A 144,179-nucleotide genomic window follows, 5' to 3' on the forward strand; every position below is an offset into this window, starting at 1 on the left:
ATTGTTTATGTTTATCAATTTACAAAATGCAAAGTGAGCAAACAGAAGAAAAATCTAAATCAAATCAATATTTGTGTGACCACCCTTTGCCTTCAAAACAGCATCTGCACAGTACTGTATATGGCTAGGAAAGACATACAATTTCATGAATATTGCCACTTTCCCATTTCTAACAGCATAGCTAGTTTTCTTCTCTTTTCTTTCTCAATAGAGGTGACAAAGGCTTTCTAGCAAAGCCCTATTCCACCCCAGCAATATCATTTCTTTCTGACAACAAGAAGGTCAGCTCACAGTTCACCCAGACTATGCTGCCCTCTTTCAGAAATCCTAGCATCAGAAATAAGCCAGTGATGGAATAAAGAGAGGGATACTCCAAGTGTACAACATTTGCTGGAGAAATGGAAAGTACAACTGGTGGTTATCTTGTTTTCAAAGCACATTCATACATATTTGGGCAGCCTGTCCTCTCTTGTCACAAGGCATCATTACTGCATATTGACAAGAGAGAGTTTGTACAGCATTCCTCAACTGAAGATGCATTTTTAGTTCAATTCAAATATTTTGTGAAGGAGAATGCAGGTAAGAAATGTTCCTGAAGCCAATAATGTTCCTGACTGAGAATGTTTTTAACTAGTTTGTTGTCCTTTTCTGCTTGTTTCTCATCCCAGCATGAACCAGCTGAGGATCCAAGCCAGAGCCAAATGGTATAATGAAAAAAAGATCAGGGCACCCAGAGCGAACTGCCCTTCCACAAGAGCAGCAGGATCAGGCTAACCCATTTGAGGGCTGCTCCAGCATCTCTGCAAATGAAGCCAGCCAGCTGTAGTGGTCAGTATGGCAGCTGCTGCTATGACTGGACTACCCTGGGCTTCCTCCCCTAGACAGCTGTACCGCACACATATCTGAAAAGTGAAATAGTAACAAATGGTGGCCATCACCGAAACCTGGGCTGGCTAACCTGAGAGCAGGAAGCGCAGTTGTTAAGCAACAGGAAGAGTTTGTTTACAAATTGTGTATCCTGACCAATGGAACATGTACGCCTGCCAAGTGAACGGTAACCACTTCCTTCTTCCAACTCTACTCCTTTGCTTCAAACTCCATCTAGAAGGAAACAGCAAGGTTTACAATTATGCAGGCTTGCAGCTTCAGAAACTTTCTTGGACCACTCCAGAAACCTCTCTCTGTAACATTAAACACACACAGCCCTGTCAGTGGCCTTTAGGAAAGTAATTGAAGTACAGGCTTTACAGTCATCCCATGCATGTTGCTTAACCCTGGAGGACAAAAGTTTTGATGCTATAACTATTCATTCAAAAATTCCAAGGCATGAATCATTCTTCTTTACTTCCTCACCTTGAATCCCACAAATCAAGGTTTCTTTGACATCTTTCTCTGCTGTTTTCTGCTCAGATCATTTGTCGGAGCATTTGCCTAATATGTCTTGTGGAGGACCGCCTTCAGATATTCCATTATAGCAGTCCCTTCCCACAATATTCAGGCTAATGGATAGTCTTAGAATAAAGACAACCCTTCAAGCAAAATGGTGGTTTTATTGTATTGTGTTTTTATTGTTTGCCACCCAGAGTTCCTTCTGGTAGATGGGCAGCTATATACATTTGTTTAATAAATAAAATGAAATTTAAAAAATGCACCTCTCAGAATCAGCAGTGCTCCATTGCATTATTGGCCATAGAATTAGGATAACCAGGAACCTCACATGGAAATAAAACAGTTTCCATTTCTCAATTTGTTGCTTGCTTGCAATAAGGATGTAAAGGAATTTCATACACCTGGGCCTTTCATTCCCACCAGGTTTGGCAGTGGCTTGGATGCTAACATCGAAGTCAGTCCTGAATTTGACTTTTACTAATTAAAGGTCTCCTCTTTACTCAATTAAAATATTGTCAGACTAGCATGGATAGTAAATCAGATCAGACTTTTCCCCAGCTGCAGATGCTTCTCTCACCTTCAGTTTCAGAGAAAAGAAGGAGAGCATTGTGACCCAATTTGGCAGAATCGTGGCTTTGGCTGAAGGGGAAAACTGCAAGGAAAAGTTGACATGATCAGGGATTAACAGGGTGAGTGAAAAGCAGGAATTTCTCTCTTTTCTTTTCTTTTCTTTTCTTTTCTTTTCTTTTCTTTTCTTTTCTTTTCTTTTCTTTTCTTTTCTTTTCTTTTGGATTTAAGGCAAGAAGGAGAAAAATGTGGAGTCTTTATGAACTCAACTCATATTCAAGATGGACACCCAAGTTTTACTTCTGAGCTAGAGCTTGAAAAAGTGGCTGTTCTTGCCACTGGTCTTTTTGTTCATACACAAACACAGATCCTTTTGCACAGAGACCTTTCCTGTTATCAGTTGTAGCATCACTCTTACATCCCAGCTCCTATCAGATCCAGCAAGGAATCTTAATGGTCAGACTTGATGGGAGTTGTGGTCTAACAACAAACAGGGTTTCCTACTCTCTGATGTGCCACATAAAAATATATTATGATTGGTAATGGAAGTATTTTATACGCAGAAGAAGGTACAGTTGCATGTGTGTATATGGGTATGTGTGTGGGTGTGGGTGTGTAAGAGAGAGGGAGAGGCAGTTGTATATGGCACTGCAGGCAGTCTATTGCCTTTGAACATTAATAGAACAGCTTGTGGGAGAAAGACACCAGCTGAAGCAGGCAATGTGCTTCATTAGCATTCAGAATGCAATTGCATCAAATTAATTTCTAATAAGAATTACAATAGGAAAGGCAGAGAGAATGAGATAGGACTTTAGAGCATTTATCTGAGACCTTGCTTGAGAGAACAAGCCCACTGCTCCAACTCCTCATTGAACAACAGCATTAGGAATCGTGAAACAAAAAGATGGCAGAGCAACGACTAGGAGGCGGGGAGGAAGAAGGGCTGATGCACCACGTCCTTTTGTAGGCATTTAATTTAAAGAGGCTTTTCATTTCAGAAATTGGAAGTCAGCTTCGTCTTAGGATGCTCGAGTACACATGAAAGCAAGGGGGAACCACGTGAGCGAGTTGAGCAGGGAGGAAAAATGTGGATCTCTCATGAGGATGCTTTTTCTACATTGCTGATGTATGCTTGCATGTAGACACAAGTAGGGATTAAGTATGTCCATTGATCAACCCTGACCAGCAGTCTGATTTCCCTAAAATTCTGTTCATTAAAAAATTAATTTTCCATGCTCTGGATTTTAAGGGCCATTGTAATGAGGCAGGTAAATTTGATGGTCTCCCCTTTCTTGCCTTCTGCATGCACAACTCCAGAAGAATGACCAATGCCTAATTTTGAACAGCCTGATACTGGCATCTTACCCAGCTTCAGAATTAGCTGCTATCTTAATACCTGAATCTCAGCTAAAGTGGAAAAGGGCAAAAAATGGAGATGAATTGAAACAATCCTCCTCTGTCCTTGGCTATGACAAAATGCAAGCAGAAGAAAGCTTATGGGTTTGGATGCCTGTCTCTTCCAGTATAGCAAAGCTGGGGACCTTTTATTTATAACTGTTGACTAATCTGGATGTCAGGGGCTGACGAGAAAGATGGCTTTGTGAGGCGGATGAGTGAAGGGCTTTAAAGAAAGGAATAAGATAGAGTACATAGATAAAAAACAAATCCTAAAGAATGGCACCAACAGGGATAACCTTTCAAACTCTCACATTAAATCCCTGTATTTCACGATCGCTGCAGCAACTGTTCCAGAGAGACACAAAATTAGGTAGGGCTTTGCCAGAAAATGAAAAGCAGCTTCAAGGTTATACAAATATATATTTTCTCATGCTTGGGGAGTACTAGACAGCATATGAACTGGGTTCTGTTGCTAATATTGGATCTGTTTACATGCCCTCTTGAACTTGGGCTAGCCACAGTTACAACTGCAAGCAAGCTCTTGCAGGCTACACAGCTTGTGCATAGGTAAAGCACATTAAGCCCTGAGTGCAGTTTTGTTCTTCGTATTTATCTGTAACTGTTGCAATCAAGCAGGGCTGAGCCAAGACATGTTTTTTTTATTCTATTTTAATTGTATTTTAATTAAGATTTATTCTTGTTTTATTGTAAACTGCCCAGGGTTGCTCTTGAGTGAGATAGGCAGTGACTAAGTTTGAAATATAAATAAATAGATAGATAGATAGATAGATAGATAGATAGATAGATAGATAGATAGATAGATAAATAAATAATGTTGCTGCCTGAAATGAAATGAACAAGATGCCTTTCATTACATGCCCCAAAAATGATCACATAGGCAGTTGAATCTTTCTTCAATACTGGCAACTGGATACTGTTCTCCAGAGCCCTTGAAAGTGGAAGGTAGCTCACAGCTGTAGATCAACTCCCAACATTTGCCATGGCAAACCCCAAACATTTGCCACATTGTTTAATGATAAGACTGACCCTACAGTCATGTACAAGGCAAAGTTCAGAATGCATGTTCATGTCATTCATATTTTCCGTGACATTTTGGTAACATGCAAACAAATGAGAAACTATATGGCACTCACCGTTTTAGTTGTAAGGAGATATTCTACAATAAGCACAGATGATGCAGTAAGCCACTGGGTATCAATACTGAGGGTGTACCAACTGCTCAAGGTTTTTTTTTGTTTTGTTTTTTTAAATATTTTTCTCTAGCACTAGTTGGAAACTGGGCTTCCTGGAATCAAAGCTACATTTCAATGCAAATTTGTTGTGATGATATAATTTTTGGTTTGCCAGCCTAAATGGCTACAGAAAAGATTCCACCTGACCTGTTCTCAATGCTCTGACATCATGTTAAGGAAGTAGTGTGTGTGTGTGTGTGTGTGTGTGTGTGTGTGTGTTTGTAAAAGAACTGGGCTGAGATGTATTGCTTTATTACTTTTTCCACCTTGGAACAAATCAGAAGGTAGAGAAAAGGGGCAAAGCAGGAGAAAATGGAGAATGGTCAGCTCTGCAATGAATCAGCATTTATAAAGTACAGGAACATGTTAGGTTTGTTAGTGTGAAGGAATGGTTGGATGAAGGCCGCGCTCGAGGAGATAAGCATTTCCTTAGCCCTCCACAGGAGCGTGGGAAGTTTAGGAAGATGAGACTGGCACCACCCTAAGGAATTCACGGTGTTGTGGCTTGCTGGCTTGGGAAGTTAGATTCAGTCTGGAGAGATTTATGTCTTGAGGTGGAAGCTAATAAATGCAACAGAACTGTATCTGCACTGTCTCGGGGAGTTCTTTGGGCTGAACCTGACAGTTAGGTTTACCAAATGTTCAGATTTTCCCAGATAAAACTTTTTGATGCCCCCTGTTTTTCTCAAACATTTCACTAAAATGTCCTCACTGAAATTTGAAAGGGAGCAGCATTGGGAAGTGGTGGGCATTGCACTGTGTGCAACATCTTAATTAACCCTTTTGCAATCTTGTTTTTAGTTAATCATTTAAATGTGTTAACTGGTTTTTATATTTGGTTTTAATATTTGGTTTATTTTATGCCACCCAGAGTAACCTTGGGAGATGGGAGATGGGAGATGGGAGATGGGGGGCCATATAAATTTGAGGTGGGAGGCCATAAAAATTTGATTATTTGATTTGATTTGACTGTAAAGCTTTCAGGAGAAAATGGGGGCATTGTTTCCCAAATGTAGTGTCTATGAAAGGGCATCAGCCATGTGGTCTCCAGAATGGTGCATCAAGAAGAATGGGGAGAAGCCAGTAACAGTGAGACAGAGAGACAGAGAAAGGGTGGGGTGGTGGGATCATTAAGTGGCAGAAACTAGTGATTTCACACAATTTTAGCTGCAGCGTATTGTTACAGGTAGTCCTCCCTTAACAACCATTTGTTTAACAACAGTTTGAAGTTATGACAACCTCGGAAAAAGTGCTTTATGACCTGTACTTGCACTTATGACCGTTGCAAACCATTGCACCACCCCGTGGTCACATAATCGCGATTTATGACCTTTTTATGATAGTCATAAAGTGAATCACCATGGTTGTTAAGCAAATCACTACTGTCATTAAGCAAATCACATGGTCGTTGAACAAATTCCAGTAAAAAAAAGTCCATTGGGGAAGCTGGATTTGCTTAATGACTGCATGATTCACTTAATGACCATGTGATTCACTTTATGACCATCATAAAAATGGTTGCAAAATCAGGTCCGATCATGTGGTGACTCGCTTAATGTCTTCCCTGTTTAATAACCAATTTTCTGGTCCCTATTTTGTCCGTTAAGTGAGGACTACCTGTACTTCCTTCCACAAACTCTGTTTTAAACAGCAAAGACTTATGATTTTAGACCATGATTTAAGTGGCAGAGAGTCTTAGCTCTAGTAGGAGAGACCAAAATAACTGACTGCATGAGCCATTTGCAGTTTCACTGTGGCAGACACAGAAGTAAATAATACATTTTGTACAACTGCATTTCATGTGACATTACAGAAGCAAGAACCTCTCACGAGTGTCTTTTTTAAAAATTAAGGTAAGATAATCCCATCCTAGTGCTTAAGCTGTTAGGGATATAGATTCAGTTCAGCTCAATTTTATATTCAAGTTTTTGTGTGGTTTCACTATTTAGAACAAGCAACAAGCATTCAGGATAGTTCTTTAGATTCATTTCAAACCAGGCATCAAGACTTCTGCTGTCTGGTTTGCAGAATGTTACTCTCTGTGTGTGATTTTGTGTATGATAACAGAGAATGAACATTAATTACTCTTCCCTTCTTATCACAAAGCAAGAGATAAGGAGTGTCTTGTTTGACAGCTTTATTTACAGCTCCCTGGACTATCCAAAAAGGCATAGTAGAAACCACATACTTATATGAGAGGAATGATATAAAGTGATTGCAGTGGGGATAGGGTAGCCTAAAGAAGGTCATGTAAGGCAGTGACAACAAGACTGAACTATACAGGGATTAGCTTGTGCCTAGTTCAAATCTCATTTATGCTTATGAAGTCACTGTTTTTGTTCAACAGCAATATGGGGGATAATAGGGTTGTTGTATGGATTTCAGTTAGAGAATGCATGTCAGGCTCTCTGAAAGCAGAATACAAATGATAATAGCAACAAGACACCCCCCCCCCCCGCATGACATGAAAGAAAGAAATTAACCCCTTCATTAGCTATGTAATTAATAATCTTGTCCACTTTAATCCAGACAAACATTCCTCATTCTGTTCATGAAAATGTCTGTTACAAGCTTCAGAAAAGATAGGTACCAACTTTTGATCAGGCACCCACATCTGACTAATAAAAACAGGCAAATGCCCTGAAATTTACGAACTGTCTTTCTCTTCATGAATCCCCTTAAAATATTCATTTCCTGGAGTGTCAATGAGAATTCTGTCTTGACAGTACAGGTACCCTCCTAGCTTGAGGAGGAGGATGATGATAGATTTTTTCATATGTATATGTGAAAATACTTTGCCAGTCCAGTTATGGGGAAATGAAAAACTAACACCTAACAAAGGTTGTGAATGTTCAATCAACTCCTGAAGCAAAATGGATGGAATGAATTTAGTGATGATGGGTAAAAAAAATGATGTTATATTTAAGCTGTGTTTTGATTTGTGCAGCAATGATTGAACTTTGCCCAGTCTTTATGTAGTAAAGTACTGAATTAACTATGTGATAGCTTCATTGGAACACAATGGAATTTCTCACCTTGCTGAAAGGCAAATATGTATTTATGGTTTGGGCTGGGCAAAAAACCCTAAAAAACCTTTCTTATATATTATAGTTCTTTGTAGGGAAAAGCCCTGAAGCTGTGTACAAGATGTTAATGATGGTCCGCAAGGACACACCTATTTTACTGTATGGCAAGCTTTCGACAGTCACATCTGGTTGGGTCTTCTCAGCATGTGATAGATGTGTACAAATTTGCATTTTCCCCCCTACAGTGAAATAATATGGGTTTGGGGGGAAAGGAAGCTCTCCTGAATGAAATCTCAGGCTTCAATCTCTCCTGTAAGTCAGTTGAAACAATGGTAGCTTCTTGTAGGGTGGCAAGTATTATTACAGAAAAGATTCATGCCTATCCCAGTTCTTGTAAGGGTAGGTGCTGTAGAAATTAAAATTATAAACCAAAAAACTTCAGGACAGAAACAATGCTTATTTAATACTAGGAAATAGGACATTTCCTTTACGACTTTTGATGCCCGTATCATTTTTTAAAAGATGATTTGCAATTCAATTCTTATTATTCAAGGTCTGAAGATCTGGGATTATTTAAAAAAAATAATAAACACAACTTCCAGGCATTCTCACTGCAACTAATCTGAATGGGATGCAATTTCATCCTGTCATTGGAAGGAGGAAATTAATCTGTCTATTAGCATTCAGGCTTAAAAGAACAAGACAAGTTTAACAATTCTAGACAAGTTTGAGTAGCTCCGTTTAAATTTATCTGTCCTTCCAAAAAACAACATCCCACAACAATGCAAATAATGAGTTGTGCTAGATGAATGCAGAAACATATAAAGGCCTGTGAGAGCTGAATGCAAAATAAATTACAAGAATGAATTAACCAAAAATCAATGATGGGGTATTCCTAAATGGAAATCATGTAGCTTACTTTCAAGACAGTGACATACTAGACCTACATTTAGTAGGTCTAGCAGAATATGGTGGAACAGCCTGGATTATTTTGGTATCGGCGAAGGAATACTTTCTCGGGCAGCATTTCCTCCTCTCTTTTCCTTTGGAAACTGAACTTCAGATGATAAAAAGTGTTGTATTTAGATGAATATAGTTAAAATACAATTGATTGGTCATGATGCTTTACTTTCAGTAAAGTATTTGAATTAGCAATTAACATGATAAATAATCTACTTAATCAAACTCTCAATGTTTTGATATGCTTAGTTTTTCTGCCCATTTTGTTATATCGTGATGCTCTAAAGGTGCTAGCGGAGCAGGAAATTATAATCAAGGAATCACAGACTGACTCTAAAATGCTGGGAATGGGCTTGAATTTGTTTGCAAGGAGAATTTTGATTGTACAATAACTATCTGTTATTGTACAAGATACGCCCTCTATCACTTGCCCATTCTCCTTTCCACATCAGTTTTCGAAAAAGTAGGTTTTGACAGAAGCATAATTATCCTGAAGCTCTGGAGATAGAGCTTTGCGGCACTCCAGATGTGGAATAAAGCTAAATTGGGTTGGTCCAAAACATTTGTTTTAAGTACTCTGCTTATCTTATGATAGTGTTTATCAAATTTTCTGCAGCGGTAGACCACTAAATAAATAATTGGGAAAAAATACAGAGACCAACTAGTTAAACAAACAAATAGAAATGTTCCGCATGTTTTCATCTTTAACAGCATGGGAGTTCATGTTTTTCAGTGAATATAATGATTACAGTTGCATTTGTACATGCCTTCCAATCCACCCTGATTATTAAAGTCATTTTAAAACTAAATTTTATACTGAAAAGGTAAATCAAACCTAAGTATTTATTTATCTCTTGAATTATTTCATGTACTCATGCTGTTATAATTACAACTCTTAGCAAAATATGCTGGTCAAAAATGTTCAATAAAAATCTGTGAGTGCTAAGGAGCTAGTGGATCTTTAGGCCAATGAAATCCCATGTTTAAATATTCATGGTCATATTGCCTATTTACACATTTCTTCGCTTGTGTGAGATCACAGTTCCATTTGGAGCAACACCTGGAACAGTGACTCCACTTGAGACCTGTTCCCTATTGTTGGCTGTGTGAATATTAGTACTCATGTTGCTCTTGGTATGATCACTTGCATACTTCAGAGAACCAGTTTTCCACTTCTGATCCATTATCATGAACTAGCTGACTGGCAGGGACCTAGGAGAGGCAGGATCTGAGACAGTGAGCAAAACAGAACAGCTGGACAGCTGACTGGCAGTGAATTCAGGGAGACTGTAGTTGATTACCTGATGGACCTCCACAGACCAAGGTGCAGGAAGACCCTTATTTATTTTTGCTGCATCACTGGCTGCCCCTCCAGTTAGATCTTCTTTGTTATTGTTCTTGAAGTTGGCCTAGTAAATGACATACTGGAAGGCAAGAATGGGCTAATAAAAAGAGTGCTCGTATATTTGCCGAAAGCCAAAAGGTATTATATCTTGTAAGACTGTCAGCAGTTGCAATTAATCTCTTCTTCATCTTCCTAACTTCCCCCACTTGATTCCTTCAGAAGATGGGAGAGGATCAAGTATATCCTAGAGTCTATGGATTGAGGCAGCATAAGAAAGGAGGAGACGGGTAGTGGAGCTTCTTCTGAGGTGGAAACATTTGAATAATTTTACAGCATTCCCCAGCATGTTTTAGAGGAAGGCTTTGTAGTTTTCTGCACTGACTCTTTTGCCAGTATTATTCATTCATGTTCATTCATGTTCCATCATCTGCCACATTGATAGCAGAGGGTAGGGCATCACCCAAAACTGATTTTGTGGATGTGGAAATTGAATAGGACATTTTAGATCACTGAGCATTTGCACAATCATATCTGCTCTTACAACCAAACTATTTTTTAATCCTTTTTCATTTATTTAAAATATTTAAAGCTTGGTGACTATTCAGAGGATTTTGTGATGAGTTTTGACTCATAAAATAAACAAAGTGAAATAATAAAACCGAGAAATAAAAAAAAAATACAACCCACAATAATAAGCACAATAGGAACGTACATTCTTTGCAAATGATTTGGAAGAAGTGCTTTGGATCTGCATGAGCACAGTAGTGCTCTGTTATTTGATAAAGTAGCCCGTTGTTGTTGTTGTTTTCACACAACACTAAAAAAAGGCTGCTATTGTAAAAGTCACATTAAATTTACTGAGGAGACTCCTTAAAGTCACAGCATCATTTTTTCAGGATTATGCAAAAGCCTAGAAAAAGGCTTCAAGAAGAGCAGAGAAGTATTCATGCTCACCAGAGATCCAGAGCACTTCTTCTGAATCATTTCTAAAGTGTGCACAACCATAAAGCATAACAACACTGGCAGAAGGCACTTAAGGAATAAAAAACAGTATGGTTAGATGGTGGATGCGAAGTCCAGAATGTCAGAGTCTAAACCCAGGCCTTCACCTGGAGCCAAAAAACAGAGATGGTTAGCACCAGCTTGGCCTCCTCATGACTGGTTACATAGAGACAATCAATGCAATTATTTCAGGACTGGTATTATGTGATCTCTGAAAAGTGTTCTAGACAACAGCTTCACCATCACATTCTGCACTAGCCACAGCTTCTGAATCATCTTAAAGAGCAGACCTATGTCAAGGGAATACTGTAATTCAAACAAGGTTACCTTGGAGCTACTACAGCCAGGCCATTCCTACTCAAGAAGGTTAGCAGTCACTGGCCTAGGCACAGCTGGCTGAATGTACTCTGCTGTACCTGGATTTTGAGGACCAAAAAGAATCCAGAAGTACACCAAAGCACCTGTAGAAGGATTACAGCCCCATCCAGTGCCAATCCAATTCCTAGACCCATGAGCTGCCAGTCAAGTGCTTCCATTTAACCTAGATTCAGTTTTAGGGCTCTAACGGTGGTCCAATACTTGTATTATGTCATCTGATTCTGATGACAAGGAAAAAAACAGAGCTGGGGAGTTATCAGCATACGAGTGGCATCCAGCCCCAAATGCCTTTGCTCAGCAGCTTCATATGAAACAAGGATAAAGGAATGGATCCTATAGGAGTATGGAAACCATGAGGCCAAACTAAAGCTACATTCTTGTGTCAACACTGGGGGAAAGAAAAGAAAAACTGAACAGTGTCCCAGATTCCATCCATAGTCAATCCAACAGGGCTATACCATAGTCACTGGCATCAAAAACTGCTAAGACATCTAGGTGGATCAACAGATTTGGATTTCCCCTGCATTGTTTCCAGAGCAGATCAGAGCAGGCAGTACTGGTATCAAACTGAGACTGAAACTGAGGACTGGGCATATCCAAAACCTCCTAGAATATACGAGGCTCTTGGGTAGCTTGCTCCCAAAAGGGATATTTACAATTGGGTGGCAATTTCCAAATATTGGTGTCCATAACTCTCTGGGGTAGATCATTCTAATGGATCTTCTTTCCCAATAGAAGGGGCCTACAATTACTAATTAAAACATCGCCAAGAAAGCATCTAACCTTGATAAACAATCCCCATCTGTATCCAAAGAGCAGATTCCCCTTCATTCTAGTGTAAGGCGGGGGGGGGGGGGGACAGGCTAAAAATATGTCTGTCATATGTATTTGGCTGATTATTAATTGAGAGACCTCTGTGGTTGTCATGGTTGTGTCAACTTTAATACATTTTCTTTTTTGATAAACAATTTTAATGAATGTACAGTTTAACACTGTACTTTTATTGCTTTTACATTTTACCTTATTTTTCATTTTTTCTGTTTCATTGCTTTACTGAAAGTTGCACATATCTGGAGTCCCTCAGAGGAAGTGCGATATACAGTAAAATACTACAAATACCACAAGCATTATAAATATAAAGATACTACTGCTAATACTCTCACTAGTGCTGATAATAATTTAGTTGTCTCAAACAATTCTGTATTGAAGGAATAGTTCCATCAGTACCATCTGTCTTAGCAGATATTGGTTTGCTATTTCACTCATCTATATGGGGGGTTAAAGTGAGGTGCCTAGTTTTCCTCCCTCGTAAGTCAAGGTATAGAATAAAATTAAATTTATGTACTGAAAAATGTATAATTCTATGAAGCCTGCTTTAAATACTATATTTTTAGGGAGGTGATTTTATATTAGAGAAATATAACCAAAGGGATGATTTGAAAAAGGAACATTTATGGATTCTTTTCCCTCCTTCCTTCCTTCCTTCCTTCCTTCCTTCCTTCCTTCCTTCCTTCCTTCCTTCCTTCCTTCCTTCCTTCCTTCCTTCCTTTCATCTCTTCCAGCAGGGGTTGCTTCAAATAGCTGTGCCCTGTTGCTAGGCTACCAATCTGTGTTCTGCAAACCACTGCAGAGCTTATAGTAACCTAACATTAAATTGCAGATCACATTTTGTGCTATTTTTAGACAGATGGAAGAAGAGAAAAAATGATGTATTCTTCATTTGGAGCATCCATTTCATTTATTTATTTATTTATTTTGCCCAGAGATAGCAGAATGCAAATATAGATGTGACTTGTGTAAGCTTGTTCATGCACATATGCACACATATACCCTCACACACCTGTGCATGTACTACGGGTAGTTCTGAATATAATCTTCAATGCACTAATAGACATAATGCGATAAGATCTTGCAACAGGTTTCCTGATAAACTTTTTATCCTGCTTATCTTTACAGAGAGGTGACAAGAGATGTTTATGACTTGTCAAGAATGAGCTAAGAGGCTCATGTGGATGTGTCAAAGGGAAGTATGTTTATATGGGCCTCTTTGATGAAAGACAAGCAAGAAGAAAGGAAGTCCCTGAAAATAGCTGCAGAATTTCTTCATATTTCAGACCCACTCGTGAATGTCCTAGATCAGCTTTCTTCAAAGTGGCACGTTCCAGTTTTGTGGCACCTGCAGCTCTCACGGTTGGAGGAGGCTGTTCTGGAGCATCCTTGACCCTGCGTTCTGCGGATCTGGATAAAGTATTCGGGCAACCTCACTGTAGAATATCCCATGTTACAATTAAAGAGCTGTCTGGTATTATTCCTTTGATTACTGATGCAGTGCTGCAGTGTATGTGCTTACATTTTCTTTTGTGTCTTACCAGTAAGAGTAAGACAGTATTAAAAGTATGTGCTGTGTTAGAAAAGATCTCTTCAAAATCTCACATTCTTTGCTAAGATAAGGGAGCAGGTGAATGAGGATTGTCAGGATGTTGGGTTCAAGGTGGATGCTCAAACTTCCTTGGGTTCCACATTGACTATAGTGAAAAAAAATCAACAGACACCTATAACTTTTCAATTTTTAAAGCTGTGTAATCCTGAAAAGTAAAAAATCCACTTAAATTTAGACAAATATATATAGAGGAGCAATTTTAATCTATAAATTTTAAAAACAGGATTGGGAGGGATTTGTTTTCAAGGACTGACCCAGAAGACTAAATAAACTGGGTCTCCATTCCAAAATTCCTGATTCCCTTTCCATGGCTACTATGGGCATTTGGTACAACTTTCCACTTATTCATAGAACTTTTTTTCCCTCCTTCCCTCCTTCCCTCCTTCCCTCCTTCCCTCCTTCCCTCCTTCCCTCCCTCCCTCCCTCGCTCCCTCCTTCCCTCCCTCCCTCCCTCGCTCCCTCCCTCCCTCCCTCCCTTCCTTCCTTCCTTCCTTCCTTCCTTCCTTCCTTCCTTCCTTCCTTCCTTCCTTCCTTCCTTCCTTCCTTCCTTCCTTCCTTCCTCTGCTTGTACTTTCATACTCATCTGCCTTGTTTTGCTGTTTACTGTCTCTTGCTCTTATACACACATCCTTATACATTTTTCTGGGGGGGGGGATGAGAAATTGATTGGAAACATCAAGACATATGAAAATTTCTGAGTAACAAATCACAAGTTGATCAATTAACTGATCCACTTTAATGGTATGATAATTCACAAGTTCATTCTTTTTTTGCACATGGGCCAAAAAAAAAAAAAATTCTGTCTCTCAGCCAAGTAAAGTAAAGCACTAATGTCACAGGGATGCCACCAATTAAAAAGATGCTGTAATGTTCATCTCAAGAACAAAAGCAACAGACAAGAGAAAAATCTGTGCTACAAACACTGCACTGGGACTCTACCAAGAGCTCAAATAACTACAGAGATTGGCAGGAAAGACATAACTGTATCTTTTCATATTTTTGTAATTGTTAAGTCCTTTGTGATCTGGCACAGCCTTTGGATAAGGATCCAAGTTATTACATTTTCCTTTTAGTCATCCTTTAAAACTTTCCATTTGAAATATTCCTCCTTAGGATGTGTTCCTGATTTTTGATGGATTGGGATAATGCAAGTGAGGTGGGTGGTACAGTATTTAAACTAAGGCACAGTCATACTCAGAAATAATAACGTTTCTGTGGGAAGGGTGGATCTTATTCAGCGGGAGAAGAGTTTCAGATTCCTCAGTAGCTTTTTCCAAGGAAAGATCCACAGCAGTGCATAACGATTTACAATCGTGAATGATGGAGGTAATGAGGAAAAATGCTACCAAAAAGAAAGTCCTACGTTACTTCCTTCCAGAATGTTCAAACAGGCAGGCAATCAGACTTTTATTGGATCTTCCTTCCCCAGGTTTACAAAAGGCCTTATAGAATAATAATAAAATTAAATGAAAATGCAAATCTATGTCAGTTTGACTTAAGAGGCACACAATTACATTTTGTACCAAACGCTTATTAATCTTTGCTGTCTTGTCTGCACTTAGGAAATATTTAAGCTTTATAATGAGATCTCCCAGTGGAGATTATAAACCAGTTAAGAAATATTCTCTCTCTACATCCCTCTCTCTCACTTAATAACCAAATTTTTAATGATATTTTGTGTATGTTTTCATGGCTGTGTTTGGCATATTTATCTAAATGTGGCTTTGTTTTATTGAGTTCCGTTACTGATGGTTGATAACCTTGTCAGCTACAAGTTAAATTAAACAAAATTGAAAAGGAAATAAATGAATTCCTGGAGATTGTGTCACTGCTTAGACATTTAATCTTTTTCTCTTCCACACATACTTCCAAGGCCAGAGAAAGTCAACGAGAGCATGGCTGAATTGTTGCGATAACCGCTTTGTAACTTCTGATATACTTTAAAATCTGTTCCTGTGCATGAAATTTATATTGCAGAATCAAAAATAAATCCAGCTTCTGGAAGACAAAACAGGGGAAGGTGACCACCTTGTGAAAACAAAACCAGGAAGGGAGAATTTTAAGCAGGTGGAGAAAAGTCTCCTTCAAGTCAGGTTTGGCTCCTGATATCTACTTGGAAATGTCATTTCCTTAATCATTATTATTAAATTATCTTCTTTTTTTTTACCCTGCCTGTCTCCCAGTGACTCTGGGCAATTCACAGATAAAAACATGGAGAACCATAAAAGAAAACGACAAAAACAAAGAACAAAAGATGGCAAAACCTTGTCAACAGCAAGAGGCAAACACATACTGCTCCCAAGAGGGCTTCAATCACCCTTGCCAAGGGCCTGGGCAAAGATCCAGGTCTTTGAGCCTCTCCAAAATATCAGCAGAGCAGGGACCATGGTATCATGGTAATCATGGTATACTATTGGCTCATGCGTATAATCAGGGTTAAATCCCATCAATCTTTATTGCAGCCATTAACCAGCACATAATCAGGATTAATCCTTTCTTGGAATGCTTTCTTTTTTGATAAAGATTCTATCCATCTATAAAATGGCTAACATCCTCTAAAGTTCTCATAGTTATCTAAGCTAGTACATGAATATATCTTTGGTTCAGAGGTGCTCTTTAGATGCTGAACAAGCTGCAACCAATCAGAGAAAAGACAAGCAGATATTGACCTCTTTAAAGGATAAGAAGGGCCTCACGAAGATTATTGGACAGGTTTCTGTGAAGAAATCATCATGGTAACAAGTAAAGAGTCATCTGGAAGACCTCTTAGTCTTATAGACATTGTAAGAACTCATGGATTTTCAAGCCAATTCCTGGCTTGTTTTGTCCATTTCTTCTGCCACGTTCAGTCCATTAAGCAAGTCATGCTTCTAAATCAACATACGACGGTTTCAAATTATGGTTTATTGTGGAAACATGGTTTGTTTTTTTTAATGAGCATTACATTGAGCCATGGCCAAACTACATTATGGCTCAAGTACAAACACTGCTATATATTGAAGTAACCCTTTTGGATTTTAATAATGTTCAGTCATCGGAAAGAATGTAAAACACCTTTCTCTTCCTTGCTGTTTGGAACAGCAGTACCTTGAAATGGGAGCTGAGCAATATTCAGACTGTTGACCTCAACTCAGAACATCTTTGAAAATGTACAGTTTGCCAGAGTAAGAGAAAACAGAAAGAACTGAGAGTCGCCTTTATTGCAGCAGAAAGAACATACAGCCTGATTTTTATTCACCTAACACTCAGCTCGGATGCTTAAACCAGCATAATCTATTGAATTTACCCCTATTGCAAATATAGTGCTAAAATAATTGCTGCAACCAGAGTTGTGGGCCTATGTATTTTGCTATATGAGGATTAATGAACTGTAATGTAAAAATTAAATGGGAGAAGAAGCAAAAGCAGATCTGAGAAAAGCTCAGTTGTTTAAAGAGCATTTACTCCTACTCAGTCAGGCACAGTTGTTTAACAAATAAAGACTACAAATCCCATGGGAAAGTGGCTTTTCACTCATTGATTCGTTCCATATTTTACTTTTTATTGCTTATGTTTACCTATGTGGGTGGATGAAACGTATGCAAGTGTATGAAGCAGATGAGAATCTATGCCACAAATAATAATAATAAAAAAAAAACAGTTTTGCTCTCACAGTCTCTTATAGCTGTTCTGCACCACCCAGGGAGATAGTCAATGCTACCATGCTGTTCTCTAAAGCATTTGACTTTTTTTCATGTCATTAAATTAAAGCATCACCAATCACTGCTTAAAAGCCTCTGCTGATAAGCCAGCATTGGGTCTCCAGAGATTCTTACTTTCTCTTCTCGGTGTTGTTTTCTCAAAAGCTGATCATGGTAGTTTGGTAGCTGGGGGCGGAATGACTTTTCAGCAACTTTGCCTCTCCTCTACTGTCCTCATTCCCTTGAATTCACCTGGTGATCTTTATTTTCTCTTCCTCAATGCCCTTGTTTCTTCCATGGGTCTTTTGTGGGAGGTGTAGGGGGAAATGGGAAGGGAGTCTGGTATTCCCAATTTGCTGTTTTAATCTATAGTGACTGCTAAAGCATTTCTGAGCTTGCTTACTATGTATGTACATGTGTCGTAATTTGCAGCTGTGTCACATGAAATGGGAAATCAGTGTTGTGTAATTTGTTGGCTTATTGTACACTCAAACAAAACAACAGAAATGGAACTGTAGGGGAAGAGGAATCAGAAAATGCTTCCAAACTGGAAATGAATTAGACCTTGACAAAACACAATTAATTCTCTGCAAGATGCACTGACTCCATCATGTGCATTCCAGTCCAGGCAATGTTTTAGAGGCATGGATTTACAGAAGAGAGCAAATGTTATAAAAGCTGCTAATCTGAGGAGAGGGGGTTGAAGTTTCCTCCACATATCTTCCACAATGGCTTTTTTGCTGTTCTCAGATTGTCTGATAACAAAATAATTGCCCTGGAGAAAAATTTTTTGGTGACACTTGTGGATGAGTTGCAGGATTCCTACACTTATCTGAGTTGTAGGATAACCAAGAACTATGTCTCTTTTTTGTCCATGGAGGAGTTGTCATGGAGATAACTTTGAAGAAGTTATCAATTCATTCCAAAAAGAATTGGAATGTGTCCTCAGGTTCCTTTAAAGAAGGAAATCTCTGGAGGGATTCGTTTGGTGACATTTGTACCAAGTTCAAGGATCTTTCCCTTAAAAGATGGAAACCAAAAGCTCAATGTCTGCTTCACAGTATTAGCTTTTTTAGTACAGTTTTCTTCTCCAGTCCAGAATCTTGAACTCCAAAAATTGTAGAGCTGCATAGAAGAATTCTCAATTCTAGGATGGACAGCAACAGATTCAGGCAAATGCCAGGGGTTCCTGCCCATCAGACTTCCATAAGGGAAGTTATAAGCAACAGTAACCACAATCTAGCTCCCATGGGCTGAAGACATATCTCTGGTATTATGTTACATCAAATGCCTGGGTCCTGAAACCAGGCAATATCATAGATTTCCTATGGTTTTTTTCATAGTCTGTTTGTTCGCTCCACTCAGTGCTACCAAGGTGAAAAGCATCTCCTACAGATTCATGTAATAAGCCACAAGTATCTCCTGTAGACAGTGTCATCCACTGTAGGTCCTTACTCAAACCTCTCCATTGCCTCAAAGGAAAAAAAAAATCAAGGCTTTATTAAAACTCAAATGATTGTGTGCTTGGCTCTCATTCTTTACATATCCATACAAGAAGTTTCATTATGACAGGTATCAAGAAGCCCATTATCAATATGCTGCTTTTCCAGTTGGCCTATAAATTCCATCCAGGGTACCCATCAAGATAGTGGCTGGTAGCTGACCATTAAGTTCAGGTCATTCACCTGGATCCATATTTTGATGATTTATTAATGCACATTCCATTTATTATGCAGCAAAAGCAGGAAGGGAAGACAAAACTTTCATGTTTAGAACACCTTTGGTGTCTAATAAACTTTGAGAAGAATTATTTTATCCTCTCATGTCATTTGTAATATCTGATGTGAGCTGTGTTATACATGGAAGAAAGTACAATGTTCCTGCCATAGTCCTTGAGACAATATGGAACCTTATCAGTTCAGTCCTTCATTCCAGGTGGCTAGATCTCATGATTCTGACAAGGCTGCATGGTTTTAGAATAGCCACTACAGACTTACAACCCTGAGCAAGGGCTAACTTTCACCTTCTCCAATTATTTTTCCTGTCACATCAAGGATGGTAAAATAGTCTCTCCAGTGACGGTTCACATGTCATGCTGAGGGACAGAAACTTCTTCTGGTGCTGTTTATTTCTCTGAAGGAAATAGATAGGATAAAAACTTCTTGTTGGTTCCAAGGAAGTGAACAGGATTCTTGGAGCTGTGAATGAAATTGCCTGTTTGTTAGATCAATGTACCTCCTGATGATCAACCCCTCCCAACAGGTGACATGTAGTTGAGTCCAGGTGCAGGTGAATTGATCCTTGAGTGAGAAGACAGTAGTTCATCCCCTCCTCAAGAAGCCATCCCAAGGATGTGACTGTGCTGGATAATTTCCTACATGTTTCCAACCTTCCCTTTCGATACAAGTTTGTGGAAAAGGTGGTCAACCAGCACCTTCAGAGGTCTGGAGGAAACAAATTATCTGGATCCTTTTCAATCTGGTTTCAGGCCTGGGCACAGATTTGAGACTGTAATGATTACTCTTGTGAATAACCTGTGGCAGGACCAGGATGGGGGTGACACATACATCATGGTCCTCCTTGATGCTTTGGCAACCTTCAACACTACTTACCATGATATTCTTCTGGATTAGCTCAGGACGTTGGAGTGGGAAGCACAATGCGCAGTGGTGTTCCTCCTTTCTCTAAGGCTGATTCCAGTCAATGCTGATAGTGAGGCAAAGGTCCAGCCCTCAACCCTTGCAATGTGGGTTACCTCAGGGCTTGGTTCTGTCCCCATTCATATTTAATATCTACGTAAGGTCACTGGGTGAGGTCAACCATTGACATGGGATTAGGTATCATCAGTTCACTTCTCATACCCAATTGTATATCTCAGTCCCTGGTTGCCCAAATGATATTGTCAAGTTCAATGTCTGGAGGCTAGGGCAGGGGAGTCTGGATGGAGAGGAATAGACTTAAGCTCAATACTAGCAAGACTATTGATTTTGAGGCCTCCTGGGTCTGGAGATTTTCCATCCTTAGTTCTTACTCAGACAGACCTGGAATGCATTCTGGGAGTCCTCCTATACTCATGATTCCTGCTTGAAGAACAGGTTGCAGATGTTGCTCAGAAGGCCTTTGCCCCAATCCATCTTGTGCATCAGTTGTGCCCATTCCTGGATTGGGATGTCCTACTCATGGTCACTTACCTCTTGGTCACTTCTTGTTTGGACTACCGCAGTGTACTTGACATGGGTCTGCTCCTGAAGACCATTCAGAATCTACAGCTGTTCCAGAATGCAGTGACACAGGTAGTTACAGACACCTTGGAATTCCCATGTGAAATTGTTACATCGTGAGCTGCATTGGTTGCCTGTGGCCTTCCAGGTGCAATTCAAACTGCTGGTTACCAACTTTAAAACTCTTCATGACACAGAATCTGGTTATTTATGGGACCACCTGTCCCCCATTATCTCTGCCCATCCACTTAGATCCAACAGGGTTGGCATGCTCCACTTCCCATCTCCCAGACATCAACCTATGGGACTTAGGAGATGGGTCTTCTTGATCACTGAACCTGTCCTTTGGAACAATATTCCATCCAAGGTCTGGATGTCCGTGACTCTGCCTGCCTTTCATAAAGCTCTGAAGACCTGTTTTTTTCTCTCCCAAGCTCTCAAACACATCCAAAACCCAAAGTTGGAGTTTTACTATAGTTGAATTACCTTGCTGTCATTTTTCTTATGTTTTTTAATGTAAGTGTTTCTTTCCTAATGTTACTGTTCTTTTAATTTCATACCACCCTGAGTTGTTTCTGAGATGGCAGTTAAGTAAATCTAATTAAATAAATTAATAAATAAACATGACTCTTGTTCTCTTTCTCTCTCTGTCTCTCTCACAGAATACGACCAGATTAAGCTCTTGTTCCATTTTCTTACCTCTCAACACATAGAAAACTAGATGCAAATATATGTGCATCAGATATAGTATGAACTTCTCAAATTAGCTGAAGCTTCCTCTGTATCAGACAATGTTAGAAATCTTAAGTAAGAATGTTATTTAACCTCCAAGTCTAAACAAGGATGGCTCATCTAGCCAATTTCCCTCTGCATGTCATACCTATTGACCCACACTGCCTTTACCCACTTCTCTGTTTTTCATTCTTAATTTCTACATTCCCATTAAATCAAAGAAGCCATTTCTTGAGACCCTTTTCTTGGCTTTCTTGGTACAAAGTGTGAATTTCAGTGTGAATTTTTTTCTCCCCCAACATTTCCTTCATTTTTTAAAAATTCATAACTGCAGTAATAAAAGTCTCTATAGCTAGATCTGTATATTGATGTATGAGTTGGGGGTTAGGTTCAGAGGCACAAGGTAAGCGCTTACAAGGTTTCCCCAAAGTCTCACCTTCTGTGCACAGAATAATTAAAACTTTATTAAAATTTAGCAGATTTCTTCAGAAGGAAGAAAAATCCATCAGTGCTTGAGAGCAGGGCTGACTATTAGTGATGGAAGTCATACAGCTTATTTCATATTTTATTTTAGATTTACAGTGAAAAAATCAGCCTGGTCACCATTCTGCATTCTCCATATTTTATTTCTCCTAGTGGATGAATTGAAAAAACTAAGGAAAGTCTTGCATTTGCTGCAATTAATGTTTTGCGGTGTGTAGTGTAAACTTGCTTTCAGGATAAGATTTTTTAAAAAATTGTACCTTCAGTTTTAATAATAAATAACTGCCCCCCCCCCGCCCTTAACGTTCCCTGCTCCATAACTTGATAAATTTGTGAATGTAGAAGAGAATGAAGAAGAGAAAGTGATCAATAAAAGGGCTGGTGGTAAATCATTACTGTATTAAATAACCACAACAAGAAAAATGATATTCAGAAGGGGAATTGACCTTGACCTAAAATGGTTTCTTAACTGTCTCCTGTCTAAACATTCCTCTCTGTTTATAATTCAAAGTTAAACGTACACTTCTGAGCAGGGAAACCTTTTGAAGCTGTATAGTGCCTAGGCCAGTGTTTCTCAACCTTGGGAACTTGTTGAAGTCCACACATCTTAAAGTTCCCAATGTTGAGAAACAGTGACATAGACACTTATTTTCATTTGCTGTCTGTAGCATTGAAGGAAATAGCGTATCGGTCTCCTGAGATGACTGTAAAGGAGATGGCCATGAATGTCTCTGGATAGACATCACAACAGCTTCCATTTTCCCTATTCAAAAGTGTGGCACATTTACTTTCCACACAGAGTCAGGGAGAGCTGTATGGAAGCCTATGTATGCTGGATTGAATGAATGCGAAATGGAAATCAAACAGAAAGAGCTGCCCGTTGGAGGATTCAAGATTGAAGCCACAACTGCAGACCTTCTCTCTGTCACTCAGAGATTCCATTCCATTAGTGAAATAAGTATTTAAAATGTACTTTTACATCTGCCATTCAACCCTCTGCCCTCTGCAACGACCTGACTTTCAGCAGAGCTTCAAAGGGCTTGGTTTTCCACTGGAATGCAAAAATCTGGCTCTACTTCTTAAAAGAAAAAAAAATCCATTTATAGCAGGAGTGGTGCAACTAAGGACCATCTTTCAACATTGAGTGGTGTACCAAGGCTTAGATTCCCCAAAATGGGCTGGGCCAGGGGGAAAGGGATCTTTAAAAGTAACATTTTAAAAAATGCTTTGAAAATGCCACAAAAACAACATTATTCATACTGACATTCTGCAACTCCCAATAGAATAATGAATGTATTGTTTCCCAGTATATTTCAACTGTAAACTGAGGGAAGAGGTTTGCATGAGATATTTGGTTCACATGCAGCCCACTGACTATGGCGCCTGTAAGTTGCCAGTCTGGGTTTATCTATACCCTTTATTCCCATCCAGTCTGTATCATAGTCAGATGGTTGCGATATTAGCTCTCTTACTTTCCTGTGTGAAAGATGCAGTGCTGCACAGTACTGGGTGCCTAGCTCAAAGAAGTCCAGTTACACACAAATTTGCACATTTGTGTCACACACAAAAGCTACAGCGGGTGGCCTTAGTTGATCTTGAAAGGTTAAGCAGGGTTGTACTAGTTAGCACTTGTACGTGAGCCCACTAGGAACTCCCATGGTTGTCAGCTAGACTGGTAAGAAGAAAACAATTCCAAAAGATAGCCCACTTCTATATTCTTGCCCAGAAAACTCCATGAAGTAACCACATTTGTAATGTGCTTCACACACACCATCTGGTATAATCCTTGCAACAACCATATCATGTTGGTGCATAAAGGAAGTGGAGGGGCAGAATTGGACAGAGAGTGGCTTGCCTAAAGCTACTGAATGAGTTCAAGGCAAAGGTGAGAGTCATGTCAGGGTTGTTCTGAACTACCTTTTAATAATATTGCCATTGTAGGTAACCATAGTTCTCGTTCTCTCTCTCTCTCTCTCTCTCTCATGTGTGTATGTATGAATGTATGTATGTGCATTCAAGTCAGCATTGACTCCTGGAGACTGCCTGGAATAGTCTCTGCAGTTCTCTTGGCAAGATTTCAGAAGTGGTTGGCCCTTGCCTGCTTCCTAGGGCTGAGAGAGGGGGACTGGGACCAGGTTACCCACATGGCTGGCGTTCTGCCTAAGGTGGGACTAGAACCCACAGTCTCCCAGTTTCCAGCCTGGTGCCTTAATTTACTAATCAATTTGTCATTTTCCAGTCACATTAAAAACCTGAAATTCTGACAGTGCAATGGCATTCTGTTAAATGTGGATTGGTTTAGTTAAGAACATTACTGGGAAGAAGGCAATAAATTGGGCCGCTCTCTACAATGGGGCTTGTTGCTTTTTTACTGTGCAGCCTTCTGTACTTTTTCCTCTGTGGTTGGAGGCTGTCGGTGTCTCTGCATAAAGTCTAATGGAAGCGGGAGAAGCTGGGGGGGGGGGGGCGGGGAAGCAAAAGCTGTGCTAAACCAAAGAAAGATAAATAACACCCCTGATAACGGTGTAGCCTCTCAAGAGAAAAGAGGCAAAAGTTTACGTTTGCAAAATGGCTTGTCATTTGCCTCTAATAAGGAACAGTCACAAGCAGGTTTCCGAGAGACCTGGGTCACATATTGAATGGATTATACAACATGTACAGGAATTTCCTTCCTGTTCTGAGAGGCATTTTTACCTATATCTGAACATTCAAAACTCAGCAGGGGTGTTATCGTGCTTCTGTCCTTTAGCTGACTGAGGGGACAATTGCCAGGCTAAAATAAAAGAGGGGACAATGCAAGATGCTTTAGGTGAACTAGAGGACTCCTTGTCAAAGTCTTTCATTCCTTAAAATGGAGGCATGTTTGATTTACAGTTTCAATTACTGGAAAGCCACCCTAGGATCCATTCAGCAAAGGCAGCGTGCTCCCAAGGCAACCCTGTGTGGGATGGAAATGGAGTGGGTGATCTAAACTGACATTTCCGGATGATCCCTGCTTTTCTTTCTCCCTTGTACCTTTCATTGGGAGATAATTTACAGTGACAGCTCTCAGCTCAGCACAGCTCCTGGCTTCATTTTGGGATACCTCGAGGTAATCAAGAAGCTTAATGTTCTTCATTCTTTTGGCTAGGTCTGCCATGTTGTCAAACCATCCTGTTTTTGATGCCTCCAGCATTATGACCACTATGGCAGAAAGCTTTCACCTCACAGTCCTGAAGAAAGCTGCCTCTTTCTCTGGGTGGACCTTCTTCATTACCAGTGCAGTGAAAGGTTCTCAGCTTCTAAGAGCCCATGGCCAGTACTGCAGGGAGCCTACAGTTGCCCCCGTAAAGAAAATAAAAAAATCAAAGTTTGTTTAGAATGTTTGTTCTGAGAGGAAGTTCAAGAAATTACTTTTAAAGAACACATAATCCAAAGCGAATTATCCTTCAGGCTAAAGCAGATGGAATGGGATACGCTGGCATATTTTCACTGCTGATATGTTTCCCCCCTTCCACTATATTGGACCTTTGCAACTTTGAAAGTTATTTATGTGCCAGAAGACAGAAGTGGGAACTTGAATACATTAATCCACAAACATCTCAAGGATCCCTTTCTAAGAAACAGCTTCCTCATAGTTGAAAAACTTTAATAAACAGGTCATATTTCCAGACAATAGATCAAATGGATTGGACAGTGAATTCCTCCCTGCTTCCCTTATTTATTTATTTAGCAAATTTATATAGTGGCCCATCTCACCGAAGTGACTCTGGGTGGCATACAACAATCAGATAAAAAGACAAATATAAAAACAGCAGAAAAAATATAAAAAAGCAGGTTAATAAATACCATAAAAAACCAAAGATGCAAACCGTAGGGGAAGAGAGAATAAATATGGCCCCCTCAGCAATGGAGCCATCTAAGCAGGACTCTGGTTCCTTGAGAGCCCCAGGCCTGATCACATAACCAGGTCTTGAGGGCCTTTCACAATAGCAAAAGAAAAAAAAAATTCCCTCAATGTTTCTGGCACTTGGGAAGAGCAACACTGCACTGGAAATAATGCTTGCTTGCTTGCTTATCTTTCTATCTTTCTATCTTTCTATCTTTCTATCTTTCTTTCTATCTTTCTATCTTTCTATCTTTCTTTCTATCTTTCTATCTTTCTATCTTTCTATCTTTCTATCTTTCTATCTTTCTTTCTATCTTTCTATCTTTCTATCTTTCTATCTTTCTATTTATCTGTCTGTCTGTCTATCTATCTATCTATCTATCTATCTATCTATCTATCTATCTATCTATCTATCTATCTGATTGATTGATTGATTGATTGATTGATTGATTGAATTTATATGGCCACCCATCTCACAAAAAGTGACTCTGGGCGACGTACAATGAGGATGTAAAACAATAAAATATAAAAAAACAGCCTTTATTAAAAAGTTCAAAAAATCATAAGGCATAAAAGAGATTAGATGTTAACAGCCATAATAGACCCACCTCAAGATCTCACCAGTCCCCTGGAACCCCCAGGCCTGATGACATAGCCAGATCTTGAAGGACTACTAGGACATAAGTAGGGATGGAGATGACCTCACTTTGGGGGCAAGAATGTTCCATAAGGCAGGCACCGCGGCTGAGAAGGCCTGCTTCCTGGGATCTGTCAAGTGTAGTTCCCTAACAGACGGGACCTACAGCATGCCTCTTCTGCCAGATCTGATGGGACAGACAGATGTAACTGGGAAGAGGGAGTCCCTCAAATAACCCAGCCCCCCTGCCATGAAGGGCTTTAAAGGTCAAAACCAGCATGTTGAATTGAACCCGAAATTACTAGATTCTTTGAATACAACCAGTTTGCTAGAACTCAGAATAGTGAATTTGTTGTTGCAAAAGGGAGTTCTCTAGGATTGCATCATAGATAACCAATAAATAAGGAACAGGGCCACGTGTGACACCTCCTCCCAACAGCATAAGAGGAAATGCTTATTGAATAAACAGGAACAATTCTGATTTCCTGAACATGTATAGGTCCACAAAGTGAGGACAAATGTGACAAGGTGAGTTATATCTCTGCCTGCTTAGTCTGTATCCAGTTGTTGACTTTGATATGTCACTTTAAGATCTCTTTGTATTTCCATTCTCATGATTCTTCATCTTTAAATCCAACTTGGATTGGGCAGCTCACTCAATGATGTGAAACTAGGCCTTCTGAGGCAATGGAAGATATATGGCTGCCCTAAAGATGCATTCAGAACTAGAGATATTATTCTGTATTTTATCTATTTTAAAACCTAGAGAAATGCAAATCAAAAGCCAGCAGACAACCCACAGAATGTGTACCTCTGTTGGAATCAGGCCATCAGCTTCTCCTTCCTTCTCCATTGTTCTCCATTGTCTAAAGATAACTGCAGTCTCAGCTCAGCTTTCGCAATGCCCTGCAATGCCTTCCCCAACAGGAGAGAAGCAAGGCTGGCTGAAGGCTAGGGGGAATGGCCTGAAACACAATGGCATCTGAAGGCAAAACCACCCCAAAATAGACAGAACTGACAATGTGACTTTATAGACATACAATATGCCTCTTCTGCCACTTTGAGATTAGTAAGACAGCCTCTGGACTCTTGGGCTAATTTCAGGCCCAATTTCTGGGTTTTCCTCCCTCAGTTTTTTTGTTAATCCCCCTTCCAGCTGACATCTTTGGAAGCTACTCAGCTTGATACTGAGAAGTGAGAATTTTACAGTTCAAGTCATAGTTCGCCTTTCTTATATACCAAACACCTCAGGCTTCTTATTTTCTTATGGAGATTTCCTAGCAATGCAATTGTGCAAGAGTTTATATAGCTCCCACTGTGTTTAACAGAGTTTACTCTTGGGAAGAGTGCAGTGGATTGTAGCCTCGGTGATGAACTCACACAGTTTGTAAGACTGCCACAGACAAAGGGGAATGAAGGAATTCTTCTGATAGTAAATAATGAGAACAAACATTATGAACTTGTTCCTTTGAAGCCTGTAGCTTGAGTTTCACATCAAGCTCATTAATACTGTGCAGAGGGGGAAATGGAGAGTATTGAGTAAACAAATGGAACAGAATATAAAGAACTGAAATGAGGCTAAATATGTTTCTCCTTTCAGTGCGATTCTTAGAATTTTAATTGCATTAAAATGGGACCAAGATTCACCCTGTTTCAAATTTGTCCTGTGTGTGGAGGGAGAGAAGCAACATGAAATAAAGCAAACAGAAAAGGATTGGGAGAACAATTCTGAATAGAATTTGGGGAGAAGGATGAGGGAGGAAAAATTACCCTACCTTTGGGCTTTTACCTACTTTTTAAAAAGATTCCCTTGCATGCCTGTAGCATACATATGGCTGTTGTTGTTTTTTAAAAACTGTAACGTAGAAGGAAAGTTATTGTGCTATCCTATTTGCAAGATCCACAAGCACACATTTCAAGCAGAATTTGATTATTTCCTGCAAAAGAGGCAGAACAAAATTGAGTGCCCACTTGACCTTAGCTAAAAGGCTAAGAAGTGAGAAACTTGAATAAGAAACCCAGATTAAGAGTTCCCACAAATGTTGGGGCCTGATTCAGCCAAACATTCATTAAATGTAATTTACATTAAATGTAATAAATTAGATTTATTCAAGGCTGATAATATTTTCAGCTTTTCGTACAGCAAGCAATGTGAGAAGAAGACTATGTGAATAGTCTATCTCAGTTAGGAATAACAAGGTCACAGTTGGCAGGACAAAAAAAATAACACCTTGGCTAATTTGGTTTATCAAAATCCAGGGGACAGTTACAGTCAAACAGAACTGCTTACAATCAGGATATACATCTATCATTTTAAGAAGAAGATGATGATGATGATGAAGAAGAAGAAGATGATGTGGTAAGTAAACTATTCACAGAGACCTGTTCACAGTGAACTCTTCCCTCCCCCCCCCCATTTCCTGTAATGCATCAAAAGCCTATGAAGCAGAAAGAGTTATGGTATTTTTATTGACAATAATAAGCCTTGAATCTGTTTCTCCATAGAGGCTACTTGATATTTCATTTTTATACTTTGCTAAAGAATTGCTTCCTTCTGATGAGTTAGTTACTAGCCTCTAGAGATGTGGAAGAATTTCATTCAATTTAAGTTTTTAAGCAAACTACCTCAGTTCACAATCTGTGGCTCAGAACATGTTTCTCCCTTTGACCATACTGGTTTTTAGCTGCTTTCATAACATAAATCATTTAAATTCAAATTTACTATCAAAATGTCAGATTTTAAAACTGCAGATATTTCAGAGCTACAGCATCTAATAAAAGCTTGCCCGACTAAATAAGAGTTTAAGTTTAGTTTAAATAAGACCAACACTTAAATGTATCTATCTGCAGTGAAACTAGTTACCACGCCATCTCTGCACAACCCTCTAGCGAAGCCAATCTCACTTTTCTCTGCTTGCTAAAGTTGGCCTGACTATGCATCTCAGGTATCCATGTGGTTCCCAACCTGGTTCAGCTAACACAGTTCAGCAGCTGACCAAAGAAATCCTGGGAGCTCTGGTCAGGCAAATCTGTATCTCTCTGAGGACTTTCCTCCTTGCCGTGTCATCAGATCTCATGTTTCTTGGCCAGGAAAAGGTCTTCAAATATAAATCAAACATTGTATCTCCTTTATTTCACTCACTGAGATTTTAATCCAAGCATTGAAGTAATGATGTCTTCATCCTTGCTTCCCTCTTATCCACCCACTCTACTCCAGTCCTTGCATAGCTCCTGTTGCTATGCTTTTACGATCTAAAACCATTATCAGTATTGGTTTATGCAGGAGCCTTGGCAATGAATAAATCCTTCTTTCTAGGGTGCTCATTGAAGATGAATTTGACAAATGAAAGAGACTCATTCTTTTGTAATTGTACTGTGCATGAGATCCTTCCCTCTGTTCAACACTCATAAAGACAACATCATGCCTCAGTGAAGTCCCAATCCCCTTTTTAGCAGCCAAAATGCCTGTGGCCATCTTTAATGTTGCTATCTTTTTCTGTGTCCTGGTGAAGTTTGAAAGTCCTAGGGAAAAAGAAACCCTGCTTGACTCTTTCTAGTTTGGTAACTAGAATGCATTTCACAGTTTTCTAAAATTCCTACCATCGGTAATGAAATCTCTCCCCAAGAACTATGTCTATCGAGTTAAGCAATTGGTTTGTACAATGGCCAAGTATTCATACCCTCACAAGCAGGCTATTTGCTGAATGGGAAATAGTTAGGGAAGATAATTTAAAAGCTTTATCAAACTTGCCTACCCCCTTAAATGCTGGACTAGTAGCAGCTCTAGTCCAATATTATTAGATATTATTATTATTATTATTATTATTATTATTATTATTATTATTATTATTATTATTTCATAAATATTAGATAATAGCCCAGCATTGCTGGGTATCCTGCAACAACCCGGTTGTCCTGTCACTATATTTTGTGGGCAACCCAGAATCATACCTCCTAATGGAAGTGCTGCAGTCCTTATTTATATACAACTAGTGCGGAGTCACATTCAAGAGTGTCCACCAGATCTGGGCAAGGCTTTCATCTGGGGCTGTATCTCTCCCTCTCTCTCTCTGGTTCCAAGAGTTGCATTTGGTGTGACAGTAACATAGTTCTTGCTACCTCCTGGAAGCCCCTCAGATTGTCCATGCATCAGTTTTAGGGTTTAATTTAGAAATAAAAATAATGAGGGCAAGTTCTTGGGAATTCTGGGGCTCATATATAATCCTTGGCCTGGGCTTCACATTCAATAATCTGTTTTAATGTTTATGGTTTAGAAAGATTGCTCAAATTTTTGAACAAATGGCCAACATTCCTCATTCCCCTCTCTAAAATCCAGAAAGTTACCTTCTAATTGCATTATAAGGACTACTCCTGTCCTCTTCAAATTGTCTGCACTGTATATGGCAGCCTAAGTTGCAGTACACTGCTTCGATCCCAATGGATAAGGGCAAAGTAATTTCCACCTTAATGACCAGCAGAAAATAATAATAATAATAATAATAATAATAATAATAATAATAATAGCAGCAATAATAATAATTTATTAAATTCATATGCTGCCCGACTCCCAGAGACTCTGGGAAAATTCCCAAAATCCATTCCTGAATTTACAAGTAAGATGAAAAGATGATATTACCTGTTCTTGTTGCTGTCAAGTTATTTGATATTTTTTTAAAAAAATGACATTTATTTATTTTTTTGTTTGGAATATGCATGAGATGTTCAATTTCCTAGAGTCAATCCAGAAGTTGACTAGTTAGTGCTTTCCCCTGTTATAGACTAGACCAGAGGGTCAATCATCTGCAACCCTTTCATCTTCTCTTGATGAAAACAGCCTGCACATTTCTAGCATGAATTATTGAATTCCTCAGACAACAAATCACCCGCACAGACTGCTCCCATATAAGACTTCAAAACACAGAATATACATGCTGTTAGTTCATTGTGATGATATTAGTTCTCCTGAGTCTTTATAGGAGGGATGGCCAGGCTATCAGCGACCCCAGTTCAAAGTACAAGAACCAGGCTCTAGGGCATTCTACTGTAAATCTGCCTGAAGATACACCCATGGAGGCACATATGCACGTATACATGATGCTCTTTGAATGGGAGGAAAACCAACCCCAGCACTGCTTGGGGAAGCCAGGCCTGCCTCTAAGAGTGAGCTGAAGCAGTGAATCTCATGGCTCAGTCCAGGAATATCAAATTCCCATTGTCTGTGACCATTCTGGGGCTCTAGGTTGGTCTTCAGTTTACTTTAGAGGTGATCAACTCTTGACCTGAGCTCCTATCCAGCCCCCTCTTTCCCCTCCAGAGTTATCACCAAACTGTAATTTTTAGGGCAGAAGGATATGAAAGAGCAGAAGAACTGTATCTGATTAATACAGTTTTAATTTGAATGAAATCCCATTTCAGTTTTCTTCTAGCTTCATCCAATTCTTTATCCTGAAAGGTGGTCTCCCATCTGTCACCTAAAGCCAAACAGGGTCTCACTAAACAAACAGAACTGGAGAACATTAGATATGGCATACTCAGTATGGGGGCTCTATAGATTAATGTATGATATATAACAGGATAGGATATGAAATAAGACCTGCTTGCCCTGAAATCGTATCGGTTTATATCGATCAGATACTACTTTTTGAGCCAAGTTGGTTCTCACAACTCTTGCTCTCCCACATTTCCATCTGGTGGGACAAGAGCCAACTCTGATCAGTAATTGTGTGCAAATGGATTCATTTGGCTGCTGAGCCACCAGAGACTCGATTTTAATTTATTGCATGTATTACCTGCTTCCTTGCGTCTAATTGCCTCTTTGACCCTCCATGGGAAGGGCTTTTGTTAGCTTTACAGTAGCATGATCTGCATTTTGAAAAAGCACCCCCTTTTCTTCTTAAAAAAAAAAAAGTCAGAATTATGATTTTCTTTTAGAAAAGTGTCATATATAACTTAAGAAATCTTTCTTTTCTCTCCTTTTGTTTCGTTCTGTGCTGTGCTAATGAAATTCCTGAAAACATGATAGGTTGCTGTTGCCATGGAAACCTATTCCTGGCAGAAAATGTAACCGTTTAACGCTGCAGATTTATTCATGTGCCCTGTTAGTCAAACTTCATACAATAAAATCAAATTAATATTTCTGTCTCATCAGGTTTGTGCAGCTCCCTCCTCCTTCTGTCCTGCTCCCCCCCCCCCCACATACCTTTGGGAAGAAAGAAATATTATCTGCAGGAAACTGTAAGTAACAAGGTTCTCTCCACTTCCTTGCCAAATAATCTTTGCATATCTTCTAGTCACTCTGCCTTCCCATTCAGTATGTTTTTACTGGAGACTTACCCAGTACGGAAACCTTGTTGATTTGTGGAAGCTCAAATTTTCTTAGTATTTATGATCGACCTGTCTCAAGGCAGGAAACCTTGAAAATTAAGGGGATGGATGTTACATTCACCTGTTCTCTTTCAATTGCATATGTATAAAACCCAATCATGCATTTGTAGACATGGCAGAAAGTCTATGGAGAAGCTTTTAGATAGCTCTACAATAATTTTCTGTCACCTTCCACTCTCAGAAGCCTCCTATTATTCTAATCTGAATTCCATGCAACCAGATTGTTCATGAATCTCTCCCATGTTTCTTCAAGGATCTTTTGCTATTGTTGTTGTTACTATCTCCCCCTCCCCCTCCCCCTCCCCCTCCCCTCCCCTCCCCTCCCCGTCCCCCTCCCCTCTTCTTCTTCTTCTTCTTCTTCTTCTTCTTCTTCTTCTTCTTCTTCTTCTTCTTCTTCTTCTTCTTCTTCTTCTTCTTCTTCTTCTTCTTCTTCTTCTTCTTCTTCTTCTGTTGTCTATTAGCACAGGAAACATTCATTATTCCAGAATCAGCTTGAATGCAGGATGAGAAAAATGGAAGAATGTCTTTCCTTGGTGGTCAAAATACATAAACAGGATGCCATGCATATCTTCTTGGGAATGGCATTCTACAAACATGGATTTCTCCTCCAGATTCAGCCATTTCTTCTGTATTATTCTTTGGCCTGACCAAGGGCAGAAGACTCCAATTTTATGCCTATTTATCCCTTGAGTGTCACAATAGCTTTCTTCCTGTTTTCTTCTTGTTCCACCCTCTGTGCAAGTAAGTCCTAATCACATATTTTGACATCAGCAAATTATTAAAGATATCTTCTACTTCTTTGATTTTATGATCAGGGAAATTTCTTCACCCCCTCTCCCCTTTCAATTCCACTCTATCCCCAATCCTGATCATGAGTAGATAAGAGCCAGAGTGATATAGATCTGGGAGCTGTGAGTATTGGATGACTTGAGTCAATCACTATCTTACAGCATAATGTAAACTCACAGGGTTGTCCTAAAGTTAACCATGAGCCCAGTGGAGAAAAATAATGGATGCTGGTCAGTGTTATAACATTTAAATGTGAAATCTCCAGGAATTCTTAAGAATTCCTTTATATCTCAAACATTGAACTATCTTAATTTCAGTGATATATCATTTAAGAGTCTTCACAGGAAACTAATACTTATCTCTTCTTCATCTCTAATCTAAATCTAAGCATGGATCACAAAATATACTCTGGGTGGGATTCCACTAAATGTATTTTGTTTCCAATATATCCAGAAATCCTTTCCTTCCACATCATTAGGCTCTGGGGCTGGCTGTTTCTGATTAAGAAAGTCCAACATTGGGATGATCAAAAATGTTCCCAAAGCAAGAGACAAACAAGGAGGGCTTTAGAACTATCAGTCTTTGTCATACTCTCAAACAGTTGGGGAGAGTGGATTTTAGACCACCTTTGGGTCTAAATATATTTGTTCGTTTTGTATAGGAGAGAGAAATGGTTTGGAAAGAATATGAGAAAGGAATAGATCTCTCTGTCCTTATTTTTACTCTACCAGCCAGAAGAGATTGAGGAACTCAGGGGCTGGCCTGCTTTGAGACTGAAGGTATCCTTGCTCTGTCCATCAAATACTGGTATATGAATAAGCATAGGTAGGTGCAAAGGTGCAAACACATGCAGACACCCATATACAGTAGCAAAGGGAAAAATGGGTAAAAGAAGGGGAACTACAGTAGTCATAGAGAAAAGTTATTTAAGCTTCTATTCAGATTAGAGGTGTCCCTTTAATGTAGGGCCATGCTAAATATTCTTTTATTTAGATATTTGCACTTCTGATCATAACAAATTATTGAGAAATATGGCAAAGTATTTATATTGTTTGGAAACTTTTTAATGTCCCTGGAGCTTCTATAAACTGAACCAGGACTATTGGTCCAATCATACCAACACTGTCTACACTGAGTAGCCACGCCTCTTAATGGAGATTCTAAGGACTGAAGAGAATATGCTTCCCTGTGCATGGAAGAGAATATGCTTCCCTGTGCATGGAAGAGAATATGCTTCCCTGTGCAAGGAAAGGTCTTTCCTCATGTCCACTTCCTGCTAAATCTCAAGGTCATCTTTCTTTGCCTTCCATGACTTCTTAACTTCATTCTCCCTCACTTTCTGAATGCAAACATAATTTTGTTTATAAGCATCTGTGGTCCTGGAGGATGAGGCTGTATAGCTAATAGATATTAATGAACAGGTGGGCAACTGATGAATGTGAGAGCAAAAAATATGAGTGGAAATTAGGCAAGGACAACAGAATCAAGATGCAAATATTTAAATTTGCAGAAATCTCTTGAAATAAAGTATAACACTTTGGTTCATATCTACTTTAAATGGAAGTATTTGCATTATACAGGGATTGTGGATTTTGTCTTCTGCATGTATTTTATATTTTCTATGTTACATTAATGCAATTTATTCTTTTTGTTAATCCAATAGTAATGGTTTAATTCTTATTAGGTAATGTAACATAATACAATATTAGAATTTTTTTGTATGTGCCTTTCAGTTAGTGTTGACTCCTAGTGCCCCAGTGGACAAGTCCCTGTAATTTTCTTGACAACATTTTAAAAAGTGGTTTGCCATTGCCTTCCTCCTATGGCTGAGAGACAGCATGACTTGCCCAAGGTCACCCAGATGGCGTTATGCCTAAGGCAGGACTAAAACTCACGGTTTCCTGCTTTTATCGTGGTATTTTAACTACTACACCAAATTGCTCTCATTAGAAAATTGGATGGGTTTTATTATGCAACTAGTGATTATGGAATGTGATATTCCATCTGAGGTCTTGGTTGTCGCTTGGAACAAGAGGGCTGCGAAGCTTTGGATCAGATGATGCGTATGTGACCTTTCCCCTCTCATGGATCCTGTCACTCTCCATAGTTTATGGAAGAGTTGAGGGCGATGAAATGGAAGAAGAGACATCTAGAGTATTGCTGGCTCTCAATGAGGGACTCAACCAAACACAGGTTACAGCCACTATTAAGGCCTGCAACCCAATTTCAGGTAGCTGCCCGCAACCCAATTTCAGCTGACCCCATGCTTTCTTGGGTAGAGGGGGCTCAAAGACCCCCTGCAGGATTGTGCAGAAAAATGTGCTCAGCATCTGTTGGACAAAATTGCTGAAATTCATTTGCAGCTGGATGCTGGCCTCGTTGCAAGGCCAGGGATATACCCAGGTTGGAGTCTTGCCCTGTTATCTGGGAACGGTTTGAACCTGTTGGGCCTGAGGAAATGGACAGGGTCCTTATGACTGTGAGTTCAGTTACCTGCTCTTTAGATCCATGCCCCTCCTGGCTAATTAAAGCTACCTGGGGGTGTTGTGTGAGTGGGTTCTACTAATGGTGAAGTCTTTCTAGGGTGAGGGGGTTGTTCCTTTGCCTCTCAAGGCATCTGTGGGAGATCAAGGCTATCCTGAAGGACAGGCTGCATTCCAGCAGGGGAAAGGAGACAAAAGGCAACACAGTCTGCAGGGGGAGCGTGAGAAGAGTAAGAAATTCAGGATAGCCACTCCCTAGAATCTCCCAGGGTATATCCACTAGTTGCTGTAGTATAGATTTAGTTTGGCAAGATTCTGTCTATAAGGTGTAAACAAATAAAGGAACTGTATTCGACTGGACTGTTTCATCGTTGTTCTTGGGCTGGGCCTAACAAAGGCCTTGGTTCACCCCCTCAAGAAACCATTGCTGGAGCCCACTATACTGGACAATTTTCATCCAGTATCTAACCTCCCCTTTTTAGGGAGGGCAGTGCAGAAGGTGGTTGTGCAACAGCTCCAGAGGACCCTGGATGAAGCAGATTATCTGGATCCCTTTCAGTCAGGATTCAGGTCTGGGTACGGGATGGAAACAGCATTGGTTGCACCTTTAGATGATCTCTGGTGGGCATGGGATGGTGGCTGTGCATCCATCCTAGCTCAGCTTGACCTTTCAGCAGCCTTCTATACCACTTACCATGGAATCCTTCTCATCATGGCTAGGAGGGCCTTTCACAGCTGTTGTGCACCAGTTGCACCCATTGCTGAATTGGGAGGCTTTGCTCATGGTCACTCATGCCCTGGTCACCTCCTGGGGGGACTACAGCAATGTGCTGCACATGGGGCTGCCCTTGAATAGTATTCGGAAGCTTCAGCTGGTACAGAATGTGGTGATGTGGGCAGTAATGTGAGCCCCTAGAGCGGCACATGTTACACCTCTGCTCCACAAGCTGCATTGGCTGCCAGTTTGCTTCTGGGACCAATTCAAGGTGCTGGTATTGACCTTTAAAACCCTTCATGGCATGGGGCCAGGTTATTTGAGGGACCACCTCTTCCCAATTACATCTGCCCATCCCATCAGATCCAGCAGAAGAGGTAAGTTGCGGCTCCGGTCTGCTAAGGAGTTACATCTGGCAGGACCCAGGAGATGGGCCTTTTCTGCTGTGGCACCCACCCTGTGGAACATCATCCCCCCCCCACAAGATGAAATTGGTCCCATCTCTGTTGACCTTCTGGAAACCCCTTGAAACCTGGTTGTGTCAACAGGCCTGGGGATTGCAAGGGAATGTGATCTGATAAGGTGGCTCCATTGTTCATAATCTGACTCTCTCTCTCAACCTCTTCATAATAATATTAATTTTTGTAGTTCCTGAATGTTTTTAGAAATTGTTTTTTGTGGTTTGTTTGTATGCTGCCCAGAGCCATGTCATGTGATGGGTGGCTGTATAAATATGATAAATACATACATATATACATATACTTTCTTGCACATTTTCTGCAGGAACCATGTGAAAAGGAGGCTCACTTAGATAGAATTTACAGGGTAGATTTCCAAAGGCAGCATACAGACATTCGTATAAAGCATATAGGAAGACAAAATAGGGATACTTTTATGGATGGCAGATGCTGGAGACAGAGCTTTGAGCACCAGCACTTTTGGGAACTTTCCTTGCCCTTGGAATAATAGTGAATTTGTTGTTTTTGAAAAATGGTGTAAAGCATCTCCAGTGTCATCAGAAAATTAGAACAGCATTTGATCCACATGGGTAGAGAAACCAGCTTCAGATCATTAATACAAAAATAAATTATAACACTTGAGAGTGGAAGCTTATTTGAAAGTGAAGTGATCACTAGCAAATGTTGTCAATTTTGCTTGATTTGTTCCGGTAAAGTGATTGTAACAGGAGAGAATAATTTTAAAAGGGTCTTTCAGATGATACTCCATGAAGACAATAGTGCTTTTGTCTCTCTCCATCCCACCTTCTTTCTATGGCAAACAAGACATGAATGGCATTAAAACGTTCAAAACAATGATCTCACTGACTGTGCAAGCAAATCACCTGAGCTTTTCTTAAAATCTTGCCATGTTAAATATTGCTTTTGATTGCTTTAAGAATTCCTCAGTTAGAACCTTGTCAATAAAATCAGATAATCTCTGTAGATTATTACAAAATGATATGCATAAATATGCAGGCTGCATTTAAACTATAATTAACTGAATCATTCTGGTATGTCCATAATTTTATGCCTAAGCTTAAACTTTGCCCCATTTGATGATGAGGTGAAGCATGTATTTAATGTGTACTGAAATCAGTGTTCAGAATATGACAGTGAACACAAGAGTTCCCATAAGCTTTTTGTGGTGTGTTTGGCAAAGAACCACATGATTTGGAGCTCTAGCCAGAGTTGCTGTCACTATTCCAAGTAGTGTGGATTTGGCATTACCCACCATGGAGGAACGGTTGGTGAAATTGACAGAACTTGCTGAGATGGATAAACTAACTTCTTTGATTCGAGAAAGGACAATATCCGCGTTTATTGGTGACTGGAAACCTCTTATGGACTTTTTGCATAAAAATGAAAAAAAATGAACTTGTGATTTATTGTTTTGATGATTAGGCAGGATAGCTTATAGAAAGAAGGGAGTCATGATGTAACTTTAGAGAGAGAAGGGTTAAAATACAATTTCACTTGTAACTGCTGTGAAGAATATCGGAAGCTACTTCTTTATATCTTTATATCTTTCCTTATATCCTTCTCTTTTTTCTACTTTCTTCTACTTTTTTCTTATTGTACTTTTAACTTTTTTTTAAAAAAATGCTCTCCTTCCTTTTCCGTTTCTCTGTTCTATTTTAGTTTGTATTAGTTATTATTACTGCTGTTAAAACTTTCAATAAAAATTATACTGATATAGATGGGCATGGTAATATACATACGTGTGTGTGTGTGTGTTTGTGTGTGTGTAAATTCAGATTTAAAAATAATTTCCAAAATTAAAAACAGGCCCATCATGTGGTGCACCATCTTGGGGGGAAAATATGTCCACTATAATAAATACTGATGGGGCATTTCATGGCCCTTGCTGTTTGCTCTTCTTCTGAACCTTTAGCTCTAAAACTTTGTTAGACTGGACAGCATTTCAAAAAAGCCTTTAAACAGAAGATTCTCTCCCAGCCTCCTTTGTAAAATAATACACTTCACTCCAAGCGATTCTCCTTCCACTTTGGCTGGGTCTACCTTGACCCGTATCTTCCACCCCCTAACAGGTCATCAAGACAGAAGGATGTGTTGCTTTATATCACTTGTGCTCATTTCCAGACATTTTTTAAAACTGAAGAGTTCAAAAGACACATATTTTTAAAAAGTATCACTCCATGCTACTGAACAGAATGCATCACAAGCACTTTTAAAAAGCGATCCCAGCTCAAAGAAAAAAAATGAAAAACTTTCTTAGGGAGATAATATTGAGGGAGTATGAGAATTTCCTTTGGCTTATATTGTGATAAGTATACAGTATATCAATATTTGTAAATGTCTTCAAAGCAGAAGGAATGGGAGATTAAGAAGAAAGCAAAAATATCAGATCTGTCCATGCAGACAACAAAAGATTTCAGACAACACAGAATTTCTGGTGTTGAGATGAGCAATAGTCTGTAGTTCAAAGGTAGATCTCAAACCCATCTCGCCCTATCTTAAGTCTTTAGAATTTTGGTTTGAATCTCAGTCTAATCATATTACACTGATCTGAGTTGACATCTCTCTCTCTTTCTCTCTCTTCTTTATTTTATATGTTCCTTTTCTTTGCCAGCAACATGGTAGACAAGACCAAGGTAGGCAGATACTCTCCATACTGGAAATAATAATATTTAAGAATGAGACTACTTTAAATTGGTGAGCATTTTGCTAATTTTATTTTTAAAAAGAAAGTAACAACATTTACAAATGTCTTTATTCATGAGATAATAACATATGGAGATTAAAAGTCCAGGAGTGGAAGACAATGAAACTGACAGATCCAATCATGCCTAAATATTGTTCTAAATAAAAACTTTAGGCAAAATAGTATGAGATAGTGGTCAAAGTATTATCTTCTTTGACAGAGGGAAGGCACTGGAGCCGTTGGGTGTGAATTCTTTTATTAGAGCAAGAGATAGCATAGATGACCAACACAGAGCTTTCATCTAGAATTACTTTTGGAAAGCCAAATTGCAAGTTGTGGCTTGAGAATCTTCAGGACCATTTTTTCTGCTTGTGTTGTAGCTGACAGGAGTCTTCTCCAAAGTGAAATGTGCATCATCATCATCATCTCAAGAAAGAATGATGAACTGAACCCAGAGAATCTGTTCCATAGACAGAGTCCAATTTCTCAAATATAACAGGATTGACATAAAGACTCACTGAAATGAAATTGTGTTGTATGAAGGCATAAAACTTATGGGCCTGAAGTCAGGTTCATTCAGTAGTGCTCAGTAACAACATTAGAAGTCTAGCTGATTTTATGCCTGCTTCTACCTTGATCATTCTTACAATGCCTTTGCAAACCACCAGTTCAAGCCAGGAGCATCAATAATTGATGCATCTCAAAAACTTTTGATTTCATGCCAGAACTCATTGAATCCTGATTTTTTTTGAGCTCACCCCAGTGTAATACTCTCATGAATACAATCTGAAGTTTACTGCCAAATTTGTTATTTTTCCAAAATTTGGCAGCAAACCCTAATCCTTTATTAAGTACTATGAGACTGGGGAAAACCCAGTCAAGTGGTTTTGGAATAAATGAAGGATATAAATACATGATAAAGAGTCACACTGAAGTGCTAATTGCCTAGACAATACGTTTGGAAGGCCATAATATTTTCATGACTTCTACAAAAATAAAGAAAATTGTGCATGTAAAATCTTCTTGTGAAATTGTTAATTTACCCTTGAGAAACTAACAAAACCAACAAGTATGGACTGATGACAATTTTTATTCATTTGTTTAACAAATTGCCCCTCAATTTAGTGGGTGCTCAAAGTAATACACAATTAAAATAAAAATGAATGGAAATAAAATAAAACGAATTCATTAGCTGCACCTAAAAGAAACCTCAATAAAATTAGAAAGCAAAAATCCAATAATAGAGTAATATTAACTGTTTAAAAGCTGATGGAATAGTTCTGTTTTCACTAGGCAATAAAAATAGGAGCTCATCTAACCTTCCTAAGGAGGCGTTCCATAATCAGGGTGCTGCTTTGAAGAAAAAAAATCCATAAACTCTATTTCTCTAAGGCAGAGGTGAGCAATCTGGGAATTAAGAGCCAAATATGTCTGCAAGTCTCTTTTTCTGCAAATCAGAGTTCTGAAATTTTGGGGGAAACTGCCAAATAACAGCAACAAAATTTATCACTGATTTTTGGCTTTGAAAATAGGGAAAAGAGGTGTGTGGGCTCTCTGATAAGTTTAATGTGCTAGAATAGTAAAAATATCCTTTCTTTTGTCTCCTCTAGTGATGTCATGGTGACACTGCCCCACTGGTCCCTGGGTAGTAGTAATAGTAATACTACTGCGAATCATAGCAGTTGGATGCAGAAAAGTGAGACCTGCAGCAGATAATAAGGCCTCTTTCTTGTCCAGACTGAGCCTAAATCCAAATTCCCACTGCATCCTGACAATTGTTTGAAATGGTTGTGGCCTCTGTGATGTGGCTGAAAATGAGAACCTGTTCCATCTTTGTTTGGAACGTTCTTAGTAAAGTTGAGTGAAGAATAAGAATATCGTTTTGATAAGAATGGATCAAAATTTGCAAATTTATTGATAAGAAGATGGAAAGAATTTGAAGGAATTAAAAAAATGAATTTAGGAGATAACATCATCAACAGATTTATCTGGCAAAAGCAGCCGGCTTCAGATGCTTAGATCTTATAAAGTTGAGGCTAAATTCCTGTGTCTTCATCATATTTGTTATGCTGAACAAAGGACACCGTTTCTCACTTTCTGTCTTCAACAAATATATAACAGCAGGTACAACTGGATCCTCTTCAAGCTGGGACTAGTTGTAGCTTGTAAAGTTGGCTGGTGCAGAAGTATGAGAATTCCACCCAATAAATATAAGAAAGTACTAAAATTCAAAAATTTCTTCATCGACAGGACAGGGGGAAAAAAACCTCAAATCAAAGATATTTGAATGTGGCAGAAAGCATAGCTGACAGGTTAGTCTGTTCCTAGAGTCTTAGCTGGCCTTTCCACCTTCCAATTTATCTTAATTCCTTTTGCAATCCAGTGTATTAAGCATTAATACACTTCCTTATTATAACTTATATAGCCACCCGAGCAGTAGTTATGGAAAATAGACAAAATGGAATATATTTATTAATAGAGTAGCCATATGTCCAGGGAATTAAGAATCTTTTAGGGTGGAATAAAAATAAGCAGCAAATCTTATATAAGGTTTTTCAGTCTATTTAAGATGGGATTCAATAGCCTGAGAAGCTGAAGTTATTTCAGTTTCATTACCTTAGTGGTCAATGATCTGGGAGGTGCCTGCAGAATGACCTTTGGAACATAAGGCTAGGATTCTGTGATAATTAGAATCTTGTCCATAATCTTCTCTGCCCTTCATAGTGATGATGATGATGATGATGATCTTAATAATAACTAATAAAAGTAGTTTTCCAGATTATTATAATTGTGTCTTGAAAAATGAACTGATTTACTGAGGAGCAAACCTGAATTATTACAGCAATGGTTCAGTTTCCTAGGGAATCATTTTCATTTCATTCTCAAAATCTGTTTATATTATAAACTTCTGTAAGCTGTACATCAGTCTTTTCTGCCATGGGGCTTTCCATATAGTATATGATCAGATTGCAACTCTCAGAATATTCAGGCAGCAGTAGTTGGGTGGATATACTAGACATAGTGTTTTTGTGGATAGTAGAAAAACCTACTATTATACATGTGCTGACTTCTCTTAACTGAGATATCTGGCAGCGTATAAATCAGGCCTGGTGCCAGGAAGTGAATAAGGGAACTCATATACCTGTTTCTGATTCCTTCCAGGTATATCTTGCTAAGGGAGGCTGCAAAGAGACACATGCAGGAGTTCAAGAGGCTGAGATACACGGCCCTTCCGTTTTTCTGACGTTTTATATTCACTTAAAGGCCAGGAAGAAGCAACTTCAGTCAAGAATTATTGGAACAGTCAAGCAGTTTCACTTTTTTGGCTCCAAGCCTCATTAACTATTTGCATTCTTCTGAAAACCGTTCTCCCTTCAGCAACTTTCCTAATACAGACTGATGCAGAAATCTCCATTTTTATTCTCCATCCTTTCTAACTTTTAGCCTCAGAACAGCCGAGTGCAAAGAGGCTGGAATATAGAGCTTGTTTCAGGGGCTGCAGGGAGAGTGGAGAGCCAGTGAGAGGCTTATCACAAGGGCCTTATTCAAAGCCTGCTGTGAGCGCTGCTGCTGAGCCCAAGACGGAAGCATCAGTCACTGCCACTTCTCCCTCCTCTGTCTCTAGCCTTGGGCTCATAATACTTCTCCAGGGCAGACAAAGAAGAGGCACTAGTGAAGATGAGCAGATTCCCCATTATTCTTACAGGACAACATATGGCAGCATCACTGTTCACAAAAGATCAAACCTCCAGTTCGGACATATACCAGCCCTACGGGGGAAAAATGACTTCAAAAGGTTTTGTACCCACTCATATATAAATTGCTCGGGGGACCATTTTCAGTATTATTGGTTAACAGAAGCTCCCTTTAGGTCTACTAACACAGAGAGGGAGAGTGGGGTCCTCTGGACTGCCTCGCCTCCCTTTTGATTTACCACCTTCGTATGTTCAGTGCACAGATCTGAAGGGAGATTTTTGGGACACATTTTAGGCAGGTTCACCTTTCAGAACTTCATGCAAAGATCATGAGAAAAATGAAGTGGGTGAAAACAAGGAAGCTAGGTCTCAGATTTCTGTGCTGGGCATCTGAAGAATAGCCCTACAAATAAGGGTGCGGGGAGGAAAAATAAAGTCAATGAAACTTAAAATGCAACCTTTGGTGCTGAAGGCCCACTGCAATCGGTACATATAAGTACCTCTGATATTTAATTCCATTTCCTTTGAATTGTTCTTATTAACTTTGTTGTCCTATTCTAAAAGAAAAAGTGATAATCAGGTCAGAATGGGATGGTTGAAGTGAATTTTTGGTCTAGTTTGGCCTAGTGCTTAAGGCACCAGGCTAGAAAGTGGAAGACTGTGAGTTCTTGTCCTGCCTTAGGCACACAAGCCAGCTGGGTGACTTTGGGCCAGTCACTCTCTCTCATCCCAACCCACCTCACAGGGTTGTTGTTCTGGGAAAAATAGGAGGAGGAAGGAGTATTAAGTATGTTCGCCTCCTTGGGTTATTTATAAAAAAATCTAAAAAAAAAAATTCCCAGAATGTATTTGCCTTGCAGGCATTCCAAGTCACAGTTCTTTCCCTTTGATTGCAATTTTGGCATGGAAATCAAGCCTGTGTACATTCTGCATGTGGTTATTTTGATTCCAAAATGATATTTCTACCCATCTGGGGTTTTTCACTGGTTTCACCTGAAAAAAGTCAGGGGATTTGGTTTGAATGGGATCAAGATGTGGGAAGAGAGTATTAAAATCAAAGGTAAAAATCTAGCTAGACTTCTGTCAGTGCTGACTTGCCTCCTACTTCTAAAGCTCTTGGCTGCACTTCCATCATACTGTTGCTCTCCATCAATGGACTAAGGCTGTTCCTGCATAAGACAGAAGGAACCAATTTACTTGAGCAAATCAACTGAGTTCATTGGGTTCCTCCACCTTTATAGCTACCATGAAGCTTCTGCTCTTTCCGATGTGTTTTATTTAATCTTCTTTACTCTAGAAGCAGCAGCAGTATATAACTCCCCTTTCTAAGCTTTATCCACTTTGGAAGGAAACTTATATAAAAAAGGAGAATAAACACAACAGACCAGATTTCTAAACTCTGCAATGAAAGTAATTTTTCCGTTCTGTGACAAGGACTATATGGAACATCATTACCAATTTTAGTTATAGTAGATAATGTTATTGTTAAGGTCAATGGCACCATTCCATTTGACAATCCCAATTCATGGCAATATGGAACAGGTTTTCTCTCTGCTTAACCTTGCCGTTTTCCCCACACTGGAAACAGATGGACCAAGAATGTAGATATTGTTTTCATTTGTTGTTTTTATAGAGCAAAACCTTTAGAGGATATAAATCTTTGCCCATTGAGTGACAGAGTGTTACAAAGAGTTAAAGTGTTTAGAGACGCGTGATCTTTGGATTTTGTCATATATCATTTTGTGGAGTCAGAAAATAAGGCTGCAGATCACTAGCTGACTGCATGTATAGGATGGCCCCATTTATTTTTGCATTTGTTCAGCAGTTTGAAGATGGCTTACTCAAGGTAAATACAGATGGGTTGTTGGTTTGTGGCTTAGCCTGTTTAGTAACAAGACATGTTTGCCTGTTTGTGTGAATTTGAAACTGTAATACTCTATTTGCCATTTTCTTTTTCAGGCGGCAAAATGGGTTAAAGCAAGTGGAATCAACTGTCATCAGCCTTTGTTTCTGATGTAAACCTGCTGTAGCTTGTTTTGAGGATTAAACTAACTGGGGGCCAAACTAGACGTAGTATGAATGATATATTAATGTGCTAATGGGCATGGTTGCAGTATATAAGTAGCTTTGTGTTGTATGGTTGAGGAAGAAACCACAGGAAAAAATAATTTAAAAATCCTTCTCAGACCTGTGACCCTGGAGCTTTGGGTGGGGGGCTATTTGCATTTTTAAAGCTGCACATTGATTACATTCACACAATCATAATGTTAATTGTGTGAATGCAATTAATGTGCAACTTTAAAAAGCAATTTAGTCTGGAAAAATAAGCACCCTCCAGGTTACTTCACCCTAGTGTATAGCAGCAATATTGTATGAGTGCCATTCATTGTTAACTATTCCTTAGCAATAATTCTTCTGAAAGATTACTATGTAGTCTACGACGATTAGATTGTAAGTAAAGAGAGTAAAATTAATTATGTTCTATAAAATGGCTTTGATCCTGCTTCTCAAACAGAGTAAATGAAAACTAGAAATAATATTTTATTTTACCTGGAATACATCCCTTTTAAATCTCTGATTCTATCTTCCATGTGGATGTGGAACAGTGGGGAGACAGAGGAAGAAAATAGCTTGGTGGAAAAAATAAACATGGCAACTAGGTAGGGTATGCCTCGAGCTTCAGCCCTCTGGTCCCCATTGCTGTGATCACAATAGCCACATCCATTATGGGATTGCCCAGGTCAATAACAAAACTAAACCATCTGTGGTTTATTAAATGTTCACAGTCTTGACATGCAGTACATCAGCACAGCTTGGCTTATTTGCAAATAATGTCATAAAATAAAGCAGCATTTCTCCTCCCCACAATTATATCCTTATGAACATCATGTATGTTGGATCAAAGTAAGGTAGAAGGCAAGATAAAAATTAAGAAACTTGAAACTTTGCAACTTTCTTTGGGCAGTAGACTGGAAAGCAGAAATGTGGTAATCCTGTCACCTACTAATGCCCGTAACTGTTTTCCTTATCAATCACCATATTAAAATTTAGTTTCTTCCTTAGTCATCTGAATGGTAAATATTTTATAGCACTAGTTTGCTGAGACTCATTTTTACATATGTTTTAGGTTATCAGCAGTATTTAAAACTGATACAACAATGCACACTCGTGCAATAATGCACACTTGCAGATTCAATTTACATGAGGATATGAGATTCAGATGAAATTAGATTTGGTGCAAATAAGGGAATGGAAAGAATTGGGTATGTTGGTAAGCACATTAAGCTGCTGTAATGATCCAGGGGCATACTGAAATCATTTCCTTACAGGCCCTTAATTTGCTTTGGAATTAGAAAAAGAAACAGCATTGTTCAGTAGTATGAGGTGATTATGAAAAAGAGTTTTCGACAATTATTTTACAAGAATGTATGGCCTTTTCAAGTCATAGTACTGGGAGACCAAAGAACTTCACTAAGATGAGCTCAGCTGTATACATATTCTTGGTCTGTAGTGTCATCCCATAATCTTATTCCTCTTAGATCTCACAGCCAGGTGACTGAAAAGAACAACAATAATAACAGCATGAAACACAAAATGCAACTTGTGAAAGAAAAGGATTGGCATGAAACTATTCTTGGATGTTTACAGTTTAGGACTCTTCTGGTGACAGGCTAGAAGAAAATGTAGGTCCAGTTCTATTTGCCTAGCTGTCTTCCCTGATCTTGCCTTAGCCTGTATCAAACCATTGGTCCAACCTCTCATTATCATCTCTTCTGGGTGGCAGTAGTTTTCTCAGTCAGGGATTGGCCTTTCTACCTTAGAGGGCCTGGGGGTTGAACCTGGGATCTGCATGCAAAGCATGCGTCTGCCATTGTCGTAGAGTCTGTCACTGCAATGGCCTGTCTGTTTCACTTTAATCTAGACCAAACATCTCAGAATACCTTTCTTCTATAAGGTCAGGAGTCCCCACCATTTGAGTTGACCAATGTCAGCCAATCAATGTTTCTATTAAAATAGGTCCTGTTTTAATGGTATCAGGTTTTTCTTTTCTTCTTAGTGTTTGCAGGGTCCACTTTTTTTCAGATCAACCAAATGTTGATCCATTGGTTGCGACAGGAATTGACCGACCAGCTTGCCGCCCAAGCCTGACATTATGATCTGAGAGAGAGTGACTGGCCCAAAGTCATCCAGCTGGCTTTCATTCCTAAGGCAGGATTAGAACTCATAGTCTCCTGGTTTCTAGCCTGGTGCCTTAATCACTAGACCGAACATCAGATCTGGGCTACAAAATCCAGATGACCAACAGACACCAATAGAAGAGAATATATGTAGTTCAGGGTTGAACTGTGGAGTCCTTGGGTTCTCTGAGCTTGGTTGTTTTCTTGAAAATGTTTCGTTACCCGGCTAGGTAACATCTTCAGTGCTAGAAGGGGGTGGGGTTTGCTCTCTGTTTATATGCAAGAAAACAACCAAGCTCAGAGAACCCCAGGGATTCTGCTGACCAACAGATGGCAGCAAAGAGTTAGAATGGTATGTATCTCTCGGCTGCCGTTTAGCCCTTGTCCTCATTTCTGCAGCCACAGACTTGTTAGCCTTGTGCTAGCTAATGTATCCAGACACCTCTCAAACCATGAATAGTTTATTGTCTGGAAATCTTTACTCTTTTTCGTTCCATTCCATGTTGTGTTTCATTTCCATGTCTTTGCCTGACTGGGATGTTCTGCTTTTCCTGAAAAAAGACTAAATCCCTCCAGGAGCAGTCAGTTGCCATGACTTCTTTTAATGCTGCTACTGGTACTAGCCTGCCATCAAACTAAAACAAAAAGATTAATTATAGCCTAGCCTCTATGTTTTTTCAGTCCAAGGTGCAGAGGGGAATGCAAATGAGGGTTCCGCAGGATACAAAATCAAAATGAACCACACATTTCCACAAATCTCCCACTGCTTTGACCAGGGGACTGATCAGCAGCAGGCCTATAATTACTCCTTGCTCTTGCTAGAGGTAGAACTTAAGAGCAGGGTCATGGTCTTGCAACACAGAATGTAAAAAGACAGTTTAGGATTTTGATCAGTTTTTTTTTTTTTTAAGAGGAAGATTGGACAGAGGCTCAGCTTTGAAATGTGACAAGTTTGTGTAATTAAGCAACCAGAATGACAATTCTCAATTGGCTTGTAAACAAGGCTGCTTGACGGAGAAATAGGCAGTGATGACCTTTGGAGCAGGAGAGATTGTGGTGACTGTATAATAGCAGCCTGATTTTAATATGAATTAAGAATTTATAGCTCCTTTGAGAGGAAATTTCTGATGCCTCCCCCCTGTCTTCAATCTGTGATTGCTATCAACACTGCACGCTATTAGATGTGCTCTAACCTGTTGTAATTACCCCTCTCTAGAAAAGAAGCTGCTTGGGTACCTTTAACAATGCCAATTTTCTTTTACAGAGGTTGTGTTGGAGACATGTACTGCTTTACAACGTTTGGCTGATTCACAAATAGACAGATATTATGGGGAGGCAGTAGCAGGGGCATTAGCACCAGCAGGCTTGCAGCTAGCTCAGATTATTCCCACATCTCTTCACTGTCTTTGAGCAGAGCAAAAAAAAATACAAACAGTGATAAAACAAAAATAAACTCAGATTCACCTGAGTAGTTTTGGATAGTTTCTTGGAGTATTTCAGCCTCCCATCATCTCGAACCTGGCAGGGAAGCTGGAGTTTTACAGTTCCAAAAATTAAAGCTAAACACTTTCACCAGAGACCACATTGTGAAGACTAGTGAATTTTACTGACCGCTCAAGGAATTCTGCTACAGTCCAAAGATAAAAATATTCAGCTTTTTATAAAAAACAGATTCTAATGCTGTGATTTTCTTCCTCTTCTTTTTTCAGTGTTTCGCTTGTACAAAAGTAGTGCTCTGTTACTATGAACCTAATATAGCTATAGTAAATAACATGTCGTAAAATTCCTTTTGCAAGGTCAAACTAATTTCAACACCCCAAATACTATTTTGCCATTTGCCAATTTAGTAAAAGTACACAGTGAAGGTTGAAACAAGTAATTACATATATTTCTCATTTTGTTTCAAAGAAGGGAGAATATAGGAAGCTGCCTTGTACTGAGTTAAAATTTTGGCAGCAGCTCTCCAAAGTTTCAAAATCAATAATTTCCAGCCTTACCTGGAGATGCTATGAATTGAATATGGGACCTTTCCCATAGGAACTGCATTAAGCAATGCCATCTATCGGGACCCTGGAAGGGTGCCTTCTCTGTAGCAGCACCTGCCTTCTGAAACAAGATTCCCACCCACCCCTGAGATCCAGATGGGCCCCCCTCTGCTGGTGTTTAGAGGAGCCATGAAGATCTGCCTCTTCACCCAGTCCTTTGGTCAGGGAGAGTGAGAACCCTCACTTCACCGGGCTTGCCATCTTTTATCTTTATTTTTGTAGGCTTAATTGGTCTTATTGTAATTTCTTTGTCTGATTGTTGTGAGCCACCCAGAGTAATTAAGACTGAGGTAGCATACAAGTTTAAATCATCATCATCATCATCATCATCTAAAGCCATTCCTTAGGAGAAAAAAAAAGTGTGTGGCCAGGTTATGTCACAATTCTTAATTGGTGAAGGCAGAATAGGAACAGGATTTAATTCCTCCCTTTCCTGCAGGAGATTGGCAGCATATATGGCATGCCTCAGCCAATGTTTCCTACAGCAGGAACCATGTAAGATAGGTTGAGCTGAGAGCCCTCAGGGACTGGCCTGAGATCACTCAGTATATTTGTTTGGCTGTGGTTGGAGTTGGACCTTGTTCTCCCCAGTGTTCCTTTAACATCTTCAACCATACATCATACTGGCTGTCTATGTAATGGATTGTCTGACAATCACAAAATGTCTTTTGGGTTGGAGTTTGGTAAATCTAATTTTTTGAGTTAGATCTAGACATTATTTAGACATATCCTTTGTCTCATATACTAGTTAAAGACAAATGCAATCTTGTAATCTTGATTTCCAGTTTAACAGCATGGGAATTTTGCTCATGCTGGGTTTAAAATGGATGTGGAGAGTTCTGTATTGTTCACTATCCAATTCTGATGTAAATTCATGAACAGGCTGGCACGGGAACAGGCATTTCTATGGATACCTTGATTCTAAGTCAGATATATAAAGTTTGAGTATTGTACCAATGTAACAAGATATTATTGCACAAGCTGCAATTTAGTATATTTCATTTTTTTCCCTGTTTAAAAGAACACTCTGGGGTCAAAAGAACTTTGGTTCAAGCGAAGAGTTAAGGTTCTTACAGAATCATGCACTATAAAACATAAAAAGTATATGTTAATGTGCTTGTCTGCCAACTTGTATATGTATACAATACAGTGAGTAAAATGCTTTCTTATTCAATACTTTGGTACTGAGCCAATCTAATTCAGATTTATTCATATGTCATTTCTGGTCATGTCTATAAGGTTTAATTCCCAAGAACACTGGCATAGGACTGTAGCCATAGAATGGCATTAGAATTTCTATCTTTGCACTTGGTTCCCTGAAAATTGCTAGGCTTATGCTGCTAAGACTACTGTGACTTGTTGAAATGATTCAATTAACACATGGATGAATCCATTTTAAATTATCACATCTATCTGAGCTTTGAATCTATTTAGTCTGAATTACATTGTTGATTCAAATACTAATTTTGTTCAGACAGAAACATCTTCTATGCATTTTCAGGATGCCTTCTTATTGCCCAAATCAAATCAATTTGATGCATGTTGAATTGGTGAAGCTCCTTTGAATCAAACAGATGTGATGAAAGTTTGCAGAGTCCTAAAAACGGCATTTCCCAGGATAACTTGCTCCTCTATGCCTTCCCACTTTCTGTTATTGGAAAAACTGGAACAAGCAGGAGAATAGGGAAGAGTGGAAGGATTACAATCCCCCACTTTGGCATTGTGTGGTCTGATTTTAACTTGCCAGGAAGTTACTGACACCCTGTACCTTCAGGGATGCTTGCCCACTACCTGAAGCAGAAAGATACCTGCTATCTTCCTTGATGTTCTGTCTTGTACAATTCTTCCAACAGACATTTTCCCTAACAGCAGCAGGATCATCTCTTGTTCTTCACCCTATAGGCTTCAGTCAGGAGGGGGGCATCTCAAGATGATACATTTTGAGGTGGCTCTAGTAAGGATCTGTTCAGAGAGGTGCCATGATCATCTCACAATTGTCATTCTGAGGACCCTTGTATAGCAACTCTTCAGCTGAGGAGACTCAGCTGAAACAACAAGCCCCTTGGGAGAAGCATATTTCTTAAGTACAAAGAAGCAAATGCTCCTGGACAACACCAGGACCTGTCTGCCTCATTGCTCCCTATCCTAGTCCCTGCTTAAAATGACTACACCATTGTGCTGAATAATTGGGGTGAGATTGAACTGGTCTGTTCAGTCCCAAAGCCCTCTCTGACCTTTCTGCTGGAAGGAATGGAAGGAAATAATGGAAGGAAACAGAAGATGTTAATAAATCAAAAAATGAACCAAACAGCAATTTGTCTCAGCTGGAACAGAGCAGTCTTCCCCTGTCCATGGGTCTCCAGATATTATTGGCGTGTGACTTCCAAAATTGCTAGATAACAGGTTGTGAAGGCTGGAATAAAGACAGAAACTCTTTGAAAAATCCCATAATTACCACAATTGCATCAGCCTTTTACCAATTTCTGACCAGACTTGCTTAGAAGCACATAGTTGTGTGAAACAAGCACCAAATCTCTCTGGGTTAGTCAGAAGTAAAGTTTTATTGGAAGCGTTTGCAAAGGCTGGTGGGCTTCATTGCAAATAAGAAGCCACACCCACATACACACTCTGGCCTAATTATATATATTCCCGATCGCAAGTCCTTCCCCTTTTCCCCATTGGCTAAGGTACTCTGGGTGTACAGTCTTTCCGGCCGCTCTAGGATTTCTTCCTGGTCCCTCCCACCTCATCTATGGTAATTGCTCAAGGTTTCAACTAATTGCATTATACTGATAAAGATTGCTCCAAATTAATCTGTATTTACATTGTCCCACACAAGGAGACAACTTCCTCTCCATCTGCCACTATTTGATAACCATAACACTTAACACTACTTCCTTATCTCTCACACAGCTGCACTCTTAGCATGCTCAAGCTACTATTTCTTTGTCAATAACAACATATTTTATCCATCTCTCACAATCCACCCTTTTTCTTTTTACTCTTTTATTATTGACACTGTCAAACTCTTGTAGCATTATTGCAACTTCTTGTCGCCTTTGGCTTCTAACTTCTCTAAGTGTGTGATGAGGTACCAACCCCCCTTCCAATTGGGAAAGCATATTTTCACATTCCCTTTCTCTGGGGTTCTCTGCTAAATCCTCTAAGAGGAACCTACTCTCACTGTAAGGTGGTGGTTTCAGAGTCATTTGTTTGGATATAGCTGTTTCAATCAGCCTCTGGACTAAGCCCCTAACATAGAGCATTATACAGCATCCCAATGCAGTTAAAATCCCTATCACTACTATCAGGGAAGCTAGTACTGATACCACCATATCTTTCCACTCCCCAAACCAAGATTCTAGCCATCCTGTCAGGGAAGTATCTATCCCTGAATTCTCAGCTAATTCCTCTGCCTAAGTGGTTAGCCCCTGTAAGGCTTTAGTTATTGTTCCATCAGGAGTGGTTGTAATAAATGTAGTTTATCCAGTCCAAATTCTTATTTATGGTTACCCACCAAAACAAGAATGATTCAAATCCTGCAGCTATTTGATTCCTAGCCTTGAACTCATCAGGAACTCCCCTGGGTACCCCTATAGCGTCAATATTAATTCTGTCACCAAAAGATTTTGCTAGGGATGCACTTTTAGCTATTGCTTCTTTTTCAAATGCCAAGGTGAATGGGATAGCCAATTGTACAATTGCACAAGTGCCTGTCCAGAAGGGAGGAAGTGTGGATCTTAAGGTCTTTCCCCCAGAGTACCACCATAGATCAGCCCCAGGAATTTTCAGGTTAGAGTAATTCCCATGTCCATCAATTATAATGCAGGATTCTAATTCTCCTACACCTTGCCTGGTAAGGCATGCCGTGTGGTTTCCATACGCTGCAGAGAAGGAGGATGGCATTTTCCTCTTAAATTCTTTTTCCATCCCAAGGGAAAGGGGACCACTTGGGCTACAGGTTTACCAGAGACACATGCATAGCAATTGCTCTTATTTAAGTTCTTTTACTGTATATTTGACCCATTCTACCCAGACATTTGCATCTGCATACCCTGTCTCTATTTCCATAGTTTGTTGCAGATCAATTACCTCAATTATTTTTACTCCTACTGGATCACTAGTTAATCTTACCTTAGATCTTGGGTTTGGTTGTCTGACTGTCTGCCTCTGTTCTATGATTAGCTGGAAACAACAACCTTGCACTAGTGTTGTCCTGTGTAATGACTACCACAACAATTAGTTATACACTTATAATCACAAAACACACACATTCACACACATTGGTCCTTTCCACATGATCTGTTTCCTCTTTCACTTTCCCCCCACAAAAGAACTGACGTTCCACACAGCAAACCACAATCAACCCAATAATGACTAATAGAACAAACCCCCCATCCCCAGGACACCATACTCCAGTGTGACTTTATTTTCTCTGGAACTTCAGGTCCATCGGGTCCTCTTAAGGTTTGGATTGTCCACTCAGGTTTTGGCTCTTCCACTGGGCCCTTGACTCTGGTGTAGTGGGTCCACCCTTTTTCTCTTGTCCTTACAGATGTCTCAGTGGTTAGGAGCACTTGGAACGGGCCTTCCCACTCTGGTTGCATCTTTCCAGGACTTGATCAGGACCCACTCTCCTGGATGGATATTGTGGACTGCAAATTCTAAGGGTGGTGTTTGTGCTAGAAGACCTCTATTTCTGAGAAAAGATGAAGAAGAGGACAACCCCAGTATATATTCCAACACAGCCATACTTCCTAAGCATTAGATCATCCATTGCTTGTGCCCTCCCCCTTTGCTTCCTCGTTCATCCCAAATTTTTCCAAACCACTCCAAATGCATACTTCGAGTCTGTATAAATAGTACCCTCCTCCTCCTCCTCCTCCTTCTTTATAATTGCAAGGCTTGATTTAAAGCATAAATTCACAGGTTTGAGCAGACCATGTGTTTGGTAGTCGCCCTGCCTCCTCTATATTTTATGTTTCCCCATTAACAATTGCATATAAACAATCACGTTCAAGATCTTGGTCCTCTGTTTCTCCTTTCCACATGAAGGTGGCTGGATTGAGGCAGGAATCAGTAGTTAAAACTAAATCATCTTTTTCCATCAGAATCGCCTCATATTTCAGAATCCTTGCATCTGTAAGCCACCTGCCTGCCCTTTGAGTTAGAATTGTTCTGACCTGGTGGGGGTGCTTGCCACCAATGCTCCTCCAAAAGTTAACTTTCTGCTTTCCTGCACCAAAATAGGAGTGGCTGCAACTTGCCTGTACACAAACTGGCCATCCTCTGATTACTGGGTTTAATAGTTTGGACAAATAGGCCCTGGTTGTCACTTACCTCCCCAATTTTGAGTTAAGACTCCTAAAGCTGTTCCTCTGCTCACCATTGCAAACAGATGGAAGGGCTTGTTTAGGGACGGTAAAGCCAACATGAGGGCAGTAATCAAACTTTGTTTTAAATTATGCACCAATTCTTCTTCATGAGATCCCACTTTTAAATTTCTCAAGGGTTCTTGGTGGGACCTTAAGTTAAAAAAAAAATTTCCTGACTCCCCTATTCACCATCCCCAAATGTCATCAATGAAATGACTCTTTCTTCCCTCTGTAGTTTAGGGCAATGCTGCATAAAATGCCCTGGCTCCCCACAATGGAAACATTTTGCTGGGGGTTGAATGGGCCCTATTCAATTTCCCCATCTCATATCTCCTCCCTTCTCATTCCCATCTCTCTGCCTCTATTCTCCCAACCCCTGTGAGACTAGGCTGCAGCTGCCATAACCTAAAGATGAAGCAGGCACATAAGCAGAGAGGACAAAAGCCAGGAAACTTATCTATGAGATCCCCTCAGGGAGGTAGATAAGAAGGAAGCAAGTCCTTAAGGAACAAACAAAGGACCTGAACCAAAAAAAAGGAAGTTGGGCCTGAGCACATGGAAACCCTCACCCTAATCCCATCAACTTGTAAATCAACCCAGCAAGAACTTTTGGGGTCCCAAAGCCCGCCCACTCTGAGTCACCCTTGGATCCTCTATGAGATTCTTCATTTCCTTTTTAAAATTCCTTACTTCTGCAGCACTTAAAGGGGCATTTACATATCCAATTTGCCCCTGTCCCATAGGTACTTCTCTTGAGGGACACATTTTATTTTTCTCAATGTTCTTACTTCCAGACCCCAGGGGGAAATTAATTAAATCCGTCTGGCATTGTCTTAACTCTTATTGCAATCTTGGATACAAAGGGGCCACTGCTGTTTCAGGTCTATCCACACTCTGCCCCTGTTCCATAGGTACTTCTCTTAAGGGCCTTATAAGGGGAAGAGGTCCAGCCTCATAGTAATTTTCCTAAAGGGCCCCCTGGATCAATCTTAAATTCAGGGTTTTTCTGGATCCTCTTAACACATTTTCCTTACTCCAGCCTCCTTCCACAGTGCTTTACCACAAACTACAGTTTGCTAGGCACACAGGTTGGTTACTGTGGACTGCTTTACGACAAACTACTAGGCACTCCCCCACAGGGCTTTACCATAGTTTGCTAGGCACTTCCCGGACCTGAAATCGCACCCTCTGTAGACCTTCTTCATGTTGCCCTCCTGTCTGAGCACCTCCAACAGACATTGGATTCACCATTAGTGAGTTTAAGGGGCCCACTTTTATGGTTGCCGTTCACTGTTAGTCTCCCAGCACACGCTGGCTACTTTTAAAGAGCAACCATTCCACTTCTACAGAGACTTACACACACACCGCTTTGTTTTCACGCTCTCTTTGCACTTTACCAGGATTTTCACAACCCCTAGGTGCATCTCACCATTCAGGTCCCTTCCCACAGGACTACCCAACCCCCCAACCGCCCAGGAGGTACTTTCCTTTACCGTTCGCAATTTCTCACCTGGGTTTGTGCACAAAGTTGCCCGGTTGATTTCTCCAAGGCTCTCTTTTCCAGGGGTCCCTTTACTTTACTTCTTCACCAACCTCTATTTAGCATCCTGGGATTCTTCACGGGTACCGGACCTGGAGCAAATCCTGTTGAAGGACTGCTGACCTCAGCAGGGCATGTCTTCCTTCTCTGGGGTGCCCCCAGGCTACCTGGAGACCATTGGGATCCCGGACGAGCCCCCAATTGTGTGAAACAAGCAGCACAAATCTCTCTGGGTTAGTCAGAAGTAAAGTTTATTGGAAGCGTTTGCAAAGGCTGGTGGGCTTCATTGCAAATAAGAAGCCACACCCACATACACACTCTGGCCTAATTATATACATTCCCGATCGCAAGTCCTTCCCCTTTTCCCCATTGGCTAAGGTACTCTGGGTGTACAGTCTTTCCGGCCGCTCTAGGATTTCTTCCTGGTCCCTCCCACCTCATCTATGGTAATTGCTCAAGGTTTCAACTAATTGCATTATACTGATAAAGATTGCTCCAAATTAATCTGTATTTACATTGTCCCACACAAGGAGACAACTTCCTCTCCATCTGCCACTATTTGATAACCATAACACTTAACACTACTTCCTTATCTCTCACACAGCTGCACTCTTAGCATGCTCAAGCTACTATTTCTTTGTCAATAATAACATATTTTATCCATCTCTCACATAGTGGATTCTCATCCACAAATGTTAGTTCAATCTGTGCTTAGAAAGTCATTCTTTGCAAGTGAAAAGAAAACTTGCAAGTCACCACCAAACCCTGCTTTGCTCACAGAGGATGTATGAGAAAGCACAAAATCATCTCTGTGGAGATTTCAATGAAAGCACAGTAACAATAGCCTAGAACCTATGACCATAAATAGCTCCTGAAAGAGATGCTTGAAGAAGTTCTGGCATGTGAAGAAAACTAGGAATGTGAATCTGTCTCTTTTCATAGCACTTGATCTTCTGATCACTCAGGAGTTGGGAATAACACACTGTGCTCCTCCACGTGAGCTGTTGCAAGGCAAGCATCGCCCCAAATCTATACAGGCTTGCTGCATCTTGAAACAAGGGGTAGGATGATGGCATCCTGTTAAAAGAGATTGTGTGCCTGGTATTCAATTCATGAAGTCCAAAAGAGCAAGAGCAGGCTATTAGGAGCAGGCTTTCTTGCTGCATTTATTTTAATGGCATTTTAACCGGCAGCATTTGAAACAGATCACCACTGATTTTTAATATACATGAGAGTGACACGTTCTCCAAAGATAAAGCAACATTTTGTGCAACTACTAAGCCACAGTGCTAAATATAGTGGAAATGCATCACTAGCAAACAAAAGGGAGGCTGCACCCCTTTCCTCCCTGTCTTATAGATATGATCAGGGTCAAACCCCAATTCATCTGTTCGCCTAATCCCATCAGACCCAAGCTGACCCCTCCTGCCTGCAGATAAAGCCTCCTGCAGTCCCATCTAATCCAAAGAACAGAAGCCTCTCATGAGCTCACTGTACAGCCCAAGGGCAGCCCTTACAAGCAAATTACAACCAAGGGAAATCCCAAGTTCCATCCTCAACTAGCCTAATGACCTCACCATTCCATCTCCTTCACAAGGGGCTTCCCCAGCTCTGCTGCCAACCTGAAAGGCCCACTTGCCTAACAATAGAACTAAACCCAGGTACACTGACAAGGACCTGCCTAGCTTCCCCAAACTGGCCAGCAAAGCAACCCTAGGATCTCCTGCCTTGTACCCTCAACTTCTATAAAAATCTTTGCTTTTCCATTGTTCAAGGTGCCTCTTTCTTGTAAAGCAGGCACCCAATGATCTTTGCAATAAAGCTTGGTTCTTCTCCTCAGTGTTGCTCTCCTTTTTCAGACTGAATCCACAACACATCCTATGGTCCTTCCAGCAATATTTTGCTGCCTGATACAAGAGGGCAAGATGGTGTCTCTTCTCCTGTCCACATACTAAAGTAATGTCAAAGTGGCAAAGCAATTTTATTTTGACACTGTTGGTGACAAAATATATTTCACCACTACAAAAACCGCAGAATAAGGTAGGAGCCCCAGCAGAAGTGTTGTGCAGCATTCAGGTTTGCCTTTGAAGAACCAGAGACATCATGAAAGCTGCCAGGGTGACCTCTCAGAATTTGTCCCTTGCTTTGCCTTACTCTACCTAGGAGTAGGACTAGTCACTTCACGTCTGCTGCACGTGCGAGTGAAGTAGGAGGGCATAAAGCAAGGATTGTTGTGTTTTATGCAGAATGCACGTTGGAGATAAATTATCTTTGTGGAGAAACTAAAGGGCTCTCTCAGCTTTTATGTGTGGGAAACAGCTACTCAAAAGTTATTACTCCATCAATAACTCAGATTGATCAATCACTTGGGCTGCAATCCTGGATGCTTCCTGGTTCTGATTAGATGTACAACTCTGTTCATGTAGTTGGCAAAGTACATTAACAAAGCAGCATGTGCCTTCCATCAACGCAGTCCTCAAAGTTCATGTTAATCTTTTGGCTGCTATCAATAATATGAATTAAATGAACAAGGTATGCTGCCCAGAGTCCTGGGAGTCAGGAGGCCTCTAAATCCAAACAAACAAGCGAGATTATAAGAACTGCTGTAGTAAAAGACTGCCAAATAGTTTCAAAGAAGCCCTTCTTTAGATTTTAGATATCAGCTCAAAGTCTTCCCTTCTAAAGTATAAATTTCAACAAGAAAGCTGGAAGCTTCAGAAATGAGTAGAAGCTTGGTCCCCACTTGAATGTCTTCACTTGCACAAGGAAACATAGAGATTTCAGTGCATTTTCTGAATGTAATTTCATGGGATCAGAGTAATAGACGCAAAAGATATACATTTGTATAGAATGCTTAGTCTGTTTCACAGGATTCAGTCCTATTGGACTCAAAGCGAGATCTATCTAAAATAGATCTAGATAAAATTCTCCACTGCTTAGAAAACATAAGGGTTTGTGTTGGGGAGGAGGTGAGATGGATTTCATTTGATGGGTCATCTAAAGCAGTGTTTCTCAATCTCTGCAACTTTAAGATGTGTGGACTTCAACTCCCAGAATCCCCCAGCATAGCATAGCTGGCTGGTGAATTCTGGGAGTTGAAGTCCACATTTCTTCAAGCTGCCAAGGTTGAGGAACACTGATCTAAAGCAGTGTTTCTCAATCTCTGCAACTTTAAGATGTGTGGACTTCAACTCCCAGAATCCCCCAGCTAGCATGCATCTTAAAGTTGCAGAGGTTGAAAAACACTGATCTAAATTCTAAATGTATGCGAGGAAGCTATGGCTTCTCAGCAATGACAAAAATAAACTCTGCATATGATCAGAATCACGATTTTTTTTCATACATCCTGGGATTTTTCTGGATCTGAGGCTGGCCTTAAGTACATCCTGTTTGCAGTCCCAGAGCCAGCAGCCTCCGGTAGAAGAGAAACCGTAGGCAAGGCAGAGCAGGGAAAGCACGTGTTTATTAAGTGTGTTTTGAGTGAGACAAATACATGCACATCCATTTGCACACAAATCAGGCCTCGTCAGGGAAACAGTACTCTTTAAGGGCAACATCTGGTAATGTCACAGCCCAGCAATCAGCACAGCTGTGTCTTCATGTGGCTGCAGCAAGCACTGCCATTCCTTAAATGGGTGTCGGAGAGAGATTGATTCCTCAGCTCTTCTTTCCCTGAATTAGCAGGTCCTCCAATTAACATGAACTCCTCTCTGGGCACGGGCTCATTATCTGATGCATTACCCTTCTGTAATATATTCTCCAAAAGGCTCCTCATCTTCTGAGCAAATAGAAAGAGGAGGGAGGTGAGGCTGGCCCCGGTGGGGGATAAAGAAGGAAAAGGAATCCAGGCTAGCATCCCCATTTCCCTATCAGTCTGGGGCCTTTGATTTGCAGTTTGGTGCCTCAAAGAAATCTCTGGAATAAACTTAATTAGCTTCTGGTATTGGGGATTATTGAGATGTCTGCCAAATAGAATTTCTTCCATACAGATGAATGTGGTTTCCCTCCTACATTGCTGCAGCTGTGATATCTTGAGTTGTACTTGAAGGATAAAAGTTATCACTGCAGCTCTGCCCATCAGAGGGCTTCACCTCTACATTTATTTCCTTTGACAGCCATGTCTGTCAAGTGATTCCCATAGCTTGAGTATATTCTAGCCTGCTTCATCTTAGGAAATTGCAGCTGGGTCTCTCTCTCTCTCTCTCTCTCTCTCTGTGCCTGCTTTCCTTTCCTACTTTTTCTCAAATATCACAGTTAAAAAAAAGAACAGCATAATAAGTACCTTGGTGATGACATATTCTGCCAGGTTTGTCTTCAGCCACTCATAACTAAATATGGAAATTGTTTTTCTTTCTGTTTAGATGCATAAAGATGGCATATATAGAAGGGAGCAGTGGACTTCTGAGTGCTGGCTATTTTAGCAGGTAAATCATAGCACTGAAATACCATTCTTGACTGGTACTCAGGAGAAATGTGCTATTCCTTTCTAAGCACAGTGCAAAGCAGGCAACAATTACTTTGTTTATTTCATATGCCCCAGTTTTCAGGAAGACTCACAAACAGAAATCAACAGGATAAATAAAAAGTTCCAAATATTAGTTAGGGCTATGTGAATATTTGATTCAAAGGCAATTCAGTCAAATCACTCTTTTAAACTGAATGTCTCAATCAGTGTTGGTGCTTTTGAATCAGCCTGATGATTCAACTCAAATTGGGGGTTGTAACTGACTTTACTTTTCAGATAAAACAATTCAACTAAGATTTTGGGTGATTTGCACAGTCCTGCAACCAGTTCCTGAATAAGCAATGGTAGTATCACATCAGTTGATAAATTTGGGCTTGACTTGAATTTTGACTTGATCAAAATTGGGCTGTTCTGCAGTTTCACTGCCAAAGGTGTTAAAAAGGGAAGCCTTTGTCAACTTTGTTCAAACTGCATGATGTTCCTCAAACACAGGCCTTCAGAAGTTGCCCAGTTGTCCAGCAACAGTCAGCCTTTAGCAGATGCAGCAGTCACCTGGACAAATTATATTCCAATTTGAATTCTAGGAATTATGTTCAACTTGCAATTATATGTAATCCCAATTCTTCTCTTGAATTTTTTTTTTTTTTTGCATTGTATAAGTGGCATTTAGTCATCTGAAAAAGTCCCTCTCTGCTTTCTGCCAAAGCTACTATGTCAGCCTCTGCAAAGATCTGAGTCAAAGATTCCATTTAATGAGTAATTCAAGTAATTGACTTTCCCTATCAAATTGTTGAATAGATTTATAGCATCAGATCAGATACCTTCGAATGGATTCAGAGCTATTCAAATTAATTTAATAAGTTAGTGGAATTTTCAAAGCTTCACATGTTAACAATAGTATAGCAATTATTCCTTCCATATCTAGACCAAGTTTAGGAAGAGATGACCTGTGATAGGTTCTCTGACAATGATGTGAGTATCTAGTTCGGCAATGAGTTTTATCACCCCATTAACCTCATGCCTATCAGAATAATTTGGTAATAGGATTTTTTTTTTCTTTTCTCTCACCACACTGTAACATTCCCTCCCTCTCTATGGAAATTTCCTAACTGTGGGCAGCAACTTTCTCTGGAAAGAGCTTGAGAAAAAAGACTATTCATTTGCTCTTTTTGGCTCTCTGGCATTTCTTCATATGTGTAATTCTCACTAGGAGGGCTGTACAAAGCATTAAGAAGGGATGCTTCACATGGCAGAATGGTAAAAGCAGATATACATGTTCCAGAAGTCTCGGCTGCTTCAAAGGCTTTCCCCAGCTGTCTTCATAACATATGCACAGGTACATGTGCACGCATGTTGGCACAGTAGCTTCACAATGGAAATGTACACACAGACAAGGGAAAGCCTTTAGATCAGCTTCACTAAGCTTTCCAAAAGACCCAGCTGCTTTAACACTTCAAAGAGGGGTGTTTGCTTGCACCAACATATGACTGTTTCAAATGATTTGTACAACCCTTTCTACCTTTCCTCAAATTCATATATTGTTATTGTTATTATTATTATTATTGCTACTACTACTACTACTATTACTATTATTTCTATTTGTCTAAGCTAGTCCCCTACTAGTCTCTGTATCTCTGGGTAGTCTGTCTCATCTGCCTATTCATTTCTTTTACTTCTTCCTAGGAGAAGGATGAAGGAAGTATGGAAGCGGCCCCCGACCCCTTACTTTTGAGAGTTTGCTCAGCCAAATGAAGTGGAGAAATTCCACTGCCAAGGAGGCAGTGTTGGAGCAGCCTCAGGCTGCCAGAATGGAAGACCCAGATTTTAGGCTTGTATCGAATGATCTCAAAGTGATCCTGATGTGTTGTAGTAGGGTGCAGCCAGACCTGCACTGAAAATTTTGCCTTCCTCCTTTATGTTAAAATTCTTTGCAAATAATTCATTTCTGTTTCTCTTTCTCATGGTCTCTCTCCCCCACTTCTGATGGAAATAAGCCAGAATCCATGGATTTATTTTTTTTTTTAAAACCGCCTGATTTTTTTCTTACTACACTGTTTTCATGTTAAAAGACAATATGAGTTGCTTTATTTGAACTATTTTTTACCATTCATTTCTGTCCATTAATCTTCTAAGATTGCAAGCACTCACAAAATATAACATGAATCATATTAATTAAGATGAATTTCTGTGATGGATTGACAATTCTCAAGAAATACATTTTCTTGCAGATTAGCAAAGCAAAATCCAAGGCTGCTTTTGAAACACTTATTAATGTTTTGACTGTTAATTTCATTTCCATTTTCTAGATATTTTCCATCACTTTCTCTTTGCAAACAGTGTTTTGAGAAATTTTAAAAGCGTTGTGTGTAGGACTTTTTTAAAGACTTTGTTACAGATGGATCATCATAGAGCTTAAATGAGAGGGGGCATTATTTGTGTAGTTGATTTATATAGCCCCCCATCTCACTTTTACGTGACTCTAGGCATTTTACAATAAAACAAATAAAAACACAACGTACATAATATAAAACAAACCTAGCAGCCAGGCACAATGAAATCCATCATCCATGCAACCATGAGACAGGATTTCACCCATGCCCAGGGACCCAGCCTCAAGCACAAAGCCGGGTTTTCAAGGCCTTATGAAAGGCCAACAGGGATGGGGCCAATCTAATCTCAGGGGGAATGATATTCCAAAGGGCAGGTGCCATGGTAGGAATGGCTCTCCTTCTGGTCCCTACCAACCTACACCCCATAGTTGACAGTACCTGGAGCATGCCCTTTCTGCCAGATCAGATAGGAGGGGTAGAAACAATTGGGGAGACACAGTCCCATAAGTAACCTGGTCCTAAGATGTGAAGGGCTTTAAAGGTGACAACCAGCATCTTGAGTTGTACCTGGAAGCACATTGGAAGCCAATGCAGCTCATGGAGCAGTGGTGTCACGTGTGCCAAGTAACTGGTACCAGTAACTGCCCGCACCACTGTGTTTTTCACCAGTTGGAGTTTCCGAATACTCTTTGAGGGCAGCCCCATGTAAAGCACATTGCAATAGTCCAATCTGGAGGTCATAAGGGCATGAGTGACCATAAGCAGGGTCCCCTGGCCCAGAAACAGGAACAATTGATGCACAGCCCTAAGCTATGCAAAGGCCCTCATAGCCACAGCTATCACCTGCTCTTTGAACAGAAGCCATGAGTCCAGGTGGACCCCCAGATTGTACACTGGGTCTGTCTTGGACAGTACCACTCCATCCAGAACCAAAGATGGAAGGTCCCCAGAACTAGGAGGTCCAAAAACACAGAGCCACTCAGTCTTACATGGGTTTTGCTGAAGCCCCCATAGCCTCCAGGTACTGAGACAGAACCTCCACAGCATCATGCAGATGGCCTGGGGTGGAGATATAAAGCTGGGTATCATCAGCATACTGATGATACCTCACCCCAAACTGTTGGCTGACTTACCCAGTGGCTTCATGTAGATGTTAAACAGGAGGGAAACAGTACCAAGCCAGGAGGCACCCCACAAAGGATAGGCTACTGGCTGGATCTCTCCTCCTCATCAACACCAACCCTGGAGGAAGGAGCAGAACCAGCCAGCCCAGAAAGATACCATGACTGATGGTATCAAAAGCCACTTAGGTCAGGAAGAGCAAGGATGGTTGCACTTCCCCCATCCCGCTCCCGCTAGAGGTCATCTAAGAGTGCAGTCAATGCAATCTCAGTCCCATACCCAGGCCTGAACCCTGACTGAAAGGGGTCCATATAACCCACTTCTTTGAGAGTCCTCTGAAGCTGAACACAACCACCTTCTCTACAACCTTCCCTAGAAAAGGAACATTGGAAACTGGGCAAAAATTGTCCAGAATGGTGGGGTCTAGCAATGGCCCCTTGAGGAGGAGGCAAACCACCACCTTCTTATGAGACAGTGGAACTACCCCCTCCATTAAAGAGGAATTAACCACCACCAGATCCCAACCAGACATCCCTTCCCAGGAGGTCTTAACCAGCCAGGAGAGACATGGATTTAACACAGAGGTGGCTGCACTAACAGCCCCGAGGACCCTATCCACTTCCTCAGGCCCAACAGGATCACACTCTCCCCAGATAACCAAACTAAACCCAGTCCCAGTAACCTCCACAGGACCTGCATCAAGGCCAGAGTCCATCTTAGAGTGGATCTGATTGACTTTGTCCATCAGATGCCTAGTATACTCTTCACAGCAGCCCTGTAGGTGAACCTCAGAACCATTCCCACCCTGTAGGGACTGAGTCACCCAAAACAGGGCTGCTGGATGGCCATCTGCAGATGCAATAAAGGCATAGAAATATTGATGCTTCACTGCCCTTACCACCATGAGGTAGGCCCTAATAACAGCTCTAGCTCATGTTTGATTGGATTCACTCCTTGTTGCCCTCCAGCAGGACTCTAGGCATCTCTTCTCCCACTTCATTTCCCTTAGCATCTCCAAATACCAGGGTGAATTCCAAGATCCCTGGAGGAGGAGAGGCTGCTCAGGTGCAATCTGATCCAAAGCCTCTGGCACCCTCTCATTCCAGGAGGCCACCAAGGCTTCAGTCAGACTGTGTAGCAGACCCTCCGGAACAACCCCAAGCTACTTTTGAAACCCAACAGGGTCCATTAGTCACCTGAGGTGGACCAATCTAATAGGTCCAGCCTCTACTATTATCTCTTACTCTATTCTTATACTTTTACACCAGGACTGGGAATGATGAATTTGCAACATTAAAGTAGATTTAGGAAGGATATAGCAAAGGCAGTTCTTGGGTACAATGCAATCAATGACCAATTAGATTTCACAGACAACCCTTTAATGTGAAAGTTATCCAAGTCCATGCTGCAACTGATGTAGAAGAAGAGGAGATTAATAAGCTTTATGGTTAAGTTCAGTCTGAAATCAACAGAACATGTGAGGAAGTTCTGCTACTTGTGATTGGAGACTGGAATGCCAAAATTCGAAATAATAAGGAGGAAAACAAAGTTGGACTATATGGTGTAGGAAACTGAAATTAAGAATGAAATGGAGAATGACTTACCCATTTCTGCCAATCTGATGATTTCTTCATTGCTAACTCAGTCTTCAAACAACAAGAACTATACTATATACACAGATACTGTATCTCTAGTCCGAGTACAGAGAAATCAAATTGACTATATTATTGGTACAAGGAGGCAGAAGGTATCAGTTTTGACAGCAAAGATGTGGTGAGGAGCTGACTGTAGAACAGATCTTGAATTGCTTGTGTACAAGTTCCAAGTCAAACTGAAGCTAAAGCAGAAGAACAGGCCAAAACTAGCTGGTTTCCATGATATGATCTTGAGCATATACCCACTATTTTCAGGAAGAACATCAGGAATTGCTTTGAGGTTTTGAACCTCATTTATAGGTAATCAGAAGAACTGTGAATGAAATCAAATACATTGTTAAGGATGAATGTGAAAAGAGATTGCCAAAGACCAAGAAATAGAAGAAAGCAAACTGGATGTTAGAACGAACAGTGGAAATTGCCAAGATGAGAACCCAAAGCCAAGAAAGACAAAGATCTCAGGAAGGAACTTAACATAAATGTTAAAAGAGACTAGAAGCAATATTATAATGACACCTGTAAAGACATAGAAGATAGAAACAGACACAGGAAAAAAAAGGATGTCTCTTCTGAAAGATCTCTGCATTCAGAAGGAGGTTCCAACCTTAAATTGGTATGCTAAAGGTTGCCAATAGACAAATAATAACTGATTCAAAGAAGATCAAACTTAGATGGAAGGAGTATGCTGAAAGTGAGACAAGCTCTTTCCTTATTTATTCAGCCTATGTGGTGAAATATAGCTGGGCTGGAAGAAGATGAGCATGGTTTTAAAACTGCAGGAAGAAACATCAATAATCTGTGCTATGCTGATGACACTATTTTGATAGCTGAAAAATCAAGCTCTAGTTATGAAAGTCAAGGAGCCCAGGGAAAAAATTGGGACTAGGATTAAAGACAACCAAACTAATGACAACTAGTACAACTATCTTTAGAATTAACAATGAAGATACAGTATTGAAGAAGTGGACAGCTTCTGACTTTTAGGATCAGCTATTAAGGAACCAGTGGTCACGAAATAGACTGCAGATTAGCAAAATTAAATTGTTTGGTTGGAGAAAGATCAACTACTACATTTATTAATGACTGGAAACCCCTTATGGATTTTTTGCTGAAAAAAGAAGAAGAAAATGAACTGATGATTTATGGATTTGATGATTAGAAAGGGTAGATTATGGAAAGAAGGAAACTTTGATGAAACCTTAGAGACAGAGGGTAAAATATAAATGTACTTATAACTGCTGTTAAGAAGATTGGAAGCCACTTCTTTATTATTCTTTCTTTTCTTCTTTTTCCTTCTTTTCTATCTCTTTTTTATTTCTTTTTCACTTTTCTATTACTTTTCTCTCTTTCTCTTATCTCTAACATAAAATCTGTATTCTTTTTACTCTGTGGAAAAACTTCTTTAATAAAAATTATATATACAGTATATAAAAAAGAAATATACTACAGACTTGCATTTGGTAGAGTAACAATGAAGGCTTTGGAAAATATATTTAGATGCTGTGATGGGTTTATACCAATAAAGATCAGAACTGTGCAAGCAATGTGACAATGTATTGGAAGCAAAAGTTGGAATTTGAAGAAGCAGAATAAACAGCCAGAAAGACAACACATAGATCATCAAACAAATCAGTCCAGAGTTTTTACCTGAGGCACAAATGACAAAGATCAAATTAACATATTTTGGACTCATTGTGTGAAGGCCTAGCTCTCTTTAAAAATCTATAATTCTGGGAAAGGATGGAGGAAAGATGAGGGGACAACCAGGAACAAGGTGGATGGACTTCAGTACAGTAGTGATGGGTGCACTGCTGGAAGACCTGAAGGGTCAGATTGGGAACACAGCATCCTGAGGAACATCTATCTAGGTGGTCATTAAAAATCGACACCAATTTGCATAGATTTAAACTTTGGAACATTTGAAGCAAAGAGGATATTTTCTTTGAATCAGAATGCCAGTTCCAGTTACTGACTGCCTGAGAATTTTTAACTCAGAAACTGTCCATCTTGCCACATCAGGCCTGTTTTGACAGTTTCTTTGGTGCTGTGGTTGATCCATGCTGTGCCAGGCATGAAGGACTTAGCAATCAATCAAGTCACAGCAGCTCTATCTAATCACAGAAGAATTTTCCTCCCTGCTTAAGACTTTAGTTGGTTGGTTTGTTACTAAGATCTTTTCCTGACTATAAGCTGTTGAGAAGCTTGGATTCCAATTTCCATGATGCCAAAACTGAAGATGCACACACATTGTGGCATTAACAATCGTAAGGATATCCATTTCATGGAAATCACAAGCTAGGAGTTTGTTGTCCCAAAGGGAGGTTTCTACTCAAGCCATGTGTGACCTTGTGCTGCATGTCATATACAGTCACATCCAAAGCTTTAGCCCTGAACCTCCTCTTGTTTCACCCAAAATGAAAAGAGAGCTGCCATACATTATAATCAGAATGAAAATAAGAGATTTTGAATTTTGGAAAAAAGCCTGGAGTATTTTTCTTTTCATTTTCTTTTGTGAATCTCAGAAAGAAACTGTCCAGCAGTATCCATTAAGCCATCAGCACCTTCCTTTTCAGCACCGATATGTTATTCTATAGCTGGCAAGCAGTAATTATAATCTTATTGCATTCAAAGTGATAACAGTTTAGCTATTGCTTGATTGGCATCAACTGTTCTCCCCTGAATTGCTTGCTACAAATGATAAAAACATTCAGATTTGCCTAATCAAATTGCTTATTGTTTTGGGAGTTCCTTTGCAGGGCAACTCCCTTAGGGGCTCTTTCCTAGCTAAATGTGCTCTGATACCACTCTGTAGGTAGAAAACAAGTGGCATAATATTTTTTGGCTCTCTCTGGACAAGCACCAAGCATCTGAGACATGTATCATGCAAATGTTTAGGTTGCAATACTGTTGTCCCTAGAAGGTCGTCCCAGAACTGTAGGATGATTCTGTGGTTGAAGAACATGTTTTGGTTTCTCTGATACCAGAAAATCTTGCTAAGACTGGTTTGCCAACTAGAAGGACCAAAACACATGTACAAGAAGGGCAGTAGATTTACTAGATCCAAAGCCTTCCTGGTCCCTGACATTCCCCCTGTAAAAAGCTTGATGCCAGAGAGAAATTCCTTTTTTGAAATAAACAGATGGATGAATTAAAATCCACTGGACAAAAATCTCTTCCTTTATTTTTGCCCACTGGATTGAGCCCAGCATTGTGGAGAACACAGCACTCCAAGGCAAAGAAGTTTGTGAACTTTGAGGACTTTGAGAGCCAGGATATATATAGTGGTTCAGGTCTCACCAGGACTGGAAAGACTCACGTTCAAGATCACACTCAGCAAGGGCCTGTCACATTCTTTCAGGTTGACCTACTTTAAAGCTGCCATTTTGGTAAGATGTGTTATCCTAGGGAATCAGAGCAGAGTTGGCATGGAAGATGCATGATTCATAGTTTTAGAGCTCCTGGCCCAAAGGCGATACAAGGAAAGCTACTAGTGATTTTTCACTGTCCAGTTTGTCAACACTTTTGTGGAATTTACCTGAAGAAAATATGCATAGGTTCACATCTTAGGAATTGCAGACCTAGCATCTGCTGTTAAATGCCTAAACAGGATGCTTCCTTTGATAGTATGCTGATGTGCACAAAAGAAATAAGTATGCTAACATAAATCATGGCAAATAAAATATTAGTTTCCAAGCGTTATTCATGCTGTTTATATATACTAGACTTCCCATTCTGGCTAGGGATGATGGGGGCTGTAGAACAACACCTCCATGATGAATCATGAAATAACTGCATTTAAAACACATTTCTATATTTGTCCATGCAAAATTATAACTTAATGACAGGGCTAGAACTAAATCAGCCCTTTCTCCCACATACTGGAAGTGCATGCAGATCCTTGAGGCAAACATTTCCAGCTTCAGCAGATATATCTGTCACATGAAGATACTGTGCTTCACCTCTCATGTTCTGCATGTAATATTTAATATTAATATTCAATATTCAAGGTTGAACCTCATGGAATTCCATGTCCTTTTCTGCTCCAATTTCTTTCTTTACAATGTGTGTGCACTGAGGTGCTGAAAGAAGTTGATGTTTGAGGGAGGTAGGAATTTGTGTTATACATTCCTTGGAGCTGTGTTATCCCTTTTTTGCTAACCTGGAAGCTCAACTTCTATCTTGCATCTCCCGTTATGATTCCCATTACTCTTTTTATGACACTTAACGCAAGGGCTGGCCTCGCCTGTGATTAATATCTCCCACTGCTAGAATTGTTTGCTCTGTACCCTTCCAAGATCTTTCACTAACATTTGACTGCTATTAACCTCACTTCAGAATAGATTGGTATTCACACACATATTCATCGCTGTGTACACCATTCATCAAGTAGAATCCCCTTTCCTTTTTTTTAAACTTTCTTTTGAGAGAATCACAATAATCTGAATACTGCTGCAGTTTCTGGTTTCCTTAACCAATATTTTGTTCTTAAATACAGGGAAAATATGATGTAGGGACTGACATGTAGCTTGACAAAATGACAGTGTCTGATAAGGTTGAGAGAACAGCCCCAAGGAAACAAGAGCAGAATACTGTTATGCTGCAAGGACTAGCAGTATATATATTGGGAATCCTATAGAAGGCCCAGAAGATTGTTGAAATAAAAAAGGCAACTGCAATACATTAACCGCCCTATTTGTTTTTAGAACACTGCTGGTTCAGAAGAAAAATGAACCCATCGGAATGCGATTTGGAGAAATAGCGAGCAATCTCATCAGGTGAACTAGGAGAAGGTGTATATTCAATTTAAGTGACTTTCCTTAAGCAAGTCAGATTTTTTCCAATAAGCTTTCCCCAACCTGATATCTTCCAAATGAGTGGACTGCCCAAATCTCAGAATGATCATTCAATATTTGTGCTAATTTGAAATTCTGGATGCTTCAGTTCCAGGCACCCAACTGGAGAAGTATCCTTTCAGTGATAGGTAGAATGTTGACTTGAACTACATCACATGTATTGAGAATACAAAAGGATATAATAAAAAGTATACTGTTACTTGATGGAGATCTTACTATTTTCTGGCTGTCTCATTGCAGTGATGGTGAAAATGAATAAAAATAATAAATATCTTTAAGTCAATGGTTGTCCATAAAAGTGGGTTACATATACATACTTACATTAAAATAATGGTTGCAATTGCAGTTATTTTAATAAATAATACAGCATAGCTAGTTCTTTATAAATGTAGTTCTGACCTATGCTGATTTATATTTATAAAGCAATAAAAGTGGGACTGTGCTTCAAGGACTGCACAATATTTTCTGTCCTCCCTCTAATTAATAGACCTTCATTGCCCTCTACAATATTACAATTCATTTTATTCTTGCACTAAAGCTTTCTTCAGATGCATGTGCTGTTCAGATAATTTAGTGGCCAAGATTTTATTATTATATTAAACTGTCCAGTTCTATTAGTCTATTAGACTTGGCCCTTCCATTGACTGCAAAAGTGAAATTTAGAAGGCTTTTTAAGAACTAAATTGGAATCCCAACACAACCACACTTTAGACATGGACAGCATATAGATTCACATTTTTCTAATGGTCATTTCATCCTGATACATTTCTAGTTTGTATCTTTTTCTTTTCTTTTTAAATTCATAAAAAAGTCATGCACTTTTTGGTTCATTTTATGCATTTCGGGTTTCTGCAAGCGTTTTTCTTTTGTAATATTTTGGGGTACCATTTTTTTCAATGAAGAAAGGGCATTTTAAGATCCTTAGTATAACAATTTCTGCATTTGGGGGGAAGGGGAATGTTTGAAAGACTGCAAAACTCTGAGAATTCTGAGAGGTGTCTGTTGTGCCTCACATTTTGATTCAGGATACATTCATTTGATAAGCTGATATCAAAATTTTGACTAAGTAGAATTCTGTCCCATCCCTTTCTTCTGATGCCAGCTGTGGCAATTCTGTGCAGAAGTAGGTTTCGTAGACATGATTCTACAATGTGAATACACTTGGGTGTGATGCCAAGAGGGTGACTCCATCCTGCAATTAGTTAATGCATCTAAAGCTATACTCTCGCCTGGGAATCCATCAGATGAAGCTAGATGCTCCCTGGAGGCAACAATTTAGGTATTAATTGAGCCATTAATGTAACAGGAACAATTCTGAATCAATTTATCCTTTGTTCCTTTCCGATGAGTCATTAACTTAAAAATAAATGGGGAAAAGGGCTAATTTAATTTGGAAAGTCTTCATTATGAAAGCAAGGAAAACTTAGTTAAAAATGATTCCTTGCTAAAATCAAGCATGCTACTTATTTTAGCCTTGCAAATGGCTTTCATGGGTTTTGTAGAGACTTGTGTCTCACAGCCTGCCACAATAAAACAGGAGTTGTTCTGGATGTTCTTTATGGCTTTTTGGAATATGTCTTACAATAGACATTTCCTCAAAATCCCTCAGAATTTGTATGCATATGAGTACGTCACTCTGCAAGTCTGTGGACTGGCATAGTAATCCAGAGGGAGGCAACCTTTTTTTGGCCCAGGGATATATGGCACGCTGAAAAAAATCTCTATTGTGGCAGACTTGCAATTCACAAAATGGCTGCCATGGTGGCCCCAGCAGTCACAAAACAGCCATTTACTAAAAATGAATTAGCCTCCTAAGAATTTCATTCTCTCCCATCATGAAATCTTTGTAGACCTAAATGAATTTCTCTAAATAAATATGATTGCCAGAGAACATGTCAACTTTCTGTTTATTGATTTATTAAAATAATATTTGAAAAGTAAGATGGGCTAGGAAGCATAGATAGCTATCACCACATAATCTACTGTTGTATCACTCTCTTGGCGAAACTCTCAACAGCCTGTCTTAAGTATTCAAGAATTCTATAGAACACCTAGCCAGCAACTATGTGCTTAATTCCCTACATTTGTATGACAAAATGAAAGCGAAAAAAAATTAGAGTTCTATTTCATCTATAAATAATAATATTTTTCTTCCATAAGCAGTAGGTTCATGCAAAATTCTCAGTGGATCATAATGATAAGAATGAGGAAATGTGTGCTTAAAGTGATTACATTTCTTAAATCAACTTGCTGGTATTTATTTATTTATTTATTTATTTATTTATTTATTTATTTATTTGTTTGTGCAATTTCTATAGCTGCCCATCTCAATCCGAGTGACTCTGGATGGTGAACAATTTCAATATCAAAACCATTAAAACAATTACAAATTATACATATAGATAGCTGATGGTTATCATAAAAAATATAAGAAAATTTTCTATGAAAATTGAAATATTATGTATTTATTGTCAATATCACTTTGACATGTGCATTTGCTGTCAACTTTCTACATATGCTTATTTGATAGACCACTGCACCAAAATTCTGAAAGATTTCTGTATAATTTTAGGTACACACTGTTAATAATATGACTAAATACCATTTCTGCACATAAGAGTAAAGCTCGACAGATCCATCTCTTGTAGGACATGATCAAGACTCTTGTTCACTAGATCTGTGATATCACTTAACAAAGAAAATGCTTTCTTCATTAAACTAGGAGAAGGCAACATGGGGCCAACAAGACAGTTTAGATTTCAGTTTCAATTAATGCCAGTCAGTATTGTCAATGGAAAGATAATCTGGCAGGTACTAGATTGCATATTCATGACTTATCCACTTAGTTGGTTTAGTTGCCATCCAGAAAGGTTAAAACACTCAATTAGATTAGTACAAGCAGACTTGTGTCATAATTTCTTACTGACCTCCAGAACATGGCAGACGACTTGACATTCTTTCAAAAAATGGAAGTTTTGTGGTATCTGTTATTTCCCAAAGAGTCCTTACCTAGCTATTTACCAATATCAGCAGTCTAAGATGATGAATTAGTGCAAGGTGATGTTAAGCAATTCTAAATGTCCACCCAACTTTAAGGTATTCTATAAAAGCCGAGTGGTTTGTATGACTGCTCTTGCATTTCTCAAAAATTCTCACCAGGAAGCTACTACACAGAATCTTGTGAGAAATCAGAGCATTCCCATTTGGGGACAGAGTCTGGAGAGGGAGCACCTTTCAGGGATGTGTGCAATATAATCTGCTCCCACATGCAGTAAATCTGAAGGACCGTATGATTGTCTTCTCCAATTTTTCCCAAGAGTTTTGTAGTCTAGCAGGACACTGCAGATTCAGCTGTCTTCTATGGCTCATTGTAATCTCACACCATGAGCTTGAAGGTGCAACGTGAAGCCAAAGGTTTGCTTAAATCCCCATGAGAACCATAAGAAGTTCACCCAGGATGCCTGTTTTCAAAGGACATTTGTCAATTGATGCAGAAAGGTGATCATGAAGACAAGAAGAGCAGGATTCTCAGACAAACATTTTAGGATTAAAGACAAATGCCCATTCTTCACATGCTCATCCCTCCAAAGTCTCATATTTGTTTGATGGCAGCAATTGGAGTAAAATGAATGGGAGCATTACCTCTGTTTCTCCAAAGCTTATTATGTGCTGCATTGTGAAAGGTAATTGAACTGAGCCAAAATGGAATCCATTCCCTTTCAATTTAGACTGCTTGAATAGGTAGGATAGTTTGTAATGAAAAAGCTATTCCTGTTGAGATATTTAAATCAATTTTCCATAAGGAATTGTCAGGCAAAATTGTGTAAACCACTGGATGGCCGAAGGACGACAAGAGATTTAAACTGTCTGATACCATGGCTAATACTAGAGACACAAAGACACAATGAAAATTGTACCTATCTGTAAGAAAATAAACCACAGTTGCAAATGCAATTATTCATTTTCTCTGAGATGAATGTATTTATTTATTGCCACCTGGTAGAAGTGTTTAAATCGACCACTTTCTGTTTGATTTACTTATGTACCCTGTGCATTGTCGCTACTATTATGGTTTACAAGATTTTCCAGATTAGCTGTGATGCAAGTAGGCAGAAATGTGGGGGGGGGGGGGGGAGCTGCATGCACATTGCTGTGCTTGCAGAACAACCCTCTATCTTCGATGGGATCAGAAGCGTTCGGCAGCCAAAGGGCCTTTTCCCACTGATGAACCGAAAGGCTCCCCACTCCATGCTTGAATTGGCAGAAAACTGTATCAGCACGAAATTTGCCATTTCCATTGCTGAGCTCTATCCTGCCTCTATGGCATCTTGTTAAAGTCCACAGACTTCCTCCAAGGTAATAAATAACAAAGTCTAAGAGATGTTATACTTTTGACTTGACTTGAACTAAGGCTTAAGTGGTGAAACATTCCTTTAATGCCAGTACAGCTAAGGATTCCTTCCTTATGGGCTAAGGGCAAGATGAAGGCAACATCATGGAGACATGGCAAAGGCATGTTTGTACTGTGATGTATGTGCAAGTAGGGAAGGCTAAACATGTGGTTAGAGTGTTCCCTGTCTCCTTAAGTATCTGCTTCTCATGTTACAGAAGAATTGTAATCATCCCAGTTCCAGTGCAGTTCTTTAACATGAAACACAATGCATGTGTGTATGTTTATTTTGTATTGCATTTTACAGTGGAACCTCGGTTTACGAACTTAATTCGTTCCGTGACTCTGGTCGCACCCCAAATTGGTCGCAACCCGAAGGAAATTTCCCCATAAGCTTCAATGTAATTACTGTTAATCCATTCTGGCGTGGAGGATAGGGAGGCAGCTATTGCTTGGAGGGAGAGTCCCCCTCCCTACGACCACGTGTCAGGGGCGGAAAATGGCCACAGACCACGTGTCAGGGGCGGAAAAATGGCTGCGGACCACGTGTCAGGGGCAGAAAAATGGCCGTGGACCACGTGTCAGGGGCGGAAAAATGGCCGCGGACCACGTGTCAGGGGCAGAAAAATGGCCGCGGACCATGTCACAGGAGGGAAAATGGCCGTGTATCCTGCTTGTACCCCGAGGCGGAGTTCGCAAATCGAGGTAAATTTTTGTGGCCGGAGCTGGTCATAACCCGAAAAGTTCGTTAACAGAGGCATTCGGAACCTGAGGTACCACTGTATTTTATTCTTATTTCAATTTAAAGGCCAGCTGACTCTACAACAATTCTGGGTGGCTTGCAATTGAAAAATTAAACAAATATCAAAGAAAAAAAGAATACATCTGACCAGAAGACAGAATCAAAAACCAAAAGGGTTCGACCACCATGCTAACCTGGGAGAACAGTCAGGTCTTTAGTAATTTGCAAAAAAAATCAAAAGGGTGGGAGCAGTACCTCCAGGGGGATATCATTCCACAGAGCAGAAGCCATTACCGAGATGGTACGCTTCCTGGATCCCACAAGATAACATTGCTTAATTGATGGGACCCAGAGCATGCCCACTCTAGCTGACCTCACTGGAAGGGCTGAAGCATGTGGTGACAAATGGTCCCTCAAGTAGCCAGGCCTCATTCCATGAAAAGTGTTATAGGTGATAACCAGCACCAATAACCTGCTTTGCAAGCTGCACCCAAAGCCAACTGGCAGCCAGTGCAGCTTGCAAAGCAGCAGGAACACATATGCATGCCACAACACACCCATCACTGTGTGTGCTGCTGCATTCTGGACCAGTTATAGCTTCTGAAGGGGACTTCAAGGGCAGCCCCAAGCAATAGTCCAATTGAGAGATGACCAAGGCATGAGTGACTGTCTGAAGGTCCTCCCTGTGCAGGAATGAATGCACCAGGTGAACCTCTACAAAGGCCTACATGGCCACAATTGTCACCTGCTCTTTGAGTGGGAGCTGTGAGTCCAAGATGATCTCCAGATTGCATACTAGTCTCACATGGGGAAGTGCAACCCCATTAAAGATGGAATGCCCCAGAACCAGGGAAGGCCAGATGAAAAGAGCTATTTGGTCTTGTCTGGATTCAGCCTGAATCTGTTCTTCCCTATACAGGCTATGTAATCCCCCTATAGCCTCTAGGCACTGGATCAGGACTGACAGCTTCATCTAGGTGTCATCAGCATATTAATGATACCTGACCCCAAACTTATTGATCAGTGAGCTCACCCAGCAGCTATTATGTATCTATTCAGTACAATATCATGTAGCTATTAAAAGAGGAAAGAGTATGAAGCACTGCAGCTAAGTGAGGGGCCATGGATGCGACTTCTCACTCCCTGTCAACAGCAATTGAAACCAGCCACAGAGAGGACTTCTGAGGAAGGAATGGTGAACTAGCACATCTCAGGATGAGCAGAGATGATGACTGCGGCAGACCGAAGAACTGGCAAGTAGACTGATTCTACAGAACTTCTCTGGATAAGGAGAGGATGGGAGATTACCCACATGTGCGCTGAATGACTGCTTCTCATGAGGAGACTGGAGGATGGCAGTTTCCCATGGGTTTGAGCACCAGGAAATGAAGGGAAGCCATTATGCTCTCAATTGCAGTGGAGCCTTTTAAAGGACACAGGGTTCGCTAACCTCACTTTCTAAACACTTTCAGAAATTACCTATTTAACTATCTCAAGGCTAATAGAAATCTTCAAAATGACAAGTTTGAAAAGCCACCTGGTGAATTTATCTTCATTCTTGAACAAAAGAAAAATTAACTATAAGCTTAAGAGTTTAAAGAATGGGAAATAAATGGCAAAAAGCTAAATAATGCTCTGATCCAAGAAAGTTATAAAAGAATTAAGGGACCAAACAAATTTGGAATATTAGGACTTTTACTGTAAGATTTTGGAAATAATTATATAAATAGACTTTCATGGGAACTAAATTGTTTTGTCTATCCTAAGTCACAACAGAAATTTGAGACTTTATGATTTCAGATGTTGGACACTAGAGGGGACTAAAGATTCTAGGCAGAAAAGGAAAAGGAAAAAAAGTGAAAGCTTGCCCTTTGTTTTTGGTTAGTTCTGGAATTTACAAAATGATACTAAATGTTATGACATTTGAAATACTCCAGGAGATCTTTGAAGAATGGGGTCAGAACTTAGCAGCTACAATGTCAGCAATGATGTCTGCTTCTATGATAGACTGTGTCCAAAACATGTTAACGATGGAATGACAGATGTGAAAGAGAATATTTTGAGAGATTTACAGGATAAAGAGGTGAAAAAAATTTGCCTGATGTACAAATATCAGAACCAGATGTACTGGGGAAAAAAAAGTGTGGATTATAAGACAGAGAAGACAACTAAAGTGGAAACACAAATGACAAGCCAAGAGAATGACTTGGATAAGGACTTTCTACTGGATATACAAAAGAAGTTGGTTAAAGCCTTGAAAATTAAAGTGGAAATACAAATGATAAACCAAGAGAATAACCTATATAATGACTTTTTACTGGATTTACAAAAGATGTTTGCTAAAGTCTCAAAAAAACCTTTGAGATGGAAAAAATAAAAATTGAAGAGTGGTCAAATCTTATGACAACATCTGAATGAATTAAAGATCAAAATTGTTAGAAGTAAAAGAAAGGAATATAGAATTGATTTGTTTGACCAAGGTTAAAATAAGACATGTTTCTATAAAGCTCTGGTAACCCTTTATGGACTTTTGTTGACACCAGGACTGAAACAATGATTTATGGATTTGCATATGTATAAGGGATGAGTTATGGGAAGAAGAGACATTTGTTTGTAACCTATAGGGGGTGAAGTGTTATTAAGTTTGTTTATACTTGTTGTGATGAGATCAGAAGTCACTTCTTTAAATATTTCTTTTCTTCTTTTTTCTTACTGTCTCCTTTTTCTTTTCTTTTCTTTTCTTTTCTTTTCTTTTCTTTTCTTTTCTTTTCTTTTCTTTTCTTTTTCTTTCCTTGCAGGTTTTATTCTTTCTCTCTCTCTCTCTTTTTCTCTCTGAGTTTAGTTTGTATTTGCTTTTACTATTGTAATCAAAATTTTCAATAAAATTTATTTTTTAAAAATGAAACCAGCCACAGAGAAAGGAGGAGAACCAGTGTATCTCCCATCCCCAACCTTCAAAGCCAGTCCAAAAGAATACTGTAATACTGTAAGCTGATGAAAAATCAAGGAGCATGAGGACGGATGCATCACCCTAATCTTGTCTCTATCATAGGTTATCAATAATCTTGACCAATGGTGTCTCTATACTATGCCCTGGTCTGAAACCTGACTGAAATGGGTCTAAGTAATCTGCTTCCTCCAGAGTCCTCTAGAGCTGAAGGCTGACTACTTCATCTCAATCTAGAAAGGGTAGGTTGGAGACTGACAAAAATTGTTCAGGATAGTTGGGTCCAACAATATCTCTTTGAGGTGAAGGTGCACCACAACATCCTTCAAGGCTGAAGGGGTTACCCCCTCCCCCAGAGAAGCAGACACCACTACATAGACCCAATTGCTCTCAGACATCCATCCAGGAGGAGACTGGATCCAAGAAACAGGTGGTCAAGTTCACAGACTGGAGGATCCTGTCCACTTCCTCATGAATCAGAGTCAAACTCATTCCAGATAACACTACAAGGCCATACTCTGAGCATCTCATCTGGACCTGTTCAGTTGGAGTCCAAGTCTGACCAAATCCAAGTGACTTTATCAGACCAATAGCGAAAATATGCCTCATAGTGCCGCTCAGGTAGTCCTGTGACCTGTCCCTCCCCATCAAGGACCAGGTCACCTTAAACAGGGCCACTGGGCAACTATAGTCAGATGCAATAATGGCAGAGAAATAACATTGTTTTGCTGCCCTTATGATTTAAACTCTAATATGGGTTTTTACCTGCATTTGATCGGATTCGTTTTGTCTTCCTCCAATGGTGCTGTAGGTGTATCTTCTTGTGCTTCATCTCCCACAGCTCCCCAGAAAAACCAGTGTGCACCCCTGGATTAATTCAAGAGGAGAAGCCACATAAGGGTAATATGGTTCAAGGCCTCCACCACTCACCCATTCCAGGCTGCAAGCAAGACCTCAGCCAGACTGTCACCAGATTGTTGGGGAAAACCCCACCTCCTTCTGAAACCCAGTCAGGTCAGTCAGGCTGATTGGGGTGGGCCAATTGAACAGGCCCTCTCTCCCTGCAAGATGGGGTGACAGCAATGAGCCGAAAAGCAACCAGAGAGTGATCTGACCATGGCAATAGACTGATTACAATGTTCTCCAAAACCAGATTACATCACAACTGCCTTGAGTCAAAAACCAGATCTAACATGCATCACTGGTGTGTTGAGCTCAGAATGACCTGAGATAAGCCCAAGGCTGCTATAGAGACAACAAACTCCTGAGTCAACCCAGACTCAACACCACCAGCCAGCAAACTGGAATCCCCTATGCCAGTAGCCTTAGAGGCTCTATTAGAATATTGGTTTCCATTTTTTGGATCCCTTTCTTATTCCTCCTTGAGGATTATGTCTGTCAAATATTTGTAGTCCCCCAGATGCTGTAGGCCAATGTTAAAATAATATAATCCCATGTATTTCTTATGTAACCTGTGTGAAATTATATTAACAAGACAATTACTTCACAAAGGTTCCTGAATAAAAACAAAAACTCCATTAGTGGGGCTTCTGCATGATGTCAGTGAGAACTGATGCTCTTTGCACTTTTGGCAGTTTGAAAATCAACCATGGGCTATGTTAAAAATATTTAAGATGGTTTTAAAATGTATGTGAGGATCCATAAAAGATGTCAAATGTTACAATAGTGGCTGTATCAAAGAAAAAATAGAAACTGTTATCACAGTCTGTTTTCATTCTCAAATTCTTCCTTTCCCGTATCCAAAATTATTGTCCCAATTCTTGAGAATTTGGGTTTCCTTTTATAATTTTAAATATATTGGAATGGTTTCTTCCTCTCCCCTGATACGAAAACCTGTGGTTGTGCAATAAAGCTAGTAGCAAGACACTTGGCACAGACAAGAGATAAACTTTTATCCCAGGACACAGTAAAGCCTTGAATTCCTTGACCTAAGTTGTAGTAATAGTGATGGCTTTAAGAGAAAAGGTACATTTAAGGAGAAGGTTGTTAGTGCCTACTCCTCATAATGGCTGAGAGCTGCAGCCAGGATCTCAGGTAATATCTCAATTCTTGTTGCTGTGGAAGAAGCAGGGAATTGGTGGCATTCCACTCAGGGCCTACTTCTGAATGTCCCACGGGCATTCTGTTGGTGGCAACAGAATATTAGATTAGACTAGAGAAACTTTTCATCTGATCCAGCCTAGTTCTTTTTCTCTTCAGAAAGGAAACTTTGATGACCTTTCTTAGGAAGAACTTTGCAATGAACTGAACTTTCCTCTGTAAAGGCCCTGTTTTTTTAAAGGACTTTCCACCTCTCCTACAAAACAACATGGAAATGCACCTTTATTTATAATCATGTTTTATGGAGGATACTGCTGGGTGGCCAATCACAACTTATTTAAGTAGTTGTGGCTTGAGGGACCATACAGCCCCCCCTATACATCTTCTGCCCTCAAATGTGATAGAGGACACCATCCCATTATCTCTGTTGAATTAAGATTGAACTGCTAGCTGAACAGCTTCTATACATGGAGTATGCATCTCATTTTCTCCTTCTCTTCATGCAGCAAAATATTTGGGGTTAGCCAAGTAAACAGGATTGTGAATTCCTGCAGTAACTCTGCCACAGGGGCTAGAAATGAAGTAAAGGTTCTTTGTCTTCTGCTTTTGTCTTTGTACATTTTAATGGACATATGTCTGTGACCTCAAAATTCAGCTGTAGAGCCAAGCTGTCTGCTGCTCAGTATAAAGTGTGAAATCTGCTGGGGATGTCTGAGTATGAGTCAGTGTATGTGTGCATTTGTGAGTATGAAGGAGGGAGGCACCGTAGTCTTTTAATGATGTTTTTCCAATATGCCAGGAAAGTAAATCTTCAGCAAGTGACAAAGAAAGGCAGCTGGAGACTTGTTTATCATCTTTAAGGACTGCAGTGTGATAAGCATAAACTTTATTTCAAAACCATCACCAGGTGGTCTTTCTTCACAGTGGTCTGTGGGCTGAAGGAATACATGTAAGGATAGAGATGTTTATGTGAAGGTTGGATGTTCCTTCTTTCAAATCAAGATTCCTCCTTCCCCAACCTTTTGATTGTTTTGGGTCTTAAATTCTGATGCTCAAATTGTTATTTTTTGACTCCTTACCCTGCCTCCTTTCTGCTTGGATCTGTAGCACCATGTTATAAATGAGAACAGCAGGTAATGCAAGTTAGTGGACTTTGGCCAATGTTAGTACTAGAAAGAATACTTGAGGAGCAGGTGGCAGCCATGGTTGGGGGGGCTTTGCACAGATTTGTCTTGTGCACCAGTTGTGGCCATTCCTGGACCAGAAGGCTTGCTCACAGTCCCTTCTTGGTTGGATTACTTCAGTAAATGGGGCTGCCCCTGACGACCATTTGTAAATTACAACTGGTCAAGAATGCAGCAGTATGTGCAGTTTGAGATGCCCCACGGTTGCTGCATGAGCTGTACTGGCTTGCAATCTCATTCCAAGTCCAATTCACAGTGCTGCTTATTATTTATTTATTTATCTATTTATTTATTTCACAAACTTATATAGTCACCCATCTCATGAAACATGACTCTGGAAAGCATACAAACATAATGACAATGTTCACTCAAACATGAATAAAAAAACATAAAAACCCAAGATGGTGGGAGAACAACAGTCACTTGACATCATATAGCCACCTTGCACCTTGTCACCTCTAAAGCCCTGAATGGCACAGGTCCAGGTTATTTGCAGGATTGCCTCTCCTTGATGGTATCTGCCTATTCCACCAGATCAGATAGGGTGGAGGCACTCCATGTCCCATTCCTTAAAGGTTGTTCTCTAGTGGGACCTATGCAGTGCACCTTCTTGTTAGCTGCTCCTGCCCTTCAGAACACTGTTCCCCTGGAGGTCTGACAGGCCCCAACCCTCCTACCTTTCCAAAAAGCCTTGAACACCTGGCTTTTCCCAGAAGTGCTGGGGTAGTGTGAGTCTAGAGCCCAGAAATGTTGTTTGCGGATTTGTGGGGAGGTGTTGCTTTTGGGCTGCTGGGAACATTTGTGCTGGTTTTTATGTTTTATGATGTCTGTAAGCTACCCAGGGTTATATATGGGTTATAATTTATTTATATATATATATATCTATATATATATCTATATATATATATATCACATTTATACTTTGCTGCAATCATACATGGACTCTCAGTGGCTCACAATAACAAGGAAAATGTTATAAAAGGAAACCAATGGGCCAGTTCTAGCAAAGTCTATGAAACGAACTGGAACATCAACTTAGGTATGACTTAATTCCTCTCAGATGGCTGGGTGAGTATTGGTTTGAAAGTCACTGAGTAGATATGAAAAATATGTACTGCACAAGTGGGTGTCTAAAAGAGCAGTATGATGGGTATCTGAATTACCCCTGGCTTTAGTCTTTCATAGGACTTATTTGTCTTCTAATGTAGCCGATAACAGGAAATTTTGCCAGACAGTCATTTTTTTAGTCAGTAGGAAGCACTGAAATGATTAGAAGTGCCCTGGGAAGTCCACTTCATCTGCTGGCCTACAGAGGTCTTGAGAGCTCTGTTTTGTCTGAAAGCTGGGTTATTCATAACCCTATATATTTGAACAGAACCTTCCCCAGTTTAGTTTAAGTAGAACCATCACATATCAAACTGCTGATAAGAGACAACCAAATATCCCCAATTTAAAAAAACAAAACAACAGTTCAAGGAAAACAAAAATTGCTCCAGGCCTTGGAAAAACTAAGCAGCAGAAGTATGGGAGGCAAGCAGTTCTCTCATGAAAATCACCTTTCTGCTCATTTACACTCACTCTGAATTTAGTTGGAGTGAACAGACTGTCAAATGCTGATGCGTTGTGAAGCAGAATGCCTTTGTCTGCATATTTGTGTGTGTGTTACATTGTTTTGCCATCTCCTGTCAAGATGATGTCATGCTGTGTTTTGATGTAACATGAAGCCCCAGCTTAAATATGAAGGGAGACATGGAACTGAGCTAGAAAAGCATGTTCCAGGCATCCTCCTAATTGGAAACAGCTTCTTTTAAAATGTATTTCCAAGTAATGACACTGGAGCAGGCTGTACTTTCATTCTTCCTTAGAAACATACACTTCCTGTTTTCTGCAGTAGATGAGTTACAGTAAGACGACTTCCACATTCTTGGCAGGGTAGCATTTATGTTGAGTCTGAACACCAAGCTGTGCCTTCTCTTGTGAGTTGCTTATAATCTCCCTAGTAATAGAGACTCTGGAATTAGAGGCAGATGAGGATCTGACCGGTGTCAGGCTGGTGAGCAGTGCACACATCTTTTCTGCCCATCACTTGTCATAGCTTCAGTACTACTGGTGGTATGAAAACGGGTTCTCTGTTGACCCAGGAAGCATCAAATTTTATGATCAGAAAAACATTGCAGAAAATGGGGACCTAGTAAGATAGGAAAAGCTGTGCATGCTGCACGAACACCCAGCCTTTCATGGGACGCTTATGCCGGTTTTCCATTTATTTGTACAATAAAACTCAGCAGATGTAGAATTGATCTTCTGCTTTGTTTACTGGGCCTGCAATACTCTCCTCATACTGCTTTGCAATGAGCTCATTTGGTGGCAGAGCTATAAATGACTTTGCTGCTGAGTTTGCTGAAGAAACCACCCTATCTGATATGACCAGCTACTGTAAGGCATTCTTTTCTTTGTAAATAAAAAAATAGACTTGCCCAACCCATACCGTGTGATCAAAAATGGGCTAAGTTAGAATTACTGGGTCAAAAAAGGAGGACATGCCTGATTTCTGTAACTGTTACAGAGTTCTACAGGTAGCCTTTTTACAAGGTCTGTTTTGTTATAATGATAGAAAGCACCAGAAGCTTTCATTTTACATCTAGCTATTGTCCGAAGTATACAGAGAATAAACACACCACCTGACCGTAATCATAAAAATATTATCAGTCTGCCATGCTTATTATTAATGCATATTGTTAACAGTCTGTTGGGTTAAAGAAGATTCATTCATTAAAGTGTTGTGATGCATAAAGACCCCAGTTTAATTTTAGCAAGGATCCACAATAATGCAGCCTCATTTCCGGTTTAGGACCACAATCAGGCATTTTGTAAAATAATTCCTAAAACATTGTAATACAGAATGCTGTTTCCCTTCCGTCTTCTGTTCCCTCCTAGCAACTGTCCTCATCAGTGGAGCTTGTTACATTTTGCCTATCTTGATTCCCCAGAAGAGCACCTGCATGGAGACAAAAGGAATAAGGAAATGTTAATCTGATCAGCTTCCATTTTTTATTAAACTGAGACAGGTATATAAAGAACACTCTCTCTCTTACCTCTCTCTTCCTGATTTTCCTATCTTGGCAAGACAGTTCTTTGAGCTAGTTGGAAGCACATTTGGTTAAATCTATTCATGAGGCTTCACAGAATAGAAACCTGGTGCACTCTTCTTTCGCACAGGGCACCTGCAGCAAACCAAGACTGTGCCAAAACAAAGAAATGTGCACTATGATGTCATGACCCAGGCATTGCCCCTTACATGCTTGCATCCAATGTTGCAATGCAAATCCAAAAGGGATGGGATTTGTATCATGACACATTTTGTCTAAGTTCACCTGAATGCAGTCATAGGTACTCTGCAGACCATGTGTTCTTAGGAAATGATATAGCTGCTTTAAAGAGTTGCAGAATGCTATGATGGCGCTTTTGTGCACCCCAGAGAAACTTTATGGAATCAAATTTGAAATGCTATATAGCCTTACTATTTAGGACTGCTAGTATTCTTTACTCTTCCAGAAATACAATTCCTAGAATGTTAAATTCAGTAGGAATTACTACTTGAAGTAGATTGATCATTCTTAATTTTGTATTGCTGATAAATAGATAAACACTAGTGAGTTGTAGTCCTCTCTAAACTCCTTAGTTACAGTGGCCTAATTGAGCTGATTAAAGGCCCCTGATAACTCAAGAGAGACAGCAGAAACCAACTCTCTTTACAGTCATCTTCTGTCAGCAGAATTTCTTGAAAATTGAATTCTGTTTTTATATATGCATAAAAATTTGCACCTGTGAGGAAATCCAGATTTGTTGCCAGAATGATTGCAATTGGCAGCCACAGTATCCATGGCAATAGGATTACAGAGAGATGCTGGGGAGGCAATCTCCAGCTTTTATCTGGCAAATAAAAACAAGAGACAGGACATGCAGTAGGGGCAGGCATTGTACCAACTGCCAAAAAGGATGAAAAAATGCCTGGTGGCAAGTAACTAGATTATTTCCTACTACTTACTACATCATTAGCTCATCTTTCCTCCATGGATCTCAGGATGACAGTGTCTTTTCTGCTGTCATTCCACATCTCAGTGAAATGTGTTACAGTGGATAGACCCACCTTGCTGAAACAAAAGGTGGAGGAGAAATTCGTTTATTCAGAAATTCATTAAAAAATTAATGGGAATTTTTTCAGTTTGCAGCAGTTGAATTTATACGGCAGACAGAATGCAGCCATATTCCAATATCTGCATTTTTCCAAATATTGTGACGTACAGTGCAGCTTTCAAAAAAGCAAACAAGCGAATATAATCATATTGCATACACACAGAAGAATGTGAATATTAACAGAAACTTGCAGAGAATGCAAACACATTTCCCTTGGTTTTTAAAATAATGCAGCAGGATGCAGAAATGGGATGGAATTAATTATAAAAAATGAGAAAAGAACAGAATCCACTTTCAGCAAGTCATCCAATTGTAATGGGAGCTTTATAGAGGAAGCAGAATGGAGTTCTTACGAGTGACTAGGCTTACTCCTGCTTTGTAGGCGTCACTTGTAGAAACCATTGGCTGTTCCTTAAGCAAAGTAATGTGGCCATTTGAGATTTTGGATTAGCTAGTGAAGTAGCCTGGCGCTAGGATCTCTACCACCTCTAGCTCAGGTCTCTGCTGCAGTGGGAGTTGCGTACATTGTCACAGACAGGCTTGAGGTTGCATTCTTGACAAAGGCTTGACTGCTCCTTTGTTGCATTCCCTGAACTCCATTTTTTATGCTGCCCTTCTTCCATCCGCACTAGCTGCCAAGCCCCTTACTTACCTCTCTCTGACTCCAAGATCTGGGATCTGACCCTCACCATTCCATTCCCATTCAACCTCCAGCAGGTTGAGAAAATGTCAGCCATCTAGGCGACATTTTTACTGGACACCAGAAGCAGGAAAAGCAAGACAACCTAGAGCATAGCTCCTCCTGAACAGTGAAAAGGCCAAACGCTGTCCTGCAGCTTCCAGAATCTACCAACATGTAGTGCAAGAAACATCTGGAAATGACCATTTCCCCTTCTTTCCTATCTTTTCCTCTGTGTGTGGGTATGTGCATGCATGCATTTGAATCTGGGATCTACCTTGTTCTCCTGCTCCAAAGCTGGGGGAGGAGGAAGGAAGCGATGACATTTGAAATTGGGAATAGTTCAGGAAGGAAGATCTCAATGTGAAACCTGTTTAGATTCAAAGGGGAAGAGAGAAGTAAGTCCCTCCCCAACCTCTCCCTCAGCTAAATGGACCCAGAATGTGAAGAACTGGGTACCAGTCTGAAACTTAGCTAGCAAAAACAGAGATGATCTGGCTGTGACATCTCTCACCCCACTGATCACCTGGGTAGGTGAGTATCCCTTTCCCCCCTCACTACTCCATGAAGCTCAGGGAGGAGGACAACCATCCCAGATAGAAGGCAAACATCTTCCTCTGGTCAAATTTCCTTTAGCTCAGGGTGCCCAAGGAGTGCTGTGAATACTGGTGCAGGGCTTTTGGGACCATGATTGTGGCTAAGCACAGACTCACAAAACACATCTCCTTCCATCCTTCTCTCTCTCACTGCTCAGTATCACTGTGTTCTTGACTGCTGTCAGTAGAGCAGTTTTTATAAGTGGAATTGCCCATTTAGTGCCACTTGACTATTATCCTCTGAATGAAACTGAATCAAATCTATCAGCATGTCTCCTCTCTGGAAGAGCCGTGGCATCCCCCTTGGCCACACTAGCTGAGACTATGGGGACTTAGAGTTTAGTGCCTTACAGAGGGCCCAGGTTCCTCACCCTGGCTCAGTGCCATGCTAAACAAGGGAGAGATCACTGTTAGGAAACTATTTGTGGCACATCAAGGAAAGCCCTGGAGCTGGCCTTGGCAATATTCTAAGGCTGCCATGAACAGCAGGAACGTGAAATTGACCTAGCATTTCAGAGGGGCTAGTAACTGCAGATCATTTCCTTCCCCAGTCAACCTATTATAAATGTGAGCAATTTATAGACTGATCTAATCCTGAAGATTAGATTTCAAGCATTTTCTATGAAGTCAGTAAAAGATATATAATATGCACATAGTATTCCAAAGTCAAAAGAAATCATCTCAAGTTTTTTTCAATTCTATTTCCACAGTTCCTAGTTATCAAACCCAGAAAACCTCTGGCTCACCTATACACATTTCTCAACTCTCAATTTCACACATACATGCGCCCATGCAGACGCACACAGAGTCTCTCTGGCACTGTTGCTATGGAGTTGAATGCTATCAAGTTTCATTTGAAGGAGTAGAGAAATTCTTCTTTGGGGCGTTGAGAAGGATCTCCTGCTCTTTTTTCCCCTGGGCAGAGACCCAACAAAGGCAATTCCTGTGAACATCAATGGAGCTTACCCTGCTCTGTCTGCTAAGACTTTCATTAGTGGGAAGATGAATATGGCGGTCTAGGGAAGGCTTTAATCTTAGGCAAATTCCCCTGGACCTCTTCTGCAGTATCCAGCCAGGGAATCTGTGAGAGGACCAGCCCTGGTTGCCCATGAATCCACTTAAATATCACAGACCTGGGCCAGGAGGAGCTGATGTCAGGACCAGAGCTTATCCTTTTTCATACATGCTTGGCTGCCATCCCTCCCATCATTGCAACAGCAAGCACGCATAACAAACATTTAATTTTGGCAGCCTCTAATGCCAGCCCTCTCTGCTTGCTTGCTTTTCTTTTCTTTGTCACGCACCTGATTTTGCTTTCATCCTATTCAGCTCAAAACATATTCAGGTATTCTTGGCAATTTTCCTCCTGGCTTCCTCTTTCTTGGTACAGAAAACATGACTTGGATCATGCTTAAAATATTTTTACTTGAGTCTTACATAGAAGGAAGGAAGGAAGGAAGGAAGGAAGGAAGGAAGGAAGGAAGGAAGGAAGGAAGGAAGGAAGGAAGGAAGGGAGAGAGGGAGGGAGGGAGGGAGGGAAGGAAGGAAGGAAGGAAGGAAGGAAGGAAGGAAGGAAGGAAGGAAGGAAGGAAGGAAGGAAGGAAGGAAGGAAGGAGGGGGGAGGGAGATTGGTGGATAGATGAATGTGGAGGATTAAGTTAAAATGGGTATAACTGTAAAATGTTTTATGCAAATAAAAGAATGAAACATAAATTGCTGTGAAATGAACAGGGAAGAAAAAGGAGGGAAAAAGAGAGAATGAGAAGATAAATAAAAATATACTCTAAAGGAGGTTTTTAAAAATTCAGCTGGCCTTTCACAATAGAACACCATTACATACAGAAACATTTGAAAAGAGGAAATAAATGACAATGATAAGGTGTCATTGCCATGACAGCAAATCTGTATATATATCTCCAACCATCCTAATCTTGTAATCCATTTAAAAGGCTAAGATTGGGATAACAATTTGCAAATGTTATTCTAATCTGAATATATTTATTCAAATCATTATTACTATTATTTTGGTCTCTGAATCAAGTGCTTCAGTGATCTCTCTCTCCCTATCAATGTTCCATAAGTAAGTGCCAAAAGATATTAATGCTATTTTTAATTGTATATATTTGGTGTGTAATTCCATTTTTTTTTTTTTATCAAACTACAATTCCCAAATTACAGTATGGACCACAGAGAATTCTGAATCATTTTCTTGGCCAGAATGAAAGTAGTATGAAAGCCACTGTAATAGATAGATAAATAGATAGATAGATAGATAGATAGATAGATAGATAGATAGATAGACAGACAGACAGACAGACAGACAGACAGACATACATTTCACTATTTAATGGATTTTATCTGCTACATCCAGAATGAATAACCTTGGTTTGCTTTGGATTCAGGTGTCATGATGAGTGAGCACTCAGGCCTCCTTGAACCTATAAACAGCCACCCTTAGTCTGAGACCATGTCCCTACTTGCACTTAACCACAATACACTTATTCCTTGACATCAAGAATTTCCCACCTTCTTCTCATGACATTGACCTCAACTTACCCTCAGCCCATAAGTGAGGCCATGTTATATCATCAGTAGCTGTTTTGGCATTAGAGTAGCATTTTCACACTTATTCCAACCCATTCTGTCTAGTGACAGCCTCAAGGTATGTAAATCAGATATGCTTCACCATCCATTATGGAGGAGATGAAGTCAGGTAACCAGCAGGGAAAAGTCAGGTAACCACCCAGTGTGGTCACTTGAGGCACAAATGACCAGGCTTAACTTATTCTACTTCAGACACATTATGCAAAGACCTAGCTCTCTGAAAAAGGGTTTAATGCTGGGAAAGGAGGAAGGACAGAGAAGAGGACAGCCAACAGCAAGATGGATGGACTCAGTTAAAATGGCGATGAGCGTACCATTGGGAGACCTGAAAGAACAGGTTAGGAGTAGATCATCATGGAGAAAATTTATCTATGTGGTTCCTAGAAGTCAAAAACAACTTGATGGCACATAATCAAACAATCAAAACCAGGAGTAAGTATGATCCGAGAGATGCTTATTGGGTGTTCCTCATTAACCTTCTCAGCTGCCTTTCTACTGTTCTCCCTCCAAGGAGATGGACTCAGTGGCCCATACAGTGTCAAGGACTTGGCATGTATTGCTGCCAAGAAAAAACACCTATGAGTGTCCATGTGGTCACCATGTGAAGGAGTCTTTATGTTCTTTTTAAAATGTAAGTGTTTAAATGTACAGGATTGAGCAGAGGCTGCTGCTATGTTGGCAGTTGACTCAATTAGTGCAATAAATCTAGGCTGAGCTCACTTTATTTGTCTTTCTCCATTTTGCACAAGGGTGAAATAGTACTACCATGAAATGGTTGGAAGGGGAGAGAAATTTGAAATGAAGGTGCACTACTCCCAAGAACTACTGTCCAAGAACTCAGCTCCCTTCATGAGCCCTTTATGTTTTAAAAAATACAATTAAATTTGTATTATGACAGAATGGAGTGTCAGAGGAACAACATCCAAAGAAGTCTACAGAAGGCACGAGGTCCTCAATTCAGTCCCCCTCTGCCCCTCCACTCCTGCTGTGATGCTGTGATGGGTGGATTTTTTCCCACTAGCTGGCGGTGTGCAAAAAAAGAAGTCTAGTAGAGCCAGGGGATTAAACCAGGTGACCTTGGCAGCATGAACAGAATCAGGACAACACCAATCAGCAGTGATTCAGAGGAGATGCTAGAAAGCAATACAGAGATCACCAATGGAAACAGAAAATGTCAGGCAAGTATTATTTTCTGCTGAATAAAGATGGGTGGATAACACTTTAACTCAATAGTGGGGAAAATCTCTGAGACTAAACCAACATTTCATTAGAAGTTTTATGTAACCTAAAAGTTGGGGAGAGAGGGAGAGTGTCAAATATCTCAGTCCCACTCTTACCGTGTCCTGTCTTTCAATATGATTTAAAAAATATTTTTGTCTGTATGTCTGATGGACATCTATATGGCTGCCTCTTGTTCCACCAGCCAAAAGGTTCATGTTAATTAAAACAACTACAGTGGTACCTCGGGTTACGAACGCCTCTGCTTACGAACTTTTCGGGTTACGACCAGCTCTGGCCGCAAAAATTTACCTCGGTTTGCGAACTCCGCCTCGGGGTACGAACCGGATCTGTGGCCATTTTCCGCCGTGACACGTGGTCTGCGGCCATTTTCCGCCCGTGCCACATGGTCCGCAGCCATTTTCCGCCCGTGCCACATGGTCCATGGCCATTTTTCGCCCGTGCCACGTGGTCCGCGGCCGTTTTTCCACCCTGCCGCGCAGTCCGCAGCCGTTTTTCCGCCCTGCCGCGCGGTCCGCGGCCGTTTTTCTGCCCGTGCCACGCGGTCCGTGGCCGTTTTTCCGCCCTGCTGCGCGGTCCGCGGCCGTTTTTCCGCCCTGCCGTGTGGTCCGCGGCCGTTTTTCCGCCCTTGACGTGTGGTCCGCAGACGCTGGAACGGATTAACGGTAATTACATTGAACCTTATGGGAAAATTTGCTTCGGGTTGCGAACAAATCAGGTTGCGACCAGAGTCACGGAACGGATTAAATTCGTAACCCGAGATACCACTGTAAATGTATGCCACTGTATTGCAGTTTCCAGCCTCTGGTCCTTCTGCTTTCATAGCCATGAATGAGCCAAGGATCCAACTGCATGTGAGTATTTGGGTGGCTTGATGAAGAAGAAGAAGAAGAAGAAGAAGAAGAAGAAGAAGAAGAAGAAGAAGAAGAAGAAGAAGAAGAAGAAGAAGAAGAAGAAGAAGAAGAAGAAGAAGAAGAAGAAGGAGGAGGAGGGAATGTGCATAACATTTGTCTACAGATACAAAACTGGAAAAATTACTCTTGTTTTAATAAAAATAGAATACATTTCTCAATAAGGAGCATACTGTGGTCAAGTGTCCTCTGTTATTCAGAGGCTGCTAACTGTTGATGGCCAACTTCAAGATCCCTGCTTTCTGTTTTATGGTTCTTGATTATGAAATTAGGCTTGGATTAAATAGCCATGCAAATAAAAGATGTTTTCAAACTGAGAACTGTCCTTTACAAAACATAACTTTGGATTTGGCCACCTATAAATTCAAAATAATAAAATAAAAAACAAATCACAGAATGTGCATAAAACTCTACTTTTTATCTCAGAGCTTGCTTTCCCTGCAGAGGACAGATAATCAGAGAGACAGTTGCTTTACAGGTAGTCCTCGGCTTACAACCATTTGTTTAACGACCATTCAAAGTTACAATGGCACTGAAAAAAGTGACTTATGAACAATCCTTGCACTTACAACCATTGCAGCATCCTTGTGGTTATGTGATCAACATTTGGGTACTTGGCAACCGGCATGTATTTATGACAGTTGCAGTGTCCTGGAGTTACGTGATCACCATATGCAACCTTCCCAGGGATCTTCCAACAAGCCAATGGGGAAAGCCAGATTTGCTTAACAACCAGGTTATTCATTTGACAACCACAGTGATTCACTTAACAACCGTGGCAAAAAAGGTCATAAAATTGGGTATGACTCACTTAATTACCACATCGCTTAGTGATGGTCCCAATTGTGGTCGTAAGTTGAGGACTACCTGTATTTCAAATCTATCTAAGGTAATGTGCAGTTTGGCTTTCTTCCAAAAGATGCCCTTTAATTGTTGCCTTGTTTCCCTACTTATACTGCAATAGCAAGTATACATAACATAGTTTTATTTTGAACAACTTCAGATTCCAGCCCTCAGCTCGCTTTTTTTTTTTTTCAGCCACACATTTGATTTCTCATTCATCTTATTAATCTCAAAAGATATTCAGGTGTTCTTGGCAATTTTCCCTGAGCTTTCTCTTTCTTGATATGACTGAGTAAACATGCTTTTCCTTGAGTTTTACATTGGATTTCAGAGAAGAATATTAAGGAAAATATAGAATTGCCTCCTGAAAGAAGAAGGGGTAGCTAAGAAGACGCAGTTTAACTATGCAGAATGCAACAGATGTCATAGTCACTGGGCCAAGAGTGAGCCATTTTAGGCTTAAGGTTCTAAAAGAGCAGCGGAGAATAGATTTGAAGAAATCAGCATCCAGTTCTTATTCCCTTATTGCTGTTTCTGCCCTTCTGACGCCATAGTATATTTACCTTTCTCTATGCAGTAGCTGCTTCTCTGAACATTTAACTTTTTCTTTTGCGCATGGCTTAGATTCAGGCTTGGTGTCATTTATTTTGTTTTGTATATATTTATATGCCTCTGTGTGTGTGTGTGTGTGAACACTGGAGCGTAATTAATTTCATCCAATCTGATTATCGCTGGGCTGATTTTATGCGGCAAGTGGTCCATATCACCCACCTGTCTTCACTCTTCCGTATGATCACCTTTGGCTGTGGAAGAGAATTGAACGGCTCTACGCTGCAGTGGCACGAGGCATCCACGCAAGCCTGCAGAGGGCCTGGCTTCATCTTTTGGGAAGTCCTTCAGGCATCGCAAGAAGGTATTACCAGAATGCGCTCATAAACAGCAATGGATATGATTACCAAAAAGCCAAGGAAACGTTTGTAGGATGTAATAGCGCTATTGAGTCCAAGTAAAGCGATGTTGTTTCAAGCGTTTCGTCTTGCAGACTAGATCTGATTTTTAAACAGAAAGTGGGGGGGGGGTAGCCAAGAGGGGCCTTGATTGATGGCATATGCTGTATTTTATGAAACTGGAAGAATTTCCTTGGCAGATACTCCTTTCCAAAAACAGAGTGTGTTTGTGTTTTAAGTAATACTCATTGTTCTAGGAAATCTGAACAGGTTCATGGTGGCTATAGAAGTTTTCTTTAAAAAAACAAAAAGAATTGATGCTAAGGTCCACTGCTCAAGGATTCTGCATCACAAAGGTACTTTCTGTGTAGGTCTGTTATCAATTTAACACAATTCTATCCACCATCAAGGAGCTCAGAGTGGCATACGTATAATGCTGTGACAACTTCCTCACAATGATCATGAGAAAAAGGCTTGGCTGAGTACGAAAGGCCTAATGTCACCCAGTGCCAAAGGGAGGATTTGAACCTGCATCTCCTCAGTCCCACCCCTAGTTTAGCACTCTAACCACTCTTCTTTCCTTTTAGATATGCATTATTATAACATGAGCTTTGCATTCTGCATAATTTTCCCAGATTCAGTTCACTGGTATAGCTCAGCTTCAAGGTTACAAAGACATGAATGATAATCCCCAGAGCTGCATAAAAAAACAATATTCTCCAATGAGTTGCAGTTTTGGCACAGAGTAGTTTTCCATCACAATCTATACTTTCCTAATAAGGGGGGTGGGGGGTTCCCCTCTCTTTTTACAGTATACTGAAACTATTCCTGTGAACATTTATGAACTGTTGAGGCCTATGGGGCTGACAAGACTAGTCAGGCTCAAAATAGATTTAGACACTGAAATAAATTACTTTACAGCAACTGATCCACCTGGTGAAGGAGGAGGAGGAGGAGGAGAAGGGGGAGGGGAGGGGCTTATAAATCCTCAAAATTTGAGTATATGTCTCTGTATGCCAGGATCAAGATGACATGCTGTTCTTTTGGGTGTAAACTAGTTAAAAGTACAATGAGACTTTTTCATTTACCTAGGAAGTATGAGCTATGTTTTTCATTAAACTCAAAGTGTCCAAATATGAGCTAAGTGTCCAATTATTCTAAAATAACCATTGGGGTTTGGAGGGAGAGATCTAGAATATATTAATGCCTTGTTTATTATTCTTAGCTCATTTAAAATATTTTAAAGTCTCAGTTACAAATTAATGAATGCTGTCTTAGGTAGGTCCACAAAATCTGGGCTGCATATATGGAGTTGACCACTATAAGGCAGGGAAGAGATGCAAAAAACCTCAAGTCTTGTTGCTGTCCAGCAGTCATTCAGATTCTTGCAATACAGATCTGGTGGCCCTGCTCTTAGGAAAGCAATGACTGAAGCCAGACATACAGCACAATGGAAGTGCTCATCCTTGCATCCCAATAACCAGAGAATGAAGATGCCTTGCTAATCATTTTTAAAGGATATGTCCTCATGACATTGCCTTCATCTTGTCCCCAACCTTCTGCAGAGGCAGCCTGAATTAATCCTTAGTGGTTCTGGTTTTTTAAAGTTATGTTTTCTCTCTTTTCTCAGCATGAGCCTCGCCATCACAACCACCTATGATGCCTCATTGACAATATTAATGATGATGAGGTCAGACTCTGAGATCTACTCAGCTCCCATCAGCCCCACTAGGTAGACCAGACCAAGAAATCTACACCACAGGAAGGCTAAAACTATTGAGAGTGGCTATGAAAACAGAATCTTGCAAGTCTAATTATGTTGCACCTCCTTCTCCTACTTATAGTTCCATGAGCTAGGGAGGTATCTGTCTGAGCCTCTTCCAAATATTATCTGTTGTGGACATAAAATATGTTTTGCCCTTTGTTGCCTTGGCAACAGAGCTGGCCTAACTTTGTCAAGGTCATCTTCCTTATCCTCTGCAGCTCCTTTGGTTGCTTAGGCTGCTACAGTCACACCGCCTTCTCTCCAATCGCTGGCACTGCCCTCCATAGTCATTTTGGCTTATGCACAGGAAATGCCCAGACAGAGGCATCTGCCCACATAATGTCTTGATTGGCACTTCCCAAAGCACTATTCAGAAAGGTTTTAAAACCAGCAATTGCACCATAACATCATAACACCGTCACTGAACCCATTCAGGGCTTCTCTATCCAAGTCTGCTGATAGTCACCAAGGCGATGCAGCTGCCACGTGCAGAACATATTTTTCTATTATCCTTTTTTCATCAACTCCCCATCCCCATATAGTAGCCTCTTAGAAGGGTTTGTTCTTACTAACCACAAGTCAAATAACGAATACAAAGACTGTGCTGGGGAGAAACAGTTACTTCATTTTATTTTTTGTAGGGGGTAAAGGGATTTTTATTAACATCAACATTTTTTTAAAAAAAAGTCATCTTTGTCATGGAAACTCAGGAAACAGGACTTTCAGCTCTTTGTTGGCTTAGAGGCAGCAAGCTCTGGAGTTGCAAAAATTTAGACATGCCCCAAACTATAATTATTTAATATCACCATAGATTTGGAAAATATAAAGAAAACTCAAAGGAATGATGACTAGATTTGAATCTATAATGTGAAGGCTTGGAAAATGGAAGGGGGTGTGAAAGTGTCCATAATATATTTTAACAAAGTATGTAATAAGATCTACCACAACCTTCTTGTTGACAAGATGGAGTAATAGAAAGTTAAAAAGCTACATTCAAGGCTGTTTTTGACTGGTTTTGTGTCAACAGAGAGGGACTCCTGAATGAAGTGCCTCTGGATCCTAGGGAAAGCACCTTGATCTAGCACAGTGTTGTCCAAACTTGGCCACTTTAAGATGAGTGGACTTCAACTGCCAGAATTCCCCAGCCAGCATGGCTGGCTGGGGAATTCTGGGAGTTGAAGTCCACTCATCTTAAAGTGGCCAAGTTTGGACAACACTGATCTAGCAGCATAATGTAGCTGCTGATAAAGTTATTACCATCTTAGACTATTAGTGGAAACAGTGAGAAGCTCACAGCAAGTATCTCCTCTATTCTATATTTGTCAGGTTACATCTGAAATATTCTATCTATTGGGAAGCATCATATTTTAGGCAGGTTACTGAGAAAACGGAGCACAATTGAACAAGAACAACTGGAATGATGAGGATACTGGCAAAAAACAAAAAGCTCCATGATCATTTGAATCAGCTGAGTGGAGAACAAACATGTAAGAGACATGGCAACCTTTCATATATCTGAAGACTGCTATTATTCAGAAGACAGAATAAAGTTCTTTCTTATTCCAGTGGGCAAGAACAATAGGAACTGTAGAGAAGCAGATATTGGCTAAACATTAGTAGAAACATCCTAATAATTAATGTTGTTTGGCAGTGGAAGAGATTGCTTCAGGAAGTGGTGGGTCTTCCTTTGATAGAAGTATCTAAATAGAAGCTAAAAAGACACTGAGCAGGAAGTCGATTAGATTATCTCCAAAATACTTTTTCAATTTTATGATTCTAAAAGCTTGCATGCTTACCCACGATAAATCCCATTGGATGTTGTATGTTTTATCTCAGATTCAGGATGTATAGGAATATGCTGTAAGGGATTGATGAGGCAGTTACAGAAGACTAGATTTGTATAACAGACATTGGATCCAAAAAGAAAATAGATGCTGCAGCCTCTTTGATTTTCACATTGCTTCTGTGAACATAGCAAATTCCATAACCAACAGTACCTGGCAAATCAAAAAGGACTGATCATATGAGAAAAAAAATTCCCGACAAGTATAGACAATTTCATTACCTCTTCACCTCCCCTTAGTTAATTCCCAAAGAATTCCAAGGGCAGTAAGTAGCACAGGATCACCCTATCTGGGCTAGAAAGATTCAGATGACCACTAGAGGGCAGCAAAAGAGACAGTCTGATTGTCCAGGTTTTTGCCGGGGGACATGATAGTCTTACAATGGCATGCAGAACAGGGTTAGAGAACTTGGACATCCAGGCGTCCTTTAACTTCACTTCCCAGCAACTCTCCCCACTGATTATGCTTTCCTGGTCTGCTGGGAGTTATAGTTTATCAAATCTGAAGACCTCCCTTGGTTTCCTTCTCCTTCTCTAAAAGCCCATAGGCAAGGAATATGTTCTTTACCTGCAAGGTGCCATTCTATGTTAGTTTATTTTCTCACTCTGGATGTGAGGAGGAGACATTTCTTGGAGTTTCTGTAGGCGATCCAATTCAAACTAACAGAAAGCAAAGCCCGCATTGCTGTTCAGCCACCCCACTGGTCACTATCTAGGTTATTATGGGGATCTTTAGCTGAGTGAATCCTCAGCGTTTGAGGCTGAGTGAACAAAACCTGAGTGAATCTCACTCAGTGGTGTGTGTGTGTGTGTGTGGGTTGGGGGAGCGATTGAGTGTGATGTAATAATGAACCGCCTCATGCCAATCCGGGGGGGGGGGGGGAGGGGGTAGCTGAATGCTGATGTGCTGTGTTTCAGTAAAGTGGGTGAAAATATTGCCACTCAGCCTCCGGCAATGAGCTCCATTTCTCTCTTTTCTCTCTCCAATCAGCAAACTGAGCCTGAAGGTAGCCTTATAATAGCAGAGAGCTGGCAACATGTTCACATGCTCTCATTTCACTAACAGCTTTTGTTCTTCCCTGCTGCCTCCCACACAATGCTGCATTTAACATTCTGAACCGAGGGAAAACATTGCTACCAATACAGTCAAACTGCTAGTAAATCTGTTCTCTCACATCCCTTCCCCCTTCCTCACATTTCAGCTGAACAGGCTGTCCTTGTACTGCACGAGAGGATTTAGAGCATTTCATGTGTCTCCAAATCTCCAAGAAAAAGGCTTGAGCCCAGATGCTGCTGCTTTGCGTTAGCTGTTTCTGCAGCCACTGCAGGAAATAATTTAGGGTGCTTTTAAAACATTCTTTAGAAGGCAGGCCTGGGGTGGGGGGGCTGCTTACGTTTCTGTAAAAGCAGCTGCAATGCTCTTCAGAATATCCAAGGGCTTTTCCTCCATTTTTAAAGGGCGTGCTTAACTTTCTTAATATACAGTGCAGAAGATTTCTGTTTCCCCAAACAATTTCTGGGCTCTTTTCTAATGAATGTTCGGTAGATTTCTTTTGTAGAGCTATTAAAAAATATATGCTTGTGGTTCCCTACAAATTTGGACAGGGCAAGGCAGTTTAATTCACTGTTTCCTGTGGCACTTCCCCCAACCGTATCCCTGGCTATTTGAGTGACGTGCTAATACTGTCAAATATACATTTTGAGTTCAGTTGTAAGTAAGTAAGTAAGCAGGTTCAGCCTGCATTGCAGGCTTCTAATCAAAGTCTTGTATGAGAACAGTTGGAACATAGGCAGTGCTGTATAATTGGAATACAGACAATTTCTTCCACGCACTTCCTTTAGAACAGAGACTTTTACATAGTCTGCTTTATTTTTCCAATTAATGCTTATGTCAATGTTAATGAACTCTGACAATCTAAATACAATAAAATGTTCTGTCTTGCTGATATATATATATATATATATATCACAATAAGAACAAAATAATACATTTGGACTAGCACCATCAGATCCAAACTGTTGGGGCCCATTGAAGGATAAAATAAATCACCTTTCTGTGGACCCTAAGTGAAAGTGCATGGATGCTGATTAAAAATAAATTCCAGTGTGGCTTTTCCAAAAAGTTGAAGACTTGGAAGAAATTGCATCTGAGAAGTAGACTTTAATTGTAAGCAGTGTGCATAATCCATCTTTTACTTTATATTAGTTTCACTCCAAGCAAAGAAAATACTAGAGTTGGAAAAAGAATATATGCAAAGGCCATTTGGATTACCTTTCTCCTTTCCTAAAGGAAGGGCCGTCCATCAAGTAATTATATGCTACAAACCAAATTCCTATTCCTCCCTAAAGGGCTGTGGTACAAAAACTTAATTCAATAATTTAGGTAAGTGAACAAGCCAATGTGTAAATGCTATAGAAATTGGAAAGACCAGGAATTATTGTAGCTATTATCTTTGTAGCTAGGGTTTAACTATCTTTTCTTGGATATAAATCCCAAACAAATGATTAGCAATGTTGGCTTCGTGCTTGGAGGCATGGCTGGGAGGCAGGTGAGAATTTGCCACTGAACTACTGTCAAATAGGGATGATCAGAAACTCTGTTAACACACAATCCACCAGTTTTTGAGCTGGCAGAAAAATATGCTGATGAACATTTGCTGCCCTAGAGGCTAAACCCTATTCTGCCTTAGTAATGAGGCTGGTGAGTGTGCTGCCTCACAGTTTTAACATGAGACAAAAAGGGGGGGGGGGGAGATGGATTCTATTGACTTCATTTCCCTTCCACTGTCAACAGGCAAAAAAACCAAAACCCATCAATCACTTTCCTTAACATGTAAGGGGGCATGACGGGTGGGGTAGAGGAAGATACCTAAATCAGGGGGGTTAGCCACCTATCAATTTGCCTGATCAACAAATGCTCCATGCTGTGGAGTTGGCCATGTCTGAAAAGGGCCTAGCTCTCTCTATCCTCTCTACAGCCAGGATTTCTATTTATATTACACTATACTAGCTATTTCTTATTTATACCGATAAATCTGTGTATTAGAATGTGCATATTTTATGCTAAATGATATCTCTGGCCTTTTAGGGGGAGAAGATATAATAAAACGTGCCAAAACTCTACGTGTGTTCAGAAAGAGAGTGACAAATGCATTCTCCCTGTCATCCTCGTACCACCCTCCGGACATGTGTTTAGAACACTGTGAACTGCTTCCTGTTCAGGAAGAGCCATTTGTAGAAACAGGCAAGTCACTCTTGGAAGGTTCAGACCAGCCTGTTCCAAGGGGAAATGGAACAATCCAGGAAGTATTGGAATAATATGAGAACAGACCCCCTGCCTTGTGTATCTCTAGTAAAAAGACCAGTGAAAGGCAAAACAAGGCAATAATAATAAATGAACTAGCCTTACTTGGAAGGGAAAGAAGTGGGAACTTCTTATTTTAGCTGGTTTCTAATAATGCTAACAAAACTGCTAACAAATCTGCCATATTAATTGCAGAAATATTTGCTACTTCCCTGGAGCATTTTTCTCACCATCCTGATACATCTCTGAAACTATGAAAGAAAGAGTTTAAATGTCCTTGTTCACAATGCTTGGATTATGCCCCATTTAGAGTTTCAGGAGTTTGTATATGTGACTGTACAGAAGCATATCTTTTGTTCAAGTTTACATGTTGACTACTGGAAACAATATACAGAAGATAAATTTACCATATTGACTATAAACAGGCTCTGATTTCAAATAGTAGTCCCCTTCATTGACTCTGTTATTTAATCCCACTGGCATCCTTTTGAGCTAATTGATTGAGTTGCTGTACTATGTCTGGACTATGGCTTTTAAAGTGCTTAAAAACTAAAGGTTTCCATCACAGCTCACCAACTTTTGATGGAAAGAGTTACAAGAGGTGACAATTTTGTAAGCTGCCCAGAGTCACATATGTGAGATGGGGAGCTATTTAAATTGAAGAAATGACTAAATAAATTTAGGAAGTGCTGTGTGGTTTTATGACAGGCAAAGCATGAATAAACCAGATTTTTGCTCATTGAGATATGTTTGCAGCTGAAAAATAATATTTATTGCACGTTTGTTTATTTACAGAAATCCCATGAATTATGGAACGTTCTACACAAATATGGAATTGAAGATTGCTGAATGAGGTAAGAGCAGTATGATACAAATAAAGGAAGTGTGAGAATAAAAAGAATGCAGAGTGAATAATTCAGTATTAAACAGGAAATAGGACAAGGTTGTATGATGTCCTCTTGGTTGTCTATTGTGTTTAGGCATAAATGTGTAAGGAATGCTTGTGGTAAAATTACAGTGCTGGAGGCCATGAATGTATGTGTACTTTTGTATGCAGAATATACTGTGTTGTTGAATGAGAACCGAAGTGATTTGAAGTGAATGATATATAGATTTTAAGATGCGATGAGAAGTTTAAAACTAAAAAATTAATCTATCAAAATCCAAAGTGTTTGTGTTTGATTTGGGAAAATGGAACAAAAAATTGCAAGTAATACATAATTGGTAAAAAAAAGTAGAGCAAGTAGATGAATGTGTGTACCTTGGTAGAATGTTTACTAAAAATAGAATAATAGATGAAGAAATTTTAAGGCATATAAATGCTGTAGAAAGTAATATGGTCTGTTGCAGTGAATGGATTTTATGCAAAAGAAGTGACAATGGTGGTGTATAAAAGTTTGCTTCTGCCTAGTTTGTTAAAAGGAAGCCAGTAAGACCTTTATGTGAGAAACATAAAGAAAAACAGAATGCAGTGGAAATGGGATACTTAAGTAACAAGTGTGGCCAAACAGGGAAAAATAGGATCAAGAATGAATGAATGCTGAATTGATGTGGAATGGATGCAAAAGTGACTAGTGTGAAGTATGCTGAGGTGATATAGAGAGAATGAATAAGGATCAAACTGTAACAAATAAGAGTGAAAGGATTGAGAGAAAGGATAAGATTAAGAAAATCCTGGCTGGATAGAGTTGATGAGATCCTCAAAACCCGAGAAGAAATGTTTATTGTTTATTGTTATTTAATTGTGTGAGCCACCCAGAGTCATGTATGTGAGATGGGCATTACATAAATTGAATTAATTAATTGATTGATTGATTAATGGTAATGTATGAAATGGTGGGTGGATGTGGAGGAAGTGGTAGTTGCAAGGATAGAAAGGTATGGAAAGGTATAACAAATGATGTTTGGGTGTAAACTTGGTTTAGGTATTTTCCTTTCCTCTCATGCCTCTAACTTCTTCCTTTTCTACACATTGCATAGAGATGCTTACCTCAGAAGAGAATAATGTGATAGGTACGTATGTCTGTATGTACTGTATGTTATGTACTGTCTTTTGATAGTAATTTCTATCAAAACCCAGGCCACAAAATCAATATCCGTGGCTGCATAAGCGGTAGAGCTTTGTGTGGCAACTGATCTTTGCTTCGACAACTCACCTCACTGAGGCAAAACATGCTGTCCTGAGGGCTGGTCAGGCATGTCCAGTAGAAGAAGAATTGGACAAAGCTTTAATTCATACCCTTTGCGTGTCAGAAGCCCCTCCAGCTATTGGAACTGCTAACTGAGGCCTAGGAGCAACAATGAACAGAAGCTATACGACACGCTGCTTTATTTTTAGAAGATAGAGGCATTTTATCATAGTATTTTATAACGACACTTTCCAATTCCACTAATTCTTGTGATTTTTCTTTTTCGGAGAAAACTATTTAAAAGGAAATATTGGGATAGGTACAAAATATCTCTTAACTCTGATATTTTCTGGCCAAGTGTTAAGTGTCAATGGGTTGCTTCAAGGTCCCGTTTGGATAATGGCCAGGATGGTCTCTGTAATGTAGGACATATGACCACCTCACTATCAATAAGTATGTTTCCTACTTCAGCTATCACATGTCAATTTCTCTTACTGCACAGTATGTCAAGCTGCCAAATGCTAAATACAGAAATAAAGTACCAGAAATAACAAAGCTAGACAACATACAGCAAAAATCTAATGGGTTCAAAGGAATATAATTAACAACAAAATTGGCAGAAGTCTGTCCTTCCTTCCTTCCTTCCTTCCTTCCTTCCTTCCTTCCTTCCTTCCTTCCTTCCTTCCTTCCTTCCTTCCTTCCTTCCTCCCTCCCTCCCTCCCTCCCTCCCTCCCTCCCTCCTTCCATCCTGGCCATGGCTTTGGTAGAGATGTTACATGCCCATAGCCTTTGTCTTTGCAAGAGAGATTGGACAAATGTGACCCTTCAACTGTCTATTCAAGCTTTGATTGGAATGCCCATGTTTACTTGTGTATTGCATAACAGGATAACGTTTGAGACATCTGATACAGGGTTTATAATTAAACCATTCCACGTAAGAAAATTTCTTTCCCCCAACAGCTTGAACAGAAGACAGGAGACATGACAGAAAGGAGTGGGGGAGAATGAGTGAGGGAGAAAAGCTACTGAAAAGATTAGCTACTAAGAGAGAGGCTTTACATATTAAAATGTGATTTGCATATTTTATCCCACATCAAATGAGCATCCAGAAGGTTTCATGAAAGACTGTTAAACAAATATATATATATATATTTTTTTTTACCCTCCAAGTCTTTTCATTTAGGCTGCATAAGCCCTGGCTTTTCCAAAAGAATTGGAAAGCTAAACTATTATTTGAGAGTTCATTAAAAAGCAATTCTAGATATTCAGAAAATAACAGGATGGGATACAAAGGAGATAGCATCTGATTATCTTCCTTTGTCATCCAACCAGGAATTACTTCAGAGAAGTCTGTAGGGCTATCAACATACAGACATGGGACCCCAGTTTCTCCTCTTTCCCCCAAATTTGGCTGTCCTTTTCATTTGGTGAGAAGGGGAGCTTCTAAGACAGCTTTCATCAGCCTAGTGCTCTCCAGATCCTCAGCCTCCCCCATCCTACTTCTTGCCTACCTTCCACTACAATCTGATTCCAGATTTTCCATGGTTGGAATTTCTTCACCCTAGAATTGCTAGTCATAGAGTCTGATGGGGGGGGGGGATATAATCCTATGGCCTTTGAGATCTTTTTTGAGGACCATAATATAGCTCTGTTAATCTGATATATGCCCCCAAGCTTTTTTTCTTTTTTCTTTTAAAACACCAGCTTAGAATTGGTGGTCTAATAAAATACTCTTACCAGTTATACTTTGTATTCCCAGTTCCCCTCACAGAAAACTGTGGACAGCTTGTAATCTTGAATGCTGTCAGTTCCATAAAAATGAGACACTGAGAGTCATCCTTTAGATCTGTCTGCTTTAGAACACAGCCTTTAAGTGAAAGCATATTATTTGCTTCCCTGTGTATTCACATATAAACTAAAGCACTTTAATTCCTTGAATTCAGTGCAGTTAATACTGATGTTTCCCATGGTGCTAGAGCATGTGCCATTTATTTTTGCAACTGTAAAAATCCTAGAGTTACATAACAGCTTTCTTAACTGCTTTGATGATTTAGGTTGAAAAACATAGAAATAAAGCATACGTTGAAGATTAAACTATTTAGCACATATGAAATTCAGTGCATTTCATAAACTTCATGGGAAGTCTAATTTCCATGCTCCTGGCGACCATCCCAGAGTACTTCTTGTCACATTTTCAAGATACTTTTTCCCTCAGAGATTAAACCATGGATGAAACTTTCAGCAGTGAAGAGCAATACCCATTTTCATTGCCTAAGATAATTTTCTTTCAAAGAAGTGAAACATTTAGCTAGGAAGAGCAATACTTAAAAGGAAAAAGTAGAATTCCATAAAAATGTCAAACATCTCTGATGGAGAAAATCTAAATTTTCCACTAATCATTTCTTTTATTCATTTATTTATTATTAAATTTATATGCCACCCATCTCCCCCACAGGGTGACCCTGGGCAGCTTACAATTAAAAACCAAGACAATAAAAACAATAAAAATATAAATACCCCCTGATTAAAACACAAATAACAAATCTATAAAAGCAATATACAGATCAAGAAGATGGGGGAAGCAGGATCAATTTATGAATCTATTTGGATAGCTTATTGCCTTTTCTGTTTTTTTTTTTTTTTTAACTGGATCATATTTGGGTTAGGAAGGATTGGAATGTCACAGATCCTATGTTCAAAAAGTGTAAATCATTAATCATCAGAAAGAAAAGTCCAAATTCCATAGCAATAATATCTTTATGGGTCAACTATTACTCTAAATATTTGTGAATTTTGTAAGTTTCCTAGATCTTTTTCTCAAGCAACATGTTGAAACTCAGAGGGGAAAAAAGCAGTACAATAATTAAGAGTTGTTGAAAATAGATTGCATTAATGAATTGGGTAATTATTAAATACCCATTTTTTGAAATACGTATTCTATAATCTGTGAGATGTGCAGAGAAACAGTTTTGAATAGCTGGAATTTATACGTACAAAAATTAAGACCTAACAAACATTCCTTTCTTCTTTCTTACAATCTTTGGTGAAGGTCCTGGTGTAACACAAAATCTTATTTATACTTGATAAGACCCAATTAGGATATATTATTAATTTTCCTTTAATAATGGAGAAGGTGTATTTATGTGGTTGCTAACAGTCAACACCAACTTGATGACACATAATCAATCAACCAGTCAAAGGTCCTTTACATGTTAGCCTTCCACAAATTAAGCTACTTCAAGAAGTCTGATGCTTGTGCATAATGCATTAGCCCTATCTGGGCACTATATCTTTTCTTCTTTTTTTCCTTTCCTTTCCTTTCCTTTCCTTTCCTTTCCTTTCCTTTCCTTTCCTTTCCTTTCCTTTCCTTTCCTTTCCTTTCCTTTCCTTTCCTTTCCTTTCCTTTCCTTTCCTTTCCTTTCCTTTCCTTTCCATGCAGGCACCCAGTCTAATCCTTCTATTAACTTTACCTGTTGATTATCCTGTCTACTAAAACCCAGAATATTACCAGTTTCTTTTAAAATTCTCACAAAAGAAAGTGTATACATACTAGTTTGAGGTGAAGTTCATGCCTTTCATAGAATCTGGATTTACCTAGAAATACCTAGATTTCCTCAAGAAGGTGCAGAGACTGGACCCTGTTAAGTATAAAGAGATTTCCTACTGTACTAAGCACCGTTGAGACAAAAATGAAAATGGTTGCCTAATTTTTGAAAATATAATAGTTTGCAGATATTTGTATCTGTCTTCAACAATAAGTGGCACATACATCCCCTTGTTTTGAGGCAGGGAATGAAAGTAAAGGCAGGACAGTTAAAGACTGGATTGAAAAATTACATTTGCTTGACTCCTTTCCTTTTGTCTCCCTTCTCAGTAACTAATACAAAAAACCCTTCTGGAAAACATGACGTTTGTTCCCAATTTGTAACATCTTGGTTATTTTTCATAAAGATTTTACTTCCTTTGCACTGGCTTTGGGATTTTCCTAGCAAGAATTATACAGTTCCAGTTTGACTAGCCTGAGGGATACCAGAGAGAAGATTTTGCCAGGAACTTCTAGAAGAGTTTTGTTTTTATGGATGAACAAACAACGACAGTTCTCTCTATAGTGAATCATGAGCCAAATGTTCCCCATTAGAAATGGCCTGGGAACAAAGCTTATTTGTTTGTTAACATTGCTGCCCATAGGGGAAAAAAATGGCCACACTAGGACAGGCCATCCATACCAAGCGGTACATAATTGGATGCCAGCAAAGCTTTGCTTTATGTAGCAATACTATTACTTTCTTTAAGGGAACAACATAATACTGCTAATGCATCAAGTCAACGTGATTCACTACAATCTGCTTTACCAGAATAGATACTAAGAGACTGTGGCGAAATTCAAGTTCAGAGGAAAGGTTCTTATCTTGATACCCTTTGGCTAAAAGGAGCAATTTGAGGCAAAATGCATTTTAGAGATTCTGCAGTTTCACAATGCTTGCATTGTACCAATTGCAAGAGATGTGCTGATGCTCATTTCACCTCTACGTAATCATAGGTTGACTCTGGGGCTAGAGAGATCATTAGTCTGGTTAAGACTTCTGGGGTTTTCGGTATTTCAGCCAATTTGGTATTATGTTTCTTGCTTGTCCTCTTCTTTTTTGCTTCTAGTGCCTGAAATCTTGCTACCTTTAACCCAGTCGTTAATCCATTCATTAAATAAATGGGGCTTATTGCTCATTTCCTCAAAACACTCTTTTATACTCAGTTCTCCACAGATTAAGGGACACCATTCCAATCAGGTCCCTCCTAGATAATCCTTGCATCAATGATCAAAAGAATAAACTATTATTGATAGCCAACAATGGCAATCCTGTTATCTTGTTTCTTCATTGATTATGTGCCATCAAGTCATTGTTGACTCTTAACAACCAGATAGATAGATAAATGATAATTAAACAAGAAAGAGAGAGAGAGAGAGAAATGTTTCTTCATATGTCCATAAATAAAGGGTCTCTACTGCACTTTTTAAAAATTGCACAGTGATGTGGGAATATGATAGAGTGGACCTATATTTGAGCAAATGTAAATGTGAAACAGACTGAATATAGACCTGTACAGTATATGTCTATCAGCATATATGGATTACAACATTCATTGGCTGCTTTGCTGCTGGAGGTCCCTTACATCTGTCCCATCCTGGCAAAGAACAGTTAATCCATGAACTCCCTTTGTGCTTTTTGGTATACAACTATTAGATTGAAGGAAATGAAAAGAGATATTTGTGAACATATTGTACATACTGTATTTCTGGGGGATAGTAATGTTATTTTTCTACATATCACTTGAGGACACTGTAGTCTTTCCTCTTTATAGTGGGAAAAGCAACCAAATTCTTCCTTTGGCTATTGATGTCAGTACCCTGATTCTGGATTCAAGACATCTTTCACTCACTGTAAATCTGAACACAATTAGGTTGACTGTGATTAGACTGGGACTACTCCATGCACATTTCTTGCTATGATTTTTAAATGTGATCAGGTTCCTAAAATGTAAGTTTTTTTTTTTAAAGCATGAAATTGGACAGGTTTCTATCATTTAAGTTTAAAACTTATAAGAGTTTCTTCCAGATCATATCTGCATTCCTTAGAGGAACTCAGGTTCAGATCAGACATAAAGGAACAGAATTCAGTCAATCGTTGCTTCCTCAGCAAACTCTACAAGCTATCATATAAGGGATAATCCATAAAGCGAAGAAAAAAGGTGCAGTTCAATATTTAATTTGTGGGGCTCAGTGCCTTTTGATCTGTTACTATTGATAATAAAGAGCTGCAAATCACTCAGCAGGGACCTGTCTCAGGATACACATTAGCAACCAGTCCCCATCACTGCCAAGTGCACCATTTGACGTTGACTTGCATTTGCTTTGATATGACTAGAACTCTTTGTGTGATTGGAAAACCCAATGAACTTGGAATCCCAGTTAAAATGGGGACTTCTCCTTGTGTCCAGATGAGTTGCCCTTTAGCACATGAATAAGTCTTAATGTTCTTGGTTGCTAGGAAACCGAAGAGGGAGAAATGAATAATATTTTCACCTATTCTCCCCTCCAGTCCCTATAAATACAATGTGACCAAAGTTTGCTGTTCCTTAAACCTCTGTATCTTGGGAATAAAAAGTGGCAACTGATTTCATGTTCAGCTAATCAATTTAATATTTAAACTGGATTAACAACCCTCAGGGAAAAATTCACAAATGAGCTTCTTCCCTAGTTTATGTGACATGCACCAAACTCAAGTTAGTTTCTAAGTCCTGCAGTTTTATGAGCTAGTTTTGCTTTGTCATGTTTATTTGACATTTAAATGGATGTACTAATGTTACAGTCCCCAAACCCAAAGTACAAGGATTCAGGCATCGGGCACACACACCCAACCCAGTAAAATATCATGGTTTCCAAAAGTCCATCTCAGCTAGCAGCAGCAGTTTGAGGTTTGCCTTCTAGCAGTGCGCCACCATGCTGGAAACATGTTTGTTCATCATTCTTTGCATTTCCATGAGTACTTTAGTGCTATCGTGTCGGGACTGCAAACCTATGCATGGCCACTAGATGGCAGAAAATAGAGTCTTCTGCATTTCTGCTGCTGCCCTCTCATGATCATGCATATTTTTGCAGCCCAGATATGGTAGAACTAGCTTGAGTAATTGAGTTTGAATAGGTGGCTGTAGATGGGAAGCAATAGTCATATAACAGCATCAGGTAATCAGACTCTTTTGATATTGCCTGGATTTTCTTTCATTCATCAAGCTTGGAGGTATATCCTGGTGTGATGGGAAATGGTGATGGAAGACAATATCTACTCCATTCTCCCCTTCCTGGCTTATTCATAAAGCAGTTTTTTATTGCTTGTTATTCATCCATTAACTGTATTTACCCTGGAAAATATCTTGCACCCAATGTGAGAATACAATAGGGAGGAGGAATTCATTTACCACAGAGCAGCCCTCCCATACCTGAACTTCCACTCTCTTTTCTCTTTCTCCCATCCTTTGTAATTTCTGTCCAGGACTCCTGGAAAATTGAATGATGAATTAACATTAACAACTGTGTAAAATGAGAAAAATTAATGTGTCCTGATTTTTATTCTTGGAAATCTAATCAGCCTACCTAATGTGATAGAAAGTAAATAAGGAAGAGGGATAATGAAATAGGAAGTGGTACTGGTGGCAAGAAATAAAAAATAAATGTGGAAGAAGTATGGTTAGAGTGGTGGCTTTGAAGGAAGCTGTGAGTTTTGAGAAAAGATCCAGTTCAGGCAGGGAATGTGTTTGATGGGCAGGGAGGGAGCGGCTGCTTCCAGCATGGTAGAAGACACAAAGGAGAGAGTGGGAGGAGAAACAAAAGCAGTTCCCCAGGAATGTTCAATGTGCATTCACATTACTTGCATAATTTACTGACAAAATCGTACTAAAGAACTAATTAAGAAAGAGCCCATGTCTTAAAACTTATGTTCTTCTTTGGCAGCTTTTTCCAGCCTCCTAATGTGTTGGGCCTTTAATTCCCATAATAAATTGAAATCAATCACATTTGGAGGGCAGATTAGTAAGCCTGTTCAACAAGATAGTAGATCGATTTGTCAGGGCAGCTTTTTAATGGAACCCTCAATCTCAAAAATGTCACAATTTTTATCAAGGCTTATAGTATCACATGATTAAAGGCAAGAGTGTTGCTGCCCAAGTGAGAATCTTCATGTTCAACTAGAAACAGTTGCTTGAGATAAAATTTCTTGACAGCTCTAAAACAAAATTTTACGAAGTTTGTCACATATATTTTGAAAAGCATGCCCAGTCTTTTCCAACATAGTCCTCTCCGTTTTTGTTGAGCTTCAAGTCCTGAGTTCTACATCTGGGGAGCATTACATAAAGGAGATTCTGGTATATGACAGTTACAAGACTGCACTGCCAGATTAGGCTCTGTGCATATATTAAGAATCTGGAATCAAATGATGTGGTTGTGCCTGTATCCAGGCATGATTGTCTTAATGTTCCTGCTTGGTTACTGTTTGCACTGGGACTTATGCTTTTTTGTCTTCAAAGCACATAGACCTAAATTACAAAGTCTGCACCTCTTTTTGATGGTAATATACACATGTGTACATGGTGGGTTATGCATGCATTAGCCTATGGAAAGATCAAGGCTGGGTTGTGGTTAACATTATTGATGATGTAATACTATGTGGGAAGGACCTTGGGAGACAGGAGGGAGAGTCGCAGATGGGACAACCAGCATGTAAAAGATGTCTCAGCCCACAAAAGTGGGGAGGGCAAGGGAAATGTTTCAGAAGGGACCCTCCCTAGTTTTCCAGAGAGCAAAAGAAAAGGAGGGGAGAAATATTTTTAAACTTGCAAGATTCTGTTAATGTTACCTTGCAATAAAGATAGAGCTAGTATTCCTGATTATGCTTCTTGTTTGGACTACTTCACAGGGCTAACAGATACTTCTCCCTCAACATGCACACATGGAAGAAATCTAGACTACACAGAAAGCACTCGAGATGATCCTAAAGTGTTTTTTTTCCCTCTCTGATACAGTAGGAATCTTGGAAATAAACATGCAAACACATTTTTAAAAAATATTAGGGATGTAGATGAAAACTTTTGGCAGAGTGGGGAAAAAAATATTGTTCTTTCTCCTTTTCCTTTCTTGAAACTTCATCAGATACTACAGGGAAGGTGAATTGTTAACTTCAGGACACGTATTCCCAGAGGTGTTCAGTAAAAGGTATGGTGATATTGTTGGAAGAAAAAGTTATCTTACCAAGTCCGTTTCTGAGCCGGGAGTAAAGACACTGACAAATTGCATGAAGTTAGGAGATTTATTCTTCACCCAAGTGCAGAAGCAATGACAGCAAGCAGTTAGGTGGGTGGCCGCACTGGACCCCCACCATGCAGCATATTATATACCTTTCGTTACATTCAGACCTACATTAAGATGTCATGACCCTCTGATCCAATCAAAGCCAGTTACCTTGATCCATACTCCTCCCTTTACCCAGGACCCCTTTCTCTGGTCCTGATTAAGATTCTCCCTTCTTGTATGTAAACTAATTTCTATCACCTTGATTGTTTACAGCCATATGTAAAGCATCCTTTATCACTCTGCTTGTTCACCGGGCGCTGTCCTGATCTACATCCCTAAGAAACAAGGTCAGGACCACTTATCTCTCTTTGTGAAGGGTCATCTGAACAGGAAAGAACTATCAAGTCAAGATAGTTTATCTGCTCACATGAAGTGTCTTCTTTCTAGTCAGGAAGAAACAAACCATGAGAGCAATTATCACATCCTTGAGATATTGAGAAGTATTGAAGGTATGCAACCTTTTGATAATTTAAATAGGGTCAATTACTGTGAGGTCAACCATACATACAGGAAAGGGAATATTGGCATATTGCTGGGCCTGCTTTTACTTCATGTTACACAAGCAGGTAAAGGCAAGTGTTTAAAACATCTAAATGTCCAAATATCCAAAATGTCTACAAATATCTAATATATATATATATATATATATATATATATATATATATATATAATGCCTATGTGTCCCAACCTTCTAACAATATCATGCACGCATGATGTCGCTGCATACATGATGCAAATTATGTAATTTACAAATGTCATAATTTATATCATTTGCTCAACAAGATGTGGTGTTATTTACCCCTGCTGTCCCCCACACCCATGGATGCCCATGCAGAACCCTCCTCCTGTAAGCCTAACAGCCCTTCCTCCCCCAGGATACTTGTAAACTACTGAAGTCTCTAGAGGGAAAGTTCTCTCCTCTCCTACTCTTTTCTCCACTCCCTGGTGCAGTTTAGTCCCCCAAGACCACATGGCTCAACTACCTTCAACAATCTGTAGGCAATTTGTAGAAATTCACATATTAGCATCTGAGTGTCTGGAGCCATCTCTCAAATCTGACCAAGGATCTGCTTATTGCAACTATGGCTTGAGTTTGGTGGGGAGGTTCCAGGGCTAGTGCTGCATTTTTCATGAGGTACTTGGGCCTCAGTTGATGGCCAGTTCTCCCTCCTAACCGATTTACAAAATGCATGCATTTGCATATTAAAATACCACTTGCTTCATTTAGTGGGAATGTTAGATACTTATTACACTTCAGTCCAAACACATGTCTAATTGTTTGCTGTCCCCAGTAAGCAATTTAAAAAAATGCTGGTAGAGGAAGAATCAGTTAATGAAGTCCTTTTCATGCAACGCTTCCATGTAATTTACTTTTATATCATTTCCCCTGGGAGAAAACACAAGCTATAACTACGCAGCAAATATTTTTAATGGTTTTGGCAAGGACTCAGAACAGAAGTACTCTACCTTAAACCTCTAGTAAGCCATATTTCAAAGTACTGGCCTGGGGGGGAGGGGAGGGGGGAGAGGAAGGGGGAGGAGGCAATCAGTAGATGGAATTTTAAATGAAGCATAACTAATTAGGGTCATTATCATCAAAAGAAAGGCTGGTGGAACAGCTCAACATGACTAAGCGGTGTATTGTTTTATCTTCAAATATTATAAATAAAAATAGAAAAAAAAAGATAATTAGGTGGGCATAGGAAAATCTGACTCATTAGTGCCATGTGATAATGCAAAGAATGCTTGTACTCAATACAGAATGACTGGGTGCTATTGGGAGATATCAGGGCTAGAGCAAGGGGGAAGTCCCAGGGAAAGAAAGATGTCTTAGAACCTTAGTAAATAGCCAAATAAATAAATCTGTCATATCAGCTGGCAATAGTTTCAAATAGTTTCACAGCATAAAGATTTTCTTTTACTCCAAATCCAGTGGTTTAATTTATTAAGGTTATTTCAAATATTTTTATACCCTTATTTTTATATCATGCAAAACATTCCTAGGTGATTAGGCTAACCAAAATGAATACATTATTATATGCACATACAGCAATACATCATATAAAAACATTAAAATGGCTGCAAATGATACATCAGTAGCATCATGCAGTCTCAAGTTCCAATAGGAACAGAAAAAATGGCAGTGTATATGCATTTTAAAAATTGAGCATGGAAGTAGAAGCTTGTCCCCTGCAGCAACCTTCTGTTGAGATCTCCTTTGCTGATTTAGGAAATCACATGCATTATTCAAATGAGAATTAAAATAATGAAGAGAACAGGCTTTCCTCCAATGGAGATAGAATGGGGTTGATTATGATACATGTGCTTAGTCCAACCTTCCCAAATCTGGTGCCCTCAAGTTGGGGTAAATGACAGTTCTCAGAATCCCTAGGAACCTGGCCAATGGCTGGGAATTCTGGGAATCCAGCATGTCCTGAGGAGGGCAAGCTTGGAGGAGATTATACATGGCTTTTTCCCCAGCATTGTATCTCCCCTCCGTCATATTTACTCAAGTATCAGTGTTGGGCGAATCATAGTACTGTAGCTGTAAGGAGAAACAGACTCCCATCATTAAGCAGGAATATTCACCATCACTTCATCTAAGAAGTACTAAGAGGAATGGAAATATCAGCTTTCACAATCTTACAATGCATTTACTGGATCAAGAAGGCCAAAAAAGATAAATGAATAAATAGAAGAAGAAGGAAAAATACTAGAGTATCAGAACTGAATACTTCTGATCACTGTGTACAAACAATCCAATTAAAGGAATATATTTGTGGGAAGGGGAGAGGGAAACTTTTAATATAATTATATCAAATATGTGCACTCAGCTATGTTAAGAAATTAGCTTAAATAATTCCATCAGTGTGGAAATTTTTGATATAAAGAATTAATTGTTCCCAAGAAAATATTATCATGCATTCAGTTGGTATCCTAATATAGATCATAAGAAGGATGACTAAACTACCCACCCATCTCTATATAAAATGTTACTTTTTAAATATTTGTATTTTATTCCAAAACCCCAGGTGTGGACTGAGAAATAAACATGGGAAGTAGATTGAAAAGCAGGCTCAGGACTCACAGCTTTTTGTCTCAATGTATAAAAGATCATGTTCAAATCCAGAACATGATCTTTTATAATCCATAAATGACTGTGGTAGATGAAGATGGTGAAGGGATTAATACAGAGTCATCAACTAAAGTGTACAGACCTAAGAAAGCAGAAGTAGTGTCCAGTTCCACACAGTGTTGGCCAAGGCACTCATGAGTGTTTTCATCTGTAAAATAAAAAATAATTGTATCTGCTGCTGGTGCTGGGAAGCATAACATTTCCATGCTTGTATTGTGGAAGAGGGAAAGAATGAGAAAGGTTTTACAAGCTCTCAAATAAAATTTCAGAGTACTATAATAACTGTTTTGGCAGGAGCCCTGGCTTTTGTGCTTTTGCTCAGATAATTCTTAAGAAATGTTAATGATTCTGAATAAGTCAACTCGCTTTCTTGCCAACATTGTCAATAATGTTGAATTTAATTTGCAATTTAGAGTCCTTCAGGTCTGTGCCTTTACAGTTCTTGTTTCATTTCAGTAAATTCAATCTAGGTTTTAAATTAGCAATGAATCCCCAAAATGAGAATAAAACAGCTGGACCTATTTCATAAGATCCATCTTCAAAGTCATGTTGCATCTATGGTGGTGGCATTTACATATGCAAAGTGAAATGAATGTTTTGAAACTTTGCAGATCTTAGTCATGAAATCATACTCCATATATAACCTGTGATTTTTTTACCTGGGACTCTAGGTTAAAGATCACATAAATGATCAATACTATCAGAATAAAGATCACAACTACAGGTTACTGGAAACATGGTGGGTGCTTTTAAGTTCAAAAGCATTCACCTAACAAATCTGAAGTCATATACTAGCTAGAAGATTGTCTTTGCTGGAATTATGTTTATAGTTGCTACCCCAAGGGTTAGAGTTAGGGTTAGGGTTAGGTTAACATTCTTCGGATTTCATTATCCAAGACTCAGACCTTGAAGGAGGAGAATCTAGCATTGGACTCCCTTACTCACTTCCCCTTCAGCTCCAGGCTTACTCTTGTTGATCTTTAGTAATCCCACTGTCAAAACCTCTGTGAGGGCACACTGGAAATGAGACAGGGTCAAAAAGGGTGGGCTGAGGATCCAAATATCCTGAACCTCCCTGGCCTTTACCATTTGCAGAAGACCTAGTTAATTAACATTTTTATATTCTCATGATATATGAGTCACTAATGCACTAGTATGAGAAACTAATGCACTAATATGAGGGGTGTCACAATTAGCCTTATCTAATAGTGTAGACAAATAAATCTAAGCAAGATAAAGGACTTGATAACTTTTTGTAGAGAGGCCTTGCATGCCATGCCAGGATAACAGAAATGTGAGGAATAGCAAAGGATCCTCACTTAGGAATCATGGTTGAAAATAGCATTTTTTCCCCCATCCCACTCAGGCACTTATTAAGATCACTAACATGAAGTTACATAAGATATAGAGCAAGTTAACACACTAAATCTAGCAGGATCCCATAGAGGAATCAGTACTAAACATGATCTCAAGGACAGGATGTGGAGGGGTTTTACTGAAAAGTGGATGACATCAGTATCTCTCCAGGCCTAGTAATAGGGTTTTAAATCTGAGCTTGTCTAAATATAGATCTAACCTTATGTTCCTCTCAGCTCATATCCTTATGAGCTGAAACTGCAAAGCATTGCTTTTATGCAACATCCTTGGCTTTACTCCACAGTGGAGTCTAAGATGAGAGGTAGGTCAAGATATAGTAGAAAGCTAAATAGGAACACAAGGTAATATAATATTTAGAATAGCCTCTTCAAGGAAGTTTATTACCCAAACATTGGCAGTTTTATTACAGAGTTTTTGCAAGTAATGGTCTTTAAGGCTGCAACTGTTCAGTAACCTTTACTGACTGTAGCTAGGCATAGTTTTTAGCAGACAGATACAGGACTGCACTGTAAACCTATATAAATCTTCCCAAAGACATCCTGTGGATTGCAGTGGGGCTTAATCTGTCATTTGGGGAATCCAACAATATTGGAGGAGAAGAAGATCTATGATGAAGGAACTCCAAAAACAAAGCCAAAGTTGTGTATGAAAGGCAGCTGGAAGGAAAAATGGAAAGTCTTCAGGGGTATGTCATGGACACTGGATTTAACTTGCCCCTTGCCACCTGCCCCCTTCCCCCCACTGACACATCCCTTGAATACTGTTTGTGTGGAAAACAGCTCTAGCTATGCACCTTTCACTGGTTACTGAGAGAGCTTGGTCTATTCAAGGAGAGCACAATCTGCAGTTTTGTAGCCCCCAGAATATGATCTCAGAGATATAGGATTGTGCCCAAAATTATCTTCTGAATTGAAGGACAGTACAAAGGAAATGTTTTAAACAAACAAACAAGGAAGGTGCTGCTACTGATGTTTTTTAAAAGCTCTTTTGCAGATTGCATTTGAATTCCCAGGCTGCCTTGAATTGTTTCAAAGTGTAAATTCAATTAGGCTACACTACCCCAGAAGAAGCAAGGACCAGGGACAGACTCAAAGGAGCCCCACTGAACGTTCAAGCACACGCAGCAGCTTTGCATTTTGCTCCTTGGTGAATGATTTGCCCAGGCCCAGTGTAAAAATGCAGAGAGATGTTGAAATACAATAAATATGTTGTTTGCTGGAAAAGGGAAACTTTGAAAACGCAGGTATCCTTTGTTCTGAGAGAGGTAGCTGGTGGAGTTGAGCTTATTTATTTATTCCACAAAATGTCTAGGTTGCTGCAATTGCAGGCTTCTGATCACTTCATAAAGATAAAGGCAAAACAATAAAATCATAAAACAAAGTACCTAATAGTAAAAACCATCTGATAAAAATGCAAAATACAGAAAATGGGTAAAATTACATAGCTCTAGCAACTTCCCAATAAATTAGGAAGCAAAAGCTTGGTGAAAGAAAATTATTTTCCCTTTGCCCTTGAACTGCAGCATCCATGGGTGGGGGAGGTCTAAAAGTCAAGATGATGGTTGTGACCTGCCCTTTTGTGTGTAACATTGACTCATGAATAGAAGAGGCAGGGTTTCCATCACCTGGTTGCACCTGCCATCTTGACTTTTTAGACCAGCAGGTGCTGCTGCTCCTGTATACTAACAGGGAGAGGAACACTGTTAAAAGGGTGAGGGGAAGCTGTCCCATTATGTTGGGGTAGCCTTTGAGAAGGCAAGGCTCCTTATGCCCACCTCCTTACTGTCACAAGGGGATGAGAATTGATCACAGGCCTTTGTGAGCTGAATGTGTATGGTGGTCAGATTCTACCTGAAGACTTGCTAAATTTAGATGATCAATAAAGAGAACAGCAATATGAAAAATAGCTCTAAAATCATTAATGAAATATTCTGAGTCAAGCACACAGTGCTATGAAACTAGAAGGACTATTTCAATGGATCCCACGCTTGCAAATTTGATACCAAATTCATACCAAATGTAGGCTACCTGTATGTAAGGTTCTGGGGCTTCATTTCTACCACACCTAACTTACAAGCAGTGGTACTGTATCAATAAACCATGATGATGCCAAAACATATTTGTATCTCATCTGACTCAACTACATAAGCCACCACTTTTGTATGATTACATCATCACCTACATCATAATTCCCCCTTGACCTTTGTGGACACTCATGCATTTGAGCTGCTTCCTAGATCTGTGGATGACCAGAAATGTATCGGTTGCAACCAAAAAAGATGCAAACAGAAGAACAACTTACAGAAAACCCAGAAGTTACATAGAAGCACAAGAGCACATTCCTAATTTTCTTTTTCTTTTCTTTTTTCTGTTCAGTATCCAGTCATTAAGGCTCTCATAATGATCAGGTCCTACCCGGCAGTAGGTACAGACTAATAAACTGCATTAACTGTACAGAACAAAGAAAAACAAATAAAATTACACTGAAAGAAAAAGAAAGCAATACAACAATGATAGGCAGACAGACAGACAACAGACATCTCATAATGTATATATGTATAGAATGTTTTACACAACAGTTTCAATAAAGATAACATATTTCACTGTAAGCATCCAATCATAATCTATGTCTGTATGCAGCTCATTCATAAGTTGCAAGTACAATCAGATCTTCAATGCGCTGATTAATTAGGGCCAGAAATGTATTTTTCCACTATAAAAGGACTAAGACATTTAACAAAAACTTAATTTCAGTTGCTTAGATATGTACCAAAAGCTTCTGAATTGGATCCATATTTGCCCCAGAAGAGCTTCTTTTGAGAAACTCCCCTCAAAGGAAGAGGGGAGATGGTTTTTCTCCTTCATTGTATACCTCCACGTCATATCCGTCCCTCTTCCAAACTTCGAACCTTCCAAATCAGCTTTTCAAAGGGCATATGGGCCTCCACTGCAGGAAGGAGACCAAACAACAAGAGTTACCTTTCTCTATGTCCTGTGAGTAAAGCTCCATTCATGGGAATGCTGAATCCAGCCCAATGCATGTTCTATGATAGAATATCTACTGGGTCCTCTTTTTCAAAACCTAGTATGTATGTTTTTGAACTGCACTTGAAGAAGTTGTAAACTCCTGTAGTCAGCATTCTGCTTTGGGTTCTCAAGAATTATAGCTTGAATTTGAGATCCCAGTGATAATATTTAAATCAAAAAAGGAGCAAGCTTTCTTTTCTAGATTCTGCCTTTCAAACGAATGACACAATATCAGTAGCTGTCCTTCATGCACAGGGTGGCATCTTAAAACATGTCCCCTGATCTCCCTCCTCTTGATTGTTTCTGTATCAAAATGTTATAAAATGTTTTCTCAATGTGTTAGGAAGATGTTACAGCACAGACCAGCAAATATCTCAACGCTTTATTAACTTTAGTAAAGTTTTGGGAAAAGGCACACAAGAAAAATGCTGTCAATCCTTCATAAGAATTAATGTTCCGCTGCCTAGGTGAGAAAAAGGGGGCAATTAGACCACCCCCATTTTCTTCTGGAGTGAAAGATCCTTGCAGTTACGGCCCTGAGAGGGTTCTGAAGTCTTTATCAAGGCCTCATAAGCTGGGCCTATTGTGAATGATTTGCACAGCTGTTATCTTGGCTTTCCACTGTGCGTGAAATGGATGTCAGAGAAAGACTCATCCCTTATCAGTGGTTTACACAGTCTGGGTTTTCAGCCTGACTGCTCTTCACACTCACACACGCACACATGCCACCCTTTCTTGTCCACATCAGGCTACACAAAAGACAATGTAAGTTTTAGAGAAAGTGGCAATAATGCTTTTTTGGAGTCTTTCTTTTCTCCTCCTTTTTTATCCTTAAGAATAAGCTGCAATTATCAGTGAACTGGCTGGGTGTTTACTGTTTGAAAAGCTTTCAGTGGAGTCTGATTAATCCCATTGTGGATGCTAATGTGACTCTTTTCAAAAATCCTTAATTGTAAATGTTCCTTTGATCTTTGATTCAGTTAATATTACTGATTTAAAAAAAACCACATTGGCCTATATTTATACATACACTCAGGTAAAACAGGAGTAGACTAGATTATCAGCCTTACTTGTACCCCGTCACATGCAGCATTCATTGCTAATAATAGGACACAAAACCAGTCAGCTTTTGCTACATTTTGGCTCATAGTACAACCAAAGGCCAATTTTACCCCAAGCATATTCATAATATTCTATGCAAACTAGGATCTCTAAAGACTACTTTATAAGCCAATATATTGTTACCCACATTACACTAATTAGGAAGCACAAGTGATGTACTGACACACTCAGGATACTAAAAATGAGGAAATGGACAGATTTAGGAAATGCAAATGCTGGTGTGTGGTCTTTTGTGAAGAACAAATGTTGAAGGAAGTACACACAACTCTATCTATCTGTGCTATTCTTTGTTTTGTTACAGTACAAGGAATGTATCAGGTATGTCAGAAGAAGCAACAAAAAATAAGTTAAATGCAGTGGGAAAGGATTATTTAAGAAGTTGTGTGGTAAAACAAGAAAGGACATGAATGAATAGTATTTAATCAGAAGACAAATATATAAAGGAAAGTGAATGGATTAAGAAGAAGCCCTAGAAACTTATTGTTGGACTGTGTGGTTGGATCTTCAGACAGAGAGAGGAGTAATATATGAAGTGGTGTATGGATGTAGTGGAAGCAAGCCTGGTTTGCAAAGATAGAAACATATGGAATTGCTCTTTGTTTACTGAGATTCTCAGTTGGCTTCAGGGTTGTCCCTTGGGGAGAAGGCAGTATTTCTAAGAAAGCAGGCCTGCAATCTGAAGCCTTCCTATATCCATGGATACTGCTGAATGGACAGGTAGAGGTGGTGATTGAAGGCATTTGATCAGTTTTGACTGATGTACCAGTTGTGGCCCTCCCTAGGTATGAGGATTGTACAATGGTAAATCATGCACTTATTACTGTGCATATACACTACTACATGGTCTCTATGTGGGGCTCATTTGAAGACTACCCAGAAGCTACAGGTGGCACAAAAGCACTAGGAGAACATTACACTAGTGCTCAGGGACCAATAGGCTTCTAAATAAAATTCAAAGTGCTGGTTTTAACATATAGAGCTAATTATGCCTTGGCACCACAATATCTTCAGTATCACCTTCTCCAACCAGGGTCAGCCATCCATCTAGAGGGAGGCTCCTAGTTGATATATATGCTCAAACTTTTCTGAGGTCAAAGAAGCAGAAGGCAGGATATGGTGTTTTTTCATAATGGCTAAAACATAATGGAATAGCCTCCCTTCTGATTTCAGATTAACCTCCCATTTTGCAAGCTCCTCAGAAGGTTGTTAAGATTGAGCTGGACAGACGTTGATTATTGACTGTCACTCTTCTATCTATAACTGCACTAAGGATTGTTGCTGATGCATTGGAAACTGGGTTTAGCTTTAATCCTAATCATGCCACCTGGCCTGGGGTGGGGTGGGAATACCTCAAGCATGGGGATGGCTAGCCACATAAAGGCCTTCTGCCTTCAGCCTCAGATTTTTCATCCTCTTGGTCTCTCCTTCTTCTTTTTAGTAATGTTTTTAATTAAGGTTTTATGTATTCATATATTTTATGTTTTTAATGTTTGTTGTGAATCGCCCAGAGTTCCCCCATTGGGGGGAGGTGGGCGGTTGAAAAATTTGATAAATAAATAAATAATAACTCAGAATGTGATTGAAAGCATTCCTCAATGACTGAAATTTACAGATGTTTAAAAAACTAAAATAAAACGTTTAAAGCAGCATCCAATAATTCTTGTCTTCCATAGAAACAAACTCTGTCAAGTGCTCCGCTAAAACCTAAAGAACTGCACAATTAATGAAGGGACTTAATTAAATGAGGGGACTTGGCTATCTTGAACACTAAGAAAAAGTTTATCTATTGATCTGAAGAAAGATATACTATAAATATACTGTTTTTTGTCACAATGATGGGACTATTCAGCTTTATTTATAAATAACCTAACAAATTTAATTATTTTTTAAAAATTAAAACTTTGTGAAATATATATTTTTAAGTATTATATGTAGCGAAATCCATTGTCTCATACAAATTTCTCCTGTGTGCCAAAGCTTCCTACAAACTAATTGTTCTAGGCTTTACCAAAGTGAAAAGGTTCTGTTTGTTGGCCTGTTTTAATCACTATTTTCTCTCTTTTTCCTGTGAAAGGCCAATCAATATTTATGGTTTACCCTTCTTTCCAGAAATACCAAATACACAACTTGTCAAATAAAATGAATTGGCAGCATGTTGAGGAAGCAGGGAAGTTGCAAAGATTGTTATGGATTATTTTATCAACAGTGTGAATGGCTGACAAATAAAACAGACACCATCCCAAAGTCATCGGTGTGAATGCACAGAATTTGCACTATAAAGGCAAAGGTGTATGATGATTAATACATGCTTTCTGGGTTACTGGGTGCAGAAAACTTCTAGGTTCTGTAATGTAATTCTTAGTAGACAGTAAGCCATTTTTTACCATTCAATTTTTGCCAAAGCGCCAAGTAGGTCTTTGGTTCTTTTGTAATGGAATTTTTGCATATTTCAAAGGTCAGTTCTCTGCTCCAAATATCCATGTAACTTAGAGAAATAGTGTATTGCAAATCAATAGAAAAGAAGAATCTGTAGCTATTTTTTTACTTTAAATGTTTATATCCTAATATGTCATTGCTGAGATGCACATAGTATCTAAGAACAGCATTATTTTTAAAAAGTCATTAAAATAGCAAGTAAACAGATGAAGATATAAAACTGAAGTTTCAAAGCCAATATTCTTTTTTTAAAAGAGCCAGTTTTACTGAATAAAACAGATATATTATAGCAGTGTTATAAAATAACAGATAACGTTTTCTCTTCTGTGCCCAGCCAACACACCTCTCCTAATGACAGAAGGTGGAGTTGGGCCTCTATAACAATTTGAGCAGTTCGTACTGTTGGGGGTTTCATTTTCCAAGCCTTTGGGGGCTTGGAAAGCAAGAACCAGAACTCTGAATGAGTTTTGAAATAAGCCAATGAAGATGATATAATTGTAAGTCATATTCTCTGAGAAACACATCACTACCAGGGGAATTTGTCTAACTTCTGCATTTAGAACTATTCAGATTTCAAAATTAATTCCTTACAGAATAAATCACAATAATCCCAATTTAACGTAAACTGGATATCTGTGACCATGGCAAGTGTCCTACTCCAGAAATAGGTGCATAAATGCAAAATGTTCCTAATTACTGCCATCTCCTTGCCATCCAATACAAAGCTGTGTCTTCAAAGGGACGAAAAGGGTTTACAACATATTGGTGAAGGAGCAAGCTTAAGAGCTGTTCTTCTCTCTCACCTAGATTAAGTCTCTGTTTGTTAATTCATAAAATTATTATCCTGTGCAGGATATGTGTGTGTGCATCTGTAGCAGATTTTTTACCCTACTTTTCTTCTAAGAGTTCATGCCTAAATATATGGGGATCACTCTTCATTTTGTCTGCACAGAAATAACCCCCGTGTTGATGGGAGAGAGTGTGAGTCACTTACCCCAAATCATCCACTGAGCTGCATGGTTGAGGGTAGATGTTAACGTATGTCTTCTCAGTCCAGATCCAATACCTTAACTGCTGTACCATACTGGCTTTCCAGTTTATTTTTATTTCATAAAGTATTTCTATGCCAACGTTCAGCTTTTGAAATGGTTTCCAAGACTGATTTTAAAAAGTATCTTTATAATACTGCAGGCAACTCTTACCCTGTGTCATGTGCATTGTTGATTCTTATTTTATATGTATAGGTATGATTTTGTAATGCGTTATATCATGGTTCATATAATAGCCCCAAAAATTATAGTGAGCAAAATGTAGCTTCAGCAACAACATAGATCTGGCCATTAGTCATTAAAATCCCATTGATTTTCAGTGAGTCTACTCTATGTTTGGTTAAATGTGGATGTCTCTCTAAAACTATATTTCACTACTGAAATTCACTATGAAGCATGAACAGGAATGTGTTGAAAGACTTTTTAAACAGTATTTCAGTGTGGATGGCATGATTTACACCATCCAGTAATCAATGTCACTAATTAAAGTGTAGGTATAGTCAACTAACTAGTATTTTATAAATTTTCAGGGAGGTTAGATCATATATAAGTTAATTACATGAATCATCTCAGAAAGGATCTTTCTAATGGGTGTGGTAGCTGATGCAGTCCAACAGCATCTAGTTGAAAACAAGCTCTTTCCATCTGAGCAGAAAGGAAAGCGCCCAAACAACTGAGAAACAAAAGATAACCTCCTAATTGACAAGATGATTTTGGAAAACTGCAAGAGAAGGAAGACCAACTTGATGTAGTGTGGATTGATTACAAGAAGGCATTCAACTCCCTGCCACATGATTGGATAATCAAATGCCTAGGAATAACAGGAGTCAGTAGAAACATCAGAAGCTTTGTGCAAAGATCAATGGCACAAAGGAAGACACAGTTGCTGGTCAATGTGATAGACTGGGGGAGATTAATTTCAAGAGACTCACTATCGCCACTACTGTTTGTCATTGCATTGATTCCTCTGTCAATAATACTGAACAAGTCAGGCCATGGCTATCAAATATCAGAAACATCTGCCAGGCTATCCCACCTCTTTTATATGGACAATCTGAAGCTGTATGGAAAAACACCACCTGAAATGGAATTGCTGCTCAACGCTGTCCAAATATACATCCAAGATATTGCAGTGGAGTTTGGACTGGACAAATGTGCCACCCTGACCATCAACAGGGGAAAAATAGTTAAAACTGAAGATGCCTTATGGAAATAACATCAAAAATATGGATGAAGAAGATCACTACAAATACCTGGGCATCCTTCAAGTTGACAACATCAAGCACATTGAAATCAAGAAGGTTAGTAGTTAATACATCATGGCGGTGAAGAAGAACTTGAAGTCCAAACTCAGTGGAGGAAATACCATCAAGGCAATTAACACCTGGGCAATTCCAGTCATTAGATACACAGCTACTGGAACAGTGGGCTGGACTCAAACAGAACAAGAAGCCCTGGATAAGAAGACCAGAAAAATAATGACAATGAATCATGCCCTTCATCCACGCAGTGATGTTGACAGATTCTACTTACCAAAAAGCACAGGTGGGTGTGGAATATTGCAAATACATCAAACAGTTGAAGAAGAAAAAAGGGCATTGGAAGAATATCTGAAGGACAATGAAGAAGATGCACTGAAGCTAGTACACCATGAAGGCTTACTGAATACTGAAGAGACCAAACTGGCCTACAAGAAAGAACAAATGAAGAATAGAAAACAGACATAGCAAGGCAAAGTATTACATGGCCAGCACACAAAAAAACTAGCAGGCAACGCAGATAACAAGACCAGGCAATGGCTAAGAATAGGAAAGTTGAAGAAAGAGACAGAGGGGCTAATTCTGGCTGCACAAGACCAAGCCTTAAGAACAAATGCATACAAAACCAGAAATGAGAAGACAGCAACAGACAGTAAATGCCACCTCTGCAAAGAAGCTGAAGAAACAGTGGACCACCTAGTTAGTTGCTGCAAGAAGATCGCACAGACTGACTACAAACAGCGGCACAACAAAGTAGCAGCAATGGTGCATTGGAATATCTGCAAGAAATACCATTTGCCTGCAAACAAGAACTGGTGGGACCACAAAACAGACAAAGTGATAGAAAATGAAGAAGCTAAAGTGCTCTGGGACTTTAGAATTCAAACAGACAAGCACGTGCCACACAACACCCCAGACTTTAACAATTGCTGATAAGAAAGACAAAAAAGTCTCGATAGTGGACACTGCAATACCTGGAGACTGCAGAATAGAAGAGAAAGAACTGGAGAAAATCACAAAATACAAAGACCTGCAAATAGAAATAGAACGGCTGTGGCAAAAGAAAGCAAGGGTAGTACTAATAGTAATAGGTGCCTTGGGTGCAATTCCAAAACATCTGGAGCGCCACTTGAACACCATCGGCATTGACAAAACCACCATCTGTCAATTGCAAAACGCAGCTTTACCTGGAACAGCTTACATCCTGCAATGATACTTTTAACACCATCAAACATCATCTACCTATCCTAGGTCCTTGGGAAGGACTTGATAGGTGGATAAAAGTGCCAAATCCAGTCTGAACAACTGGCTGACTGTGCGACCAACAATAATAATAATAGAAGTAATCCCAGATGAAAGGGCAAGGACTTGCCTAGCTTCCCAGCAAATCAGCAAACCAGCCAGCAAATCAGACCCCTTGGATTTCCTGCCTTCTAGCCCCCAACTTCTATAAAAAAATCTTTGCTTTTCCATTGTCTGGGGTTCTTCTTTCTTGTAATGTGGGGACCCAATAATTGTTAGAATAAACATGGTTCTTTCTCTACAGTGTTGTGCTCTGTACTCCAGAATTTTCCACAACAAATATTTAGAAAACCTGTTCTCTTTCTTGATGACGTTTATAATTATATTGCAAATGAAACCTAATATATAACAGAGGTAATGGTAATACTCATTAAAAACAGTCCATATCAAAAGTTGCAAATCTAGATGGCAATCCTATCTTTGTTTAGTTGTGATTTTCAGTGAGATTAAAAGATTTTCACTCCTCTCCTAGCTGAAAGTAACAATACAATTTAGAAAATAAAAGGACCCTTCTCTGAATAATTGGCAGGCAAAATTCAGAGCAGTACACATTTCAGTGGATAACTTGAAAGAGCTAAATTTAATAGAAGGACATAATCACATACTTTCACATTAAAGTGTGTTATCATAGAATTACGTGAACTTTTGTTGTTGTGGATACAGCAATACTACTCAGCTGTACCACTGCCTTCTAACTCTAATATTATTTGATTCACAAAAGCTTCATTATTGAGTCCCCACAATTCTTTCATATCTAACCCGAGCTGTGCCACTGTTGAGGCTTAATAGCTGTACCATTTGGATTTCTGTTGTTGTTGCAAGAAGAACCATCATAATTCACACTCTTTGAATTTATGTGATAAAAATGCATTTATTTATTATTTGCTGCTTATCTCTTTAGCTTTTTCATTAGCAGAGTTTCAAAAACATTTAATTAAACTTAATATAGAGCTCGGAGCTGTGTGCGGTTTCCTCCCCCCTCCCCCATTTACATAAGAGATAAGCAGCCTGCACAGTAAATATCGAGGGTCAACAACTCCATTTATTTCCACTTCATGTCATTTTTATGTATATTCATCCATAAATCCATTTTGACTGAAGTCTGCCTTCATCTAGAAAATTGAAAGAAAAATGTCTGCATGAAAACGTGCATTTAAATATTTTCTTTCTTTTTTCCTCACAAACTATGCATTTTAAAAAACATTCTCTCTTGAAATGTATATTTGAAAGCATTATTTGAGCTGCCTTTTGTTGAGCTGAGAATATTTGGGAAATGCAAAAAGTAAACAGATAAGTTCAGATCTATACATGAATTCCTGGAGTACCAGATCAGGTTAATTTATATAATAATTGAGAAAGCAGTCCCTATATGGTTGGGAATACAGGTATTTGGTTTCTTTATTAGTCCTATGTGACCCATCTTCTCTACATTGGTTTCTTTTATTGGAATACCTTCCTTTTCAACCTAAAGATGTTAACATCTTGCTTATGCTGATGAACGTATTGACTCCTTCTTGAAAAGTGAACAATGGGAAATTCGGTACATAAAAATCTTGATTTCAGAGCTATCAAATAAAGGAGACCCAGGAATGCACGTGTTTGTGAAAATCAGCATTGTTCAAAATTTGCAATATAATTTTCACCTTAAAAAAAGCAACAAAATGGAGGAAAACATATGTGGGACTTGTATCATAATCAAAAAAAAAATATGCACACATGCATTTTCTTATGGAAAAATTATTTGCCCAAAGTGGGCTGACCAGGAAAAATGTAATGTATGCAAATATTTATGCATCTGGAAAACTGCTTGAATATACATAACAATCATAATGCAGCTTTATTTTTGCCAAATTTGTATCCAGTAAGTGTTGTAGTTAATAAAGTGAGAAATTGGTAACAATGAAGCTGAGAGACGTGGACTTCTTAACTCTCTGCCATAGTAATAAGCAGAAGGAACCAAGCAGCTCACAGTTAAATGAATAAAAACGACCTCTTGGAAAAACATCGAGTTGGACACCGCACTGAATCACTGTAGTCCGTGATAGGCCCATTTATGCACAGCAGATATATTTGTCAGAGAAGAAAGTAAGGTAAGTCTCGGAAAACGTAAAGTGTTGACACAGATCATGATCTTTAGACTTTTTTAAAAAATGCATTCATCCAAAACCACATTTTTTTTTTTCCTGGAGCCTTGCTAGGTTTGAAACTTTGATAAACATCAGTTCAATATAACTAAGTCTCAGAATAAAATCAAAATGCAGGCACAAGCAATCAGGAATATCCTTTCTTCTTTGGCCAAATGGCAGAGATTGTTTGAATTAGATCCTAAAAGAAAATTTCCTTTGTGGAACGTTCTGTTGAGTAGATGAATATTATGTGAATTAAAAAGTTCTAAGCCGAGTACATCTGGCTCAGATGGAAATTGGGAGAGAGGTATAGTACAAAGAAAAGTGAAATAACTTCCTTTTCCCCTTCACTTCTCCATCACCATTGCCGGATTCATGGTTTTAGCAGAAGACAGAGCTCCTCTGGGTTTCTCTGCCTCTCCTCCCTGATGCAACATAATCAGATGATTGAGATTAGTGGGATGGTGATCACCCGTTACTAGGAGAACTCTACCACTGTTATCGGTAAGACTCCTCCCTTTCATGTATTCCTCTCCCTTAGAGCATGCTTAATACACCCTACTAGCATAGGAGGAAAGGAAATTGGATAGGGGCACTTTGTGTGTGACAGGAGATGGCAATAGGTCCAGTTTAATCAATGAGAATTTCAATCAGAAGAAGAGAATACATGTGGCTCAAGGTTGAACTGTGGAGGTCTTGGTGCTCTCTGAGCTCTCATTGCTTGCCTGCAGATGTTTCATTACCCGACTAGGTAACTTCATCATTGCAACTGAGTGTGGGGTTTGCTGCCTGTTTATATACAGTAGCTTGCCCTGCCAGTGCTGATGGGGGTGTGGTTTTCTCCTTGGTAGTTCCTTGATTAAAGTGTTGTTTTCTGCTTGATTGTCTGGTGTTAATCTCTGCTTATCTGGGTGTGGGTGCTGGAGAGGATGTGTTCTGAGTTTTTTTGTTTCCTTCTTAACTTTTTATTGTCTTTTTTGAATGTTGTGTAACTGTGGTTTATCTCTATGTGTCTATTGATGGCTGATTTGTCTGAATGCCAAGCTTCCAGGAATTCCCTAGTGTTTTTGGATTTAGCTTGGTTTGGATGCTGACAGCTTCCCAATTGAAACTATGGTTAAGTCTGCCCGTGTGTTGTGAGATTAAGGAGTTTTCATTGTGTTTTCTGATTGCTAGTTGGTGTTCATGGATGAGCTCTGCTAATTTCATTAGAATTTTCAAGGTTGTGTTACTGTAGTTTATATCAATAAATATAGTTCCAGTCACTTATGGAGTTGGTTTCTTGGTTTGGCCTACCTTGAAGGGCTGAGATCAATCTTGAAAGCCTGACTACATTTTCCCTTCCCTCCCTCTTATACCCTAGAGAATTAGGGCTGAGCCAGTCTGTTTCTTTTTAATGTTTTCTTTGCTTCCCAGGCTTAAAGCATGTTTGTATCCATGTTGTTGTAACTGTGAAGTTTCTCCAAACTCATCTTTGTGATTCTCCTCAGTTATTGAGAAAGATATGTGACAATGAAAATGTATTGTGCATTGCTCTGAAGAAAATGTATGATAGAGTGAATAGGTTTGAATTATGAAAGGTTTTGTGCAGATATGGAGGTGAAGGTTGGTTGCTGCATGACATGAGAGAGATATTTTATTTATTTATATATATATATATACACACACACACACACACACATACATACATACATACAGTGGAACCTCGGGTTACGAACACTTCTGTTAACGAACTTTTCGGGTTACAACCAGCTCCGGCCGCAAAATTTTGCTTCGGTTTGCGAACTCCGTCTCAGGGTACGAACAGGATTCGCGGCCATTTTCCCTCCCGTGACATGTGGTCCGTGGCCATTTTCCCTCCCGTGACACGTGGTCTGTGGCCATTTTGCGCCCCTGACACATGGTCTGTGGCCATTTTTCCACCCCTGACACATGGTCTGTGGCCATTTTTCCACCCCTGACACGTGGTCCGCAGCCATTTTTCTGCCCCTGACATGTGGTCCGCGGCCATTTTCCGCCCCTGACACGTGGTCCGCGGCCATTTTTCCATCCCTGACACGTGGTCATAGGGAGGGGGACTCTCCCTCCAAGCAATAGCCGCCTCCCTGTCCTCCACGGCAGAACAGATTAACGGTAATTACATTGAACCTTATGGGGAAATTTGCTTCGGGTTGCGACCAATTCGGGCTGCGACCAGAGTCACGGAACGAATTAAGTTCGTAACCCGAGGTACCACTGTATTTAAAACTTTTACAGCCACCCACTTATACAAAACTCTAGGCAGCTAACAAGAATTAACAAAGGAAAGGAAAAAGTCCGTGGCCATATCTGGGGAGAAGGTAGGGTGGGGAACCAAACAATTGGATAGCATTCAGCCTCCCTAGTGGGTATTACATGGGCAGAGAGCAAATCACAAACACTCCTGTTTGTGCAGAGCACAGCAAAAACTCCAGGAAAAGTTACCCAGGAAAGATACACATCAGCATTGCAGCTGTTCACAATGCAATGTCCATTTCTTGTTTCCCAAAGAAATCCAGTCAGAAAATATATACTAACTGGTGTTTATTGATAAAAATGCAAAATTCCATAAAATGCAAATATCATACAAAATATAAAGAAAAACACATCTTCTCATGTAATGTAGCATCCAAGACTTATTAGCAACATAAGCTTAACAAAATCTCTAGCTACAAACTCTCAGAGAAGAGGTACACTACTTGGTAATTTGTTACAACTACATAGCCCATAAAAATGATTACATGGTGCTATACTGAGCTAAAGCTAAACACACACACACACACTGAGAGGCTGAACATTTTCCTCTCATTATATTATAGCTCCATGCCACCCCCACTTGGTAACTAGTAAACACACGCCAATAGGTGGCAGTAAATAGCACAATACACAACACACAATAACAGGTGTTTCTTACATGATCTCTGCAGCCAAAAGATTATTTGTTATTGTTGTAAAGATAACGGGATGAATCCTTTCCCATGAGAAAGAAAATCCTGACATTACAAGCACCCTAGCCTTGTGCCTGTGGAAGGACCCAGGCCTTCAGGGTCTTCTTAAAGGCATGCTGTGTGGATCTCAGAAGCAATGCTGTTGCAGAGGACAGGTGCAGTGACAGTGATGGAAGTAAAACATGTGAGAATGAATGGAATCTTAGTGAATGCTTAAAGAATTGAATAGGAAGTACAGCCACTCCTCATTCACAAATACAGCAGCAATAAATGGTAATAAAAATTTCATTTTCTGACCAATGCACACATTTACGACCAAATTTTGTGCACCTGACAACAATGCACACTGGAGTGAGAGTAATGCTGGTGTTGCTGCATAAGAGAATTTTACCTGAATGAGACAAATCTTCTCAGCAATCTTCACAGCATTGCTGTCTCTGTCTCAGTCATGTGTTCACTTAGCAACCATTTCGCTTAATGACCTGGTTGCTGGAATCTGTTTGCTAAATGAGGAGTGGGTGTAAGGCAAGGATATGTGATAGAAGTACACTGAGGTGATTTGGTAATACAGAGAGAATGAATAAGGACTGAAGTTGGTCATTAGGTGTTTCCCTTCTTGACCATGTCAGCAATGATACAGTCTGGCAGCAGATAGGCATTGCACCAATAACAGAGAAAATGTGGGAAAATGCCTACAGTGGTATGGCCACGTCCAATGAGCAGCTCCCTACCTTGTCGCCTGCACCACCTACCATTTTAACACCGACAGCAAATGCCCATGTGGAAGACCAAAGCAAAGGTGGCAGGACACAACTGATGCAGACATGAAGATCACCCAGGTGGACCCAGTTGCTGCATTCAGTTGCATGAAATAGTATTAGTTGATCTGAAAAGCAGAGCCTGCACCTGCTAGGAGGAGAAGGAGGAATAAGGACTGAACCACAAAACAAATATATGAAGGAAGAGTGAATGTGTCAAGAGGAAGGAGGACACCGAGACAATCATAGTTGGACAAAGGTGATGAGACCTTTAAAAATAGAGAAATGAGAAGTTTAAAAAACAAAAGATAATATATCAAATGATTTATGGACATGGTGGAAGTAACAGTTTGCAGTGATGGAAAGACATGGAGAAGCATAGTAAATAGTGCTGGGGTAAGCTAGTTTTAGCTATGTTTATTTTTTTCCCCTTGTATCTCATGACTCTCATTTATTTTTATGTATTTATTTTTCCAGCTTATTATTTCCACTATTTTTCTGCACTCTGCATAACACTGTTAATCCTGAAAGGGAATAGTGTGATGGGCTTGTATGTAGGCATTGAGAACTAACATTAAATAATTTATGTGCAGAATTTGCCTCTCACTCACCTTACAAACCTGAACTGAAATTTAATTGTCAGGAAAAAGAGCATTTCTCAGTCATGAAATAATTATGTAACCAAATCATGTAATTCTGAAGATCAGCAGCATTACCATAAAAAAGCAAACTGTTTTCAGATGACCAGGTATATGTAATATTTGACCACCCAAGGACCACTGGTATTGGCAGTGACCCACATAAACAACTCTTTCTGACATTCCTTCACTTATAGCTCCCTAACTCTGTGCTATTCAATTACTCTGGCTTCTACACAGGTTGTGTGTTTGCTGAAGTGATGCTTAGCCTCACAAAAGCTCTTAAGGTTGACCTGCATATCTGTTTGCTCAAAGCTGCAAAGCACGAGCAGGTAATTAGAGGGGATGCTATTACATCTGAAGTAGGAAAAGATCAGATTGTTCCATTCTGATTTACATAAACAGTACATTTTTAAAGTACTTAAGGAATTAATTTAGCAGTTTTCATGAGTTGTATTCCTGGTACTGCTTTCACAGTGACAATCCCTTTTTTGCACAATGGAGGAATCTTAACAAATCATGGGATTCCAGTATTTCTGCCACTGATAGTTTTGCAGTAAATTACATGAAAAATGAAACTATGATCTGAAATCCCAAATAGAGAAGAAAATAATAGTTTATAGCATCTTTTCTGCTGCCATTTTCTATCTCCAGAGCAAGTTGTGATTAGGAACTATCGGGAGACTAATCTCGCTACTACCTCTAACCGTGCTAATATTTCTCTTCTAGTTTAAACTTTATTTGTAAACAAAGAACTAATGCAGCATATATGAAGGATTTCCTTTGGGGGTCTTTTATGGGAACTATGTCATACCACAAAACAGATTATTTAAAAGTGGTCAAGCACATTGACAACAAACTGAGTTCTAGAAATCATTAAAAGTTTATATCCAAACCAATATGTTTTAGATGTATGTACAAACAAAAAATAATTTCATCCCCATAGCTTATAGAAATCATAATGAAATTCAATTAATAGTTAACAATTGTGCCTGAAGTTTCATGAACAGCAAATAATATGATTTTACTTCTCTCTGATTCCCATAAGAAGATTCAGGTATTCTGCTCCAAAATGAAAAAGATGTAACCTTTTATAATCTTGCCTTTATTTAAAACTTTTTAAGCAAGTTTTTTTTATTCAGAAGGAACATCCAAATGTTCTGGCTTAATCAAGATTGGTGGAAAAAAGTATTAAATGCAGTCCAGCTATATGGGGGCAGTTTACTGTTTTCTGGAAGATGCTTTGGTGCATGATTTAGACTAAATGATATTTTAGGATGTGCAATACTCAGTCCTAAATTGGAATGGAATATTATAGTAGCAAAATATGTAGATTTGATTTTGATTATGCACCATCAAGTCATTTTTGACTCCTAGTGACCACACAGATAGATTTTTCTCCATGACAATCTATCCCTAACCTGTTTTTTTCAAGTCTCCCAAAGGTGCACTCACTGCCACTGTAACTGAGAAAAATACATAGGCAATGCAAAAACTGGTCCTGAGTTTGGGGAACTGCTCCCTTACAGACCTCCCAAGCAAAGGGAAGGGTCCTTCAGCTAGTTTCCAAATAGGGTGGGTGGCTATAACTAGGCAATTTTCCCCATTCCCCTTCTAGGGTATTCAATAAGATAAATATTAAATTTCTTCTCCTGAACAGATAAGAATTATTTTATTAGTTGCATTAGAAATATAAGATACAACTATACAAATAGTATCACAAACAGTAGGTACAAGAATAGTTTTAAACAATACTAACCTACTGAACTCAATGGGATTAATTTCCTTGTGTCCTGTAGATAGGTTTGTTCAGAACTAGCAGATTGTACCAGGGAAAGATCATGGTAAGACAAGCCAATCCTTCTGTTTTGTGTTTTGTTTTGTTTTGTATTTGGATAAAAAACCCCAATAAGCTGAATTTCTTTTCTGAGTATTTTCAAGGACAGATTGCAAAAAGAAGGTGAAAACTGAGGCAATCATTAGTTTTTCTACCCATTAGTTTCAAGGAGACATGGTTTCCCCAGACCTCAGAAAATATTTTAGTAATCATTCATATATCATATTTGGATAGTTGAGAGGACTGATGCTGGGCATGAAAACTATATATTACATAATACTCTATAATTGCCAGGTAGTAAAAGCCATACAGGAAACTTGCAAAATCAGAACTCTAAATCAAGGGTAAGCAAGCTAGTGCCCTTCAGCTGTTTTGAATAATAACTCTCACGATCACTTCCATCATGCTATCTCAGCTTGGAAGGGATCAAACCCAGTGCACCTGAAAGGCATTCAGTTGTGTATCCTTCATCAGGGCTGGCTTTAGGCTAAGACTGTGCCATAGGGCACCAAAGCTTAGGGGGCAGCAATGCTCCCCCTCCTTCCAAACCATTCTAAAAATGCAAATCTTCACATTGGTGGGAGTTGGTGCCCCATACCCTTGAACTGACAGTGTTCCTTGTCTAGAAGTTAGACTGTTAAATAGCAGGGAAATTATTTCAGGTAAAATGCAGATGTAAGTTTTGCCTTGGCATTTATCAGATAAATTGAAATTTATATCTGTAAATGTTCATTTGCTCACCTTAAAGTAAGCAACTGGAGAGGAATGGCTGCTGTAGTGTCATGTCCTTAGATGAAGTGACAACAGTCCATCTATTGTTGTGCTCATATGGTGTGTTCCTGTTCTGTAGATAAGTAGACCTGCATATTACATTTTCAACATTTAGATGCAACCTCTGAGAGGACTCATGCTTATTCCATTCTAATTACTCTGAAATAAATAATTGTGTAGAAAATTGTGCTTGGCGAGGACACTTTTGAACCAATTAGCAATAGTCACAAATGGCCTCATTCTTTGTCCATTTAGTAGGGGTGACCAAAGTCTTTTAGAAGGCTAGCTGTGTCTGTTTGCTGAAGGGTACTTACTAAGTATTAATAGAAATCAATGTTAATCAGTGTGTTTTATTCTGACAACCGGCAGCTGTCTCATAATCCCCAATATGGCTTATAATTCACCCAGAAAGTCCTCCCTAGAAGGCTAGAGCAATTCTACCCTTTAAAGCATTTTAATATAATTATAAAATTAGATGTGGAGCAAAAGAGCCTGTTCTGAGGCTCCTTATGCTACAGTAATGTCAGCTAGTGCACACATGGAGCTTCTCTGACTTTAATATTTGGTGCATTTGTCCTAGGATTTCCAGCCATCATCACTGATTACTATGAGAGGAGATGCAGAGCATCACAGCATAAACCTTGACAGGGAGATGGGGACAGGTCGATTTGGACCTGTGAATCAGGATGAGGCCAGTTCCTGGAAATAGGAAAATGACCCTCTGCACAGCTTCAGTTCTGCAAATGAAAAGAGAGCCTTTTGTGCAATTGCAGATATGCTGCAGCTGAGCCAGAAATAGATTGGCTCAGCTGCCGAACACAGATGGCAATGTGAGATCATACAGGGGCTGGGTGGTGTGCACCCCTTGTGTAGAAGTGCCGTTAGTCTTGGAAGTGCAAATTGTACCAGTTTGCTGATGATGCAGACCAAGTGAAATTTTGCAGTTAAGGAGGCTTGAATCGTCTTAGACTGTCTCCGTTGCTGCGAAAGAAAGGAGCATTGTAGTGTTAATCTGGGCTGTCAGAAATGGATTCCCTTCCCTTCCTGTATTCCTGTATGGAAATGACAGTAGTCAGTGACTGGAAGGAACAAGATGTGTCCTTTTCTGATGGCCAAAGCTGATCCCTGAGCTTCCAGGAGAGGGAGAAGGGGTTTTCCTTAGCATCAGTATGCAAAAGCAGGGAGTGCCGCATTCCTTCTAGCCATCCCAGCAGGATCTCCATTCAGGTTTCAGCCTTGCACGGAAGGCTTGTGTGTTCAGTGAAGACGGTTGCTAGTCTTCTTTGATCCAACACCATCTCCCACTGCCTAGACGTTGTATTGTCAGGGAACCAGAATTAAAAAACATTTATTGAGAAATCATTTTGTCTGACTGCTATATGCAGGTTTAGGAAGATGTGAGAGTTGCTCAGCCTTTCCTCAGGTTAGGCCTGTGAACAGTGGTCAAACTTGCCCTCCCCTCCTTTAGGCCTACAGGCTAAATGGACCTCTTTCTTCAATACTAGCAGGCAGAATTGTCCCTTCTCTTGAAATCTTCTATTTTTATGGAATGGCCTTCTGTCAGTTACATTAAGAGGAATAAATCAGGCAAATGAAAGTATTATCTAACAGACATGTCTGGTCCATAAAAATTATAAAATAAAAATCCTGCATACTGCATTTTTATTGCTAGCGTATGCCCCAAAAATCTCATGTTAAAAATTCTCTGTGGAGATGCAGCTTTTCAAATTAAAGCATCTCCCAGTAAAATCTCTTTTCATTAGTAACGTTTAAGTGTCTTTCCATTATATTTGGGGGGTTTAGAATGGGAAGGGGAGGACACTGGGTAGCTCAATCCAATTCTGTTCAGACCACAGAAGTATTACAACTCTTTCCTTACAATTCTAACACATACAGCTGTAAAATTCCATTCAGCTTTTGGTGAAGAAAAAAAAAAACCAGAGGAAAATATCAGTGTGATTGTTCTGTTTCATCTTAGCAATCATGTTCTTCTTTTGTATACCCAGTGGGCTTGTAGAGTGCTTGTGTACGCACAAAGACAAATGCAGGTGGGCACCTACGCAGGCAATACATGCCGGAAGAAGGCAAAGATTTTGCATTAGGGAACATGTCACTTTCCACCAAACAGCAGCAATTTGATGAGAAGTGGTCTCAGAACAGAAATCCTTTTCCAGCAGGTTTGAGGTTTGGCCACCTGACAAGTAGCTAGAAAGCAGAGAACTGCTTGGGAAATCAAGAGGCCTGCTGGAATTGGAAAACGGAATGGAGGAAAAGGTGTGATTATGACTGCTTTATTGCTGGAAATGGCTGGTAGCTGAATAGAACTTCCTTCAGCTGGGCTTTCTGGACCATGCACTGAATCTGGATGGAGTCCCCTCCTGGAAACAGCAGCCTCTGTTGGAACATCCCTGAGGACATGCATGCTGTTCCACCTCTGAAGGATGCCTATATAGGTATGTATTTTGCAGATGAGCAAAGGGATGTGCATAAGCTTCCTGTACATGTGCATTTTTTATTGACATCACTCTGGCATCTTGACTAAAGAATCCATAATAGCTGAGCTGAAGGCTTGAAGCCTGCCAGAAATGAGAAGAACACTCCAGGATGAGTATAGAAGGGTCAGAAATTAATTGGCTATGTTTTTTCGATTGATTAAACTAAGCAGAGTTATTCCTACAGATGGGAAACATCACCCGGTCCTGAAGTGTTCAGGTGCTCCTAATAATCCTTCATGTTCTGTGTGTCTCTATTCAGTGTTCTTCCGCAGCATAGCTTTATCATGTTCAAATTAATTAAGTTCAGTATGTCCAAATACTTCAGAGTTTTCCACTGTTTCCTTCAGTTCCTTTGTTCTGTCCTATCCTGGGTTCAGGCTCAAAGCCAGTGAGTCAGTTGTTCCCACCCTTTTTGGCCATGGGTCAAATGTAGCAATTTGGGAAAGTGTCAGAGGTGCTACCGTAGAGGTGAACTTGTGCACAAAAAGGTGGGTGCAGCCAGCCAGAAAACACCTATTTTACCCAAGGGCAAATCAGTGAAATGATATATAAGCATTCGGATTGATGGCAGATATCAGATATGAGCTTCCAGACACAGACACAAATTCATCAGTTATTTCTGACTGAAGGTGGGGAGAGGGCGATATTAAAAAGCCAGTAACTAGCTGAGTATTGCAAATAGACTGTGTTTTAGAAGGTGTTACTGTTTGTTATATATTGTTGTTACCGTATTTTTATGCAGTTCTTCATTGTGTATTTATATACCACCCAGAGTTACTGGGAGTTGGGCAGCACATACATTTAATAAATAATAATACTAAATAATAATTGTACACTACTCAGTGTCTGATGGACTGAAGTAGTATAGAAGCCTAATAATTAAACTCAGGGGACAGTTGAGTCACAAAGTGCAAACCACTTGGGGATTTCTCTTGTAAGAAATTTTCTCATGCTACACCCACAGCACCCAAAACCCATTCACTCATTTCATATACGCCAAATGGTCTGATAATATATATTCCCCTTCCCCATTCCATCCCCCCTGGCCTATTGAATTAACCTCTGGGTAACTTCTATTACTTCCTGTATTCCTTCTCTCTGTTGCCCACATCTCCTCTCTGTTCCACTGGGCCACCTCCAGCTTTCCCCAGTCACCCTGCTGCCCTCTCCAATTTTATGAGATGGTGGCATTGTTTTTCTTTTTTTTTTCCCTTTCTTTTTTCCAGGGTTAGTGGCATCAATTCAATGCAGTGGTTGTAGCCTCTATCTTCCTGTCTAATATTTTCCTGTGACTTTGTCAGCACAACCTCACTCTGCCTACTTCCTCCTGCCAACCATTCCTTAGTTGCTTCCAAGCCATCCCTCAGTCTTGTCCTTATCAGGTGGTGGCAGCCTTGGGGGAGGTGGCTTAACAGAGATGCACTTCCCATCTTCACTTCCTGTTTCAATATCACAGGGACTCGAAGATGAGAGTCAGGTCTCAGAGTGCATTCTGCTGTACTTTCAAGTCTCTTTCATGCTGAGCTCAGGTTCCAGGTATCTCATGGTTGTAACCTTTTCCCTGATTTTTACAGTTTTCTGGCTTGCTTACAGCCCTGGTACTTCCTGGAGTCTCTCATCCAGGTACCAGCTACATCCAGCCCTGCTGAGCTTTGGCAGATTAGCCAAGGTCACCCAAAACAAAAACTGGTCAGCCCCTGCCAATATATCCTCTTCCAGTGTATCATCACTTTGTGGGGTCCTACAGGAAGCATATTGTCTAACTATGCACAAAAAAATAAGTATTCCTCCCTGGCATAGTTTCCCTTTGGTATTTTTCAAGGGCTTATATTCTTTGTATGAGTTGTTGGCTTTGTAACAGATATTATGGATGAAGCAGGAAATACAAAATATTGTGGAGTCTGCCTTGTTTCAAGCATGACCATCTGGCTACCTCTGTTTGTGTTTGCTATTTTCCATACATTCTTCTTCCCCTGCTGAAATTCAATGAAATTATCTACCCAGTTTCTCTGTCCACAAATGTGATGGGTATTGTTGAAAGGCCATTTATACTCCTTCACTATAAACACACAATTTCTCAAAATGTGCAGCAGCTTTTGGGGGAGGCAGGGGTATGCAAATGATGAAAGCAACATTGCACAGATGCGATGCAAACTCCTCCCCTTTTGCACATGCACTGTGATAAGAGATTGCACCTTGAGGGTAAGATGCTGCTTTTGTCATTTTGATGAAAGGGGTGGGTCCTATGGGCCTGTGATGGAATGTGTAGCAGATCCTGGAAGAGTGAGGAGGAGAAAGACCACTGCTGAAGAGAGACCTCAGCCCAGGGGAGGGGGGAAGCCCAAGAAAGAGACTCCAGGCAGTTCTGTCTTAATTATGCTAAGCTGAGGGAGAGAACGGCTTTGTCAGGCTTTCAAGATTCTGTTACTTACCCTACAAGCAATATAGATCTTTCTAGAAGTCCAAGAGGTTCTGCCAGCTTCACAGGACTTGACAGGATGTCTCAGTGTGTAAATCTAAAAGGGCTCTTATAATCTTACCAATTTTTCCTGAACTTTTTACAAAGGGGGCAGTCAACTGGCAACATTTGTTTTAAAAAACAAGGGAAATATCATCATCATCATCATCATCATCATCATCATCATCATCATCATCTCATTTAAACTATATGGAGACCCTGACCTTATGCTGTTTGGAGGAGGTCATCAGGCAGTTTATTCACAAGTATTTCTTCCTCCCATTCGCTTCTTCCTCTAGGACATTGTTCTTCTCAATTACTTAGAATCAGAATCAAAGTGAAGACTGCAAATAATTACAAGACACATCTATTTACTAGAAACATGTAAACCTCTTTCCATGGCATTCAGCATTGCCCAAAAAAGCTTTATAGTGCTCTGTAGCAATTCCTTTCATCCTACCCAACATCTTTCTATACTGATTCGTAAGAAAACCCTATTCAGAAATGATTCCCAGCAACATTGAAAAGGATTCTCTTCTATAACCAGATTGATTTATTGCTTCTTTATGAACAGGGATGGGAGATGAGTGATTAATAGTCTATTAACTGCCCCCATGTCAGTTTTCATGCAGTCTCTGGGTGCAGGGTGAAGCTCTAATTACTAATTTCCTTTCCTGTAAGTATTTCTCTTCTTTTCCCTTTCACTTAGTAAGACTGAAGTACTTGGACTTTTAAAAAAGAGGAAAGAGGGAGGAATCTGAAATAGAAACTGACATTTGGCCAATTAAGGGAGGCTCTTAATAAACATTAATCTACCCATGCATGTACTTCAGGAAACAACAGATTACTAACTAGTCACTATTCGAGGCAGAAAAACCTTGTCTATTCCTAGTTCCAGATGAAGAAGATTTCTCCCCAATTCATGGAGAAATAGAACATACAATACACATTTCTGTTCCAAGCCTACATATGATTATTTGAGGTTCTACTTATTCCTCGTTCTTCTCTGTCCAGGTGACTGTTATTGGACTGTTTTAGGTTTCAGCTGCAAGGCTACTTTATATTGTAGCTCTACCTGAGCTCAAGGTCTGCTATATTTGTAAGGTGTGTGGATTTTATCAGTGCTGCTGGCTGTTTTTATCACTGACTGGCTTGCATTGCACAAGATTATGAAAGCTACCAATGGAAGTCTTGTGCTCTTAAAGGCAGCCTAGAACTAAGAGGAGGGCAGATCATTCTGATTCAAACTTATTTTATTTGGACAGTTGATCTGATTTGATTTAATGACCCAAACTGACTTAGCAAACAGAGTTGAGTTGATTCCATTTTCTGAATCAGTTCAGGGGAAAAAAAGCTTTGGGATATGGACAAAAGCACAACTGAACTGTCAGACTGATATGGCTATTTGATTGAACTTTCCAGGTTGATAAATGGATTTGCTTCAGAGGCTCAGGTCAAACCTTATTAGAAATTGCTTAAATTAATAAGGAAGTCCCACAGTTAAAAATAATAATAAAAGAGGAACAACTTTAGTTTCTGGCACTTCTTTATATGCTACTACTGATCCCTTCAGTCTTACAGTTCCTTGTCTCTGACAAAACATATTTCACAGACCAGGATCACTGGCAATTACTTTTAGCATGAATATTCATTCAGTTTATTAAATAAAACACCAGTATAAAGTCAACATTCTTGAGCAGTCTGAGGGGTTATGGACGAAGACAATTAAAGTGTTGGTGGTCCTTGCCTCAGTAATTGGCTTTGTCTGTTATTTGTACCAGAGCTTGGAGCACATCACTGAAAACTATATCCACTCTGAAGTGTTTGAATTCTCTGGAGATTTTGTCCCTTCTAAATAAGATGTAATAACATTAGTGATGCTGAACATTGCTCTCTTCGTTTATTGTACAATTTTATATATTTAAAGGGCCCTTTTGCAGTTAACTGGCTCTGGTTGACAGAGTTTTGGTTTTCTGAATGCTGGTTTTATTCCAGTTTTATTTGCTTTCCCTCCCTCCATAAATATGTTTTCTTTTCAAAGTGGCATTGCCTGCAGGAGTTCAATATGGGTAGCTCTTTGTCAATGCATCTTCATACTTGAGAAAGCTATACACTGAATTTCTGAAACAGGAGCTCAACCAGAAGAGAAATTGGCTTATGCTTATGGTATATTATTTGAATGGGCCTGGAGAAATACAGGTTCAAGTCCCCACTTGGCCAAGGAAGTTCAGCAGGTGATTTTGAGCCAGTCACCCCCTCTAAGTACCACTATCTTGCGTGGCTATAGTAAGGATAAAAGTATTATCTATCTTGCACTGTTTGGAGGAAAGGTGAGACACAAATAGACTAAATAAAGGTAAAGGTAAGTGTCCATTGAATCAAGTTAATCTCCTAGTAACTACATGGACAACTCCATGTTGTTTTCTTGATTATAATGCATTGATAATTTGTCATAGTTTTCTTCCAATACTTTTTTTCATCTTCTTAGTCTATTTTACACCCATCTAAGTATTCCTTAGTTTTTTTCAAAATCAGCGACGGTCAGGCTGTGTATTCAATAATATTGCCATTTGTCATAGAGGGGAGCTGCTGACATATCTTTGAGCTGTGTTACCTTCCTATTTTAATCTTCCTAGGTCATCTCGTAATAAGCCATCTGGACTTTTTTGACACCCCCTCTCCCCCCACCCTGCATATGCTAAAATAATTCTTTGGTTTATATTTTATTTTATTTATTTATTATTAAATTTGTATGCTGCCCATCTCCCCCCAATGGGTGACTCTGGGTGGCTCACAATTAAAATCAGAAACCCCATCAACAGTTAAAAATCCCCCCATAAATAGTTAAATAAATAATCCATTAAAAATCAGATCTAAACAACAATACATAAATACTAAAAACATTCCAGATGATGGGGGGCGGGGGGGCAAGGTCAATCACCCCATAAGCCACCTCCACTGGTGCAAGCCCCC

Source organism: Python bivittatus, unplaced genomic scaffold, assembly GCF_059951505.1.
Source record: "Python bivittatus isolate LINGU-HERP-01145 unplaced genomic scaffold, Pbiv_v1 ctg000080_np1212, whole genome shotgun sequence".
Classification (NCBI taxonomy): Eukaryota; Metazoa; Chordata; class Lepidosauria; order Squamata; family Pythonidae; genus Python; species Python bivittatus.